The sequence below is a fragment of the Oncorhynchus gorbuscha genome, linkage group LG21 (assembly GCF_021184085.1).
Source record: "Oncorhynchus gorbuscha isolate QuinsamMale2020 ecotype Even-year linkage group LG21, OgorEven_v1.0, whole genome shotgun sequence".
In the NCBI taxonomy this organism is placed as follows: Eukaryota; Metazoa; Chordata; class Actinopteri; order Salmoniformes; family Salmonidae; genus Oncorhynchus; species Oncorhynchus gorbuscha.
The window spans coordinates 12464244-12608422 of record NC_060193.1 but is presented as its reverse complement, the minus strand read 5'-3'; the positions used below and the strand labels follow the sequence as shown (position 1 = coordinate 12608422).

The following is a 144179-nucleotide window of genomic DNA, read 5'->3' as shown; positions in this document are numbered from 1 at the left end:
TGCCTCACTTGATGTTGAGGTTCCAGCAGTGCTAGTTAGAGACTCACTTGTAACTTCAGAGGGCACTGTTGTGTGACCAGAAGTGATCGTGGGAGATGGGCTTGTCACAGTGTCTGGGCTAGCTGATGGTTCTTGTGTAACAATGGTCATTGTTTCAGCTGGAATTGTTGTTATTTCTAAAGTTGTTGTGCGATCTTCAAGGGTTGTTCCCGCTGCAGTTGTGGAGTCAGTTGGCTCTGCAGTTGTACTTTCAGTTCCCTGGGTAGATGAGAGTTCAACGGTAGTGGAAGATATTTGCCCGTCCGTGACTGCTGAAGTTAGTTCATTTTTAGTGGCAGGCTCACTGGTAATCGTAGAAGGTTGTGATGGACTTGTTTCTGTCGAGGTACTGGTTGAAGTTTCTGTTACACTTGAGGATATAGCTGTAGTTGTTTCCATTGTGTCTTTGGTTGATTCTGGTGTCATGGTCACTGCCGTTGTTGAAAACATAGCTTCCACAGTTGCACTTGTTAAACCAGTTGAGGTCGCTGTCGATTCTTCAGCAGATGTGTTTGCTTCAGAAGTTGTTGTTGATGCCTCACTTGATGTTGAGGTACCAGCAGTGCTAGTTAGAGACTCACTTGTAACTTCAGAGGGCACTGTTGTGTGACCAGAAGTGATCGTGGGAGATGGGCTTGTCACAGTGTCTGGGCTAGCTGATGGTTCTTGTGTAACAATGGTCATTGTTTCAGCTGGAATTGTTGACATTTCTAACGTTGTTGTGTGATCTTCAAGGGTCGTTCCCGCTGCAGTTGTGGAGTCAGTTGGCTCTGCAGTTGTACTTTCAGTTCCCTGGGTAGATGAGAGTTCAACGGTAGTGGAAGATATTTGCCCATCCGTGACTGCTGAAGTTAGTTCATTTGTAGTGGCAGGCTCACTGGTAATCGTAGAAGGTTGTGATGGACTTGTTTCTGTCGAGGTACTGGTTGAAGTTTCTGTTACACTTGAGGACATAGCTGTAGTTGTTTCCATTGGGTCTTTGGTTGATTCTGGTGTCATGGTCACTGCCGTTGTTGAAAACGTAGCTTCCACAGTTGCACTTGTTAAACCAGCTGAGGTCGCTGTCGATTCTTCAGCAGATGTGTTTGCTTCAGAAGTTGTTGTTGATGCCTCACTTGATGTTGAGGTACCAGCAGTGCTAGTTAGAGACTCACTTGTAACTTCAGAGGGCACTGTTGTGTGACCAGAAGTGATCGTGGGAGATGGGCTTGTCACAGTGTCTGGGCTAGCTGATGGTTCTTGTGTAACAATGGTCATTGTTTCAGCTGGAATTGTTGTTATTTCTAAAGTTGTTGTGCGATCTTCAAGGGTCGTTCCCGCTGCAGTTGTGGAGTCAGTTGGCTCTGCAGTTGTACTTTCAGTTCCCTGGGTAGAGGAGAGTCCAATAGTAGTGGAAGATATTTGCCCGTCCGTGACTGCTGAAGTTAGTTCATTTTTAGTGGCAGGCTCACTGGTAATCGTAGAAGGTTGTGATGGACTTGTTTCTGTCGAGGTACTGGTTGAAGTTTCTGTTACACTTGAGGATATAGCTGTAGTTGTTTCCATTGTGTCTTTGGTTGATTCTGGTGTCATGGTCACTGCCGTTGTTGAAAACATAGCTTCCACAGTTGCACTTGTTAAACCAGTTGAGGTCGCTGTCGATTCTTCAGCAGTTGTGTTTGCTTCAGAAGTTGTTGTTGATGCCTCACTTGATGTTGAGGTACCAGCAGTGCTAGTTAGTGACTCACTTGTAACTTCAGAGGGCACTGTTGTGTGACCAGAAGTGATCGTGGGAGATGGGCTTGTCACAGTGTCTGGGCTAGCTGATGGTTCTTGTGTAACAATGGTCGTTGTTTCAGCTGGAATTGTTGACATTTCTAACGTTGTTGTGTGATCTTCAAGGGTCGTTCCCGCTGCAGTTGTGGAGTCAGTTGGCTCTGCAGTTGTACTTTCAGTTCCCTGGGTAGATGAGAGTTCAACGGTAGTGGAAGATATTTGCCCATCCGTGACTGCTGAAGTTAGTTCATTTGTAGTGGCAGGCTCACTGGTAATCGTAGAAGGTTGTGATGGACTTGTTTCTGTCGAGGTACTGGTTGAAGTTTCTGTTACACTTGAGGACATAGCTGTAGTTGTTTCCATTGGGTCTTTGGTTGATTCTGGTGTCATGGTCACTGCCGTTGTTGAAAACGTAGCTTCCACAGTTGCACTTGTTAAACCAGCTGAGGTCGCTGTCGATTCTTCAGCAGATGTGTTTGCTTCAGAAGTTGTTGTTGATGCCTCACTTGATGTTGAGGTACCAGCAGTGCTAGTTAGAGACTCACTTGTAACTTCAGAGGGCACTGTTGTGTGACAAGAAGTGATCGTGGGAGATGGGCTTGTCACAGTGTCTGGGCTAGCTGATGGTTCTTGTGTAACAATGGTCATTGTTTCAGCTGGAATTGTTGACATTTCTAACGTTGTTGTGTGATCTTCAAGGGTCGTTCCCGCTGCAGTTGTGGAGTCAGTTGGCTCTGCAGTTGTACTTTCAGTTCCCTGGGTAGATGAGAGTTCAACGGTAGTGGAAGATATTTGCCCATCCGTGACTGCTGAAGTTAGTTCATTTGTAGTGGCAGGCTCACTGGTAATCGTAGAAGGTTGTGATGGACTTGTTTCTGTCGAGGTACTGGTTGAAGTTTCTGTTACACTTGAGGACATAGCTGTAGTTGTTTCCATTGGGTCTTTGGTTGATTCTGGTGTCATGGTCACTGCCGTTGTTGAAAACGTAGCTTCCACAGTTGCACTTGTTAAACCAGCTGAGGTCGCTGTCGATTCTTCAGCAGATGTGTTTGCTTCAGAAGTTGTTGTTGATGCCTCACTTGATGTTGAGGTACCAGCAGTGCTAGTTAGAGACTCACTTGTAACTTCAGAGGGCACTGTTGTGTGACCAGAAGTGATCGTGGGAGATGGGCTTGTCACAGTGTCTGGGCTAGCTGATGGTTCTTGTGTAACAATGGTCATTGTTTCAGCTGGAATTGTTGACATTTCTAACGTTGTTGTGTGATCTTCAAGGGTCGTTCCCACTGCAGTTGTGGAGTCAGTTGGCTCTGCAGTTGTACTTTCAGTTCCCTGGGTAGATGAGAGTTCAACGGTAGTGGAAGATATTTGCCCATCCGTGACTGCTGAAGTTAGTTCATTTGTAGTGGCAGGCTCACTGGTAATCGTAGAAGGTTGTGATGGACTTGTTTCTGTCGAGGTACTGGTTGAAGTTTCTGTTACAGTTGAGGATATAGCTGTAGTTGTTTCCATTGTGTCTTTGGTGTATTCTGGTGTCAGGGTCATTCCCGATGTTGAAAACGTAGCTTCCACAGTTGCACTTGTTAACCCAACGGAGGTCGCTGTCGATTCTTCAGCAGATGTGTTTGCTTCAGAAGTTGTTGTTGATGCCTCACTTGATGTTGAGGTACCAGCAGTGCTAGTTAGAGACTCACTTGTAACTTCAGAGGGCACTGTTGTGTGACCAGAAGTGATCGTGGGAGATGGGCTTGTCACAGTGTCTGGGCTAGCTGATGGTTCTTGTGTAACAATTGTCATTGTTTCAGCTGGAATTGTTGTTATTTCTAAAGTTGTTGTGCGATCTTCAAGGGTTGTTCCCGCTGCAGTTGTGGAGTCAGTTGGCTCTGCAGTTGTACTTTCAGTTCCCTGGGTAGATGAGAGTTCAACGGTAGTGGAAGATATTTGCCCGTCCGTGACTGCTGAAGTTAGTTCATTTTTAGTGGCAGGCTCACTGGTAATCGTAGAAGGTTGTGATGGACTTGTTTCTGTCGAGGTACTGGTTGAAGTTTCTGTTACACTTGAGGATATAGCTGTAGTTGTTTCCATTGTGTCTTTGGTTGATTCTGGTGTCATGGTCACTGCCGTTGTTGAAAACATAGCTTCCACAGTTGCACTTGTTAAACCAGTTGAGGTCGCTGTCGATTCTTCAGCAGATATGTTTGCTTCAGAAGTTGTTGTTGATGCCTCACTTGATGTTGAGGTACCAGCAGTGCTAGTTAGAGACTCACTTGTAACTTCAGAGGGCACTGTTGTGTGACCAGAAGTGATCGTGGGAGATGGGCTTGTCACAGTGTCTGGGCTAGCTGATGGTTCTTGTGTAACAATGGTCATTGTTTCAGCTGGAATTGTTGACATTTCTAACGTTGTTGTGTGATCTTCAAGGGTCGTTCCCGCTGCAGTTGTGGAGTCAGTTGGCTCTGCAGTTGTACTTTCAGTTCCCTGGGTAGATGAGAGTTCAACGGTAGTGGAAGATATTTGCCCATCCGTGACTGCTGAAGTTAGTTCATTTGTAGTGGCAGGCTCACTGGTAATCGTAGAAGGTTGTGATGGACTTGTTTCTGTCGAGGTACTGGTTGAAGTTTCTGTTACACTTGAGGACATAGCTGTAGTTGTTTCCATTGGGTCTTTGGTTGATTCTGGTGTCATGGTCACTGCCGTTGTTGAAAACGTAGCTTCCACAGTTGCACTTGTTAAACCAGCTGAGGTCGCTGTCGATTCTTCAGCAGATGTGTTTGCTTCAGAAGTTGTTGTTGATGCCTCACTTGATGTTGAGGTACCAGCAGTGCTAGTTAGAGACTCACTTGTAACTTCAGAGGGCACTGTTGTGTGACCAGAAGTGATCGTGGGAGATGGGCTTGTCACAGTGTCTGGGCTAGCTGATGGTTCTTGTGTAACAATGGTCATTGTTTCAGCTGGAATTGTTGACATTTCTAACGTTGTTGTGTGATCTTCAAGGGTCGTTCCCGCTGCAGTTGTGGAGTCAGTTGGCTCTGCAGTTGTACTTTCAGTTCCCTGGGTAGATGAGAGTTCAACGGTAGTGGAAGATATTTGCCCATCCGTGACTGCTGAAGTTAGTTCATTTGTAGTGGCAGGCTCACTGGTAATCGTAGAAGGTTGTGATGGACTTGTTTCTGTCGAGGTACTGGTTGAAGTTTCTGTTACACTTGAGGACATAGCTGTAGTTGTTTCCATTGGGTCTTTGGTTGATTCTGGTGTCATGGTCACTGCCGTTGTTGAAAACGTAGCTTCCACAGTTGCACTTGTTAAACCAGCTGAGGTCGCTGTCGATTCTTCAGCAGATGTGTTTGCTTCAGAAGTTGTTGTTGATGCCTCACTTGATGTTGAGGTACCAGCAGTGCTAGTTAGAGACTCACTTGTAACTTCAGAGGGCACTGTTGTGTGACCAGAAGTGATCGTGGGAGATGGGCTTGTCACAGTGTCTGGGCTAGCTGATGGTTCTTGTGTAACAATGGTCATTGTTTCAGCTGGAATTGTTGACATTTCTAACGTTGTTGTGTGATCTTCAAGGGTCGTTCCCACTGCAGTTGTGGAGTCAGTTGGCTCTGCAGTTGTACTTTCAGTTCCCTGGGTAGATGAGAGTTCAACGGTAGTGGAAGATATTTGCCCATCCGTGACTGCTGAAGTTAGTTCATTTGTAGTGGCAGGCTCACTGGTAATCGTAGAAGGTTGTGATGGACTTGTTTCTGTCGAGGTACTGGTTGAAGTTTCTGTTACAGTTGAGGATATAGCTGTAGTTGTTTCCATTGTGTCTTTGGTGTATTCTGGTGTCAGGGTCACTCCCGATGTTGAAAACGTAGCTTCCACAGTTGCACTTGTTAACCCAACGGAGGTCGCTGTCGATTCTTCAGCAGATGTATTTGCTTCAGAAGTTGTTGTTGATGCCTCACTTGATGTTGAGGTACCAGCAGTGCTAGTTAGAGACTCACTTGTAACTTCAGAGGGCACTGTTGTGTGACCAGAAGTGATCGTGGGAGATGGGCTTGTCACAGTGTCTGGGCTAGCTGATGATTCTTGTGTAACAATGGTCATTGTTTCAGCTGGAATTGTTGTTATTTCTAAAGTTGTTGTGCGATCTTCAAGGGTCGTTCCCGCTGCAGTTGTGGAGTCAGTTGGCTCTGCAGTTGTACTTTCAGATCCCTGGGTAGATGAGAGTCCAATAGTAGTGGAAGATATTTGCCCGTCCGTGACTGCTGAAGTTAGTTCATTTGTAGTGGCAGGCTCACTGGTAATCGTAGAAGGTTGTGATGGACTTGTTTCTGTCGAGGTACTGGTTGAAGTTTCTGTTACACTTGAGGATATAGCTGTAGTTGTTTCCATTGTGTCTTTGGTTGATTCTGGTGTCATGGTCACTGCCGTTGTTGAAAACATAGCTTCCACAGTTGCACTTGTTAAACCAGTTGAGGTCGCTGTCGATTCTTCAGCAGATGTGTTTGCTTCAGAAGTTGTTGTTGATGCCTCACTTGATGTTGAGGTACCAGCAGTGCTAGTTAGAGACTCACTTGTAACTTCAGAGGGCACTGTTGTGTGACCAGAAGTGATCGTGGGAGATGGGCTTGTCACAGTGTCTGGGCTAGCTGATGGTTCTTGTGTAACAATGGTCGTTGTTTCAGCTGGAATTGTTGACATTTCTAACGTTGTTGTGTGATCTTCAAGGGTCGTTCCCGCTGCAGTTGTGGAGTCAGTTGGCTCTGCAGTTGTACTTTCAGTTCCCTGGGTAGATGAGAGTCCAACGGTAGTGGAAGATATTTGCCCGTCCGTGACTGCTGAAGTTAGTTCATTTGTAGTGGCAGGCTCACTGGTAATCGTAGAAGGTTGTGATGGACTTGTTTCTGTCGAGGTACTAGTTGAAGTTTCTGTTACACTTGAGGACATAGCTGTAGTTGTTTCCATTGTGTCTTTGGTGTATTCTGGCGTCATGGTCACTGCCGTTGTTGAAAACATAGCTTCCACAGTTGCACTTGTTAACCCAACGGAGGTCGCTGTCGATTCTTCAGCAGATGTGTTTGCTTCAGAAGTTGTTGTTGATGCCTCACTTGATGTTGAGGTACCAGCAGTGCTAGTTAGGGACTCACTTGTAACTTCAGAGGGCACTGTTGTGTGACCAGAAGTGATTGTGGGAGATGGGCTTGTCACAGTGTCTGGGCTAGCTGATTGTTCTTGTGTAACAATGGTCATTGTTTCAGCTGGAATTGTTGTTATTTCTAAAGTTGTTTTGCGATCTTCAAGGGTTGTTCCCGCTGCAGTTGTGGAGTCAGTTGGCTCTGCAGTTGTACTTTCAGTTCCCTGGGTAGATGAGAGTCCAATAGTAGTGGAAGATATTTGCCCATCCTTGACTGCTGAAGATTGTCCATTATTAGTGGCAGACTCCTTTGTAACCGTAGAAGGTTGTGAGGGTTTTATTGTGAGGGTTTTATTTCCGGCACTTGTTGCTGCCACCATATTCCTCACAGATGCATTTATATTTGTTTTGAGTCTGTCTTGGTTTTTCACCCCCATTTTAAATGTTGTAATGCCATCTGTTGGTGGATTCATTTTCCCTTTAGATGTTACAGTGAAATCAGTTGATGAGGCTGTATTTGCTGTTTTGGGTGGTAGAGAATGAATCATTAGTACAGTTTTCTAACAGTTATTTCAACAAAAACAAATATATAATTATTACTGCTTTCCCACATCGTCTATATTTTCCTTGCTTGTTAAATACAATCTTTTATTGAATTAAATATTTCAATATAATGTTTTTGTAACTTCACATCCCAATATAATGTCGCCGGAAGAGATGGCTGCCGCTTTGTTGTTCGTTTTACGGTCTCCTAACCAATTGTGCTATTGTGTGTTTTTTCGCGTTATTTGTAATTTATTTTGTACATAATGTTTCTGCCACCGTCTCTTATGACCGAAAATAGCTTCTATACATCAGGACAGCGATTACTTACCTCGTGCTGGAAGAAGATTTTTTTCTTTAATGAGTCGGACATGAAGGATTTACTCCAGACACCCGATAAGGCCCTCATCCCCGTCATTCACAGGAGAATGAGACAGAGATATCGGGGACGTAGCTCTGGGTGCCTTGTAAGGATCCGACGGATAGTGGGTAATCTGCCTCTATATTCTACCAATGTGACATTAAAAATTGTAATATCTTGTGTTTCACTGAGTCGTAGCTGAACGACGACATGAATAACACACGGCTGGAAGGTTATACGATTTTTCGGCAGGGTAGAACGGACGCCTCTGGTAAGATAAGGGGTGACGGTCTATGTACAGTATATTAGTAAACAACAGCTGGTGCACAAAATAATAAGGAAGTCTCAAGGTTTTGCTCGCCTGAGGTAAAGATCTCATGATAAGCTGTAGACCACACTATTTACAGAGAGTTTTCATCTATATTCTTTGTAGCTGTCTATTTACCACCACAAACCAATGATGGCACTAAGACTGCACTCAATCACCTGTATACGGCCATAAGATGGCACAGACTGGAATATGTTCCGGGATTCTTCCAATGGCATTGAGGAGTACACAACATCTGTTATGCAGGTGAATGAGGACCCAAAAGCGACTTGGCGAAAACAGAGTCTTTATTCCAGTAAAGGATATAAGCAATACTCCTGGACAGTCAGAGCAGAAAATAAAACATAAAAAACTTAATTCCACTCGTAGTGACAAGGACAGACTGGAGACTCGACCATTAACTGTAGGTTGCCTCGGGAAGGCACCGACCGTAGCAGACTCAGACACCTGCTCACACGCAGCATCTGAGGGAAACCAGACACGACAGGGCGAGACAAAGACACAGCACGGCGAACATCATACAAGGATCCGACAGGACAGAAACGGAAAACAAGGGGAGAAATAGGGACTCTAATCAGAGGACAAGATAGGGAACAGGTGTGAAAAGACTAGATGATTGAGTAGGAGAATAGGAACAGCTGGGAGCAGGAACGGAACGATAGAGAGAGGAGAGAGGGAGGGAGAGAGAGAGAAAAAGGGAACGAACCTAATAAGACCAGCAGGGGGAAACGAACAGAAGGGAAAGCATAATGACAAGACAATATAAGACAAAACATGACAGTACCCCCACTCACCGAGCGCCTCCTGGCGCACTCGAGGAGGAATCCTGGCGGCAACGGAGGAAATCATCAATCAGCGAACGGTCCAGCACGTCCCGAGATGGAACCCAACTCCTCTCCTCAGGACCGTAACCCTCCCAATCCACTAGGTATTGGTGACCCCGTCCCCGAGAACGCATGTCCATGATCCTACGTACCTTGTAAATAGGTGCGCCCTCGACAAGGACGGGGGGAGGGAAGACGAACGGGGGTGCGAAGAAAGGGCTTGACACAGGAGACATGGAAGACAGGATGGACGCGACGAAGATGTCGCGGAAGAAGCAGTCGCACAGCGACAGGATTGACGACCTGGGAGACACGGAACGGACCAATGAACCGCGGAGTCAACTTACGAGAAGCTGTCGTAAGAGGAAGGTTACGAGTGGAAAGCCACACTCTCTGGCCGCAACAATACCTAGGACTCTTAATCCTACGTTTATTGGCGGCTCTCACAGTCTGTGCCCTGTAACGGCAAAGTGCAGACCTCACCCTCCTCCAGGTACGCTCACAACGTTGGACAAACGCCTGAGCGGAGGGAACGCTGGACTCGGCAAGCTGGGACGAGAACAGAGGAGGCTGGTAACCCAGACTACTCTGAAACGGAGATAACCCGGTAGCAGACGAAGGAAGCGAGTTGTGAGCGTATTCTGCCCAGGGGAGCTGTTCTGCCCAAGACGCAGGGTTCCTAAAAGAAAGGCTGCGTAGTATGCGACCAATCGTCTGATTGGCCCTTTCTGCTTGACCGTTAGACTGGGGATGAAACCCGGAAGAGAGACTGACGGACGCACCAATCAAACGACAGAACTCCCTCCAAAACTGTGACGTGAATTGCGGACCTCTGTCTGAAACGGCGTCTAAGGGGAGGCCATGAATTCTGAACACATTCTCGATGATGATTTGTGCCGTCTCCTTAGCGGAAGGAAGCTTAGCGAGGGGAATGAAATGTGCCGCCTTAGAGAACCTATCGACAACCGTAAGAATCACAGTCTTCCCCGCAGACAAAGGCAGACCGGTAATGAAGTCTAAGGCGATGTGAGACCATGGTCGAGAAGGAATGGGAAGCGGTCTGAGACGACCGGCAGGAGAGTTACCTGACTTAGTCTGCGCGCAGTCCGAACAAGCAGCCACGAAACGGCGCGTGTCACGCTCCTGAGTAGGCCACCAAAAGCGCTGGCGAATAGAAGCAAGAGTACCTCGAACGCCGGGATGACCAGCTAACTTGGCAGAGTGAGCCCACTGAAGAACAGCCAGACGAGTAGAAACAGGAACGAAAAGAAGGTTACTAGGACAAGCGCGGCGACGCAGTGTGAGTGAGTGCTTGCTTAACCTGTCTTTCAATTCCCCAGACTGTCAACCCGACAACACGCCCATGAGGAAGAATCCCCTCGGGATCAGTAGAAGCCACAGAAGAACTAAAGAGACGGGATAAGGCATCAGGCTTGGTGTTCTTATTACCCGGACGGTAAGAAATCACAAACTCGAAACGAGCGAAAAACAACGCCCAACGAGCTTGACGTGCATTAAGTCGTTTGGCAGAACGGATGTACTCAAGGTTCTTATGGTCAGTCCAAACGACAAAAGGAACGGTCGCCCCCTCCAACCACTGTCGCCATTCGCCTAGGGCTAAGCGGATGGCGAGCAGTTCGCGGTTACCCACATCATAGTTGCGTTCCGATGGCGACAGGCGATGAGAAAAATAAGCGCAAGGTTGAACCTTATCGTCAGACTGGAAGCGCTGGGATAGAATGGCTCCCACGCCCACCTCTGAAGCGTCAACCTCGACAATGAATTGTTTAGTGACGTCAGGAGTAACGAGGATAGGAGCGGACGTAAAACGTTTCTTGAGGAGATCAAAAGCTCCCTGGGCGGAACCGGACCACTTAAAGCACGTCTTGACAGAAGTAAGAGCTGTGAGAGGGGCAGCAACTTGACCGAAATTACGAATGAAACGCCGATAGAAATTAGCGAAACCTAGAAAGCGCTGCAACTCGACACGTGACCTTGGAACGGGCCAATCACTGACAGCCTGGACCTTAGCGGGATCCATCTGAATGCCTTCAGCGGAAATAACAGAACCGAGAAAAGTGACGGAGGAGACATGAAAGGAGCACTTCTCAGCCTTCACGTAGAGACAATTCTCTAAAAGGCGCTGGAGTACACGTCGAACGTGCTGAACATGAATCTCGAGTGACGGTGAAAAAATCAGGATATCGTCAAGGTAGACAAAAACAAAGATGTTCAGCATGTCTCTCAGAACATCATTAACTAATGCCTGAAAAACAGCTGGAGCATTAGCGAGACCAAACGGCAGAACCCGGTACTCAAAATGCCCTAACGGAGTGTTAAACGCCGTTTTCCACTCGTCCCCCTCTCTGATGCGCACGAGATGGTAAGCGTTACGAAGGTCCAACTTAGTAAATAACCTGGCTCCCTGCAGAATCTCGAAGGCTGATGACATAAGGGGAAGCGGATAACGATTCTTAACCGTTATGTCATTCAGCCCTCGATAATCCATGCAGGGGCGCAGAGTACCGTCTTTCTTCTTAACAAAAAAAAACCCCGCCCCGGCAGGGGAGGAAGAAGGCACTATGGTGCCGGCGTCAAGAGACACAGACAAATAATCCTCGAGAGCCTTACGTTCGGGAGCCGACAGAGAGTATAGTCTACCCCGAGGAGGAGTGGTCCCCGGAAGATCAATACTACAATCATACGACCGGTGAGGAGGAAGGGATAGTGGATAGTGGGTAATCTGCCTCTATATTCTACCAATGTGACATTAAAAATTGTAATATCTTGTGTTTCACTGAGTCGTAGCTGAACGACGACATGAATAACACACGGCTGGAAGGTTATACGATTTTTCGGCAGGGTAGAACGGACGCCTCTGGTAAGATAAGGGGTGACGGTCTATGTACAGTATATTAGTAAACAACAGCTGGTGCACAAAATAATAAGGAAGTCTCAAGGTTTTGCTCGCCTGAGGTAAAGATCTCATGATAAGCTGTAGACCACACTATTTACAGAGAGTTTTCATCTATATTCTTTGTAGCTGTCTATTTACCACCACAAACCAATGATGGCACTAAGACTGCACTCAATCACCTGTATACGGCCATAAGATGGCACAGACTGGAATATGTTCCGGGATTCTTCCAATGGCATTGAGGAGTACACAACATCTGTTATGCAGGTGAATGAGGACCCAAAAGCGACTTGGCGAAAACAGAGTCTTTATTCCAGTAAAGGATATAAGCAATACTCCTGGACAGTCAGAGCAGAAAATAAAACATAAAAAACTTAATTCCACTCGTAGTGACAAGGACAGACTGGAGACTCGACCATTAACTGTAGGTTGCCTCGGGAAGGCACCGACCGTAGCAGACTCAGACACCTGCTCACACGCAGCATCTGAGGGAAACCAGACACGACAGGGCGAGACAAAGACACAGCACGGCGAACATCATACAAGGATCCGACAGGACAGAAACGGAAAACAAGGGGAGAAATAGGGACTCTAATCAGAGGACAAGATAGGGAACAGGTGTGAAAAGACTAGATGATTGAGTAGGAGAATAGGAACAGCTGGGAGCAGGAACGGAACGATAGAGAGAGGAGAGAGGGAGGGAGAGAGAGAGAAAAAGGGAACGAACCTAATAAGACCAGCAGGGGGAAACGAACAGAAGGGAAAGCATAATGACAAGACAATATAAGACAAAACATGACAGTACCCCCCCACTCACCGAGCGCCTCCTGGCGCACTCGAGGAGGAATCCTGGCGGCAACGGAGGAAATCATCAATCAGCGAACGGTCCAGCACGTCCCGAGATGGAACCCAACTCCTCTCCTCAGGACCGTAACCCTCCCAATCCACTAGGTATTGGTGACCCCGTCCCCGAGAACGCATGTCCATGATCCTACGTACCTTGTAAATAGGTGCGCCCTCGACAAGGACGGGGGGGGAGGGAAGACGAACGGGGGTGCGAAGAAAGGGCTTGACACAGGAGACATGGAAGACAGGATGGACGCGACGAAGATGTCGCGGAAGAAGCAGTCGCACAGCGACAGGATTGACGACCTGGGAGACACGGAACGGACCAATGAACCGCGGAGTCAACTTACGAGAAGCTGTCGTAAGAGGAAGGTTACGAGTGGAAAGCCACACTCTCTGGCCGCAACAATACCTAGGACTCTTAATCCTACGTTTATTGGCGGCTCTCACAGTCTGTGCCCTGTAACGGCAAAGTGCAGACCTCACCCTCCTCCAGGTACGCTCACAACGTTGGACAAACGCCTGAGCGGAGGGAACGCTGGACTCGGCAAGCTGGGACGAGAACAGAGGAGGCTGGTAACCCAGACTACTCTGAAACGGAGATAACCCGGTAGCAGACGAAGGAAGCGAGTTGTGAGCGTATTCTGCCCAGGGGAGCTGTTCTGCCCAAGACGCAGGGTTCCTAAAAGAAAGGCTGCGTAGTATGCGACCAATCGTCTGATTGGCCCTTTCTGCTTGACCGTTAGACTGGGGATGAAACCCGGAAGAGAGACTGACGGACGCACCAATCAAACGACAGAACTCCCTCCAAAACTGTGACGTGAATTGCGGACCTCTGTCTGAAACGGCGTCTAACGGGAGGCCATGAATTCTGAACACATTCTCGATGATGATTTGTGCCGTCTCCTTAGCGGAAGGAAGCTTAGCGAGGGGAATGAAATGTGCCGCCTTAGAGAACCTATCGACAACCGTAAGAATCACAGTCTTCCCCGCAGACAAAGGCAGACCGGTAATGAAGTCTAAGGCGATGTGAGACCATGGTCGAGAAGGAATGGGAAGCGGTCTGAGACGACCGGCAGGAGAGTTACCTGACTTAGTCTGCGCGCAGTCCGAACAAGCAGCCACGAAACGGCGCGTGTCACGCTCCTGAGTAGGCCACCAAAAGCGCTGGCGAATAGAAGCAAGAGTACCTCGAACGCCGGGATGACCAGCTAACTTGGCAGAGTGAGCCCACTGAAGAACAGCCAGACGAGTAGAAACAGGAACGAAAAGAAGGTTACTAGGACAAGCGCGCGGCGACGCAGTGTGAGTGAGTGCTTGCTTAACCTGTCTTTCAATTCCCCAGACTGTCAACCCGACAACACGCCCATGAGGAAGAATCCCCTCGGGATCAGTAGAAGCCACAGAAGAACTAAAGAGACGGGATAAGGCATCAGGCTTGGTGTTCTTATTACCCGGACGGTAAGAAATCACAAACTCGAAACGAGCGAAAAACAACGCCCAACGAGCTTGACGTGCATTAAGTCGTTTGGCAGAACGGATGTACTCAAGGTTCTTATGGTCAGTCCAAACGACAAAAGGAACGGTCGCCCCCTCCAACCACTGTCGCCATTCGCCTAGGGCTAAGCGGATGGCGAGCAGTTCGCGGTTACCCACATCATAGTTGCGTTCCGATGGCGACAGGCGATGAGAAAAATAAGCGCAAGGATGAACCTTATCGTCAGACTGGAAGCGCTGGGATAGAATGGCTCCCACGCCCACCTCTGAAGCGTCAACCTCGACAATGAATTGTTTAGTGACGTCAGGAGTAACGAGGATAGGAGCGGACGTAAAACGTTTCTTGAGGAGATCAAAAGCTCCCTGGGCGGAACCGGACCACTTAAAGCACGTCTTGACAGAAGTAAGAGCTGTGAGAGGGGCAGCAACTTGACCGAAATTACGAATGAAACGCCGATAGAAATTAGCGAAACCTAGAAAGCGCTGCAACTCGACACGTGACCTTGGAACGGGCCAATCACTGACAGCCTGGACCTTAGCGGGATCCATCTGAATGCCTTCAGCGGAAATAACAGAACCGAGAAAAGTGACGGAGGAGACATGAAAGGAGCACTTCTCAGCCTTCACGTAGAGACAATTCTCTAAAAGGCGCTGGAGTACACGTCGAACGTGCTGAACATGAATCTCGAGTGACGGTGAAAAAATCAGGATATCGTCAAGGTAGACAAAAACAAAGATGTTCAGCATGTCTCTCAGAACATCATTAACTAATGCCTGAAAAACAGCTGGAGCATTAGCGAGACCAAACGGCAGAACCCGGTACTCAAAATGCCCTAACGGAGTGTTAAACGCCGTTTTCCACTCGTCCCCCTCTCTGATGCGCACGAGATGGTAAGCGTTACGAAGGTCCAACTTAGTAAATAACCTGGCTCCCTGCAGAATCTCGAAGGCTGATGACATAAGGGGAAGCGGATAACGATTCTTAACCGTTATGTCATTCAGCCCGATAATCCATGCAGGGGCGCAGAGTACCGTCTTTCTTCTTAACAAAAAAAAACCCCGCCCCGGCAGGGGAGGAAGAAGGCACTATGGTGCCGGCGTCAAGAGACACAGACAAATAATCCTCGAGAGCCTTACGTTCGGGAGCCGACAGAGAGTATAGTCTACCCCGAGGAGGAGTGGTCCCCGGAAGATCAATACTACAATCATACGACCGGTGAGGAGGAAGGGATAGTGGATAGTGGGTAATCTGCCTCTATATTCTACCAATGTGACATTAAAAATTGTAATATCTTGTGTTTCACTGAGTCGTAGCTGAACGACGACATGAATAACACACGGCTGGAAGGTTATACGATTTTTCGGCAGGGTAGAACGGACGCCTCTGGTAAGATAAGGGGTGACGGTCTATGTACAGTATATTAGTAAACAACAGCTGGTGCACAAAATAATAAGGAAGTCTCAAGGTTTTGCTCGCCTGAGGTAAAGATCTCATGATAAGCTGTAGACCACACTATTTACAGAGAGTTTTCATCTATATTCTTTGTAGCTGTCTATTTACCACCACAAACCAATGATGGCACTAAGACTGCACTCAATCACCTGTATACGGCCATAAGATGGCACAGACTGGAATATGTTCCGGGATTCTTCCAATGGCATTGAGGAGTACACAACATCTGTTATGCAGGTGAATGAGGACCCAAAAGCGACTTGGCGAAAACAGAGTCTTTATTCCAGTAAAGGATATAAGCAATACTCCTGGACAGTCAGAGCAGAAAATAAAACATAAAAAACTTAATTCCACTCGTAGTGACAAGGACAGACTGGAGACTCGACCATTAACTGTAGGTTGCCTCGGGAAGGCACCGACCGTAGCAGACTCAGACACCTGCTCACACGCAGCATCTGAGGGAAACCAGACACGACAGGGCGAGACAAAGACACAGCACGGCGAACATCATACAAGGATCCGACAGGACAGAAACGGAAAACAAGGGGAGAAATAGGGACTCTAATCAGAGGACAAGATAGGGAACAGGTGTGAAAAGACTAGATGATTGAGTAGGAGAATAGGAACAGCTGGGAGCAGGAACGGAACGATAGAGAGAGGAGAGAGGGAGGGAGAGAGAGAGAAAAAGGGAACGAACCTAATAAGACCAGCAGGGGGAAACGAACAGAAGGGAAAGCATAATGACAAGACAATATAAGACAAAACATGACAGTACCCCCCCCACTCACCGAGCGCCTCCTGGCGCACTCGAGGAGGAATCCTGGCGGCAACGGAGGAAATCATCAATCAGCGAACGGTCCAGCACGTCCCGAGATGGAACCCAACTCCTCTCCTCAGGACCGTAACCCTCCCAATCCACTAGGTATTGGTGACCCCGTCCCCGAGAACGCATGTCCATAATCCTACGTACCTTGTAAATAGGTGCGCCCTCGACAAGGTCGGGGGGGGGGAGGGAAGACGAACGGGGGTGCGAAGAAAGGGCTTGACACAGGAGACATGGAAGACAGGATGGACGCGACGAAGATGTCGCGGAAGAAGCAGTCGCACAGCGACAGGATTGACGACCTGGGAGACACGGAACGGACCAATGAACCGCGGAGTCAACTTACGAGAAGCTGTCGTAAGGGGAAGGTTACGAGTGGAAAGCCACACTCTCTGGCCGCAACAATACCTAGGACTCTTAATCCTACGTTTATTGGCGGCTCTCACAGTCTGTGCCCTGTAACGGCAAAGTGCAGACCTCACCCTCCTCCAGGTACGCTCACAACGTTGGACAAACGCCTGAGCGGAGGGAACGCTGGACTCGGCAAGCTGGGACGAGAACAGAGGAGGCTGGTAACCCAGACTACTCTGAAACGGAGATAACCCGGTAGCAGACGAAGGAAGCGAGTTGTGAGCGTATTCTGCCCAGGGGAGCTGTTCTGCCCAAGACGCAGGGTTCCTAAAAGAAAGGCTGCGTAGTATGCGACCAATCGTCTGATTGGCCCTTTCTGCTTGACCGTTAGACTGGGGATGAAACCCGGAAGAGAGACTGACGGACGCACCAATCAAACGACAGAACTCCCTCCAAAACTGTGACGTGAATTGCGGACCTCTGTCTGAAACGGCGTCTAACGGGAGGCCATGAATTCTGAACACATTCTCGATGATGATTTGTGCCGTCTCCTTAGCGGAAGGAAGCTTAGCGAGGGGAATGAAATGTGCCGCCTTAGAGAACCTATCGACAACCGTAAGAATCACAGTCTTCCCCGCAGACAAAGGCAGACCGGTAATGAAGTCTAAGGCGATGTGAGACCATGGTCGAGAAGGAATGGGAAGCGGTCTGAGACGACCGGCAGGAGAGTTACCTGACTTAGTCTGCGCGCAGTCCGAACAAGCAGCCACGAAACGGCGCGTGTCACGCTCCTGAGTAGGCCACCAAAAGCGCTGGCGAATAGAAGCAAGAGTACCTCGAACGCCGGGATGACCAGCTAACTTGGCAGAGTGAGCCCACTGAAGAACAGCCAGACGAGTAGAAACAGGAACGAAAAGAAGGTTACTAGGACAAGCGCGCGGCGACGCAGTGTGAGTGAGTGCTTGCTTAACCTGTCTTTCAATTCCCCAGACTGTCAACCCGACAACACGCCCATGAGGAAGAATCCCCTCGGGATCAGTAGAAGCCACAGAAGAACTAAAGAGACGGGATAAGGCATCAGGCTTGGTGTTCTTATTACCCGGACGGTAAGAAATCACAAACTCGAAACGAGCGAAAAACAACGCCCAACGAGCTTGACGTGCATTAAGTCGTTTGGCAGAACGGATGTACTCAAGGTTCTTATGGTCAGTCCAAACGACAAAAGGAACGGTCGCCCCCTCCAACCACTGTCGCCATTCGCCTAGGGCTAAGCGGATGGCGAGCAGTTCGCGGTTACCCACATCATAGTTGCGTTCCGATGGCGACAGGCGATGAGAAAAATAAGCGCAAGGATGAACCTTATCGTCAGACTGGAAGCGCTGGGATAGAATGGCTCCCACGCCCACCTCTGAAGCGTCAACCTCGACAATGAATTGTTTAGTGACGTCAGGAGTAACGAGGATAGGAGCGGACGTAAAACGTTTCTTGAGGAGATCAAAAGCTCCCTGGGCGGAACCGGACCACTTAAAGCACGTCTTGACAGAAGTAAGAGCTGTGAGAGGGGCAGCAACTTGACCGAAATTACGAATGAAACGCCGATAGAAATTAGCGAAACCTAGAAAGCGCTGCAACTCGACACGTGACCTTGGAACGGGCCAATCACTGACAGCCTGGACCTTAGCGGGATCCATCTGAATGCCTTCAGCGGAAATAACAGAACCGAGAAAAGTGACGGAGGAGACATGAAAGGAGCACTTCTCAGCCTTCACGTAGAGACAATTCTCTAAAAGGCGCTGGAGTACACGTCGAACGTGCTGAACATGAATCTCGAGTGACGGTGAAAAAATCAGGATATCGTCAAGGTAGACAAAAACAAAGATGTTCAGCATGTCTCTCAGAACATCATTAACTAATGCCTGAAAAACAGCTGGAGCATTAGCGAGACCAAACGGCAGAACCCGGTACTCAAAATGCCCTAACGGAGTGTTAAACGCCGTTTTCCACTCGTCCCCCTCTCTGATGCGCACGAGATGGTAAGCGTTACGAAGGTCCAACTTAGTAAATAACCTGGCTCCCTGCAGAATCTCGAAGGCTGATGACATAAGGGGAAGCGGATAACGATTCTTAACCGTTATGTCATTCAGCCCTCGATAATCCATGCAGGGGCGCAGAGTACCGTCTTTCTTCTTAACAAAAAAAAACCCCGCCCCGGCAGGGGAGGAAGAAGGCACTATGGTGCCGGCGTCAAGAGACACAGACAAATAATCCTCGAGAGCCTTACGTTCGGGAGCCGACAGAGAGTATAGTCTACCCCGAGGAGGAGTGGTCCCCGGAAGATCAATACTACAATCATACGACCGGTGAGGAGGAAGGGAGTTGGCTCTGGACCGACTGAAGACCGTGCGCAGATCATGATATTCCTCCGGCACTCCTGTCAAATCACCAGGTTCCTCCTGAGAAGAGGGGACAGAAGAAACAGGAGGGATAGCAGACATTAAACACTTCACATGACAAGAAACGTTCCAGGATAGGATAGAATTACTAGACCAATTAATAGAAGGATTATGACATACTAGCCAGGGATGACCCAAAACAACAGGTGTAAAAGGTGAACGAAAAATCAAAAAGGAAATAGTCTCACTGTGGTTACCAGATACTGTGAGGGTTAAAGGTAGTGTCTCATATCTGATACTGGGGAGATGACTACCATCTAAGGCGAACATGGGCGTAGGCTTCCCTAACTGTCTGAGAGGAATGTCATGTTTCCGAGCCCATGCTTCGTCCATAAAACAACCCTCAGCCCCAGAGTCTATCAAGGCACTGCATGTAGCACCCGAACCGGTCCAGCGTAGATGGACCGACATAGTAGTACAGGATCTTGATGGAGAGACCTGAGTAGTAGCGCTCACCAGTAGCCCTCCGCTTACTGATGAGCTCTGGCTTTTACTGGACATGAATTGACAAAATGTCCAGCAAGTCCGCAATAGAGGCACAGGCGGTTGGTGATCCTCCGTTCCCTCTCCTTAGTCGAGATGCGAATACCTCCCAGCTGCATGGGCTCAGTCTCTGAGCCGGAGGAGGGAGATGGTTGCGATGCGGAGAGGGGAAACACCGTTAACGCGAGCTCTCTTCCACGAGCTTGGTGACGAAGATCTACCCGTCGTTCTATGCGGATGGCGAGTGCAATCAAAGAGTCCACACTGGAAGGAACCTCCCGGGAGAGAATCTCATCTTTAACCTCTGCGTGGAGTCCCTCCAGAAAACGAGCGAGCAGCGCCGGCTCGTTCCAGTCACTAGAGACAGCAAGAGTGCGAAACTCTATAGAGTAATCCGTTATGGATCGATCACCTTGACATAGGGAAGCCAGGGCCCTAGAAGCCTCCCTACCAAAAACTGAACGATCAAAAACCCGAATCATCTCCTCTTTAAAGTTCAGGTAATTGTTAGAACAATCAGCCCTTGCCTCCCAGATAGCTGTGCCCCACTCTCGAGCCCGGCCAGTAAGGAGTGATATGACGTAAGCAACCCAAGCTCTCTCTCTAGAGTATGTGTTGGGTTGGAGAGAGAACACAATATCACACTGGGTGAGAAAGGAGCGGCACTCAGTGGGCTGCCCGGAGTAACAAGGTGGGTTATTAACCCTAGGTTCCGGAGACTCGGCAGACCAGGAAGTAGCAGGTGGCACGAGACGAAGACTCTGGAACTGTCCAGAGAGGTCGGAAACCTGAGCGGCCAGGTTCTCAACGGCATGACGAGCAGCAGACAATTCCTGCTCGTGTCTGCCGAGCATGGCTCCCTGGATCTCGACGGCAGTGTTACGAGAATCAGTAGTCGCTGGGTCCATTCTTGGTCGGATCCTTCTGTTATGCAGGTGAATGAGGACCCAAAAGCGACTTGGCGAAAACAGAGTCTTTATTCCAGTAAAGGATATAAGCAATACTCCTGGACAGTCAGAGCAGAAAATAAAACATAAAAAAACTTAATTCCACTCGTAGTGACGAGGACAGACTGGAGACTCGACCATTAACTGTAGGTTGCCTCGGGAAGGCACCGACCGTAGCAGACTCAGACACCTGCTCACACGCAGCATCTGAGGGAAACAAGACACGACAGGGCGAGACAAAGACACAGCACGGCGAACATCATACAAGGATCCGACAGGACAGAAACGGAAAACAAAGGGAGAAATAGGGATTCTAATCAGAGGACAAGATAGGGAACAGGTGTGAAAAGACTAGATGATTGAGTAGGAGAATAGGAACAGCTGGGAGCAGGAACGGAACGATAGAGAGAGGAGAGAGAGGGAGGGAGAGAGAAAAAGGGAACGAACCTAATAAGACCAGCAGGGGGAAACGAACAGAAGGGAAAGCATAATGACAAGACAATATAAGACAAAACATGACAACATCAGTCACTGGCTTCATAAATAAGTGCATCGATGACGTCGACCCCACAGTGGCTGTACATATAGTTGAAGTCGGAAGTTTACATACACTTAGGTTGGAGTCATTAAAACTAGTTTTTCAACCACTCCAAAAATTTCTTGTTAACAAACTATAGTTTTGGCAAGTCGGTTAGGGCATCTACTTTGTGTATGACACAGGTAATTTTTCCAACAATTGTTCACAGACAGACTGTTGTATTCTGTGCATGTGACTAATAACATTTGATTTGATAATATAATTACATACATTTTCCATCTCAGATAATGTCAAGAGATTCATGAGCACTGAGCAGTTAGGTGAACTCATTTGACATTTTTCCATTGGTTCATTTTATTGCAGGTTCAAAGTATGGTGCAACAGACAAGGTTATATGGCTATGAAAGCTGCTGAAACGAAACTCTAGAAGTAAAGAGTTCCCTATAAATGCACTCCCTTCCTCTTACTAGCGAAATCCTACCAAATTACTTTTATCGTCATTATAAAAATAGCTTTTTAACATTTCCTCATAGCATTAGATGACTTGTAGCACAACTGTCTTAAGATTTTCTACAACGCATCACCGGTGGCAAACTACCTGCCCTCCAGGACACCTACAACACCCGATGTCACAGGAAGGACAAAAAGATCATCAAGGACAAGGATAAACTTTTGTTATTGACCAAATACTTATTTTCCACCATAATTTGCAAATACATTTTGTCTGTCATAGTTGAAGTGTACCTATGATGAAAATTACAGGCCTCTCTCATCTTTTTAAGTGGGACAACACAATTGGTGGCTGACTAAATACTTTTTTGCCCCACTGTATATTTTTATGTACATATTCTTATTAATTCCTTTATATTAGTGTGTATAAGGTAGTTGTTGTGGAATTGTTAGAATCCTTGTTAGATATTACTGCATGGTTGGAACTAGAAGCACAAGCATTTCGCTACACTCATATTAACATCTGCTAACCATGTGTATGTGACAAATAAAATGTGATTTGATGTCCAATGTCCCTCTTCAGAAACAGAGGTTCTTGCCCTATAGGTTGTTCTGACGTGGACAAGGCTTACTTTAATGACTACTATATGTTTGCCTATAGTTTGACTATAAATTGGAATTTCTCTAATTTGACTATTCACATTGCAAGTTTTTCACAAATACTCAGGTCACATAAACATTCCCATAATTTGCCAGTTCACTCACTGATACTCTTCACATTTGCGACAAATACCATGCATATATTTGAGTGTGTTTTTCGTAAGTTCAATATGTTTGGTTTTCAGCATCATTGCAGTGTTGCAATATGTTGAAACGTATATTTTACCTTACAAATGCACTTAAAATGGATGTATTTACACATCTTGTAGTGTCCATGAGTTACATTAAATAAAATGCTGTATTAGAATGGTATTATTATTATTTCAATGTAAAAACATTCTGAAAACGCAATGCCATGTAAAACACACTCCAGGGCCTGTATTCACAGTGTCTCAGAGTATGGGTGCTGATTTAGGATCAGGCCCCCCATATCTTGTTCATTATGATCTGAAAGGCACCTGATCCTAGATCAGCACTAAACCAAACCTAAATTCCAGGTGAGATATTTCAAAGATTGTTCAAGATTTTCTTTTCAGTTTTAAGAGTCAAATGTGCTATCCATACCAGCAAATTAGCTTTTATATGTTCATATCATTCATCTATTATCATTCCATAAAATGTATAATAGAATTATTCTATAACAATTCCCTACTCATTTCACAGCTTTAATATTTCTCAAATGATCACCAAGTATAAAGGATAACTCCTTACCATTCCGTATACTCCCTGCCTACCATTTGTCAAAATGCACAAAGTTGGAAAACATTAAAAATGTGTTTTCACAAGATATTGATTTCAAGCATTAACTGATAAATACATTACTACATACATTACAATACATCAATGCATCAATACAAATGTAATTGTATCATAAATACCTATTAAAATAATCAGTAGTACAGTATATATCTTATCCTGTAAATATATATAATAAGTATGGGGTCTTGCAGCGATCAATAAGAGAGAACTTAGTTGTATATCTATTGTGTGTGCATTGCTGATGACTAATACTAACTTAAGTTACCAACTGTTAACTGCAGTTTAAAATCACATCTGCCATTGAAAAAATATAACACTAAACATTTGAATGGGGTCTTACCTATAAGAGCCATCAATATTAGAAAACTCTGTAGTATATCCATAGCATGGTCACCCAGGAAACCCTTGATTGCTAAGGAGCAAACACTGTTTAAATGAGGTTCAGAGCTGAGAAACATATGATACTTTAAATTCAATGATAAAGTGACTACAGGGAGGTTATCCGGGTCAAACAGGCTGTTACGTGTTTCAATGTTCAGCCACTTAACTATCAGCTCTCTATGAGCTCTAGAATATTTATTATAGCCGTTGTGCACTGGAATGTAGGCAAAGGCATCCAAGTCAGAGATAAGAGATCTGTAGCTGTGATGGAGCTCCCACTGTAAAAAGATGACAAAGGATTGTAAATATCAACGCAGATAATATTTGGACAATAATAATTTCATGTACACATTTGAAGATACATTCTGCGATTTAATAAAACAGCAAAATGGCCAACCCCCCCTTACAAAAACAAACACGATACCACATGTGGAAAATCATAATGTTTTTACATGTGAAATTCTCACATATTGCACATGTGAAACCATGTGGATTTAGAACACTTCACATGTGATGATATTTCACATGACGTTTCACATCTCACAAGGGGATTTTCATGTGATCACAGCCTTTCAAATGTGAAATTATGTGGTTTTGGAACAACTTCACAGGTGCGGATATTTCACATGTGGATTTTCACGTGATCACACAACCTCTCCCACACTGCCCCTACTCGGATGGTATCGCGCCGTCCCAACCTTCGCTCTCTCTCCCCCGCTACTCTCTCCTCTTCCATCCTATCATCTCTTCCCTCTGCTCAAACCTTCTCCAACCTATCTCCTGATTCTGCCTCCTCAACCCTCCTCTCCTCCCTTTCTGCATCCTTTGACTCTCTATGTCCCCTATCCTCCAGGCCGGCTCGGTCCTCCCCTCCCGCCCCGTGGCTCGACGACTCATTTCGAGCTCACAGAACAGGGCTCCGGGCAGCCGAGCGGAAATGGAGGAAAACTCGCCTCCCTGCGGACCTGGCATCCTTTCACTCCCTCCTCTCTACATTTTCTGTCATGTTTGTCATTTATTATCATGTCTTGTCCCTGTGCTCCCCATTCTATTCGTTTCCCTCTGCTGGTCTTATTTGGTTCTTTCCCTCCTTCTATCCCTCTCTCTCCCCCTCCCTCTCTCACTCTCTCGCTCTCTCTTCTCTCTATCGTTCCGTTCCTGCTCCCAGCTGTTCCTATTCCCCTAATCATCATTTAGTCTTCCCACACCTGTTCCCGATCCTTTCCCCTGATTAGAGTCCCTATTTATTCCTTTGTGTTCCGTTCCTGTCCCGTCGGTTCCTTGTTTAGTATTCACCATGCTGTGATTGCGTTTCGCCCTGTCCTGTCGTGTTTTTGCTGTGATTGTGTATCGCCCTGTCCTGTCGTGTTTTTTGCCTTCATCAGATGCTGCGTGTGAGCAGGTGTCTCTGTCTACTACGGCCTGCGCCTACCCGAAGCGACCTGCAGTCTGTGGCCGCTTCTCCAGTTATTCCCCTCTACAGACTAGAGGATTTCTGTTATTCCCTGTTTGGACTTAAATAAACTCTGTTTCTGTTAAGTCGCTTTTGGGTCCTCTTTCACCTGCATGACAGAAGGAACCGACCAAGGAATGGACCCAGCGACTTCAGACGCTCGTTACACTGCCGTCGAGATCCAAGGAGCCATGCTCGGCAGACACGAGCAGGAATTGTCTGCTGCTCGCCATGCCGTGGAGAACCTGGCCGCTCAGGTTTCCGACCTCTCTGGACAGTTCCAGAGTCTACGTCTCGTGCCACCTGTTACTTCCTGGCCTGCCGAGCCTCCAGAACCTAGGGTTAATAACCCACCTTGCTACTCCGGGCAGCCCACTGAGTGCCGCTCCTTTCTCACGCAGTGTGAGATTGTGTTCTCTCTCCAACCCAACACATACTCTAGAGAGAGAGCTCGGGTTGCTTACGTCATTTCACTCCTTACTGGCCGGGCTCGAGAATGGGGCACAGCTATCTGGGAGGCAAGGGCTGATTGCTCTAACAAGTTCCAGAACTTTAAAGAGGAGATGATTCGGGTTTTTGACCGTTCAGTTTTTGGTAGGGAGGCTTCTAGGGCCCTGGCTTCCTTATGCCAAGGTGAACGGTCCATAACGGATTATTCTATTGAGTTTCGCACTCTTGCTGCCTCTAGTGAGTGGAACGAGCCGGCGCTGCTCGCTCGTTTTCTGGAGGGACTCCACGCAGTGGTTAAGGATGAGATTCTCTCCCGGGAGGTTCCTTCAGATGTGGACTCATTGATTGCTCTCGCCATCCGCATAGAACGACGGGTAGATCTTCGTCACCGGGCTCGTGGAAGAGAGCTCGCATCAACGGTGTTTCCCTGCTCCGCATCGCAACCATCTCCCTCCTCTGGCTCAGAGTCTGAGCCCATGCAGCTGGGAGGGATTCGCATCTCGACTAAGGAGAGGGAACGGAGGATCACCAACCGCCTGTGCCTCTATTGCGGAGTTGCTGGACATTTTGTTAATTCATGTCCAGTAAAAGCCAGAGCTCATCTGTAAGCGGAGGGCTACAGGTGAGCGCAACTACTCAAGTCTCTCCATCAAGATCCTGTACTACTTTGTCGGTCCATCTACGCTGGACCGGTTCGGTGCTACATGTAGTGCCTTGATAGACTCTGGGGCTGAGGGTTGTTTCATGGACGAAGCATGGGTTCGGAAACATGACATTCCTTTCAGAGAGTTAGATAAGCCTACGCCCATGTTCGCCTTAGATGGTAGTCATCTTCCCAGTATCAGATTTGAGACACTACCTTTAACCCTCACAGTATCTGGTAACCACAGTGAGACTATTTCTTTTTTGATTTTTCGTTCACCGTTTACACCTGTTGTTTTGGGTCATCCCTGGCTAGTATGTCATAATCCTTCTATTAATTGGTCTAGTAATTCTATCCTATCCTGGAACGTTTCTTGTCATGTGAAGTGTTTAATGTCTGCCATCCCTCCCGTTTCTTCTGTCCCTACTTCTCAGGAGGAACCTGGCGATTTGACAGGAGTGCCGGAGGAATATCATGATCTGCGCACGGTCTTCAGTCGGTCCCGAGCCAACTCCCTTCCTCCTCACCGGTCGTATGATTGTAGTATTGATCTCCTTCCGGGGACCACTCCTCCTCGAGGTAGACTATACTCTCTGTCGGCTCCCGAACGTAAGGCTCTCGAGGATTATTTGTCTGTGTCTCTTGACGCCGGTACCATAGTGCCTTCTTCTTCTCCGGCCGGGGCGGGGTTCTTTTTTGTTAAGAAGAAGGACGGTACTCTGCGCCCCTGCGTGGATTATCGAGGGCTGAATGACATAACGGTTAAGAATCGTTATCCGCTTCCCCTTATGTCATCAGCCTTCGAGATTCTGCAGGGAGCCAGGTGCTTTACTAAGTTGGACCTTCGTAACGCTTACCATCTCGTGCGCATCAGAGAGGGGGACGAGTGGAAAACGGCGTTTAACACTCCGTTAGGGCATTTTGAGTACCGGGTTCTGCCGTTCGGTCTCGCCAATGCGCCAGCTGTTTTTCAGGCATTAGTTAATGATGTTCTGAGAGACATGCTGAACATTTTTGTTTTTGTCTATCTTGACGATATCCTGATTTTTTCTCCGTCACTCGAGATTCATGTTCAGCACGTTCGACGTGTTCTACAGCGCCTTTTAGAGAATTGTCTCTACGTAAAGGCTGAGAAGTGCTCTTTTCATGTCTCCTCCGTTACTTTTCTCGGTTCCGTTATTTCCGCTGAAGGCATTCAGATGGATTCCGCTAAGGTCCAAGCTGTCAGTGATTGGCCCGTTCCAAGGTCACGTGTCGAGTTGCAGCGCTTTTTAGGTTTCGCTAATTTCTATCGGCGTTTCATTCGTAATTTCGGTCAAGTTGCTGCCCCTCTCACAGCTCTTACTTCTGACAAGACGTGTTTTAAGTGGTCCGGTTCCGCCCAGGGAGCTTTTGATCTTCTAAAAGAACGTTTTACGTCCGCTCCTATCCTCGTTACTCCTGACGTCACTAGACAATTCATTGTCGAGGTTGACGCTTCAGAGGTAGGCGTGGGAGCCATTCTATCCCAGCGCTTCCAGTCTGACGATAAGGTTCATCCTTGCGCTTATTTTTCTCATCGCCTGTCGCCATCTGAGCGCAACTATGATGTGGGTAACCGTGAACTGCTCGCCATCCGCTTAGCCCTAGGCGAATGGCGACAGTGGTTGGAGGGGGCGACCGTTCCTTTTGTCGTTTGGACAGACCATAAGAACCTTGAGTACATCCGTTCTGCCAAACGACTTAATGCCCGTCAAGCTCGTTGGGCGTTGTTTTTCGCTCGTTTCGAGTTTGTGATTTCTTACCGTCCGGGTAGCAAGAACACCAAGCCTGATGCCTTATCCCGTCTGTTTAGTTCTTCTGTGGCTTCTACTGATCCCGAGGGATTCTTCCTTATGGGCGTGTTGTCGGGTTAACAGTCTGGGGAATTGAAAGACAGGTTAAGCAAGCACTCACGCACACTGCGTCGCCGCGCTTGTCCTAGTAACCTCCTTTTCGTTCCTGTTTCCACTCGTCTGGCTGTTCTTCAGTGGGCTCACTCTGCCAAGTTAGCTGGTCATCCCGGTGTTCGAGGCACTCTTGCGTCTATTCGCCAGCGCTTTTGGTGGCCGACTCAGGAGCGTGACACGCGCCGTTTCGTGGCTGCTTGTTCGGACTGCGCGCAGACTAAGTCGGGTAACTCTCCTCCTGCCGGTCGTCTCAGACCGCTCCCCATTCCTTCTCGACCATGGTCTCACATTGCCTTAGACTTCATTACCGGTCTGCCTTTGTCTGCGGGGAAGACTGTGATTCTGACGGTTGTCGATAGGTTCTCTAAGGCGGCACATTTCATTCCCCTCGCTAAACTTCCTTCCGCTAAGGAGACGGCACAAATCATTATTGAGAATGTATTCAGAATTCATGGCCTCCCGTTAGACGCCGTTTCAGACAGAGGCCCGCAATTCACGTCACAGTTTTGGAGGGAGTTCTGTCGTTTGATTGGTGCGTCCGTCAGTCTCTCTTCCGGGTTTCATCCCCAGTCTAACGGTCAAGCAGAGAGGGCCAATCAGACGATTGGTCGCATACTACGCAGCCTTTCTTTCAGAAACCCTGCGTCTTGGGCAGAACAGCTCCCTGGGCAGAATACGCTCACAATTCGCTTCCTTCGTCTGCTACCGGGTTATCTCCGTTTCAGAGTAGTCTGGGTTACCAGCCTCCTCTGTTCTCATCCCAGCTTGCCGAGTCCAGCGTTCCCTCCGCTCAGCGTTTGTCCAACGTTGTGAGCGCACCTGGAGGAGGGTGAGGTCTGCACTTTGCCGTTACAGGGCACAGACGGTGAGAGCCGCCAATAAACGCAGGATTAAGAGTCCAAGGTATTGTTGCGGCCAGAGAGTGTGGCTTTCCACTCGCAACCTTCCTCTTACGACAGCTTCTTGTAAGTTGACTCCGCGGTTCATTGGTCCGTTCCGTGTCTCCCAGGTCGTCAATCCTGTCGCTGTGCGACTGCTTCTTCCGCGACATCTTCGTCGCGTCCATCCTGTCTTCCATGTCTCCTGTGTTAAGCCCTTTCTTCGCACCCCCGTTCGTCTTCCCTCCCCCCTCCCGTCCTTGTCGAGAGCGCACCTATTTACAAGGTACATAAGATCATGGACATGCGTTCTCGGGACGGGGTCACCAATACTTAGTGGATTGGGAGGGTTACGGTCCTGAGGAGAGGAGTTGGGTTCCGTCTCGGGACGTGCTGGACCGTTCACTCATCGATGATTTCCTCCGTTGCCGCCAGGATTCCTCCTCGAGTGCGCCAGGAGGCGCTCGGTGAGTGGGGGGTACTGTCATGTTTGTCATTTATTATCATGTCTTGTCCCTGTGCTCCCCATTCTATTCGTTTCCCTCTGCTGGTCTTATTTGGTTCTTTCCCTCCTTCTATCCCTCTCTCTCCCCCTCCCTCTCTCACTCTCTCGCTCTCTCTTCTCTCTATCGTTCCGTTCCTGCTCCCAGCTGTTCCTATTCCCCTAATCATCATTTAGTCTTCCCACACCTGTTCCCGATCCTTTCCCCTGATTAGAGTCCCTATTTATTCCTTTGTGTTCCGTTCCTGTCCCGTCGGTTCCTTGTTTAGTATTCACCATGCTGTGATTGCGTTTCGCCCTGTCCTGTCGTGTTTTTGCTGTGATTGTGTATCGCCCTGTCCTGTCGTGTTTTTTGCCTTCATCAGATGCTGCGTGTGAGCAGGTGTCTCTGTCTACTACGGCCTGCGCCTACCCGAAGCGACCTGCAGTCTGTGGCCGCTTCTCCAGTTATTCCCCTCTACAGACTAGAGGATTTCTGTTATTCCCTGTTTGGACTTAAATAAACTCTGTTTCTGTTAAGTCGCTTTTGGGTCCTCTTTCACCTGCATGACATTTTCCTCCTCTGTCTCTGCTGCTAAAGCCATTTTCTACCACTCTAAATTCCAAGCATCTGCCTCTAACCCTAGGAAGCTCTTTGCCACCATCTCCTCCCTCCTGAAACCTCCTCCCCCCCCTCCTCCCTCTCTGCAGATGACTTCGTCAACCCTTTTGATAAGAAGGTCGACGATATCCGATCCTCGTTTGCTAAGTCAAACGGCACCGCCGGTTCTGCTCACACTGCCCTACCCTGTGCTCTGACCTCTTTCTCCCCTCTCTCTCCAGATGAAATCTCGCGTCTTGTGACGGCCGGCCGCCCAACAACCTGCCCGCTTGACCCTATCCCCTCCTCTCTTCTCCAGACCATTTCCGGAGACCTTCTCCCTTACCTCACCTCGCTCATCAACTCATCCCTGACCGCTGGCTACGTCCCTTCCGTCTTCAAGAGAGCGAGAGTTGCACCCCTTCTGAAAAAACCTACACTCGATCCCTCCGATGTCAACAACTACAGACCAGTATCCCTTCTTTCTTTTCTCTCCAAAACTCTTGAACGTGCCGTCCTTGGCCAGCTCTCCCGCTATCTCTCTCTGAATGACCTTCTTGATCCAAATCAGTCAGGTTTCAAGACTAGTCATTCAACTGAGACTGCTCTTCTCTGTATCACGGAGGCGCTCCGCACTGCTAAAGCTAACTCTCTCTCCTCTGCTCTCATCCTTCTAGACCTCTAACTCTCTCTCCTCTGCTCTCATCCTTCTAGACCTATCGGCTGCCTTCGATACTGTGAACCATCAGATCCTCCTCTCCACCCTCTCCGAGTTGGGCATCTCCGGCGCGGCCCACGCTTGGATTGCGTCCTACCTGACAGGTCGCTCCTACCAGGTGGCGTGGCGAGAATCTGTCTCCTCACCACGCGCTCTCACCACTGGTGTCCCCCAGGGCTCTGTTCTAGGCCCTCTCCTATTCTCGCTATACACCAAGTCACTTGGCTCTGTCATAACCTCACATGGTCTCTCCTATCATTGCTATGCAGACGACACACAATTAATCTTCTCCTTTCCCCCTTCTGATGACCAGGTGGCGAATCGCATCTCTGCATGTCTGGCAGACATATCAGTGTGGATGACGGATCACCACCTCAAGCTGAACCTCGGCAAGACGGAGCTGCTCTTCCTCCCGGGGAAGGACTGCCCGTTCCATGATCTCGCCATCACGGTTGACAACTCCATTGTGTCCTCCTCCCAGAACGCTAAGAACCTTGGCGTGATCCTGGACAACACCCTGTCGTTCTCAACTAACATCAAGGCGGTGGCCCGTTCCTGTAGGTTCATGCTCTACAACATCTGCAGAGTACGACCCTGCCTCACACAGGAAGCGGCGCAGGTCCTAATCCAGGCACTTGTCATCTCCCGTCTGGATTACTGCAACTCGCTGTTGGCTGGGCTCCCTGCCTGTGCCATTAAACCCCTACAACTCATCCAGAACGCCGCAGCCCGTCTGGTGTTCAACCTTCCCAAGTTCTCTCACGTCACCCCGCTCCTCCGCTCTCTCCACTGGCTTCCAGTTGAAGCTCGCATCCGCTACAAGACCATGGTGCTTGCCTACGGAGCTGTGAGGGGAACGGCACCTCAGTACCTCCAGGCTCTGATCAGGCCCTACACCCAAACAAGGGCACTGCGTTCATCCACCTCTGGCCTGCTCGCCTCCATACTTCTGAGGAAGTACAGTTCCCGCTCAGCCCAGTCAAAACTGTTCGCTGCTCTGGCCCCCCAATGGTGGAACAAACTCCCTCACGACGCCAGGACAGCGGAGTCAATCACCACCTTCCGGAGACACCTGAAACCCCACCTCTTTAAGGAATACCTAGGATAGAATAAGTAATCCTTCTCACCCCCCCCCCTTTAAGATTTAGATGCACTATTGTAAAGTGACTGTTCTACTGGATGTCATAAGGTGAATGCACCAATTTGTAAGTCGCTCTGGATAAGAGCGTCTGCTAAATGACTTAAATGTAATTTAAATGTAATGTATTCACATTTTCACATGATGCCCTGCAAACATTCTGGATCCGTTCTGAGCATTTCACGGCTACGTTGTGACAATGACTTATCAATGGCCCATGCACTGCTCAGATAATCCCTACCATTGTGTCACAGAGTTGTTGTAGTAGTGCTGCAAATGTACATTGTCCCAGGGGTGTTGGCAGTAAGTAACCTAATGTATGTCCCTCTAACTCCCCTGAATGCCTCTGTCAGTCATACAGCTATTATATTTTATTTTTTATTTATTTGACCTTTAATTAACTAGGCAAGTCCATTAAAACTTCTTAGAGCTGCAATCCTGTCAAGGGGATTGATATGACAACAGCCAGGGAAAGAGGAGTCACAAAAAGCACATATAGAGATAAAATTTATTACTAACCTTTGATGATCTTCATCAGATGACACTCATAGGATTTCATGTTACACAATACATATGTTTTGTTCGATAAAGTGCATATTTATATCAAAAAAATCTCATTATACATTGGCGCGTTATGTTAACTAGTTACAAAAACATCCGTTGATATTGCAGAGAGCCACATAATTTTACAGAAATACTCATTATAACTGTCGATGAAAATACAATTGTTAGACATGGAAATATAGATACACTTCTCCTTAATGTAACCGCTGTGTCAGATTTTTTTTTTAACTTTACGGAAAAAGCAAACCATGCAATAATCTGAGTACAGCTTTCAGACAACAAAGCAGCCAAAAAGATATCCGCCATATTGGGTAGTCAACGGAAGTCAGAAATAGCATTATAAATATTCAATTACCTTTGATGATATTCATCAGAATGCACTCCCAGGAATCCCAGTTCCACATTAAATGTTTAATTTAGTTTGATAATGTCCATCATTTATGTCCAAAGACCTACTTTTGTTAGCACAAACAAATCCAAAGTCATGAAGTGCGTTCCCTAGTTTCAGACGAAATGTCAAAAAGTTCCGTTACTGTCCGTAGAAACATGTCAAACGATGTATGGAATCAATCTTTAGGATGTATTTAACATAAAACGTCAATTATGTTCCAACCGGAGAATTCCCATGTCTTAGAACAGCAATGGAACGAGAGCTAACTCTCTCGTGACTGCGCCTCAGAGCCTGTGGCAATCTGCCAGACACCTGGCTCAAACAGCCCTTATGAGCCCCCATTTCACAGTAGAATCCTCAAAAGAGTTTCTAAAGACGGTTGACATCTAGTGGAAGCATTAGGAAGTGCAACATAACCAATATCCCACTGTGTATTCAATAGGGGCTGGGTTGAAAATCGAACAACCTCAGATTTCCCACTTCCTGTTTGGATTTCTTCTCAGGTTTTTGGCTGCCATATGAGTTCTGTTATACTCACAGACATCATCCAAACAGTTTTAGAAACTTTGGAGTGTCCAATACTAATAATAATATGCATATATTAGCAACTGGGACTGAGGAGCAGGCCGTTTACTCTGGGCACCTTTCATCCAAGCTACTCAATACTGCTCCTGCAGCCATAAGAAGTCTTTAAGAACAAATTATTATTTACAATGATGGACTACCAAAAGGCAAAAGGCATCCTGTGGGGACGGGCGAATAAGCAGTAATCATGCACCTATTAACCTGAGTTATACTTAGCACTGAGGCGGTTTGCCCTAGTCGAAAGTCCACTGTGTGCAGCTTACCCTGCTATCGGCTCAAACATATCATGTCATGTCTACCTCTGATAAGCCTCCCTGTAAAGCAATACAAACAATCAATAATCCTAGAAAAGTGCTAAAAAATAGCTCACATTAACATACACTATGTAGCCTAAGAAAGAAGGTTCATGAAATCGATAACTTGCTAGTAACAGACAACACTCATATACTGACTATCTCTGAAACTCACTTAGATAATACCTTTGATGATACAGTAGTAGCAATACATCTTTTCAATATCATCAGAAGATACAGGAATGCCAATGGTGGAGGTGTTGCCATTGTTGTTCAGTCATATTCCTGTAAAACCTAGCGAGGATCTCTTGTCAAATGCTGTTGAAGTAATATGGCTAGAGGTTCACGTCTCACCTAAAGCCTGCTATAAACCACCAAGTGCTGACAGAAAGTATCTAGATAATATGTTTTAATTGCTTGATAATCTACACTACTTGTATGTGTACACCTATTGGTCGAACATCTCATTCCAAAATCATGGGCTTTAATATGGAGTTGGTCCCCCCCTTTGCTGCTATAACAGACTCCACTCTTCTGGGAAGGCTTTCCACTAGATGTTGGAACATTGCTGCGGGGACTGGTTTCCATTCAGCCAAAAGAGCATTTGTGATGTCGGGGCACTGATGTTGGACCATTAGGCCTGGCTCGCAGTCTGTGTTCCAATTCATCCCAAATGTGTTTGATGAGGTTGAGGTCAGGGCTGTCTGCAGGCCAGTCGAGTTATTCCACACCGATCTCGACAAACCATTTCTGTATGGACCTCGCTTTGTGCACAGGGGCATTGTCACGCTGAATCAGGAAAGGGCCTTCTTCAAGCTCTTGCCACAAAGTTGGAAGCACAGTATCATCGAGAACAGGCCTTGGCAATTCCAGTCCTCGGGGCCTGATTGGAGTCACACTTTTCCCCCATTCCTAGCAAATGTTTATACGCTTTAGCCCTCAAAGGTCTCGTTCTGTGAGCTTGTGTGACCTACCACTTCGCGGCTGAGCCATTGTTGCTCCTAGATGTTTCAGTTGACCTGGGCAGCTCAAGAGGCTGCCTGGATCTTTAATTTAAAGACCCTTGCTCCCGTCGATCTCAACGTAGACTTTGATCTGAAGCCATTCTTGTGATTTTTCTATTCATTGTTAATATTTGTAGGCCTACGTAGCCAAATTGTATCTATTATCATATGCTATGCATTCATGTTTTTGGTATGTTATTTTTATATCTGAGAATTAACCAATGATACCAGGCCACACCCAGCCATGATTACAGACACCTGTGTCTGTCCTTTGACACTATATAAACTAGTCACCCCGCAGTGTTTGTCATTATGCCCTGATGAAGACAGCTTGTCTGTCGAAACGTTGGTTATTAGGTTATTAAATTATTGCATCTGAACTCCTAGAGTTTGCGGCTCTCCTTTCATTTTTCAAGTGTTCTACTCTAGCCAGCACCTCGCCTAAATAGGTGTGTTTCTTTCGCCTCTAAATGAGTCTGTTACCCAGTAAACAGCACCCTACCGACAAAAAGCTCTAAAACGATGCTGAATTATAATTATTTTCCTGACACTGGTCAAAGACCCAAACCAGATTTACTTTGAAAATAACCAAAGATAAAGTAATAAGATAATTGTCTCTGAGTCCCTTTTTGATATGCCAGAGCATAATTCTGACCTCTCGAAAGAACTGTTAAACTTATCAAAGCGCCAGACGAGAATGCGTCTACATATAGTCACTCTTAGGGATTATGTGCGTCAAGGCATTATTCCACTGGGACTCAGGTGGAAAAAATAATCATCATTGGGACAGCGCACAGATGATTTCTGTGAGCGCTGGTGTGCCATCCTGAACAAATGCTTGATTGATTTAATAACATTTAATTGTTGACCAGTTGAAAAAGGATTTGATTTTCAATTGATAACACGATTGAAGAGAAGCAAACAGCTCGGCAAGGAGCTGTTAATGAGGATAGTCAATGAAGTGATGAAACTAACCAAGCGCTCTAGGACAAGTTGTCTACAGAAATAAAGGAACTTCAAATCAAGAAATTCAAACAAGACAAAAAAGACAAGGCCGAGGTCAGTCTACGTCTGGAGAAGCCCTGATAAAAGAGGTCCTGCTACTCCTCTCCATGACAGACGCAGGAGGGAGGGCGCTTACTTCTATCCACCAACGTCTGACCAACGCTCTCCAATCAGCTTCCAGTGGCAGTTTATCCAACGAGAGACTGAGCCGAACCGACGAGGTGCCTTACCTGACGGGGTAAGAAGAAACGACTACTAGAGGCAGAGGGTCCCAGAACCCACTGGACTGTGTGTCTTCAATTTATCAAGCAAGATATTGAGCCCTGCCCATTTCTCCTTGCTTAATAAAGGATTATATGTTGTGCCTACAACTCAGTGCCATGATTTCGATGTTAAGGTAGACGTGTTTAAGTTTTTTTGAAACATCAGTTTAAGGAAATACTTTAGCTTCCCTAATCGTGATATTTCTACTGAACATGTAGGTTGCTTACCTGCACATACTCTAACTCCTTTTAGAAGTAAGAGTTATTTTGTACCTCCATCCAATCGCGATCACTCTATCGAGACGTATTGCAGACTCGTTGAAAAATGTTGTTCATCTCCTTAAGAACAAACAGGAGTACATGTTGTTATGTTTGTTCCTTGTATAATGACCAACCAGGCCGTAGGTTTAACTACTTTTAATGAACATATAATTCAGCTAGAAAACTCCTTGTTTAGCCATGCAAGGCATTCTTCAACCACCTGGACCCCCCCCCCCCCCACATAGCCTGCTGGGTAACGTAGTTTAAATGTTATTAACACATAACAACACACACATCTTTCCATAATTCACCTAAGGATGAAAAACAATCTTTGCTTGATTTACAATCTGATACGTCAGTCCTTACCCGCCCTACTGATGAGGGTGTGTCGATTGTACTCATGGACTGGACATCTTATGTAAATTACTGTCATATTACTGCTTGACAACACCTTTTACACGAAACGCCGAAGTGACCCCACTTTCCAATTTCAGAACACTATCTACCACTGTTCTGATCAAATCACCAAAATAAGAACAACCTTTTGGCCATTCAACACCCTAAATTGCTACTTTCTATACTTTGCCAAAATTACACAAGAATGTTACAAAACCTCCAGGGCACCCTATTGTAGTGGGCATTGATGCAGTAACGGCCCCTCTATCGACTTTTGTTGACTTTTTATTAGACCACTCGCAGAACAGCTCCCCTCCTTTGTAAAGGACACTAGTAGTATCATCTATATTATTGAAACTCTTGATCCTCTCTATGATAACACTTTGTTAGTTACTTTTTGATGTGGGGTCGTTATACACAATATTCCACACGGGGGCAGTATTGAAGCTATGGAACATTATCTTCTGCAACGTGACCCTAATGAACTGCCTTCCAGTGCATGCATTATAACATTGCCTGAAAGAGTACTCACACACAACTACTTCATGTTTCTAAATGATTTCTTTATTCAGAGGAAGGGTACTGCTATGAGATCCCCCATGGCCCCTAACTATGCTAATTTGTATGTGGGTTACATGGAGAAACAGTCCATTTTCCATCCTCTCAAATGTTTTCTTGCCTAACATCCATTATTTGGAAATGGTATATTGATGATATTTTTGTTCTACGGAGGGGAGATGCAAAAGAGATCCAGGCATTCCATGCTTTTCTTAACTCTTGTTCTGAGCATCTGAGATTTACTATGCAATCTGACACATGTCAAGGACAGTCTTGCAAAAATAAGCATTCTTGCATTCTAATTGTCAGGACCCGGTTACGAACCCGGGTCTCCGGAATGAGAAACAGTCACTAAACCAACTGAGCCACGAATAGTCAGCAGAACCCAGAAGATGAGGCAGACACAGCAGTACTTGAGACGGTGTATTTAATGAAGTAAAAAAGTGAAGTTCTTCAGGAAAACATGTAACTCCACAACCTCAAAAGGAATTCCACAAGAACAAAGGTAATCCTCCAAGACAAAAAGGTAAATCCACAAGGTGGAAGGTATAGCACAAAAAGCCTCAAAAGATACTCAAAAACAAACAAACAAACGGATTAACAAGAGTTCACAGAGTACTAGGGCTGAGTGCTAACATACAAACACAGAGCAAAGAACTGAGTAAAACAAAGGGTTTAAATACAATCAGGGGAAACGAGGCACAGGTGCAAATAATAATTATCGCGGGGTAGAAATCTCAGAGATCAGTTGGTAAACTCTAATTTACCACCCCAAGATATCCCTGCACAACGTCTATTTGCGCCCCTACTGGATGGAAACTGTCATGGCTTTGCTCAATGTAATGGCACTTATAAATGTAGATCCTTCAAATACCCCAAACAGGGATATCGATCCCAATCAAAGGTGTTATTATGTGCTCCACTAAGGAAGTTATTTATCTTATAACTTGTCCTTTTGGTAAAAATGATGTGGGTAAAACAAAGCTCAAATTAACAGTACGAATCTCAGAGCATCGTAGCACCATTAGGTGCAAAAACTTGACTTACCCAATTGTGGCTCACTTCCCTTACAAACAAAACATGTTAAATGTTCAGTTTCACATGTGAAAACCACAATTTTCACTTGAAAAAAAAAATCACAATTTCACATTGAGCTGAAATGTGAAAACCATAGACACATGTGAGGTCAGTTGTTCATGGACTGACAGTCCATGACAACCACATGATAGTTTTAACCATGTTTTGATGCTTTACCTTGTTTGTATACAATCGAATGAATGGATGAATGGACGAACAAATTAAATAATGCATGATTGAATTAATGAACAAATGAGTGAAGAGTTGAATGTTTCTTGTTTTGGATCTGAGGTTTCCAGTTTCTACATAGTACAGGTTATTTGAGGTGATTGCTTCGTGAAAACTCATTACTACATCTATAAATTGTATCCTTAAACTTACAATCTATCAATGTTTGCCCATCCTTGAAGTGTGACATGTGGCTGGCGTCACTAATCTCTTCCCCGGGCTCAATTGATAGAGAGAGCCAGCTGGTGGATGAGATTGCATGAGAACTGAGTCCACTTTCATTTGCTCTTTCCCTGACACTTTTTTGTTACACAGCAGATAAAGCAATTCCAGAATGATGTTTTAAATGCTAGCAAAACAATAGAAGTAAATGGACTTCGGATCCAACTCACTAGTCTTCTTACAGAAGTGTGCATTTTACCTGTTTGTGAAAAATTATGACTGCTACAGTCGGAAGTTTACATACACCTTAGCCAAATACATTTAACTCAGTTTTTCACAATTCCTGACTTTTAATCCTAGTAAACATTCCCTATTTTAGGTCAGTTAGGATCACCACTTTATTTTAAAAACGTGAAATGTCAGAATAATTGTAGAGAGAATGATTTACTTCAACTTTAATTTATTTCATCACATTCTCAGTGGGTCAGAAGTTTACATGCACTCAATTAGTATTTGGTAGCATTCCCTTTAAATTGTTTAACTTGGGTCAAACATTTCAGGTAGCCTTCCACAAGCTTCCCACAATAAGTTGGGTGAATTTTGGCCCATTCCTCCTGACAGAGCTGGTGTAACTGAGTCAGGTTTGTAGGCCTCCTTGCTCATACATGCTTTTTCAGTTCTGCCCACAAATGTTCTATATGATTGAGGTCAGAGCTTTGTGATGGCCACTCTAAATACCTTGACTTTGTTGTCTTTAAGCCATTTTTCCACAACTTTGGAAGTATGCTTGGGGTCCATTTGGCAGAACCATTTGCAACCAAGCTTTAACTTCCTGATTGATGTCTTGAGATGTTGTTTCAATATATTGACATTATTTCCCTTCCTCATGAAGCCATCTATTTTGGGAAGTGCACCAGTCCCTCCTGCAGGAGAGCACCCCCACAACATGATGCTGCCACCCCCGTGCTTCACGGTTGGGGTGGTGTTCTTCCGCATGCAAGCCTTCCCCTTTTTCCTCCAAACATAACGATGGTCATTATGGCCAAACAGTTATATTTTTGTTTCATCAGACCAGAGGACATTTCTCAAAAAAGTATGATATTTGTCCCCATGTGCGTTGCAAACCGTAGTCTGGCTTTTTTATGGTGGTTCTGGAGCAGTGGCTTCTTCCTTGCTGAGCGACCTTTCAGGTTATGTCACGATAGGACTCGTTTTATTGTGGATGTAAATACTTTTGCACCTGTTTCCTCTAGCACAAGGTCCTTTGCTGTTGTTCTGGGATTGATTTGCACTTTTCGCACCAAAGTACATTCATCTCTAGGAGATAGAATGCTTCTCCTTCCTGAGTGGTATGACGGCTACGTGGTCCCATGGTGTTTATACTTGCGTACTATTGTTTGTACAGATGAACGTGGTACCTTCAGGCATTAGGAAATTGTTCCCAAGGATAAACCAGACTTGTGGAGGTCTACAATTATTTTTCTGAGGTCTTGGCTGATTTCGTTTGATTTTCCCATGATGTCAAGCAAAGACACACTGAGTTTAAAGGTAGACCTTGAAATACATCCACAGGTAAAACTCCAACTGACTCAAATTATGTCAATTAGCATATCAGAAGCTTCGCATGCCATGACATAATTTTCTGGAATGTTCCAAGCTGTTTAAAGGCACAGTCAACTTAGTGTATGTAAACTTCTGACCCCTTGGAATTGTGTGGGATACAGTGAATTATAAGGGAAATAATCTGTCTGTTAACAGTTGTTGGAAAGATGACTTGTGTCATGTACAAATTGGATGTCCTAACCGTCTTGCCAAAACTATAGTTTGTTAACAAGACATTTGTGGAGTGGTTGAAAAACAAGTTTTAATGTTTCCAACCTAGGTGTATGTAAACGTCTGACTTCAACTGTACCTATAATCCAGATTTTCTATTAAAAATATATTTGAAATTGTATTTCAGGTTGTAACACATAAACTGGGGTCCAAAATGATTGAAACCCTTTATAAAAAGGTGCAATAATGACTGGATAGAATAAACATTTCAAATACTGAGCTACATTGTATGCTCGAAAAAATTGGATTTTTTTCAAATCAAAAGGTAGGGGTCAAAATGATTGACACCCTTAAAATCTCTTGTAAATAAAGTAGCTAAAAGTTTAGCATTTGGTCCCATAGTCCTACCACGCAATGACGACATCAAGCTTGTGACTCTACAAACCTGTTGGTTGCAATTGCAATTCATTTAGATGTGTTTCAGATAATTTTGTGCCCAATAAAAATCTATGGTAAATAATGTATTGTTTGGAGTAACTTTCATTATAAATAAGAATATAATATGTTTCTAAACACGTTCATGTGGATGCTACCATGATTGCGGATAATCCTGAATTAATCTTAAAATTAGAATATCACAGAGGGTCAAAGATTATACCCCAAAGACATGCTAACTTCTCACAGTTACCAATAACAGGGGAGGTTAGCATGTCTTGGGTGTATGATCTTTGACACTCTGTAACTTTCATTCTCATCATTATTCATTATTCATTCAGGATTATCTGTTAGAAACATACTACATTCTTATTTTGAATAAAAGGGACTACAAAATGACACAATACATTAAATACCATTCTTTCTATTGGGGATAAAATCATCTGAAACGCAACCAAAATTAACTGCAAATGCATCCAACAACTGCATAGACTCACAAGCTTGATTTAGTATTTGCATGCTAGGAATATGGGACCAAATACTAAACTTTTGGCCACATTGTTTATACGAATCCTTAGGGGTGTCAACCATTTTGACCTCTACCTCTTTTGAGGAATAAATGTATTACTTGTTAAACAAAATAGTGGATTAGACTATAGACTTCAACATGGTGAAGCCCCAAAATTTCCCTTACTAGAAGCATGTGTTTCAGACATAAGGAAGTGGATGGCTGCAAATGTTCTACTTTTAAACTCGGACAAAACAGAGATGCTTGTTCTAGGTCCCAAGAAACCAAGAGATCTTCTGTTGAATCTGACAATTAATCTTAATGGTTGTACAGTCGTCTCAAATAAAACCGTGAAGGACCTCGGCGTTACTCTGGACCCTGATCTCTCTTTTGAAGAACATATCAAGACCATTTCAAGGACAGCTTTTTTCCATCTACGTAACATTGCAAAAATCAGAAACTTTCTGTCCAAAAATGATGCAGAAAAATGTATCCATGCTTTTGTCACTTCTAGGTTAGTGCCATGGCGGAGATCTTTGTGGGCTATACTCTGCCTTGTCTCAGGATGGTAAGTTGGTGGTTGAAGATATCCCTCTAGTGGTGTGGGGGCTGTGCTTTGGAAAAGTGGGTGGGGTTATATCCTTCCTGTTTGGCCCTGTCCGGGGGTGTCCTCGGATGTGGCCACAGTGTCTCCTGACCCCTCCTGTCTCAGCCTCCAGTATTTATGCTGCAGTAGTTTATGTGTCAGGGGGCTAGGGTCAGTTTGTTATATCTGGAGTACCTCTCCTGTCCTATTCGGTGTCCTGTGTGAATCTAAGTGTGCGTTCTCTAATTCTCTCTTTCTCTCTTTCTCTCTCTCTCTCTCTCTCTCGGAGGACCTGAGCCCTAGGACCATGCCCCAGGACTACCTGACATGATGACTCCTTGCTGTCCCCAGTCCACCTGGCCGTGCTATTGCTCCAGTTTCAACTGTTCTGCCTTATTATTATTCGACCATGCTGGTCATTTCTGAACATTTTAACATCTTGGCCATGTTCTGTTATAATCTCCACCCAGCACAGCCAGAAGAGGACTGGCCACCCCACATATGCTCTCTCTAATTCTCTCTTTGTTTCTCTCTCTCGGAGGACCTGAGCCCTAGCACCATGCCCCAGGACTACCTGACATGATGACTCCTTGCTGTCCCCAGTCCACCTGACCGTGCTGCTGCTCCAGTTTCAACTGTTCTGCCTTATTATTATACGACCATGCTGGTCATTTATGAACATTTGAACATCTTGGCCATGTTCTGTTATAATCTCCACCCGGCACAGCCAGAAGAGGACTGGCAACCCCACATAGCCTGGTTCCTCTCTAGGTTTCTTCCTAGGTTTTGGCCTTTCTAGGGAGTTTTTCCTAGCCACCGTGCTTCTACACCTGCATTGCTTGCTGTTTGGGTTTTTAGGCTGGGTTTCTGTACAGCACTTTGAGATATCAGCTGATGTACGAAGGGCTATATAAATACATTTGATTTGATTTTATATTTCAGCCTTACCTGTTGCTGTGTATAAAATCCAGCACACAGCCATGCAATCTCCATAGACAAACATTGGCAGTAAATTGTCCTAATTGAAGAGCTCAGTGACTTTCAACGTGGCACCGCCCTAGGATGCCACCTTTCCAACAAGTCAGTTATTTCTGCCTTGCTAGAACTTCCCCATCAACTGTAAGTGCTGTTATTGTGAAGTGGAAACGTCTAGGAGCAACAATGGCTCAGACGTGAAGTGGTAGAGTGTAAAACCGTATGTCCTTGGTTGCAACACTCACTACTGAGTCCCAAACTGCCTCTGGAAGCAACGCAAGCACAATAACTGTTTGTCGGTAGCTTCATGAAATGGGTTTCCATGGCCGAACAGCCACACACAAGCCTAAGATCATCATGTGCAATGCCAAGCGTCGACCTGAGAGGTGTAAAGCTTGCGGCCATTGGAAACACGTTATCGGGAATGAGAAATCACACTTCACCATCTGGCAGTCCGACGGACAAATCTTGGTTTGGTGGATGCCAGGAGAACGCTACCTACCCGAATGCATCGTGCCAACTGTAACGTTTGGTGGAGGAGGAATAATGGTCTGAGGCTGTTTTCATAGTTCGGGCTAGGCCCCTTACTTCCAGTGTAGGGCAATCTTAATACTTCAGCATGCACTGACATTTTAGACGATTCTGTGCTTCCAACTTTGTAGCAACAGTTTGGGGAAGGCCCTTACCTGTTTCAGCATTAATGCCCTTGTGCACACAGCGAGGTCCATTCAGAAATGGTTTGTCGAGATCGGTGTGGAAAAATTTGACTGGCCTGCACAGAGCTCTGACCTCAACCCCATCGAACACCTTGGTGATGAATTGGAATGCCTACTGTGAGCCAGGACTAATCGCCTGACCTCACTAATGCTATTTTAGCATAATGGAAGCAAGTCCCCGCAATGTTCCCACATCTAGTGGAAATGCCTTCCCAGAAGAGTGGAAGCTGTTATAGCAGCAAAGGATGGACAAACTCTATATTAATGCCTATGATTTAGGAATGAGATGTTTGACGAGCAGGGGTCCAATTACTTTTGTTCATGCAGTGTAGTTCAGTACTTTAATTATTTATTTTATACAGTCATTATTGCTCATCTTTATCAAGGGTGTCAATCATTTCGGACCCCACTGTGTACCGTACTGTATCAGGTTTCAAAAAGAACTTTGAACTTTTACAACTGACATTGGAACATTTTCAGAAACTATTTTATTTCTTGATAACAAAAATCATAGTTATCAATTTCTGATTACAATTTACATAACAGTATTAACAGTGATACAAATTGTTTGGCAGACCGCATACAGTGTTATACAGAGCTAATATACAATAACAAGTAAACAAAGACAAATAAATAAATAAAAGCTATACTACTTATAACCCTCCATAACTATTGCTAGACATAGAACGATCAAGTGCACATTGATGAATTCAATCTTAAAGTGCAATAAAATTATATTTGATCCACTGTCAAAATGAATAAATATTCTATTATGAGTATAAATACAATAGCTGTTTTAATCCTATATGTTTCAGGCATCCTGAGCTGGACACCAGTGGTCTCATACTGTGGGTATCTTCTCATGGGCAAAGCCCTCCTGGGAGAACATATGCTATACATACTTGGACAACATAGGCAGAGACACCGCAGCTCATCCGGCCTCCATAAACAAGCAATCCTATGTGTATTTAACACATTTACATTCAATTTGTTCAGACAGATGTAGGGTCTTAATTTGATCACCCTGTCATTTCAGAACAAAATAATTAGCAGCATTAAACCTCTAGAGTCCCCAAATGATTTGATGAAACATTGAATTTGGCATTACTGCTATTAGGTCAAAGAAATGCATTGAATCATAGATTCACACATGGAAAAACAGAGAGCACCCCCCAATCTTTTTTTTAAAGGAAGTTTGTTTTGAGTTGTACTGATTTTCAGGAGGTCTTTTCAGGGGGAGATTTTTTTCAAAATGTAAGGAGAGCCAAGGGCATGCTCCAACACTCAGAGATTATTTACAAAAGATGCATTTGTGCTTACTGAGTCCACCAGGCCAGAGGCAGTAGGGATGGCCACGTGTTCTCCTGAAAAGTGCTTGAATTGGACTATTTTCCTGTCCTGCTAAGCATTCAAAACGTAATGAGTACTTTTGATTGTCAGGGAAAATGTATGGAGTAAAAAGTGCAATATTTTCTTTAGGAATGTACTGACTCAAATTAGCATCTGTAGGCACATTTTCTTGTGAGTAAGAGGATGCTACAAGTCATAAGATGTTCTGATCTGCGGTCTGTTGATCCTTACCTGCGGTAAAAAGAGATAGAAATTGAGATTGTGCGTGTGCGTCAATATTGAGAGATATCGTGAGGCTACCGTCGCGTATCTGAAATGATCAATTGATGTTTACTGATCATGAAAAGCATGCCGTTACTTGCGGTATGACTCTGATGACAGAGCTAAATGTGGAATAATCAGAAATGTGTAGTTCTGACTGTGCTCTTCAACAGGTGATGACATTATAACCAAATAGTTAACATTTATTTAACAATCCCTTTGAAAACGGCAGGCAGTTGTCAATGGTTTTAGCAGAGCTGGGAGTCTCCTTGTCCCCAACAGCTAAATAGAACAATCTGCACCTTAATGTGACGCTTTATTGATGACAACCTATACTCACAGGCTGGTTGCCGGTATACAATAGTACTATAGTGTACTCACAGGCTGGTTGCCGATATACAACAGTACTATAGCGTACTCACAGGCTGGTTGCTTGGGAAGTTGTGCATTTGGTTGTGGGGCTCTGAGGGGTAGTATGGTGGAGGGTATCTTTCGCTCGACTGTGGGTTGGGGTTGTAGGTTGGAAGAGGACCGCTTGAGTGTTGGTAGATATTTGACACCCCGTTGGTGTATGCTGGGTTATCGTACGTTCCTAGAAAAAGAAATACAGACCAAATGTAAAAATAAAATGTAGATATCCTTACATATAATATAAAGATCTTATTATGAGATTAATTTATTGTCAGTTGTCAATACTACCATTAGTACAGTCACCACAGCCACTAATACTGCAGTAACAAGTACCTCTACTACTTCCACTAAATACCATAGAAATACTTTAGACAGCAGGAGCAAGCACACACATTTTCTTCAGGAACCACCCCCACACACACAAAAAATGTATGTAAAAAATAACAGAAAAACTAAGATGAGGTACCTGGGTGAGGTGTTGTGGTGGACCTGGTGTTGGGTGTGGGCCATTCAAAGTCATCCTCAAGCCACTGGTTTACCATCTCCTGCTTAGTGTCTTTATTCCTGTTAGAGGAGAGGAGGGTAGAGGAGAGGAGGGTAGAGGATAGGAGGGTAGAGGAGGGTAGAGGAGGGTAGAGGAGAGGAGAGGAGGGTAGAGGAGAGGAGAGGAGAGGAGGGTAGAGGAGAGGAGAGGGGAGGAGAGGAGAGGAGAGGAGAGGAGAGGAGAGGAGAGGAGAGGAGAGGAGAGGAGAGGAGAGGAGAGGAGAGGAGAGGAGAGGAGAGGAGAGGAGAGGAGGGAGAGGAGAGGAGAGGAGGAGGAGAGGAGAGGAGAGGAGAGGAGAGGAGAGGAGGGTAGAGGAGAGGAGGGTAGAGGAGAGGAGGGTAGAGGAGAGGAGGGTAGAGGAGAGGAGAGGAGGGTAGAGGAGACAGAGGGCAGGGTGGAGGAGAGGAGGGTAGAGGAGACAGAGGGCATGGTAGAGGAGAGGAGAGGAGGGTAGAGGAGAGGAGAGGAGGGTAGAGGAGAGGAGGGTAGAGGAGAGGAGAGGAGGGTAGAGGAGAGGAGGGTAGAGGAGAGGAGGGTAGAGTAGAGGAGAGTAGAGGGCAGGGTAGAGGACACAGAGGGCAGGGTAGAGGAGTGGAGAGGAGGGTAGAGGAGAGGAGAGGAGGGTAGAGGAGACAGAGGGCAGGGTGGAGGAGACGGAGGGCAGGGTGGAGGAGACGGAGGGCAGGGTGGAGGAGACGGAGGGCAGGGTGGAGGAGACAGAGGGCAGGGTAGAGGAGACAGAGGGCAGGGTAGAGGAGATGGAGAGTAGAGGACAGGAAATGCAAAATATAGAGTGTTTTTACTACACAGCAAAATGTCCTAATTGAAAATAAAATAATCAGTCTTTCTCTAGTCTCTATCATTCTACTCCTCCTTCAACTCATCCCCACTTACCTCTTTTCCTTTTTCTTGTTCACCACCAGGAACACTATCAGGACACCAAATATCACCAGGACAACCCCGGCAGTTATACTGATTCCGGCATATAACCCAGCCTTGTGGATCGGGTGGTTACAGTCAGCCAGGTACCAGATTGAGTTTGTGTTTTTACAGCTGAAATAGACAGAACATATAGCATTATTCTACTGTGAGGAAGTGGTGACCCAATCAAACTGTAGCGAAGAATGGAACTCTCCCCAACAGTAAAGAATATATACAGTATTACATATAAATAATATTATAGGAGAGAATATGTACAGTTGAAGTCGGAAGTTTACATACACTTAGGTTAGAGTCATGAAACTTGTTTTTCAACCACTCCACAAATTTCTTGTTATACTATAGTTTTGGAAAGTCGGTTAGGACATCTACTTTGTGCATGACACAAGTCATTTTTCAAATAATTGTTTACAGATAGATTATTTCCCTTATAATTCACTGTATCACAATTCGAGTGGGTCAGAAGTTAACATACACCAAGTTGACTGTGCCTTTAAACAGCTTGGAACATTCCAGAAAATGATGTCATGGCATTAGAAGCTTCTGATAGGCTAATTGACATAATTTGAGTCAATTGGAGTTTTACCTGTAGATATATTTCAAGGCCTACCTTCAAACTCTGTGCCTCTTTGCTTGACATCATGGGAAAATCAAAAGAAATTAGCCAAGACCTCAGAAAAAAATGGTAGACCTCCACAAGTCTGGTTCATCCTTGGAAGCAATTTCCAAATGCCTGAAGGTACCACGTTCATCTGTACAAACAATAGTACGCAAGTATAAACACCGTGGGACCACGTAGCCGTCATACCGCTAAGGAAGGAGACGCATTCTGTCTCCTAGAGATGAACGTACTTTGGTGTGAAAAGTGCAAATCAATCCCAGAACAACAGCAAATTACCTTGTGAAGATGCTAGAGGAAACAGGTACAAAAGTATCTATATCCACAGTAAAACGAGTCATATATCGACATAACCTGAAAGTCCGTTTAGCAAGGAAAAAGCCACTGCTCCAAAACCGCCACAAGAAAAGCCAGGCTACGGTTTGCAACTGCACATGGGGACAAAGATTGTACTTTTTTGAGAAATGTCCTCTGGTCTGATGAATTAAAATTAGAACTGTTTGGCCATAATGACCATCGTTAAATTTGGAGGAAAAAGGGGGAGGCTTGCAAGCCGAAGAACACCACCCCAACCATGAAGCACGGGGGTGGCAGCATCATGGTATGGGGTGCTTTGCTGCAGGAGGGACTGGTGCACTTCACAAAATAGATGGTATCATGAGGCAGGAAAATTATATGGACATATTGAAGCAACATCTCAAGACATCAGTCAGGAAGTTAGAGCTTGGTTGCAAATGGGTCTTCCAAATGGACTTCCAAAGTTGTGGCAAAATGGCTTAAGGACAACAAAGTCAAGGTATTGGAGTGGCCATCACAAAGCCCTGACCTCAATCCTATAGAAGATTTGTTGGCAGAACTGAAAAGGTTTGTGCGAGCAAGGAGGCCTACAAACTGGACTGTGTTACACCAGCTCTGTCAGGAGGAATGGGCCAAAATTCACTCAACTTATTGTGGGACGCTTGTGGAAGGCTACCCGAAACGTTCAACCCAAGTTAAACAATTTAAAGGCAATGCTACCAAATAGTAATTGAGTGTATGTAAACTTCTGACCCAGAAATCAAAGCTGAAATAAAAACTGAGTTTAAATGAAGTTGGCTAAGGTGGATGTAAACTTACAACTTCAACTGTATCTCCTCTCCTTTAATATTACATTATGTTTAACATACATACACTACCAGTCAAAAGTTTTAGAACACCTACACATGCCAAGACTGTTCAAAGCTGTCATCAAGGCAAAGGGGGGTGGCATTTGAAGATATATTTTGATTTAATACCTCTTTAGTTACTACATTATTCCATATGTGTTGTTTCATAGTTTTGATGTCTTCACTATTATTCTACAATGTAGAAAATAGTCAAAAAAAATCAAGAAAAACCCTTGAAAGAGTAGGTGTTCTAAAACTGGTAGTGTACTGTATATAATTATCTAGTATACTGAATATAACGTTTAGAACTTACTTGCATGACAGTCCGGCTCTGGTTACTTCACAGATACCGCTGTTGCAGTTTTTAGTGTTATTATGTCTGGGGTCACATGCCGTCAAACAGAGCAACTTCCCGTCTTTAATGTAAGGCTCAAAGTATTTAACAAAATCAAGGTTGATTGTTTTCTGACATACAGCTGAGAGAGAGAGAAAGAGAGAGAAAATGTTTTTTTACATATTTCATTTCCTTCTTGATCTGGTCTAAACTCTTATTTTGTTAATGAGGGAATATTTTCCCTATCTGCTGCACCACTTATTCCTGCTTCCTCTATTCTTCCGTCTGAATGTTCTCACCTTTCTCATCAAGTGGCATTTCTTGTAGTTCATCCACTGACTCAACAGTAAACGTAGGACATCCTGAGCGAAGAGCTGAACAAATATGATAATGATATTACCAAATATTTTTGTCCATGTCTTAACAATGCTAGTTTGATTTGAATTGTTGTGTGTATTTTGAAGGTGTGTTTTTAGATGTGACTTCATGTATTGCTGTTACCTGAACACGATGTAATATTCCCCAAAGCTAAATTAACGTCGTCTACGAAGTTCTTGTACTGTTGCTCAGCTCCTGGTTCATTCAGAACCGTCAGAATGATATTGTGTTCGACCTTCACACTTAAGAAAGGAGGTTGAGTAAACGTCTGAGGTTATTTTGCCCTGAATTTCTTCCCACAGTGAGGCCTAACATTTGTTTTTGTAAACTGAGGGTGTGGTCTTGGCAAACCCAACTACCACTAACATATTTGAATTCTGTGGTAACCAGGGTTGGGGCCAATTCCATTTCAGTTACAGTCAAGTCAGAAAGTAAACACAATTCCACATTTTACTCATTGAAAAGAATTGAAGAATTTCAGTGTACATATATCTGAATAGACTGAAAATGAAATGGAATTAACCCCAACCCTGGTGTTAACCAACCATCACCAAAACCAAAAGGTTTATGTATCATAGTTAATGAATCACTTATTTAAATTACCGATATGATACTGCCTTGGAGTTGTACAAGGAGTTTTCCATCTGAAAGCATCACAGAGCAAAATATCATCACTACACCATCTGCATCTTTCAGCTTCTCTGTGAAACATGATTATAAAGTATGAATAAGAATGTAAGAGGTTCTCTTTGTCCTTTGCATTTACCCTTTTCTCCTCTATACCACGTCCCAAGCGTATGGTTATAGCTGACCCCTTACTGAGAGAACAAAAATAATGAAGACCAATGAGAATAATCTCTGCATAATCTTTGTTTACATTTTCATATAACCTCATGACAATTTGGACAGGTTTTTGTACTGTCAATAGATCACCTTTATATAAGATAAGGGGTAGGACAGGATACAGGGTGAAATTGTTGTTTTGTAAATATGTACCATGGTGTTTTTGGTATGCTAGTCTAGTACCTCAGAGTTACGTTTTCCACTGTGAAATTCTGTATCCCTTTACTCCTGTAGTATTCCTCCATCTGAAATGTAAACAGTGGTCACTGCATATTCACAAAGACTTGAGATTAAATGAATTAACCCCATGGCCTCTGTGGCAATTAAATAGAAAATCACCTGCTGTCTTGAACAGCAGTTGTTATTTTATTTATTTATCCACATTACTTTACACAATTTTTATTTTACTTAAATGTATTTAACACTTAACTTGACATTAGTGTTTTGTCTTACCTCTGTTGTGAAATTCTTGACCTTGTCTGTGTATTCAGTTGAAGTTTTGTCGTTATATTTTTCTATGTACGGGGAATTAGTTTCCATATTATTAACCACCGCTGTCCTATTGAGCGTACCTACAAGAAGACCAAGTGACAACATTTGTGAATGTATCATAACCTATTGACAAATAAAATAGGTGAAGTACTATTTCTAATATATTATGCTTTCTAATTTATCAAAGTGAAAAGAATCTAAGTCTTGTATTCATCACTTATCTATTTCATTTGCTGTGATTATTGAGGGAAAGTATGAGTGTCACTCAGGGCTGTTTCAGTTTCGCAAATTGTATTTGTTTTACAAAATGTCTCACATACCTGGCACTATGTCAGTTTTAAAATCTCTGCAGGTCTCCCCGTGGAAGTCAGGAGGACAGTTGCAAGACTGTCCTTCAGGTGTACCTCCGTTCTCACACTCAATTGGTGGCGTAGCGGTGGTTGCAATAGTAGAAGAAGTTGTACTTGGCAAAGATGGTTCAGCTGTAGTTCCAGCATCAGTAGTACCTGGTTTGGCTGTAGTTCCAGCATCAGTAGTACCTGGTTTGGCTGTAGTTCCAGCATCGGTAGTTCCTGGTTTGGCTGTAGTTCCAGCATCGGTAATTCCTGGTTTGGCTGTAGTTCCAGCATCAGTAGTATCTGGTTTCGCTGTAGTTCCAGCATCGGTAGTATCTGGTTTGGCTGTAGTTCCAGCACCCGTAGTATCTGGTTTGGCTGTAGTTCCAGCATCGGTAGTATCTGGTTTGGCTGTAGTTCCGGCATCAGTGGTACCTGTTTCGGCTGTAGGTCTGGCATCAGTGGTACCTGTTTCGGTTGTAGGTCCGGAATCAGTCGTACCTGTTTCGGCTGTAGCTCCAGCATCAGTGGTACCTGGTTCGGCAGTATTGCCAGCATCAGTAGTACCTGTTTCGGCTGTAGGTCCGGCATCAGTGGTACCTATTTCGGCTGTAGGTCCGGCATCAGTGGTACCTGTTTCGGCTGTAGGTCCGGAATCAGTGGTACCTGGATTGGCTGTAGCTCCAGCATCAGTTGTACCTGGTTCGGCTGTATTACCAGCATCAGTAGTACCTGTTTCGGCTGTAGGTCCGGCGTCAGTGGTACCTGGATTGGCTGTAGCTCCAGCATCAGTGGTACCTGGTTCGGCTGTATTACCAGCATCAGTTGTACCTGGTTCGGCAGTATTACCAGCATCAGTTGTACCTGGATTGGCTGTAGGTCCAGCATCAGTGGTACCTGGTTCGGCTGTATTACCAGCATCAGTTGTACCTGGTTCGGCAGTATTACCAGCATCAGTTGTACCTGGATTGGCTGTAGCTCCAGCATCAGTGGTACCTGGTTCGGCTGTATTACCAGCATCAGTTGTACCTGGTTCTGCAGTATTACCAGCATCAGTTGTACCTGGATTGGCTGTAGCTCCAGCATCAGTGGTACCTGGTTCGGCTGTATTACCAGCATCAGTTGTACCTGGTTCGGCTGTATTAACAGCATCAGTTGTACCTGGTTCGGCTGTATTACCAGCATCAGTTGTACCTGGTTCGGCAGTATTACCAGCATCAGTTGTACCTGGATTGGCTGTAGCTCCAGCATCAGTGGTACCTGGTTCGGCTGTATTACCAGCATCAGTTGTATCTGGTTCGGCTGTATTACCAGCATCAGTTGTACCTGGTTCGGCAGTATTACCAGCATCAGTAGTACCTGTTTTGGCTGTAGGTCCGGAATCAGTGGTACCTGGTTCGGCTGTATTACCAGCATCAGTTGTATCTGGATTGGCTGTAGGTCCGGAATCAGTGGTACCTGTTTCGGCTGTAGGTCCGGAATCAGTGGTACCTGGATTGGCTGTAGGTCCGGAATCAGTGGTACCTGTTTCGGTGATGGGTCCGGCTTCAGTGGTACCTGTTTCGGTGAAGGGTCCGGCTTCAGTGGTACCTGTTTCGGTGATGGGTCCGGCTTCAGTGGTACCTGTTTCGGTGATGGGTCTGGCTTCAGTGGTACCTGTTTCGGTGATGGGTCCGGCTTCAGTGGTACCTGTTTCGGTGATGGGTCCGGCGTCAGTGGTACCTGTTTCGGTGATGGGCCCAGTGTCAGTGGTGCCTGTTTCGGTGATGGGTCCGGCGTCAGTGGTACCTGTTCCGGTGATGGGTCCGGCGTCAGTGGTACCTGTTCCGGTGATGGGTCCGGCTTCAGTGGTACCTGTTTCGGTGATGGGTCCGGCTTCAGTGGTACCTGTTTCGGTGATGGGTCCGACTTCAGTGGTACCTGTTTCGGTGATGGGTCCGACTTCAGTGGTACCTGTTTCGGTGATGGGTCCGGCTTCAGTGGTACCTGTTTCGGTGATGGGTTCGGCAGTATTACCAGCATCAGTTGTACCTGGATTGGCTGTAGCTCCAGCATCAGTGGTACCTGGTTCGGCTGTATTACCAGCATCAGTTGTACCTGGTTCGGCTGTATTACCAGCATCAGTTGTACCTGGTTCGGCAGTATTACCAGCATCAGTAGTACCTGTTTTGGCTGTAGGTCCGGAATCAGTGGTACCTGGTTCGGCTGTATTACCAGCATCAGTTGTATCTGGATTGGCTGTAGGTCCGGAATCAGTGGTACCTGTTTCGGCTGTAGGTCCGGAATCAGTGGTACCTGGATTGGCTGTAGGTCCGGAATCAGTGGTACCTGTTTCGGTGATGGGTCCGGCTTCAGTGGTACCTGTTTCGGTGAAGGGTCCGGCTTCAGTGGTACCTGGTTCGGCTGTATTACCAGCATCAGTTGTATCTGGATTGGCTGTAGGTCCGGAATCAGTGGTACCTGTTTCGGCTGTAGGTCCGGAATCAGTGGTACCTGGATTGGCTGTAGGTCCGGAATCAGTGGTACCTGTTTCGGTGATGGGTCCGGCTTCAGTGGTACCTGTTTCGGTGAAGGGTCCGGCTTCAGTGGTACCTGGTTCGGCTGTATTACCAGCATCAGTTGTATCTGGATTGGCTGTAGGTCCGGAATCAGTGGTACCTGTTTCGGCTGTAGGTCCGGAATCAGTGGTACCTGGATTGGCTGTAGGTCCGGAATCAGTGGTACCTGTTTCGGTGATGGGTCCGGCTTCAGTGGTACCTGTTTCGGCTGTAGGTCCAGCATCAGTCGAACTTGTTTCGGCTGTACTTCCAGCATCAGTCGTACCTGTTTCGCCTGTAAGTCCAGCATCAGTGGTACCTGTTTCGGGTGTAAGTCCAGCATCAGTGGTACCTGTTTTGGCTGTAAGTCCAGCATCAGTAGTACTTGGATTTTCTGTAGCAGTTGCAGGGATTTCTGTAGTTGAAAGTTGTTCTGTAATTTCAGAGGTTTCTGTTGATGCCATTGGGGTACTGCTAGCAGAAACTGCAGTAACAACAGAAGCCACAGTTAGCTGTATTTACAATGAAGGCTATTGCTACGTAGTGTTATATTCTGTATTTATTTAGTGTCATCAAGTTACATATACTTTTTAAGTAATAATATCTTAATCATGTTCTCTCTCTCTCTAAGCATGGACAAAAACTTTTTCAGTTTTACTTGATTGGCTCTAATGCTTTAAGAAGGAAAGACATTCTACAAATGAACTTTTAACAATGCACACCTGTTCATTGAAATGCATTCCAGGTGACTACCTCATGAGTTTGGTTGAGAGAATGCCAAGAGTGTGCAAGCTGTCATCATGACCGAATACAAACTGTGTAGCTAATCCCTCCGCAAGGCAATCAAACAAGCTAAGCGTCAGTACAGAGGCAAAGTAGAGTTGCAATTCAACGGCTCAGACACAAGAGGAATGTGGCAGGGTCTACAGTCAATCACGGATTACAAAAAGGAAACCAACCCCGTCGCGGACCAGGATGTCTTGCTCCCAGACAGACTAAATAACTTCTTTGCTCGCTTTGAGGACAATACAGTGCCACTGACACTGCCCGCTACCAAAACCTGCAGACTCTCCTTCACTGCAGCTGACATGAGTAAAACATTTAAATGTGTTAACCCTCGCAAGGCTACAGGCCCAGACGGCATCCCCAGCCGCGTCCTCAGAGCATGCGCAGACCAGCTGGCTGGTGTGTTTACGGACATATTCAATCTATCCTTAACCCAGTCTGCTGTCCCCACTTGCTTCAAGAGGCCCACCATGGTTCCTGTTCCCAAGAAAGCTAAGGTAACTGAGCTAAACGACTATTAACTACTAACGGCCCCGTAGCACTCAGGTAATAAACTTTCAGAAACTAATATTGAACAGGTAATAAACTTTCAGAAACTAATATTGAACAGGTAATAAACTAATATTGAACAGGTAATAAACTAATATTGAACAGGTAATAAACTAATATTGAACAGGTAATAAACTAATATTGAACAGGTAATAAACTAATATTGAACAGGTTATAAACTAATATTGAACAGGTAATAAACTAATATTGAACAGGTTATAAACTAGTATTGAACAGGTAATAAACTAATATTGAACAGGTTATAAACTTTCAGAAACTAATATTGAACAGGTTATAAACTTTCAGAAACTAATACTGAACAGGTTATAAACTTTCAGAAACTAAGATTGTTCAGGTTAAATGCATAATATAAACTGTAATACTGAACAGGTTATAAACTTTCAGAAACTAATATTGAACAGGTAATAAACTAATATTGAACAGGTTATAAAATTTCAGAAACTAATATTGAACAGGTAATAAACTAATATTGAACAGGTAATAAACTAATATTGAACAGGTAATAAACTAATATTGAACAGGTAATAAAGTAATATTGAACAGGTTATAAACTTTCAGAAACTAATATTGAACAGGTTATAAACTTTCAGAAACTAATATTGAACAGGTTATAAACTAATATTGAACAGGTTATACACTTTCAGAAACGAATATTGAACAGGTTATAAACTTTCAGAAACTAATATTGAACAGGTAATAAACTAATATTGAACAGGTAATAAACTAATATTGAACAGGTTATAAACTTTCAGAAACTAATATTGAACAGGTTATAAACTAATATTGAACAGGTTATAAACTAATATTGAACAGGTTATAAACTAATATTGAACAGGTTATAAACTTTCAGAAACTAAGATTGTTCAGGTTAAATGCATAATATAAACTGTAATACTGAACAGGTTATAAACTAATATTGAACAGGTTATAAACTGTAATACTGAACAGGTTATACACTAATATCTAACTCTTATACAAAAAGTATAATATATAAATGTGAATATTGAACATGCGATAAAATCCCATAAACCCCTGTGTTATTGATCAGCAGAGTGAATCCACAGGCAGGTAGCTGGCAGAGAGATCCAGAAGGATTGTTATCAGTTTTCAATTTTCAGTTTTCAACATTTTGAAAGTGTTTCCTGTTATTGTTGATCAGGTTATAGACTTGTATAAACTGTCATATTGATCAGGTTATAGACTTGTATAAACTGTCATATTGATCAGGTTATAGACTTGTATAAACTGTCATATGGATCAGGTTATAGACTTGTATAAACTGTCATATTGATCAGGTTATAGACTTGTATAAACTGTCATATTGATCAGGTTATAGACTTGTATAAACTGTCATATTGATCAGGTTATAAACTGTATTTTAGAAACAGCATTAGACCTTCTTAAATTGTATTATCAAACCGGTTAAAGAGTGTAATATTTAACACATTATAAATGTTAATATTGAACATGTTATAAACTGTGATAAATTGTTATATCAAACAGATGATATATGTTGAAACCGTTATAAACACTTCTAAACTGCAATAATTGGTTTCCTATTGTAAAGTGCCGATCAGCAGAGTAAGCATTCTCACCAGCAGTGATAAACAGGCAGATGATTAGCCCAGAGATGCAGGAGCGGCTAATGCTGGTTATGGTCATGATGATGATCGTCTAGGTCCAGGTATCTTTCTCTCTCTCTACGATCCTTAGTCCTGATCCACTCACGGGTGGATGTACCTCTCTGTCAGAATGGTGTACTGAACGCTACACACACCTGTCCTCTAAACACACCTGTCCTCTACACACACCTCTGGCTCCCCCAGGTCTGAAAGGCAGGGTTTAGCCTTGGAGTGTCATGTTCAGTATGTCTAACCCTTGGACCCATTAATGTGTGTGTGTGTGTGTGTGTGTGTGTGTGTGTGTGTGTGTGTGTGTGTGTGTGTGTGTGTGTGTGTGTGTGTGTGTGTGTGTGTGTGTGTGTGTGTGTGTGTGTGTGTGTGTGTGTGTGTGTGTGTGTGTGTGTGTGTGTGTGTGTGTGTGTGTGTGTGTGTGTGTGTGTGTGTGTGTGTGTGTGTGTGTGTCCAAATGTGTTTGGACCTACCTGGGTCCACGTAGCTATTGTTGGAAGGGGTGTCAGTGTCATAATGTTGCCTAATACTTACTGGATTGGATCCAAAATAGTTGGGACAAGATACTCAGCGTTATCTTGAACCATAAATGCACTAACACTCCTGCCCCTGTCAGGGGACCAGCAGGTGCTCTTTTGACTAGGTTATGATAGTCAGACAGGTTAGTTAAGGATTTTTTACATTTTCCTCATTTAGCAGACACTCTTATCCAGAACAACTAGGGTTAAGTGCCTTGCTCAAGGTCACATCGACAGATTTTTCACCTAGTCAGCTCAGGGATTCGAACCAGCGCCCTTTTGGTCACTGGTCCAACGCTCTTTTAACCACTAGGCTGTCCTTTATAAAAATGTTTTTTTTAATGTGATTATTCGTATGTTCTGACAATGGAGGAGTCAGTGACAGTCAGGCAATGTAACTTGGTTGTGTCATGTCAATGAAAGCATTGATGCAGGTTATCTGGGCTATTGTATCTTCTAATATGGTACTTATGAATACACAAATATGAATGATTGAATCAGGAAGGGTGGGAAAGTGGTCTATTTTGGTGACACCTTTGGATTCTGTGGCAACCGCCACGCACGCACACACACACACACCTATTGTGTCTCTTTGTAGACCCTGGTAGGTTTGTGTTTCCAGTCATCATTAAACTAGTCCAGTAATAATTTACAGTTAAACTGGGTGTAGAGTTACTGTATTACCTAACACAGACAACAGGAAATAAAGGCAAGTCATGTCTCTACCAGTGAATTGTGAAATAATGCTTATCATATGAGACAAAGGTGTGGCCAAAAGGACCTCATTGGTAGCCTATAACAGTAATTTCATAGCATCATAAGTTTCTTTGTTAATGGTGTAATAGGACTGAGTGTAGTTTTTCGCTACAGTTTTCACATGTCCCACTATGTTCCAAACAGATTCCTTTGAGTTAGGTTTCCTTTACAGTGTACCTGTGTAAAGGTATTGTGCAACTGTCACACAGATAACAGGAGAGAGGCAGTAAGTTCCCCACATGCCCTAAAAAGGTCATAACCCTTGCCTTTCAGAGTTCTGATAAGATTGATAAGGGGTATCAGAAACACTCAAGATTAGCGGCGTGGAAGGCATTTACAATATGTGATCAAACCCTTATAATTCAGCTGTATCGATGTAATATGGTATTGCACCCTATTCCCTATATAGCCCTATGGGTAGTGCAGTGGGAAAAGGGTGCTATTTGGGACGTAGTCTTCATGAGAATGTATGACCCAACAAACATCTAACTGTGTTATTTTTTGGACCGTTGAACTTTGACGTTTATCCATTGTGAGACTGGGCTCATTTGGGTTCAGCGATTCGGCCATCTTGATACACAACAGCATTATAAACATCATAAAGGTAAGCGGGTAGGCTAGGGTGACCCTAGAAAGGGAATTAGGAATAGACTAAATATGTTAGCCCTGTTTTTTCTGTCTATTGATTACCCTGGGAAGCTTAGCAGAAGTAGACATCCTCATGTTATTTATGTTAGTGCAGGGTGAGCTACACATGTGGACTTCCTACTAGGGCACATCGCCTCAGTGCTAACAGTATAGTTAATAGGGACATGACTACTGCATACAATAGCTGTAAGATCAGCAGCGGCATTAAGGGCAGTTAGAGGGAAATACATTAGGTTACGTACATTGTACTAAACATTGCTCAAGTGTTTAATTTTTGCAATGTATTTTACTTTTCACTAAAGCAATGAAAACAATCAAGCATACCAGAAAAGCGCTAAAAACAGCCCACGTTAACATACATAGCTTAAGAAACAAGGTTCATGAAGTCAATAACTTGCTAGTAACAGATGACATTCATATTCTCTGAAACTCACTTAGATAATATACTGTATGACAATACAGTGGTAGCAATACATGGCTAATACATCTACCGAAAATACAGAAATGCCAATGGTGGAGGTGTTGCCGTGTATATTCAGAAATACATTCCGGTAAAGCTTAGAGAGGATCTCGTGTTAAATACTGTTGAAGTAATATGGTTCTACAGGTTCATTTACCTCACCGAAAGCCCATTCTTGTGGGAAGCTGCTGTAGATCACAAAGTGCTAACAGTAAGTATCTGGATAATATGTGTGAAATGCTTGATAATGTATGTGATATCAATAGAGACGTATATTTTCTGGGTGATTTTAAATATTAACTGGCTTTCATTAAGTTGCCCACTCAAGGAAAGGCTTCAAACTGTAACCAGTGCCTGCAACCCGGTTCAGGTTATCAGTCAACCTACCAGGGTAATTACAAACAGTACAGGAATTAAATCATCAACATTTATTGATCACATATTGTCATGCCCTGACCTTAGTTAACTTTGTTTTCTTTATTATTTTGGTTAGGTCAGGGTGTGACACGGGTGGTTTGTTTAGTTTTTGAATTGTCTAGGGTTTTTTTGTATGTTTAGGGGGGTTTTGTATGTCTTGGAGTTTTGGTATGTCTTGGGGTTTATATGTCTATGGTTGCCTAGATTGGTTCTCAATCAGAGGCAGCTGTTTATCGTTGTCTCTGATTGGGGACCATATTTAGGTAGCCATATTCCTTGGGTATTTTGTGGGTTGTTATTCTATGTTTAGTTGCCTGTTCTGCACTAGCCATATAGCTTCACGGTTCGTTTTGTTGTTTTGTATAGTTTTGTTCTATCTTTCATTAAAGAGTTATGTACGCTTACGACGCTGCACCTTGGTCTCCTCATTTTGACGACCGTGACACAAATTTACTAATGCTTTAGAAATTTGCTTTAAAACAGTATCCAAATCCATCGGATGTAGTGATCACAATATAGTAGCCACATCTAGGAAAACCAACATTCCAAAGGCTGGGCCTAACAACATTGACAAATACGCTGATTCGGTGAGCGAGTTCATTAGAAAGTGCATCGGCGATGTTATACCCACAGCAATGATTAAAACATTCCCAAACCAGAAAGAGTGGATTGATGGCAGCATTTGCGCAAAACTGAAAGCGTGAACCACTGCTTTTAACCAGGGCAAGGTGACCGGAAACATGACCGAATACATACAGTGTAGCTATACCCTCCGCAAGGCAATCAAACAAGCTAAGCATCAGTACAGAGACAGAGTAGAGTCGCAATTCAACGGCTCAGACACAAGAGGTATGTGGCAACAGTCAATCACGGTGGTCAACAGTCAATCACGGATTACAAAAAGAAAACAGACGAAATAACTTTTTTGCTCGTGTTGAGGACAATACTGTGCCACTGACACAGCCCGCTACCAAAACCTGCGGACTCTCCTTCATTGCAGCTGACGTGAGTAAAACATTTAAACGTGTTAGCCCTCGCAAGGCTGCAGGCCCAGACGGCATCCCCAGCTGCGTCCTCAGAGCATGCGCAGACCAGCTGGCTGGTGTGTTTACGGACATATTCAATCAATCTTTATCCCAGTCTGCTGTTCCCACATCCTTCAAGAGGGCCACCAATGTTCCTGTTCCCAAGAAAGCGAAGGTAACTGAGCTAAACGACTACTAACGACTAACGGCCCCGTAGCACTCACTTCCGTCATCATGAGGTGCTTTGAGAGACTAGTCAAGGACCATATCACCTCCACCCTACCTGACACCCGAGACCCACTCCAATTTGCTTACCACCCCAATAGGTCCACAGACGACGCAATCGCAACCACACTGCACACTGCCCTAACCCATCTGGACAAGAGGAAGACCTATGTGAGAATGCTGTTCATCGACTACAGCTCAGCATTTAACACCATAGTACCCTCCAAACTCGTCATCAAGCTCGAGACCCTGGGTCTCGACCCCGCCCTGTGCAACTGGGTACTGGACCAGGTGGTGAGGGTAGGTAACAACTTCTCCACCCCGCTGATCCTCAACACTGAGGCCCCACAAGGGTGCGTTCTGAGCTCTCTCCTGTACTCCCTGTTCACCCACGAATGCATGGCCATGCATGCCTCCAACTCAATCATCAAGTTTGCGGACGACACTACAGTGGTAAGCTTGATTACCAACAACGACAAGACGGCCTACGGGGAGGAGGTGAGGGCCCTCGGAGTGTGGTGTCAGGAAAATAATCTCACACTCAACGTCAACAAAAGAAAGGAGATGATTGTGGACTTCAGGCAACAGCAGAGGGAGCAGCCACAATCCACATCGACGGGACAGTAGTGGAGAGAAGAAATTCAGCTTGTCACCAAAAGCACTCACAAACTTCTACAGATGCACAATCAAGAGCATCCTGTCGAGGCCATCAGGCCATCAGACTGTTAAACAGCCACCACTAACATTGAGTGTCATGTTTTGTCATATATTGTCATGTCTTGTCCCTGTGCTTTCTCTTCTATTCGTTTCCCCCTGCTGGTCTTATTAGGTTCTTTCCCTCTTTCTATCCCTCTCTCTCTCTATCGTTCCGTTCCTGCTCCCAGCTGTTCCTCATTCTCCTAACTACCTCGTTTACTCTTTCACACCTGTCCCCTATTTTGCCCTCTGATTAAGTCCCTATTTCTCTCTCTGTTTCCGCTTCTGTCCTTGTCGGATCCTTGTTTGATGTTTGCTGTGCTGTGTTCTTGTTCTGTCGTGTTTTTGCCTTCATCAGATGCTGCGAGTGAGCAGGTGTCTCTGTCAGCTACGGCCTGCGCCTACCTGAAGCGACCTGCAGTCTGTGGCCGCTTCTCCTGTTATTCCCCTCTACAGACTAGAGGATTTCTGTTATTCCCCGTTTGGACATTTCCTGTTAAGGATTCAGGATTTGTCGTTTTCTGTTTGGACTTGAATAAACTCTGTTTCTGTTAAGTCGCTTTTGGGTCCTCACTCACCTGCATAACATTGAGTGGCTGCTGCCAACATATTGACTCAACTCCAGCCACTTTAATAGAATGGAAGAATATAATTTAATGGAAATTGATGGAAATTGATGTAAAAGATGTATCACTAGCCACTTTAAACAATGCCACTTAATATAATGTTTACATACCCTACATTACTCAGCTCATATGTATATGTATATACTGTACTCTATATCATCTACTGCATCTTTATGTAATACATGTATCACTAGCCACTTTAAACTATGCCACTTTGTTTACATACCCTACATTACTCATCTCATATGTATATACTGTACTCGATACCATCTACTGCATCTTGCCTATGTCGTTCTGTACCATCACTCATTCATATATCTTTATGTACATATTATTTATCCCTTTACACTTGTGTGTATAAGGTAGTAGTTGTGGAATTGTTAGGTTAGATTACTCGTTGGTTATTACTGCATTGTCGGAACTAGAAGCACAAGCATTTCGCTACACTCGCATTAACAGCTGCAAACCATGTGTATGTGAAAAATAACATTTGAATAGATTTGATTTGAATAGGCCATACAATACGTTTTGTAGTGATTCCTATGTTGTTGATGTAAATGATTTGTAATGAGGAGCAACCATACACTGCACTTGACACATTTCTGAAATGCATTATTCTAGTTGCTAATAAGCATGCACTCATTAAGAACATTACTGTAAAAACTGTTCAATCCTCTTGGATTGACGAGGAAGAAAACATTTGGGGATGAGGCGAAAGGTTTGCCAAATAAGTCTGTCAGCACCACCGATTGGCAAACGTACTGCAAATTTAGAAATCATCTGACTTAACTGAAAGAAATTCGAAAATATACTATGAAACAAAGATAAATTATATACAAAATGAAACTAAAAAGCATCTTAAATGACATTTTAGGCAAAAAGGCAAAGTCAGCTCAATCATTCATTGAATCAGATTACTCATTCCTCACAAAACCCAGTGATATTGCCAGATGCTTTAATGATATTTTCTTTGGCAAGATTAGCAAATTCAGCAACAAATGCTGACCAAATTATGAAAGACAAGCTTTGTAAATTTGAATTCCATAAAGTGTGTGGAAGAGGTGAACAAAATATTGTTGTCTATCAACAATGACAAGCCACCGGGGTTTGACAACTTGGATGGAAAATTACTGAGGATAATAGCGGACTCCTATTTGCTGTATCTTCAATTTAAGTGTGTGGCCTCAGGCCTGGAGGGAAGCAAAAGTCTTTCTGTAAACTTTTGGAAAAAATGGTGTTTGACCAGGTACAATGCTATTTTACAGTAAACAAATTGACAACAGACTTTTGACAGCACACTTATAAGGAAGGACATTCAATAAGCACGGCACATACACAAATGACTGATGATTGGATGAGAGAAATAGATTTAAAAAATATTGTGGGGGCTGTTTTGTCAGACTTTAGTGCTGCTGGAAAAGCATGTGTTATGTCTTTATAGTCACTATATTGTGGATAAAGAGTTTCCTGGCTAACAGAACACAGAGAGTGTTCTTTAATGGAAGCCTCTCCAACATAATCCAGGTAGAATCAGGAATCCCCCAGGGCAGCTGCCTTTGCCCTTTCCTCTTTTCAATCTTTGCTAACAACATGCCACTGGCATTGAGGCCAGTGTGTCTATGTATGCTCATGACTCAACACTATACACGTCAGCTACTACAGCGACTGAAATGACTGCAACACTTAACAAAGAGCTGCAGTTCATTTCAGCATTGTTGGCAAGGAATAAGTTAGTCCTAAATATTTCAAAAACTTAAAGCATCGTATTTGGGACAAATCATATATATGTAGTGGTGTATTAATGTTATATGATGCACTGTTATATCATTTGTTGTACATGTGATGTAAGCGCCTTAATGTGTTTGGACCTGAGGAATAGTAGCTGCTGCCTTGACCTAAGCCTAACCTTAATACTTAGCAGCTAATGGGGATCCCTAATAAATACAAATATTTCTTTAGATATTAGATATAATAATGGATGGGATATGCAGTACAGTGTGTATTCCACCAAGTTACTCAAGGTGATTTAAGAGGTGCGCCTGATAGATCCAACTCCTCCACTATCAAAGCAACGGGGTGCGATTGATTAAATGGACATGAATGGCATCTCCATAATCCTAACTCCCTAAACCCCAAACCCTTAACACTCTAAATCCTACATGGGTTTGCTGACCAGTTGTGTCTCTAGATTTTCCCTTCACTTTGGTGATGTAATGAGCGGCAGCCATTTTGAACCAGAAAGCACATCACGCTTCACTTCACTTTATTGCCGTTATCTAACATTTATCACACCGGTATGTCAAGGCTTCATTCAGATCGTTCAAGGCAGTTTAATAGGTTTATACTTTTACTATCTGTCTCTCTGACACTTAAACTGGTTTAGACCTGGGAACATTTATCAAATGTTTTTCGTTTTTATACTACATTTCAAACACAATATGAGAACATGTGGTTTATATATTGTCTACACTCATTAATAAAGTTGAGTTGGACACAAATAAACATACCGTGGTTCTACTCTCATTTTCGCAGACATTTTTGGTGTGGCCCTGGTGAGCAGTGTTCTTGAAGAGTGTAGTATGGTGTACCATCTCAACCAGGGCTCCACGTAGGCTTTTAACACTTCTCCATCATAGCCAAGTACATTGATCTTAATCACGTAAGTTCTATTGGGGCAGTGTGTGTGTTTCTCAGGTGTCTATGTTCATGTAAAAATGTACAATTTAAAAGTTTGTCTGACCCTTGGACCCATTGAGGTATGTTTGTGTGTGTGTGCGTTTCTCAAGTGTCTATGCGCCCATGTAAAAATGTACATTTAAAAGTTTCCACTGTGTTTCTATTTTTACCTCTGTGACGTACAGGAAGGAATGAGTCGACGAGTTAACGAATGGGAAAGGCAGGGTGAGTCAGAGAGGGTGAATCTCAGTTGTAGCTGAGAGGGACGGAGGCAGGGAGGGTCTCTGTGCTATCTGTCTTTACTAGAAAGGGCGATGTTGTTGGGCCTTATACTTATCTAATGTTTGGCCAATCTGTCATCCCAACAAATAGTTACAAAGGACATGACCACATTTAAACATGTATCTTGCCAAATCCCAACCTATGACTTTATGACTGCAGTAAAAGCAATCATCCATAACCATGGAATTATATGAGTGCTGAAGAAAGACATATTCCAAAGGACATAGATATATCTCTCTATAAGTGGCCAAATCAAATCAAATTATATTTGTCACATACACATGGTTAGCAGATGTTAATGCGAGTGTAGCGAAATGCTTGTGCTTCTAGTTCCGACAATGCAGTAATAACCAACAAGTAATCTAACTAACAATTCCAAAACTACTGTCTTATACACAGTGTAAGGGGATAAAGAATATGTACATAAAGATATATGAATGAGTGATGGTACAGAGCAGCATAGGCAAGATACAGTAGATGGTATTGAGTACAGTATATACATATGAGATGAGTATGTAAACAAAGTGGCATAGTTAAAGTGGCTAGTGATACATGTATTACATAAGGATGCAGTAGATTATATAGAGTACAGTATATACGTATGCATATGAGAAGAATAATGTAGGGTAAGTAACAATATATAAGGTAGCATTGTTTAATGTGGCTAGTAATATATTTACATCATTTCCCATCAATTCCCATTATTAAAGTGGCTGGAGTTGAGTCAGTGTCGGTGTCAGTGTGTTGGCAGCAGCCACTCAAAGTTAGTGGTGGCTGTTTAACAGTCTGATGGCCTTGAGATAGAAGCTGTTTTTCAGTCTCTCGGTCCCAGCTTTGATGCAGCTGTACTGACCTCGCCTTCTGGATGATAGCAGGGTGAACAGGCAGTGGCTCGGGTGGTTGTTGTCCTTGATGATCTTTATGGCCTTCCTGTAACATCGGGTGGTGTAGGTGTCCTGGAGGGCAGGTAGTTTGCCCCCGGTGATGCGTTGTGCAGACCTCACTACCCTCTGGAGAGCCTTACGGTTGTGGGCGGAGCAGTTGCCGTACCAGGCGGTGATACAGCCCACCAGGATGCTCTCGATTGTGCATCTGTGGAAGTTTGTGAGTGCTTTTGGTGACAAGCCGAATTTCTTCAGCCTCCTGAGGTTGAAGAGGCGCTGCTGCGCCTTCTTCACGATGCTGTCTGTGTGAGTGGACCATAACATTGTTTATGACAGTGTACAGTGCCCATCCCCAATGGCACCCTATTCCCTATAGAGTGTCCTACTTTTGACCCTGGGGCCCATAGTCAAAAGTAGGGCACTATGTAGGGAATAGGGTGCCATTTGGGACACACAGATGGGCTATGTGACCACATAGCATTGTTTATGATTGTCACCACACCACTAGTGATATTTTTTGTACCTATATAATGCTGTTCAGAGAATATTAAAGTTAAACTACAAAATGTAAATGATAGTGATTGAAAGTCTCAGTCGGCTTAACATTCAGGTTTATGTGTTCATATTTTATCTTGTCATATCTGTTGATTTGTAATCCTATATTCTCACTGATGAAGACTGAATCTGATTTTCCTGGCTCAGCAAAACGACAGTTCAGAAGAAGGAGGAGAGAGGGGGCAGAGAGAGAGGAGAGAGAGATTGTTTTAAAGATTGCTTTGAAAAACAGACTCTAAACCCAAAATAACTAAATTTTCTTTGAAAGCTGTTAGTCCATGCTCCGACTGATTCCTTCCACATTTGTGCAAAAGTGGGTCACATTGTGTGTTAGGATAGACATCAGACAAACTGTTCAGAATTTCATTTTGCTGTGTTTTATTACAGCTATTCTCTTCTGTAATTCTCTTCTGTCACTTGTTGGACACCCACCCTCCCTCCCTCCCTCCCTCCCTCTCGCTCTATCTCTCTCTCTACCCCCTCTCTACCTCTCACCCGCTTTTCACATACCCACCCTCCCTCCCTCCCTCCCTCCCTCTCGCTCTATCTCTCTCTCTACCCCCTCTCTACCTCTCACCCGCTTTTCATATACCCACCCGTCCATCTCTCTATTCAATTGGAAGTGGCTTTATTGGCATGGGAAACAGATGTTTACATTGCCAAAGCAAGTAAAATAAACAAGAAACAAAAGTGAGAAGTAACAAAACAACATCAACAAAAACTATTGGAAATGAACAGTTAACATTGTACTCACAAAGGTTTCAAACAAAAAATATAACACTTCAAATATCTTTATCAGCTATGTGCAATGTTTTTAACAATGTGCAAACAGCTGTAGTACACTATCGAGAAGCTTAAAGCTTTATTGAGCTGTCCCCATAGGAGAACCCTTTGAAGAACCCTTTTTTGTTCCAGGTAAGAACCCTTTTGGGTTCCACATAGAACCTTTTCCACAGACGGTTCTACCTGGAACCAAAAAGGTTCTACCTGGAACCAAAAAGGGTTCTCCTATGGGGACAGCCAAAGTCACCTTTGGAACCCGTTTTTTCTAAGAGTGTATGAGTAATGGGGAAAGATAAATAAACAGATAAATATTGGTGGTATTTACAATGTTGTTTGTGTTCCTCTGGTTGCCCCTTTCTCATGGCAACGGGACACATATTTTGCTGCTGTGATGCACATTTTGTGGTATTTTGAATGACAGATATGGGTGTTTCTCACTGTTTGAATTGTTATTGAATTCTTTGTGGGTCTTTGGGAAATATGTGTCTCTAATATGGTCATACATAACTGCATTGTTGGTTAAGGGCTTGTAAGTAATACAACACTGTTGTATTTCACGCATGTGACAAATACCATTTGATTTGATTTGACATTTGGCAGGAAGTTAGGAAGTGCAGCTCAGTTTCCACCGCATTTTGTGGGCAGTGTGCATATAGCCTGTCTTCTCTCAAGAGCCAGGTAGGCCTGCGGCGGCCTCTCTCAATAGCAAGGCAATGCTAACTTAGTCTGTATATACTCAAGGAATTTCTTAATTTTGGGTCAGTCACCGTGGTCAGGTATTCTGTCACTGTGAACTCTCTGTTTAGGGCCAAATAGCATTCCAAAACTCTTACCTTTCTTGTTGATTCTTTCCAGTGTGTCAAATAGTTCTCTTTTTGCTTTCTCATAATTTGATTGTGTCTAACTGTGCTGCTGTCCTGGGGCTCTGTGGGTTCTGTTTGTGTTTGTGAACAGAGCCCCAGAACCAGCTGGCCGAGGCTCTCTAATTATGGGATGGAAGCAAATAAACAAGGTAGCAATGCTGCCCCCTATGGAGTAGTTTGTTATTGGATGTGTGAGTGCGTGTGTACTTCTCTTATCAACATAATCTCTGTTTTATGGTTTCTCTCTCTCTCCCAATCTTTGATAAGTCACATTGTGACACTCGACTTGTGTATTTGTGATTCCTCCATAGCGACCTCAATGACTAATGTTTCCGAAACAAGTTTTATTAACATGGTCACTCCAATCTGATAATCTCTGACGCCACCTACCTCTCGTTAATATTTTAGCTTTCCACCATGCAGCTTCTGTATCACCTGTCACTCCATGCCCTATATTCAGCCACAGATGTTCCCTGCACACATGGCTAGAGCTTGGAGTGATAGACAACAGGGGGAAACAGGCACTTAATAGATGCTAAAAAATATCTGCTAGAGTCAATTGAAAGACAGTAATGTGATTGAAATCTATGTATGTACAGTATCTATTTATGTGATCCTATCATATAAAGTACCAGTCAAAGGTTTGGACACATCTACTCATTTAAGGGTTTTTCTTTATTTTTACTATTTTACACATTGTAGAATAACAGCGAAGACATCATTATGAAATAACACATATGGAATGATGTAGTAACCAAAAAAGTGTGAAACAAATTAAATGTAAAATACAATTTACAATTGAGATTCTTAAAAGAAGCCACCCATTGCCTTGATGACAGCTTTGCACACTCTACACATTCACTCGACCAGCTTCATGAGGAATGCTTTTCCAATAGTCTTGAAGGACTTCCCACATATGCTGAGCTGGTTTTCCTTCGCTCTGCGGTCCAACTCATCCTAAACCATCTCAATTGGATTGAGGTTGGGTGATTGTGGACGCCAGGTCATCTGATGCAGCACTCTATCACTGTCTTTCTTGGTCAAATAGCCCTTAAATAGCCTGGAGGTGTGTTGGTCATTGTCCTGTGGAAAAAATCAATCATAGTCCCACTAAGCGCAAACCAGATGGGATGGCGTATCATTGCAGAATGCTGTGGTAGCCATGCTGGTTAAGTGTGCCATGAATTCTAAATAAATCACTGATAGTGTCATCAGCAAAGCGCCCCTACACCATTACACCTCCTCCTCCATGCTTGACAGTGGCAACCACACGTGTGGAGATCATCCATTCACCTACTCTGCATCTCACAAAGACACAGCGGTCAGAACCAAAAATCTCAAATTTGGACTCATCAGACCAAAGGACAGATTTCCACCTGTCTAATGTCCATTTCTCGTATTTCTTGGCCCAAGCAAGTCTCTTCCTCTTATTGGTGTCCTTTAGTAGTGGTTTCTTTGCAGCAATTCCACCATGAAGGCCTGATTCACGCAGTCTTCTCTGAGCAGTTGATGTTGAGATGTGTCTGTTACTTTAACTCTGTGAAGCATTTATTTGGACTGCAATCTGGGTACAGTTAACTCTAATGAACTTATCATCTGCAGCAGAGGTAACTCTGGGTCTTCCTTTCCTGTGGCGGTCCTCATGGGAGCTGGTTTCATTATAACGCTTGATGGTTTTTGCGACTGCACTTGAAGAAACTTTCAAAGTTCTTGAAATGTTCTGCATTGACTGATCGTCATGTCTTAAAGTAATGAATGACTGTCGTTTCTCTTTGCTTATTTAAGCTGTTCTTGCCATAATATGGACTTGGTATTTTACCAAATAGGGCTATTTTCTGTAAAACATCTCTTCCTTGTCACAACACAACTGATTAGCTGAAACGCATTAAAAAGGGAAGAAATTCCACAAATTAACTTTTAACAAGGCACACCTGTTAATTGAAAGCATTCCAGATGACTACCTCATGAAGCTGATTGAGAGAATACCAAGAGTGTGCAAGGCTGTCATCAAGGCAAAGGGTGGCTACTTTGAAGAATCTCAAATATAAAATATATTTGGATTTGTTTAACACTTTTTTGGTTACTACATTATTCCGTATGTGTTATTTCATAGTTTTGATGTCTTTACTGTTATTCTACAATGTAGAAAATAGTAAAAATATAGTCAAACACTTGAGTAGGTGTGTCCAAACTTTTCACTGATACTACAGTATATATCTACCTACAATGCATTCGTAAAGTATTCAGACCCCTTGACTTTTTCCACGTCATAGCCATTCTAAAATTGATTAAATTGTTGTTTTTTACACACAATACCCCATAGTGACAAACCCAAAAGAGAATTTTACATAAGTATTCAGACCTTTTACTCAGTACTTTGTTGAAGCACCTTTGGCAGCGATTACAGTCTTCTTGGGTTTGACGCTACAAGATTGGCACACCTGTATTTGGAAAGTTTCTCCCATTCTTCTTTGCAGATCCTCTCAAGCTCTGTCAGGTTGGATGGGGAGCGTCGCTGCACAGCCTTTTTCAGATCTCCAGAGACGTTCGATCGAGTTCAAGTCCTGGCTCTGGCTGGGCCACTCAAGGACATCCAGAGACTTGTCCCGAAGCCACTTCTGCGTTGTCTTATCTGTGTCCTTCCTGATGGAAGGTGAACCTTCACCCCAGTCTGAGGTCCTGAGCGTTCAGAGCAGGTTCGTCAAGGATCTCACTGTACTTTACTCCATTCATCTTTCCTTCAATCCTGACTAGTCTCCAAGTCCCTGCTGCTGAAAAAACATCACTTGACGTTTGGCATTCAGACTAAAGAGTTCAATCGTGATTTCATCATACCAGAGAATCTTGGTCCATTTTGGCAAACTCCAAGTGGGCTGTCATGTGCCTTTTGCTGAGGAGTGACTTCCCTCTGGCCACTACCATAAAAGGCTGATTGGTGGAGTGCTGCAGGGATGGTTGTCCTTCTTGAAGTTTCTCCCACCACAGAGGAACTCTGGAGCTCGGGTTGGGTTGGGTTCTCAGTCACCTCCCTGACCAAGGCCCTTCTCCCCCGATTTCTCAGTTTGTCCGGTCGGCCAGCTGTAGGAAGAGCGTTGGTGGTTACAAACTTCTGCCATTTAAGAATGATGGAGGTCAATGTGTTCTTGGGGACTTTCAATGCTGCAGAAATGTTTTGGTACCCTTTCCCAGATCTGTGCCTTGACACAATCCTGTCTCGGATCTCTTCGGACAATTTTTTCGACCTCATGGCTTGGTTTTTGCTCTGACAATCACTGTCAACTGTGGGACCTTATATAGACAGGCATGTGCCTTTCCAAATCATGTCCAATCAATTGAATTTACCACAGGTGGACTCCATTGAAGTTGTAGAAATATCTCAAGGATGATCAATGGAAACAAGATGCACCTGAGCTCAATTTCTAATCTCATACAAAAAAAAAACAAATATATCTTATCCATTATAGAACAAGGCTGTACCAAATTATCTGTCTATTTCTCATATTTGTCTCTCTCTGTCTGTCTGTCTGTCTGTCTGTCTGTCTGTCTGTCTGTCTGTCTGTCTGTCTGTCTGTCTGTCTGTCTGTCTGTCTGTCTGTCTGTCTGTCTGTCTGTCTGTCTGTCTGTCTGTCTGTCTGTCTGTCTGTCTGTCTGTCTGTCTGTCTGTTTCTCATGTTTGTCTGTCTGTTTCTCATGTCTGTCTGTCTGTCTGTCTCTCATGTCTGTCTGTCTGTCTGTCTGTCTGTCTGTCTGTCTGTCTGTCTGTCTGTCTGTCTGTCTGTCTGTCTGTCTGTCTGTCTGTCTGTCTGTCTGTCTGTCTGTCTGTCTGTCTGTCTGTCTGTCTGTCTGTCTGTCTGTCTGTCTGTCTGTCTGTCTGTCTGTCTGTCTGTCTGTCTGTCTGTCTGTCTGTCTGTCTGTCTGTCTGTCTGTCTGTCTGTCTGTCTGTCTGTCTGTCTGTCTGTCTGTCTGTCTGTCTGTCTGTCTATTCAGCCATCACTCATTCATATATCTTTATGTATTTATATGTTATAAACTAGTTGTTGTGAAATTGTTAGGTTAGATTGTTAGGTTAGATTACTGCAATCGGTCTATTCAGCCAATCAGTATAGAAACAGCAATTAGATAATAGCTCTGGATCAGCACACATGCCTTTAACCATCCCTGCCTCCCTCTTACCCTGAGAAAGTTATTTCTCTCTCTCCCTCTGCATGCCTCCCCACCCCCCTCTTACCCTGAAAAAGTTATTTCTCTCTCTCCCTCTGCATCCCTCCCCACCCCCCTCTTACCCTGAGAAAGTTATTTCTCTCTCTCCCTCTGCATCCCTCCCCACCCCCCTTACCATGAAAAAGTTATTTCTCTCTCTCCTTCTGCTTCCCTCCCCACCTCCCTCTTACCCTGAGAAAGTTATTTCTCTCTCTACCTCTGCATCCCTCCCCACCTCCCTCTTTCCCTGAGAAAGTTATTTCTCTCTCTCCCTCTGCTTCCCTCCCCACCCCCTCTTACCCTGAGAAAGTTATTTCTCTCTCTACCTCTGCATCCCTCCCCACCTCCCTCTTACCCTGAGAAAGTTATTTCTCTCTCTCCCTCTGCATCCCTCCCCACCCCCCTCTTACCCTGAGAAAGTTATTTCTCTCTCTACCTCTGCATCCCTCCCCACCTCCCTCTTTCCCTGAGAAAGTTATTTCTCTCTCTCCCTCTGCTTCCCTCCCCACCTCCCTCTTACCCTGAGAAAGTTATTTCTCTCTCTACCTCTGCTTCCCTCACTACCTCCCTCTTACCCTGAGAAAGTTATTTCTCTCTCTACCTCTGCATCCCTCCTTCTCTCCCTACCTCCCTCTTACCCTAAGGAAGCTATTTTTCTCCTTCCGTCCCTCCTCTCCCTCCCTCTCTTTCTCACTGTCTCTGACAGGGCTCTTTCTCTCCCTCCCCGCCTCCCTTTTTCTACCCCATCCCTCTCTCCCTCTCCCCAGACCACCACTCTTAGAGCAAGGGCTGTAGATATATGGATCCCATGGTGCTGATGGGGCCGCTGCTGATTAAAACAGAACCCCTAAAGGCACAGCCAGGGTAGAAATATGGCCTCCATACCCTCCCTACCTCCCTCCCTCTCTCTAGCTTTCCCTCACTTTCCCACCTGGACAAAAGGAACACATATATGAGAATGCTGTTCATCGACTACAGCTCAGCGTTCAACACCATAGTGCTCACAAATCTCATCACTAAGCTAAGGACCCTGGGACTAAACACCTCCCTCTGCAACTGGATCATGGACTTCCTGACGGGCCTCCCCCAGGTGGTTAGGATAGACAACAACACGTCTGCCACGCTGATCCTCAACACTGGAGCCCCTCAGGGGTGCGTGCTTAGTCCCCTCCTGTACTCCCGGTTCACCCTCCATGCGTAGTCCCTTCCTGTACTCCCTGTTCACGACTGCGTGGCCAAGCACGACTCCAACACCATCATTAAGTTTGCTGAAGACACAACAGGTAGGCCTGATCACCGACAACGATGAGACAGCCTATATGGAGGAGGTCAGAGACCTGGCAGTGTGGTGCCGGGATAACAACCTCTCCCTCAATGTAAACAAGACAAAGGAGCTGATCGTGGACTATAGGTAAAGGAGGGCCGAACAGGACCCCATTAACATCGACGGGGCTATAGTGGAGCGGGTCGAGAGTTTAAAATTCCTTGGTGTCCACATCAGCAACAAACTATCACGGTCCAAACACACCAAGACAGTCACGAAGAGGACACGACAACACCTGACTGTCTACAAATCCAGACAGTCAGTAATGTTTTATTGTGGAATTGATCAGACTCTGAATAAATCATCTAAGATATGTACAGTGCATTTGGAAAGTATTTAGACCCCTTCACTTTTTCCAAACATTTTAATGTACAGCCTTATTCTAAAATTGATTAAATAAACGTTTTTCTCATCAATCTACACACAATACCCCATAATGACAAAGCAAAAACATGGTTTTAGACATTGAGCAAATTCATAAAAAAAATAAAAAAAACAGAAATACCTTATTTACATAAGTATTCAGACCCTTTTCGATGAGACTTGAAATTGAGCTCAGGTGCATCCTGTTTCCATTCATCACCCTGAATATGTTTCTACAACTTGATTGGAGTCCACCTGTGGTAAATTCAATTGATTGGACATAACTTGGAAAGGCACATGCCTATTTAAGGTCCTACAGTTGACAGTGCATGTCAGAGCAAAAACCAAGCCAAGATCGAAGGAATTGTCCGTAGAGCTCCAAGACAGGATTGTGTCAAGGCACAGATCTGGGGAAGGGTACCAAAACAGTTTTGTAGCATTGGAGCTCCCCAAGAACACAGTGGCCTCCATAATTCTTAAATGGAAGAAGTTTGGATCCACCAAGACTCTTCCTAGAGCTGGCCGTCCAGCCAAACTAAGCAATCGGAGGAGAAGTGCCTTGGTCAGGGAAGTGACCAAAAACCCGATGGTCACTCTGACAGAGCTCCAGAGTTCTTCTGTGGAGATGGGAGAACTTTCCAGAAGGACAACAATCTCTGCAGCACTCCACCAACCAGGGCATTATGGTAGAGTGGCCAGACAGAAGCCACTCCTCAGTAAAAGACTCTCGCACTATGAGAAAAGAGATTATATGGTCTGATGAAACCAAAATTGAACTCTTTGGCCTGAATGCCAAGAGCCATGTCCGGAGAAAACGTGGCACCATCCCTTCGGTGAAGCATGGTGGTGGCAGCATCATGCTGTGGGGATGTTTTTCAGCTGCAGGGACTGGGAGACTGGTCAGGATCGAGGGAAAGATGAATGGAGCAAAGTACAGAGAGTTTCTTGATGAAAACCTGCTCCAGAGCGCTCAGGACCTCCGACTGGGACGAAGGTTCACCTTCCAACAGGACAATGACCCTAAGCATACAGCCAAGACAACAGAGGAATGGCTTCAGGACAAGTCTCTAAATGTCCTTGAGTGGCCCAGCCAGAGCCGGTCTTGATCCCGATCTAACATCTCTGGAGAGACCTGAAAATAGCTGTGCGGCGACGCTCCCCATCAAACCTGACAGAACTTGAAAGGATCTGTAGAGAAGAATGGGAGAAACTCCCCAAATACAAAAACTGTTTTTGCTTTGTAATTATGGGGTACTGCGTGTAGATTGATGAGGGGAAAAAAACTATTTAATGTATTTTAGTATATGGCTGTAACATAAAAAATGTGGAAAAAGTGAAGGGGTCTGAATACTTTCCGAATGCACTGTAAGTCAAGTACTAAGGCAAGAAAATGGTCAGAAGTTCTGTAAATACATCTGAGCATTTGATTATTGCTGTTCTGCTATAGATACGTTTCAACACAGATCCCAAAATTGCTAGTACGGGTTTGAGAAGTAATTGTAGCGTGATTGTAGCTAAAAGGAAATGCAAATGAAATAAGAGAGGAAAGGTTGTGTGTGTGTGTATGTGAGCATGGATGTGTGTTTCTGAAGGACAAGAATGTTAGTGTTTTAGCGATGTGTTTCGCAGCGTGCCGTCAGCAGAAAGGAGAGGGCAGGCGTGCTGGCAGGGTAAGTCTAGGCACTCTCCTTAATTAGAAAATATATCTCCCTCCCTCTAACTCAGCAGTATCTCAGCAGTATCTCAGCAGTATCTCAGCAGTATCAACTTTGCACAGGAACAGGCACACACACCACGCACACTTACTCACTCTACCGCAGGCACAGACACACACACGCTTACTCACTACCACTACCACAGGCACAGACACACACACATTTCTCATCAATTTATTAGAGAGAGAGAGAGAGAGATAGAGATGCAAAAGTTCCAGCATCAGCAGTACCTGGTCCGGCTGTAGTTCCAGCATCAGAAGTACCTGGTCCGGCTGTAGTTCCAAGATCAGCAGTACCTGGTCCGGCTGTAGTTCCAAGATCAGAAGTACCTGGTCCGGCTGTAGTTCCAGCATCAGAAGTACCTGTTCCGGCTGTAGTTCCAGCATCAGAAGTACCTGGTCCGGCTGTAGTTCCAGCATCAGAAGTACCTGTTCCGGCTGTAGTTCCAGCATCAGAAGTACCTGTTCCGGCTGTAGTTCCAGCATCAGCACTACCTGGTCTGGCTGTAGTTCCAGCATCAGCACTACCTGGTCTGGCTGTAGTTCCAGCATCAGCACTACCTGTTCCGGCTGTAGTTCCAAGATCAGCAGTACCTGGTCCGGGTGTAGTTCCAGCATCAGCAGTACCTGTTCCGGCTGTAGTTCCAAGATCAGCAGAACCTGGTCCGGCTGTAGTTCCAGCATCAGAAGTACCTGGTCCGGCTGTAGTTCCAGCATCAGCAGTACCTGCTCCGGCTGTAGTTCCAGCATCAGCAGTACCTGGTCCGGCTGTAGTTCCAGGATCAGCAGTACTTGGTCCGGCTGTAGTTCCAGCATCAGAAGTACCTGTTCCGGCTGTAGTTCCAGCATCAGCAGTTCCTGCCCTGGCTGTAGTTCCAGCATCAGAAGTACCTGGTCCGGCTGTAGTTCCAGCATCAGCAGTACCTGCTCCGGCTGTAGTTCCAGCATCAGCAGTACCTGGTCCGGCTGTAGTTCCAGGATCAGCAGTACTTGGTCCGGCTGTAGTTCCAGCATCAGAAGTACCTGTTCCGGCTGTAGTTCCAGCATCAGCAGTACCTGGTCCGGCTGTAGTTCCAGGATCAGCAGTACTTGGTCCGGCTGTAGTTCCAGCATCAGAAGTACCTGGTCTGGCTGTAGTTCCAGCATCAGCAGTACCTGGTCCGGCTGTAGTTCCAGGATCAGCACTACCTGGTCTGGCTGTAGTTCCAAGATCTGCAGTACCTGGTCCGGCTGTAGTTCCAGCATCAGAAGTACCTGGTCCGGCTGTAGTTCCAGCATCAGCAGTACCTGCCCCGGCTGTAGTTCCAGCATCAGAAGTACCTGGATCGGCTGTAGTTCCATCATCAGTAGTTACTAGATCGGCTGTAGTTCCAGCATCAGCAGTTCCTGCCCTGGCTGTAGTTCCAGCATCAGAAGTACCTGGTCCGGCTGTAGTTCCAGCATCAGCAGTACCTGCTCCGGCTGTAGTTCCAGCATCAGCAGTACCTGGTCCGGCTGTAGTTCCAGGATCAGCAGTACTTGGTCCGGCTGTAGTTCCAGCATCAGAAGTACCTGTTCCGGCTGTAGTTCCAGCATCAGCAGTACCTGGTCCGGCTGTAGTTCCAGCATCAGCACTACCTGGTCTGGCTGTAGTTCCAGCATCAGCACTACCTGGTCCTTCGGTAGTTCCAGCATCAGCACTACCTGGTCTGGCTGTAGTTCCAGCATCAGCAGTACCTGGTCCGGCTGTAGTTCCAGCATCAGAAGTACCTGGTCCGGCTGTAGTTCCAAGATCAGCAGTACCTGGTCTGGCTGTAGTTCCAGCATCAGCAGTACCTGGTCCGGCTGTAGTTCCAGCATCAGAAGTACCTGGTCTGGCTGTAGTTCCAGCATCAGCAGTACCTGGTCCGGCTGTAGTTCCAGGATCAGCACTACCTGGTCTGGCTGTAGTTCCAAGATCTGCAGTACCTGGTCCGGCTGTAGTTCCAGCATCAGAAGTACCTGGTCCGGCTGTAGTTCCAGCATCAGCAGTACCTGCCCCGGCTGTAGTTCCAGCATCAGAAGTACCTGGATCGGCTGTAGTTCCATCATCAGTAGTTACTAGATCGGCTGTAGTTCCAGCATCAGCAGTTCCTGCCCTGGCTGTAGTTCCAGCATCAGAAGTACCTGGTCCGGCTGTAGTTCCATCATCAGTAGTTACTAGATCGGCTGTAGTTCCAGCATGAGTAGGTCCTGGATCGGCTGTAGTTACAACATCGAGTGTGCCTGAATCGACTGTAGTTACAACATGACGAGTGCCTGGATCGGCTGTAGATACAATATCGGGTGTGCCTAGATAGGCTGTAGTTACAAAATCACAAGTGCCTTGATTGGCTGTAGTTACAACATCAGGTGTTTCTGAATTGGCTGTAGTAACAAAATCACAAGTGCCTTGATTGGCTGTACTTACAACATCGAGTGTTTCTGAGTTGACTGTAGTTACAACATCAGGAGTGCCTGGATTTGCCGTAATTACAACATCAGTTGTGCCTGAATTGACTGAAGATACAACATCAGGTGTAACTGGATTTGATGTAGTTACAGCATCAGGTGTTTGTGGACAAGCTGTAGTTTCAATTGAGAAAATGTGGTAGTACAGTTCTCCTCTTGTTATGTCATTGACTGACAGATCTTAGAGAACTATTTATAATTTCCAGCTGATCAACTAGCCCATGCTAGATACCAGCTGTCTAGGTCTTGTAGTTATTACGATGCCCATTGGGGCCTCAACTCCCAGGGGGCCCATATTGATTTTGTTGACTCACTTAGGTATCATAAGACATGGCAAAATGTGTTGAATTGCAGGAAATGATCTGCAAAACGTTCTTTCTGACAATAAGAGGGGTCTTTTACTACTCTTGTGTCAGTTACTATTTGTCTTTATGTTAATCGTTTTTTCCTCTGCATAGTTGAAGGGTTCATAAGCATTTCACGGTAAAGTCTACACCCGTTGTATTCGGCACATGTGATAAATTACATTTGATTTGAACAGTTTGAGGTCACATGGGTTGCAAGTTTGGGGTTTTTGACTACGCCGATAATGACAATATCCTTCCGGACCTTTGCTACCTGGTAAAGTTGTGTGATAGGTAGTTTAGTACCTCTGTTATAGACTTTCATAAACTAATATTGAACAGGTTATAAACTAATATTGAACAGGTTATAAACTAATATTGAACAGGTTATAAACTTGTATAAACTGTCATATTGATCAGGTTATAGACTTGTATAAACTGTCATATTGATCAGGTTATAGACTTGTATAAACTGTCATATTGATCAGGTTATAGACTTGTATAAACTGTCATATTGATCAGGTTATAGACTTGTATAAACTGTCATATTGATCAGGTTATAGACTTGTATAAACTGTCATATTGATCAGGTTATAGACTTGTATAAACTGTCATATTGATCAGGTTATAGACTTGTATAAACTGTCATATTGATCAGGTTATAGACTTGTATAAACTGTCATATTGATCAGGTTATAGACTTGTATAAACTGTCATATTGATCAGGTTATAGACTTGTATAAACTGTCATATTGATCAGGTTATAGACTTGTATAAACTGTCATATTGATCAGGTTATAGACTTGTATAAACTGTCATATTGATCAGGTTATAGACTTGTATAAACTGTCATATTGATCAGGTTATAGACTTGTATAAACTGTCATATTGATCAGGTTATAGACTTGTATAAACTGTCGTATTGATCAGGTTATAGACTTGTATAAACTGTCGTATTGATCAGGTTATAAACTGTCATATTGATCAGGTTATAGACTTGTATAAACTGTCATATTGATTAGGTTATAGACTTGTATAAACTGTCATATTGATCAGGTTATAGATTTGTATAAACTGTCATATTGATCAGGTTATAGACTTGTATAAACTGTCATATTGATTAGGTTATAGACTTGTATAAACTGTCATATTGATCAGGTTATAGACTGGTATAAACTGTCATATTGATCAGGTTATAGACTTGTATAAACTGTCATATTGATCAGGTTATAGACTTGTATAAACTGTCATATTGATCAGGTTATAGACTTGTATAAACTGTCATATTGATCAGGTTATAGACTGGTATAAACTGTCATATTGATCAGGTTATAGACTTGTATAAACTGTCATATTGATCAGGTTATAGACTTGTATAAACTGTCATATTGATCAGGTTATAGACTTGTATAAACTGTCATATTGATCAGGTTATAGACTTGTATAAACTGTCATATTGATCAGGTTATAGACTTGTATAAACTGGCGTATTGATCAGGTTATAAACTGTCATATTGATCAGGTTATAGACTGGTATAAACTGTCATATTGATCAGGTTATAGACTTGTATAAACTGTCATATTGATCAGGTTATAGACTTGTATAAACTGTCATATTGATCAGGTTATAGACTGGTATAAACTGTCATATTGATCAGGTTATAGACTTGTATAAACTGTCATATTGATCAGGTTATAGACTTGTATAAACTGTCATATTGATCAGGTTATAGACTTGTATAAACTGTCATATTGATCAGGTTATAGACTTGTATAAACTGGCGTATTGATCAGGTTATAAACTGTCATATTGATCAGGTTATAGACTTGTATAAACTGTCATATTGATCAGGTTATAGACTTGTATAAACTGTCATATTGATCAGGTTATAGACTTGTATAAACTGTCGTATTGATCAGGTTATAGACTTGTATAAACTGTCGTATTGATCAGGTTATAAACTGTCATATTGATCAGGTTATAGACTTGTATAAACTGTCATATTGATTAGGTTATAGACTTGTATAAACTGTCATATTGATCAGGTTATAGACTTGTATAAACTGTCATATTGATCAGGTTATAGACTTGTATAAACTGTCATATTGATTAGGTTATAGACTTGTATAAACTGTCATATTGATCAGGTTATAGACTGGTATAAACTGTCATATTGATCAGGTTATAGACTTGTATAAACTGTCATATTGATCAGGTTATAGACTTGTATAAACTGTCATATTGATCAGGTTATAGACTTGTATAAACTGGCGTATTGATCAGGTTATAAACTGTCATATTGATCAGGTTATAGACTTGTATAAACTGTCATATTGATCAGGTTATAGACTTGTATAAACTGTCATATTGATCAGGTTATAGACTTGTATAAACTGTCGTATTGATCAGGTTATAGACTTGTATAAACTGTCGTATTGATCAGGTTATAAACTGTCATATTGATCAGGTTATAGACTTGTATAAACTGTCATATTGATTAGGTTATAGACTTGTATAAACTGTCATATTGATCAGGTTATAGACTTGTATAAACTGTCATATTGATCAGGTTATAGACTTGTATAAACTGTCATATTGATTAGGTTATAGACTTGTATAAACTGTCATATTGATCAGGTTATAGACTGGTATAAACTGTCATATTGATCAGGTTATAGACTTGTATAAACTGTCATATTGATCAGGTTATAGACTTGTATAAACTGTCATATTGATCAGGTTATAGACTTGTATAAACTGTCATATTGATCAGGTTATAGACTTGTATAAACTGTCATATTGATCAGGTTATAGACTTGTATAAACTGTCATATTGATCAGGTTATAGACTTGTATAAACTGTCATATTGATTAGGTTATAGACTTGTATAAACTGTCATATTGATCAGGTTATAGACTTGTATAAACTGTCATATTGATCAGGTTATAGACTTGTAGAAAATGTCATATTGATCAGGTTATAAACTGTATTTTAGAAACAGCATTAGACCTTCTTAAATTGTATTATCAAACCGGTTAAAGAGTGTAATATTTAACACATTATAAACGTTAATATTGAACATGTTATAAACTGTGATAAATTGTTATATCGAACAGATGATATATGTTGAAACCGTTTTAAACACTTCTAAACTGCAATAATTGGTTTCCTATTGTAAAGTGCCAATCAGCAGAGTAAGCATTCTCACCAGCAGTGATAAACAGGCAGATGATTAGCCCAGAGATGCAGGAGCGGCTAATGCTGGTTATGGTCATGATGATGATCGTCTAGGTCCAGGTATCTCTCTCTCTCTCTACGATCCTTAGTCCTGATCCACTCACGGGTGGATGTACCTCTCTGTCAGAATGGTGTACTGAACGCTACACACACCTGTCCTCTACACACACCTCTGGCTCCCCCAGGTCTGAAAGGCAGGGTTTAGCCTTGGGGTGTCATGTTCAGTATGTCTAACCCTTGGACCCATTAATGTGTGTGTGTGTGTGTGTGTGTGTGTGTGTGTGTGTGTGTGTGTGTGTGTGTGTGTGTGTGTGTGTGTGTGTGTGTGTGTGTGTGTGTGTGTGTGTGTGTGTGTGTGTGTGTGTGTGTGTGTGTGTGTGTGTGTGTGTGTGTGTGTGTGTGTGTGTGTGTGTGTGTGTGTGTGTGTGTGTGTGTGTGTTCTGACCTACCTGGGTTCATGTAGCCATTGTCATAAGGCATGTAAGTGTCATAATTTTGCATAATACTTAAAGGATTGGAACCAAAAGACTAGGGACAAGATGGGAAGATACTCAGCGCAATCTTGAACCATAAAATAACAAACACTGTTACCAATGCACTCATCATCATCACCTCATGTATGTGATTATTGGGTTTTATGCTCTGACAATGGAGGAGTCAGTGACAGTCAGGCAATGTAACTTGGTTGTGTCATGTCAATGATAGCATTGACGCAGGTTATCTGGGCTATTGTATCTTCTAATATGGTACTTATGAATACACAAATATGAATTATTAAATCGGGAAGGGTGGGGAAAGTGGTCTATCATCTTCGGATTTTGTGGAAACTGCCCCGCAAACACACACACCTATTGTGTCTCTTTGTAGACCCTGGTAGGTTGTTGTTTCCAGTCATCATTATACTAGTCCAGTAATAATTTAATGCAAAACCTTTGTGTAGAGTTACTGTATCACCTAACACAGACAACAGGAAATAAAGGCAAGTCATGTCTCTAAATTGTGAAATAATGCTTCCCTATATAGTTGACCAGTTTTGACCAGAGCATTATGGGCACTGGTTGAAAGCAGTGCACTGGAAAAGGGTGCCATTTTGGACATAGTGTCTTTAGTGAGATTGTATGACTCAACGAAAATCTATTAAAATTGGTTTGAACGTTGAACTTAATAATTTTTTGAGATGCTGTTGTGTATCAAGCTAGCCTGCTCTCTGAATCCAAAAGAGCCAAAGTCTCACAATGTAGCATACATTGAAGCATAGCACTACAATAACATCTGCTAAATATGTGTAAGTGACTAATAAAATATGATTTGATTTTAATAATGGATGGGATATGCAGTACAGTGTGTATTCCACCAAGTTACTCAAGGTGATTTAAGAGGTGCGCCTGATAGTGTAACGGTGTTCATCTGTTGAAGAAAGAAAGTCGGACCGAAATGCAGCGTGTAGGTTACTCATGACTTTAATGAAAATAAATCGCGGTACATGAAACAACTGAATACTAAATACAAAAACAACAGAACGGAACGTGAAACTAATTACAGCCTATCTGGTGACTACAACACAGAGATAGGAACAAACACCCACAAAATACAAAGCGAAACTCAGGCTGCCTAAATACGGTTCCCAATCAGAGACAACGATAAGCACCTGACTCCAATTGAGAATCGCCTCAGGCAGCCAAGCCTAACAACACCCCTAATCAGCCGCGATCCCAAATATTACAAACCCCAATACGAAACACAACATATAAACCCATGTCACACCCTGGCCTACCCAAACATATAACAAAAACACAAAATACAATGACCAAGGCGTGACAGATAGATCCAACTCCTCCACTATCAAAGCACCGGGGTGCGATTGATTAAATGGACATGAATGGCATCTCCATAATCCTAACTCCCTAAACCCCAAACCATTAACACTCTAAATCCTACATGGGTTTGCTGACCAGTTGTGTCTCTAGATTTTCCCTTCACTTTGGTGATGTAATGAGCGGCAGCCATTTTGAACCAGAAAGCACATCACGCTTCACTTCACTTTATTGCCGTTATCTAACATTTATCACACCGGTATGTCAAGGCTGTCATGTTTTGTCTTAGATTGTCTTGTCATTTTGCTTTTCCTTCTGTTCGTTTCCCCCTGCTGGTCTTATTAGGTTCGTTCCCTTTTTCTATCCCTCTCTCTCCCCCTCCCTCTCTCTCCTCTCTCTATCGTTCCGTTCCTGCTCCCAGCTGTTCCTATTCCCCTAATCATCATTTAGTCTTCCCACACCTGTTCCTTATCTTTTCCCCTGATTAGAGTCCCTATTTCTTCCCTTGTTTTCCGTTCCTGTCCTGTCGGATCCTTGTCTATAATTCACCGTGCTGTGTCTATGTATTGCCCTGTCGTGTCGTGTTTCCCTCAGATGCTGCGTGGTGAGCAGGTGTCTGAGTCTGCTAGGTTCAAGTGCCTTCCCGAGGCAACCTGCAGTTCTTGATCAAGTCTCCAGTCTGTTCTCGTCTTTACGAGTAGTATTATGCCTTTTGTTTTGTAAAGTATCTTTACTGGATTAAAAACTCTGTTTTCGCCAAGTCGCTTTTGGGTCCTCATTCACCTGCATAACAGAAGGATCCGACCTAGAATGGACCCAGCGACTATGGATTCTCTCTACTCTACTCTCGAGTTCCAGGGAGCGATGCTCGGCAGACACGAGCAGGAATTGTCTGCTGCTCGGCATGCCGTTGAAACCCTGGCCGCTCAGGTCTCCCACCTCTCAGGACAGTATCAGAGTCTTCGTCTCGTGTCACCAGCTACTTCCGGTTCTTCCGAGCCTCCGGAACCTAGGGTTAATAACCCACCATGTTATTCTGGGCAGCCCACTAAGTGCCGCTCCTTTCTCACCCAGTGTGATATCGTGTTCTCTCTCCAACCCAACACATACTCAAGAGAGAGAGCTCGGATTGCCTACGTCATATCACTCCTTACTGGTCGGGCTCGGCAGTGGGGCACAGCTATCTGGGAGGCAAGCGCTGAGTGTACTAACAATTATCTGAACTTTAAAGAGGAGATGATAAGGGTTTTTGATCGCTCAGTTTTTGGGAAAGAAGCTTCCTGGTCCCTGTCTTCCCTATGTCAAGGTAATCGATCCATAACGGATTACTCTATAGAGTTTCGCACTCTTGCTGCCTCCAGTAACTGGAACGAGCAGGCGTTGCTCGCTCGTTTTCTGGAGGGACTCCACGCTAAGGTTAAGGATGAGATTCTCTCTCGGGAGGTTCCATCCAGCGTGGATTCTTTGATTGAACTCGCTATTCGCATTGAACGACGGGTAGATCTTCGTCACCGAGCTCATAGAAGAGAGCTCGCGTTTACTGTGTCTCCCCTCTCTCCGACACTACCGTCTTTCCCCACTGACTCAGGTGTTGAGCCCATGCAGCTGGGGGGTATTCGCATCTCGACTAAGGAGAGGGAACGGAGAATCACCAACCGCCTCTGTCTCTATTGCGGTTCCGCTGGTCATTTTGTCATTTCATGTCCAGTTAAAGGCCAGAGCTCATCAGTAAGCGGAGGGCGACTGATAAGCGCTACTAGACGGTCCTCTCCGTCAAGTACATGTACTACTTTACCGGTCCATCTACGCTGGACCGGATCGGCAGCTTCCTGCAGTGCATTAATAGACTCTGGGGCAGAGGGCTGTTTTATGGACGAAGCCTGGGCGCGGGAACATGACATTCCTCTCAGACAGTTAGGGGAGCCCACGGTCATGTTTGCCTTGGATGGTAGTCCTCTCCCCAGTATATTATGTGAAACACTACCTTTAACCCTCACTGTATCTGGTAACCATAGTGAGACTATTTCTTTTTGATTTTTTGTTCACCTTTTACACCTGTTGTTTTGGGTCATCCCTGGCTAGTGTGTCATAATCCTTCTTTTGATTGGTCTAGTAATTCTATCCTTTCCTGGAACGTTTCTTGTCATGTGAAGTGTTTAATGTCTGCTATTTCTCCTGTTTGTTCTGTCCCCTCTTCTCAGGAGGAACCTGGTGATTTGACAGGAGTGCCGGAGGAATATCATGGTCTGCGCACGGTCTTCAGTCGGTCCAGAACCAACTCCCTTCCTCCTCACCGGTCGTATGATTGTTGTTCTGATCTCTTTAAGAAGCGTTTTGCATCCGCTCCTATCCTTGTTGCACCTGACGTCACTAAACAGTTTATTGTTGAGGTTGACGCGTCAGGGGTGGGCGTGGGAGCCATTCTGTCCCAGCGCTCCGATACTGACGATGGGGTCCACCCTTGTGCGTATTTTTCTCATCGCCTGTCACCGTCGGAACGTAACTATGATGTGGCTAACCGCGAACTGCTCGCCATCCGTTTAGCCCTAGGCAGATGGCGACAGTGGTTGGAGGGGGCGACCGTTCCTTTTGTCGTTTGGACTGACCAAAGGAACCTTGAGTACATCCGTTATGCCAAACGACTGAATGCGCGTCATGCTCGTTGGGCGTTGTTTTTCGCTCGTTTCGAGTTCGTTATTTCTTATTGCCCGGGTACTAAGAACACCAAGCCTCATGCTTTATCCCGTCTCTTTAGTTCTTCTGTGGCTTCTACCGATCCCGAGGGATCCTTCCTGTTGGGCGTGTTGTCGGGTTGACTGTCTGGGGAATTGAGAGACAGGTTAAGCAAGCACTCACGCACACTGCGTCGCCGCGCGCTTGTCCTAGTAACCTTCTTTTCGTTCCTGTTTCTACTCGTCTGGCTGTTCTTCAGTGGGCTCACTCTGCCAAGTTAGCTGGCCATCCCGGCGTTCGGGGTACGCTTGCTTCTATTCGCCAGCGGTTTTGGTGGCCTACTCAGGAGCGTGACACGCGCCGTTTCGTGGCTGCGTGTTCAGACTGCGCGCAGAAGTCTGGTAATTTTTTTTCTGCTTCTGCTCCTGGTCTTGCTGGGTCTCAGTCTGTTCCCTGCCATTGCATCTCTCCTGTTCTTGTTCCTGCCCTTGCTGTGTCTCAGTCTGTCCCTAGTTCTCTTTTTTTTTTTAGAGTAGTACCCTAGTTTCCCTTTTTATCGTTTTTCGTTACGGTCCTGAGGAGAGGAGTTGGGTTCTTTCTCGGGACGTGCTGGACCGTGTGATCTATGATTTCCTCCGTTGCCGCCAGTGTTCCTCCTCGAGAGCGCCAGGAGGCGCTCGGTGAGTGGGGGGTACTGTCATGTTTTGTCTTAGATTGTCTTGTCATTTTGCTTTTCCTTCTGTTCGTTTCCCCCTGCTGGTCTTATTAGGTTCGTTCCCTTTTTCTATCCCTCTCTCTCCCCCTCCCTCTCTCTCCTCTCTCTATCGTTCCGTTCCTGCTCCCAGCTGTTCCTATTCCCCTAATCATCATTTAGTCTTCCCACACCTGTTCCTTATCTTTTCCCCTGATTAGAGTCCCTATTTCTTCCCTTGTTTTCCGTTCCTGTCCTGTCGGATCCTTGTCTATAATTCACCGTGCTGTGTCTATGTATTGCCCTGTCGTGTCGTGTTTCCCTCAGATGCTGCGTGGTGAGCAGGTGTCTGAGTCTGCTAGGTTCAAGTGCCTTCCCGAGGCAACCTGCAGTTCTTGATCAAGTCTCCAGTCTGTTCTCGTCTTTACGAGTAGTATTATGCCTTTTGTTTTGTAAAGTATCTTTACTGGATTAAAAACTCTGTTTTCGCCAAGTCGCTTTTGGGTCCTCATTCACCTGCATAACAAAGGCTTCATTCAGATCGTTCAAGACAGTATAATAGGTTTATACTTACTTTTATAATTACTATCTGTCTCTCTGACATTTAAACTGAAGAAGACATGTTTGGTTTAGACCTGGGAACTCATTTATAAAAATGTTCTTAGTTTTTATACTACATTTAAAAGGCTTTTAACACTTCTCCATGTATAGCCAAGTACATTGATCTTCATCATGTAAGTTCTATTGGGGTAGTGTACGTGTGTGTGTGCGCGTGCGTGCGTGTGTGTTTGCGCGCGTGCTTGTGTGTGTGTGTGTGTGTGTGTGTGTGTGTGTGTGTGTGTGTGTGTGTGTGTGTGTGTGTGTGTGTGTGTGTGTGTGTGTGTGTGTGTGTGTGTGTGTGTGTGTGTGTGTGTGTGTGTGTGTGTGTGTGTGTGTGTGTGTGTGTGTGTGTGTGCGTGCGCTGATTCCTGGTGCACCACAGGAAAAGGGCAAACAGTGAAGAACAAACACCATTGTAAATAGAACCCATATTTATGTTTATTTATTTTCCCTTTTGTACTTTCATTATTTGCACATCGTTACAACTCTGTTTATAGCCATAATATGACATTTGAAATGTCTCTATTCGTTTGGAACGAATGTTTATTGTAAAAAAATAAAGTTTTATTTCACTTTTGTTTATGATCTATTTCCCTTGCTTTGGCAATGTAAACACGTTTTCCCATGCCAATAACGCCCCTTGAATTGAGAGGGGCAGTGGGACTTCTCGCGAGAAGTAGCCTACTACTTTTCTTTTTTTTTCATTTGTGGAGTGCTTTATCAGCGGCAGTCTCCCCCGCCGTCCTAACAGCACAGTAAGGGGTCACTACCCACACTCAATACACAGAGAGAGAGAGACGGGCACATTAAACAAACACCTAGGGCTGACAGCAAAGCAGCGAAGACCGTAATTAAACAGCGCGTCTTTGCTCCCCGACCAGAAACCGTCACTCACCCCCTAACTGTGCCGAGGACACTGGGTTTAACTTCGTCTAAATAGGATGACAGGGCGAGGGTCGCTTGTCTCCCAGGGGATTCTGCGAAGCAGCGTCTTTAGCCGGGTTGGACCCACTAGGCTACTAACTAGCCAGGTAAGGTCAAACGCACAGCCTGAGCCCAGTGGTGCGCTCGGTTCGGCTCGAGCTCCGTGCGTGCAGCAGCAGCTGCTGTCTGTCCTTTTATAGACATTCTGTTGGAAATGACACGATCTAGCCTCGCTCCTCTGTCATTCTCGTCGGTGAGTGGAATAGAATTGGAACATTCGAATGTGGGATATTCATTCACCCCGGCAACATGATCATGCAATTGGATATTGTGGGAAAGAGAGTGAGATGGGGGGGGGGGGGGGGGTGACTGTGCGTGAGTGTGGCGGGGTATAGCTACTGTGCTGTCGATGTTGCGTGTGTGACGCGCCATCCATGGTGAGACCACTGAGCGAGACACGTGTGTTTGTTGGCGTTCCTCTCCTCGCGCACATCTGTTTGGTTCATACATTGCCGATGTCTCGTCTGTTGTGCTTGTAATATATTTTATAGACAGTGGGCGTCGTGTTTGTTACATGAACACTTGATGTGAAACGTAACATACAGGATTAATAGCTAGGCGTATTATTATGTTGCAAATGCAATTGTGTCAAATCTGTGCGTTGAGCAACACGGAATATGTAGGCCAAATCAGTGTTTATTGTAGGCCTGTTATTACTATTAATATTATTACTATTATTATTATTAGGCCTATTATCTTCCATTGCCCAATAGCTCATGACTGTCTCCTTCCATGTCTTTCCGTTTAATAACGCTTACCATTGCAACCAATTTCCTCTCTAGTGATCCTGGAAAGATCAGGACAGACAGACATTTCAAAAATCAAATCAAAATCAAATCACATTTTATTTGTAACATACACATGGTTAGCAGATGTTATTGGTCACATGGTTAGCAGATGTTATTGGTCACATGGTTAGCAGATGTTATTGGTCACATGGTTAGCAGATGTTAATGCGAGTGTAGCGAAATGCTTGTGCCGTAATAACCAACAAGTAATCTAACTAACAATTCCAAAACTACTGCCTTATACACAGTGTAAGGGGATAAAGAATATGTACATAAAGATATATGAATGAGTGATGGTACAGAGCAGCATAGGCAAGATACAGTAGATGGTATCGAGTACAGTATATACATATGAGATGAGTATGTAAACAAAGTGGCATAGTTAAAGTGGCTAGTGATACATGTATTACATAAGGATGCAGTAGATGATATAGAGTACAGTATATACGTATACATATGAGATGAATAATGTAGGGTATGTAACATTATATTAAGTAGCATTGTTTAAAGTGGCTAGTGATATATTTTACATCATTTCCCATCAATTCCCATTATTAAAGTGGCTGGAGTTGAGTCAGTGTCAGTGTGTTGGCAGCAGCCACTCAATGTTAATGGTGGCTGTTTAACAGTCTGATGGCCTTGAGATAGAAGCTGTTTTTCAGTCTCTCGGTCCCAGCTTTGATGCACCTGTACTGATCTCGCCTTCTGGATGATAGCGGGGTGAACAGGCAGTGGCTCGGGTGTTTGTTGTCCTTGATGATCTTTATGGCCTTCCTGTAACATCGGGTGGTGTAGGTGTCCTGGAGGGCAGGTAGTTTGCCCCCGGTGATGCATTGTGCAGTCCTCACTACCCTCTGGAGAGCCTTACGGTTGTGGGCGGAGCAGTTGCCGTACCAGGCGGTGATACAGCCCGCCAGGATGCCGAGGAACTTAAAACTTACTACTCTCTCCACTACTGTTCCATCGATGTGGATAGGGGGGTGTTCCCTCTGCTGTTTCCTGAAGTCCACAATCATCTCCTTAGTTTTGTTGACGTTGAGTGTGAGGTTATTTTCCTGACACCACACTCCTCACCTCCTCCCTGTAGGCCGTCTCGTCGTTGTTGGTAATCAAGCCTACTACTGTTGTGCCGTCCGCAAACTTGATGATTGAGTTGGAGGCGTGCGTGGCCACGCAGTCGTGGGTGAACAGGGAGTACAGGAGAGGGCTCAGAACGCACCCTTGTGGGGCCCCAGTGTTGAGGATCAGCGGGGTGGAGATGTTGTTGCCTACCCTCACCACATGGGGGCGGCCCATCAGGAAGTCCAGTACCCAGTTGCACAGGGCGGGGTCAAGACCCAGGGTCTCGAGCTTGATGACGAGCTTGGAGGGTACTATGGTGTTGAATGCCGAGCTGTAGTCGATGAACAGCATTCTCACATAGGTATTCCTCTTGTCCAGATGGGTTAGGGCAGTGTGCAGTGTGGTTGAGATTGCATCGTCTGTGGACCTATTTGGGCGGTAAGCAAATTGGAGTGGGTCTAGGGTGTCAGGTAGGGTGGAGGTGATATGGTCCTTGACTAGTCTCTCAAAGCACTTCATGATGACGGAAGTGAGTGCATTCCTGGCCATGTCAGGAATGTCTGTATGTTTACATCAGCTGGCAGTGACATACACACACACACACACACACACAGCAGCAGCAGGGTAATGTAGCTGGGTAACCAGGACTCTACCTGGAGAGAGCGCGTGTGTGTGTGTGTGTGTGTGTGTGTGTGTGTGTGTGTGTGTGTGTGTGTGTGTGTGTGTGTGTGTGTGTGTGTGTGTGTGTGTGTGTGTGTGTGTGTGTGTGTGTGTGTGTGTGTGTGTGTGTGTGTGTGTGTGTGTGTGTGTGTGTGTGTGTGTGTGTGTGTGTGTGATGCTCCTTGATGTTGCATAATGTCTGCCTATGGTGCTACTGTCAAAACAAGATGGCTTGGTTTGCTGCTATAACGCCATATCATCTACAGACTGTAGGCAATATTTCTAATCTACACGTTACAAGATATAGGCTACTCCATATAGATAGATAGATTGATGGATAGGCCTAGATTGATAGATATGTGCTCTATAATTTGATTAAAATCAGGAGGGTGGCGTCTTGTGAGTGGCGCGTGGGCACACAGAGAGCGAGAGAGAGAGAGGCACACGTAAAGTATTTTAACTAAAACAAGGTCTTGTTTACCTCGACTACCACCTGGACGCCACGCCTTTCCTACGCACTTCTCAGTAGTTGGTATTATTATCTTATGCAGGTGCATAACAGGCTTTGCAGGCGTGGTTCTCTTGCACATGCCGCATACATTTTATTAGTCCGGTGAAAAACCTTTGCTGTCCAACAGAGTTTTCAATCAATACATTCAACACATTTATCTAAAGCCATCCCTTTAAATTTGGTGTACATTTTTTATTCAAATGTTCTCGACAGACACAAGAACATATGGAGAGAACGATCAAGACTATTAGGGACAATGGGAAAAAAGCCATGTTAATACACGCATATTTGTCTCCTTTTAAGTGATAATTGGTAGATTTAAAAATACTCTGATTTTGTATATTATTTAGGGTTAGGAAAGTATCTATGAATAATAAAAGCAACAGGGTTGGAGAGCCTTTATGCACACAATATATTGGCGAATCAAAAATAGTGGTTTGATTCATCCTGAAAGGTGCTATTGTTCTATTGTGCGATTGTTCAATCCATGAAGAATTGGAAGAGTAGTAAATCTACCCTAAGCATCTTCATGTAACTGTGATGACAACAGTCCAGTCGTGCTCCAGATTTCAACTGCTACCTATGGCCTGCGTTCCATAATGATTCAAATATGCTACATGTCCCCAATTATTGCACAACTTGTAACACATTAGCCTAATATAATCCACTATTGATCCACCTCAGGAACAACCACAGGAACATGAGAGAAATTAAAGTCAAATTAATAATCTAGTAATGGAATGATGCAAAATGTATGGAAACTAACACTAAAGTGACAGTTATAAATGTATGGAAACTAACACTAAAGTGACAGTTATAAATGTATGGAAACTAACACTAAAGTGACAGTTATAAATGTATGGAAACTAACACTAAAGTGACAGTTATAAATGTATGGAAACTAACACTAAAGTGACAGTTATAAATGTATGGAAACTAACACTAAAGTGACAGTTATAAATGTATGGAAACTAACACTAAAGTGACAGTTATAAATGTATGGAAACTAACACTAAAGTGACAGTTATAAATGTATGGAAACTAACACTAAAGTGACAGTTATAAATGTATGTAACACTGTGAAATAAATGTATAACACTTATAAATGTGAAACAACACTAAAGTTATAAATGTATGGAAACTAACACTAAAGTGACAGTTATAAATGTATGGAAACTAACACTAAAGTGACAGTTATAAATGTATGGAAAATGGAACTAACACTAAAGTGAAAGTTATAAATGTATGGAAACACTAAAGTGACAGTTATAAATGTATGGAAACTAACACTAAACTAAAGTGACAGTTATAAATGTATGGAAACTAACACTAAAGTGACAGTTATAAATGTATGGAAACTAACACTAAAGTGACAGTTATAAATGTATGGAAACTAACACTAAAGTGACAGTTATAAATGTATGGAAACTAACACTAAAGTGACAGTTATAAATGTATGGAAACTAACACTAAAGTTATAAATGACAGTTATAAATGTATGGAAACTAACACTAAAGTGACAGTTATAAATGTATGGAAACTAACACTAAAGTGACAGTTATAAATGTATGGAAACTAACACTAAAGTGACAGTTATAAATGTATGGAAACTAACACTAAAGTGACAGTTATAAATGTATGGAAACTAACACTAAAGTGACAGTTATAAATGTATGGAAACTAACACTAAAGTGACAGTTATAAATGTATGGAAACTAACACTAAAGTGACAGTTATAAATGTATGGAAACTAACACTAAAGTGACAGTTATAAATGTATGGAAACTAACACTAAAGTGACAGTTATAAATGTATGGAAACTAACACTAAAGTGACAGTTATAAATGTATGTAACACTAAAGTGACAGTTATAAATGTATGGAAACTAACACTAAAGTGACAGTTATAAATGTATGGAAACTAACACTAAAGTGACAGTTATAAATGTATTATAAATGGAAACTAACACTAAAGTGACAGTTATAAATGTATGGAAACTAACACTAAAGTGACAGTTATAAATGTGAAACAGTTATAAATGTATGGAAACTAACACTAAAGTGACAGTTATAAATGTATGGAAACTAACACTAAAGTGACAGTTATAAATGTATGGAAACTAACACTAAAGTGACAGTTATAAATGTAAACTGGAAACTGGAAACACTAAAGTGACAGTTATAAATGTATGGAAACTAACACTAAAGTGACAGTTATAAATGTATGGAAACTAACACTAAAGTGAAAGTTATAAATGTATGGAAACTAACACTAAAGTGAAAGTTATAAATGTATGGTGACAATAAATGTATGGAAACTAACACTAAAGTGACAGTTATAAATGTATGGAAACTAACACTAAAGTGAAAGTTATAAATGTATGGAAACTAACACTAAAGTGACAGTTATAAATGTATGGAAACTAACACTAAAGTGAAAGTTATAAATGTATGGAAACTAACACTAAAGTGAAAGTTATAAATGTATGGAAACTAACACTAAAGTGACAGTTATAAATGTATGGAAACTAACACTAAAGTGAAAGTTATAAATGTATGGAAACTAACACTAAAGTGAAAGTTATAAATGTATGGAAACTAACACTAAAGTGACAGTTATAAATGTATGGAAACTAACACTAAAGTGACAGTTATAAATGTATGGAAACTAACACTAAAGTGACAGTTATAAATGTATGGAAACTAACACTAAAGTGACAGTTATAAATGTATGGAAACTAACACTAAAGTGACAGTTATAAATGTATGGAAATAAATGTATGGAAACTAACACTAAAGTGACAGTTATAAATGTATGGAAACTAACACTAAAGTGACAGTTATAAATGTATGGAAACTAACACTAAAGTGACAGTTATAAATGTAAACTGGAAACTAACACTAAAGTGACAGTTATAAATGTATGGAAACTAACACTAAAGTGAAAGTTATAAATGTATGGAAACTAACACTAAAGTGACAGTTATAAATGTATGGAAACTAACACTAAAGTGACAGTTATAAATGTATGGAAACTAACACTAAAGTGACAGTTATAAATGTATGGAAACTAACACTAAAGTGACAGTTATAAATGTATGGAAACTAACACTAAAGTGACAGTTATAAATGTATGGAAACTAACACTAAAGTGACAGTTATAAATGTATGGAAACTAACACTAAAGTGACAGTTATAAATGTATGGAAACTAACACTAAAGTGAAAGTTATAAATGTATGGAAACTAACACTAAAGTGACAGTTATAAATGTATGGAAACTAACACTAAAGTGACAGTTATAAATGTAAGTAAACTAACACTAAAGTGACAGTTATAAATGTATGGAAACTAACACTAAAGTGACAGTTATAAATGTAAGTAAACTAACACTAAATGTAAGTAAACTAACACTAAAGTGACAGTTATAAATGTAAGGAAACTAACACTAAATGTATGGAAACTAACACTAAAGTGAGTTATAAATGTATGGAAACTAACACTAAAGTGACAGTTATAAATGTAAATGCATCCCAAACTAATCCTGTCACGATGGCAACCACACATCGCAAAACCTAAACAACAACTTACAACTTCATGTGTGTGTCTTTTAGAGATCCTTGCCTCCATATCAGCTGAGTTAGTCTGATTAATTTGACTCATATAGTGTCATGTTTTCCTTCAATATGGAATATTGCTTCAAGTTATTTCCTTTCCCTTGTCTTTTTAAAGCCAACCTGACGCAGTCGCTTAGTAAATCCCTATCATGCCCCTCTTTTTCCAAGCCTCACTCTCTCCCTTTTTCCATATATCTATATCTATCTTTCATTCTTTCTTCCTCTTTTTCTATTTCTCTTTATCTAGATCTGAGGGACTCCAGACAGAACAGAGACCACCAACTTCTGACTACCTGAAATCAGAACCAGGAAGTAAACAACACAGAAAACAACAACATCATGAAGACCTCCACCGTCTTCCTCTCGCTCCTCGCCTCACTCTCTTGTTCCCAGAGCGACTCTCCGGAACTCATCGTGACAACGCGGGCAGGAAGCTTACGCGGCATCCGCCTACCGACGCCCGACAGGAGTCACGTGACTGCTTTCCTCGGCATCCCATTCGCCGAGCCCCCGCTGGGCAAGAAGCGCTTCCGTAAGGCGGAGCCAAAGAAGCCGTGGTCGGGAGTGTTCGATGCTAGCTCCTACCCCAACGCCTGCTATCAGTTCATTGACACCTCTTTCCCCGGGTTCCAAGGATCTGAGATGTGGAACCCGAACAGGTTTACATTTACTTTGAAATTTTCCAGGGTTCTGAGATGTGGAACCCTAACTGGTTGATTGTTTTAAGACATCCTCTTGTTGCGTGCATCCCTAAATGCACTATATTCCCTATTTAGTGCACTACTTTTGACTAGGGCTCTTAGGACTCTGTTCAAAATCAAATCAAAATCAAATGTATTTATATAGCCCTTCGTACATCAGCTGATATCTCAAAGTGCTGTACAGGAACCCAGCCTAAAACCCCAAACAGCTAGCAATGCAGGTGTTGAAGCACGTTGGCAAGGAAAAACTCCCTAGAAAGGCTAAAACCTAGGAAGAAACCTAGAGAGGAACCAGGCTATGAGGGGTGGCCAGTCCTCTTCTGGCTGTGCCGGGTGGAGATTATAACAGAACATGGCCAAGATGTTCAAATGTTCATAAATGACCAGCATGGTCAAATAACAGGTCTGGGACAGGTAGCACGTCCGGTGAACAGGTCAGGATTCCATAGCCGCAGGCAGAACAGTTGAAACTGGAGCAGCAGCACGGCCAGGTGGACTGGGGACAGCAAGAAGTCATCATGCCAGGTAGTCCTGAGGCATACTTAAATTCACACAGGACACCGGATAAGACAGGAGAAGTACTCCAGATATAACAAACTGACCCTAGCCCCCCGACACATAAACTACTGCAGCATAAATACTGGAGGCTGAGACCGGAGGGGTCAGAAGACACTGTGGCCCCATCCAATGATACCCCCGGACAGGGCCAAACAGGAATTATATAACCCCACCCACTTTGCCAAAGCACAGCCCCCACACCACTAGAGGGATATCTTCAACCACCAACTTACCATCCTGAGACAAGGCCGAGTATAGCCCACAAAGATCTCCGCCACGGCACAACCCAAGGGGGGCGCCAACCCAGACAGGAAGATCACATCAGTGACTCAAGTGACGTACCCCTCCTAGGGACGGCATGAAAGAGCACCAGTAAGCCAGTGACTCAGCCCCTGTAATAGGGTTGGAGGCAGAGAATCCCAGTGGAAAGAGGGGAACCGGCCAGGCAGAGACAGCAAGGGCGGTTCGTTTCTCCAGGGCCTTTCCGTTCACCTTCACACTCCTGGCCCAGACTACACTCAATCATATGACCCACTGAAGAGATGAGTCTTCAGTAAAGACATAAGGGTTAAGACCGAGTTTGCGTCTCTCACATGGGTAGGCAGACCATTCCATAAAAATTGAGCTCTATAGGAGAAAGCCCTGCCTTTAGCTGTTTGCTTAGAAATTATAGGGACAATTAGGAGGCCTGCGTCTTGTAACTGTAGCGTACGTGTAGGTATGTACGGCAGGACCAAATCAGAGGGATAGGTAGGAGCAAGCCCATGTAATGCTTTGTAGGTTAGCAGTAAAACTTTGAAATCAGCCCTTGCCTTGACAGGAAGCCAGTGTAGGGAGGCTAGCACTGGAGTAATATGATCAAATTCTTTGGTTTTAGTCAGGATTCTAGCAGCTGTATTTAGTACTAACTGAAGTTTATTTTGTGCTTTATCCGGGTAGACGGAAAGTAGAGCATTGCAGTAGTCTAACCTAGAAGTAACAAAAGCATGGATTAATTTTTCTGCATAATTTTCGGACAGAAAGATGTTCGTCAAAAGAGAGATCAGGGTCCAGAGTAACGCCGAGGTCCTTCACGGTTTTATTTGAGACGACTGTACAACCATTAAGATTAATTGTCAGATTCAACAGAAGATCTCTTTGTTTCTTGAGACCTACAACAAGCATCCACTTCCTTATGTCTGAAACAGGCTTCTAGCGAGGGCAATTTTGGGGTTTCACCATGTTTCATTGAAATGTACAGCTGTGTGTCATCCGCATAGCAGTGAAAGTTAACATTATGTTTTCGAATGACATCCCCAAGAGGTAAAATATATAGTGAAAACAATAGTGGTCCTAAAACGGAACCTTGAGGAACACCGAAATGTACAGTTGATTTGTCAGAGGACAAGCCATTCACAGAGACAAACTGATATCTTTCCGACAGATAAGATCTAAACCAGGCCAGAACTTGTCCCTGTAGACCAATTTGGGTTTACAATCTCTCCAAAAGAATGTGGTGATCGATGGTATCAAAAGCAGCACTAAGGTCTAGGAGCACGAGGACAGATGCAGAGCCTCGGTCTGATGCCATTAAAAGGTCATTTACCACCTTCACAAGTGCAGTCTCAGTGCTATGATGGGGTCTAAAACCAGACTGAAGCATTTCGTATACATTGTTTGTCTTCAGGGAGGCAGTGAGTTGCTGCGCAACAGCCTTTCTAAAACATTTGAGAGGAATGGAAGATTCGATATAGGCCGATAGTTTTTAAAATATTTTCCGGGTCAAGGTTTGGCTTTTTCAAGAGAGGCTTTATTACTGCCACTTGTAGTGTTTTGTACACATCCGGTGGATAGAGAGCCGTTTATTATGTTCAACATAGGAGGGCCAAGCACAGGAAGCAGCTCTTTCAGTAGTTTAGTTGGAATAGGGTCCAGTATGCAGCTTGAAGGTTTAGAGGCCATGATTATTTTCATCATTGTGTCAAGAGATATAGTACTAAAATACTTGTGTCTCTCTTGATCCTAGGTCCTGGCAGAGTTGTGCAGACTCAGGACAACTGAGCTTTGAAGGAATGGACATGTTTAAAGAGGAGTCCATAATTTGCTTTCTAATAATCATGATTTTTTTATTAATTTATTACTGCTGAAGTGAAAGCCATCCTCACTTGGGGAATGCTGTTTTTTAGTTAGCTTTGCCACAGTATCAAAAAGACATTTCGGGTTGTTCTGATTTTCCTCAATTAAGTTGGAAAAATAGGATGATCGAAATGTACAGTTGATTTGTCAGAGGACAAGCCATTCACAGAGACAAACTGATATCTTTCCGACAGATAAGATCTAAACCAGGCCAGAACTTGTCCGTGTAGTGCACTATGTAGGAAACGGGGCCATTTGGGACGTTTGGTTTTCATGTTATTTATTATCTTTTACTTCCTTTCATTATTTTACGGTGAAGTGTGTTTTGTGATTTTAAATGGATTTTAAATTATACCAGTTGTGATGGTAGCTAGCAAAGCCACAATGTTCACTAAATCCAGTTTGATCTGATTCCAACAGGGAGATGAGTGAGGACTGCCTATACCTCAACATCTGGGTACCAACCTCCCCCAGACCTCACAACCTCACCGTGATGGTGTGGATCTACGGTGGAGGCTTCTACAGGTAGGTAGCCCAGTGTGCTAAGCAGATGGCCCTGTAACTGGAGGGTTTGATCTTGCAACTAGAGGGCTTCTGGGTTCACATCCTAACAACAATCCCTTAACTACAATTGTGCCCTTGTGCAAGGCACAACATGCTCTCCATCCAGGGGTGCTTGGTGTGTGTGATATCTGATTGATAAATGAACAAAAGACAACGTGCTCTCTATCCAGAGACAAAGTTCCATTGTTCCATGTAACATATGGACAATAATTTTGTATTGTTCTACAGTGGCTCCTCGTCCCTGGATGTGTATGATGGACGTTACCTGGCACACTCTGAGAAGGTGGTGGTGGTGTCCATGAACTACCGTGTCGGGGCCTTTGGTTTCCTGGCTCTTCCTGGCTCTTCCGAGGCCCCTGGGAATGTGGGGCTCCTAGACCAACGTATGGCCCTCCAGTGGATCCAGAATAACATACATATCTTCGGGGGCAACCCCAAGCAGGTAATGATAACAAAGAGTTTGTGTGTGTGTGCGTTTATGCCTGCTTGCTTGGGAGATGCTCTCTACAAATTCAATATTAATATTATGAACTACTACTACTCGTAGGTGACCATCTTTGGGGAGAGTGCAGGAGCAGTCTCTGTGGGAATACACCTCCTGTCTCCAAACAGCCGCCCCACCTTTACCCGAGCCATCCTCCAGAGTGGAGTCCCCAACTGTCCCTGGGCCACTGTTACGCCCGCTGAAGCCCAGCGGAGAGCTTCCATGTTGGGGAAACTGGTGGGCTGTCCCTCTGGGGGTAACGACACAGAGCTGGTGGACTGTCTCCGTAACAAGCCCCCCCAGGACCTCATCGACCAGGAGTGGCAGGTCATTTACATTGATGTGTTACGTACATTTTTACATCTTACGGAAAGTTTGAAATTCATGTTTTACCTTTTAATATTTCCGTTTTACACAAAGCTTAACATTTTGTATAAAGCTTTGCATTTATGTTTACCTTTGTGTGTATATATGTTTATTTTACTTTAAAATGTTTGTTTATGTGTGCATTTACACTTAATTTGACATTTATATATTGGAGGAATGTGTTCTAAATTAGGCTAAATAGAGAAATAAAGAGTCAAGGTTTTGTGTTGACATTTATATTTGATCATGAATAAGTAGTACAGTTCTAGTGAATAGGGTCACTATGGTTTATTTGATATTATTTACCTTTTTTTCCCAGGTCATGCCATGGTCGGCCATCTTCCGTTTCTCCTTCGTGCCGGTCATCGATGGCGTGGTCCTTCCTGACAACCCAGAGGCCATGCTGTCATCAGGCAACATCAAAGACACCCAAATCCTGCTGGGAGTCAACCAGGACGAGGGCTCCTTCTTCCTCCTCTACGGAGCCCCCGGCTTCAGCAAGGTGTGTGTGTGTGTTTGGGCCATGACGATACCAGTATCTCGATATTCATTAGCATCGTTTCAAGGAACAAAACACAAAGCGGATTTCACTTCTTTAGGAAACCGCCTTAATGTTGGAAACAACCATCACTGTGTTGTCATCCAGAGTCGCATGTATTTATTTTCCAAGCTATATGTTACATAGGGAACAATATACATACAATATGTTACATACAGAACAATACACATACATACAATATGTTACATAGGGAACAATATACATACAGAACAATATACATACAGTTACATACAGAACAATATACATACATACAATATGTTACATACAGAACAATATACATACATACAATATGTTACATAGGGAACAATATACATACAATATGTTACATACAGAACAATATGTTACATACAGAACAATATACATACAATATGTTACATACAGAACAATATGTTACATACAGAACAATATACATACAATATGTTACATACGGAACAATATACATACAATATGTTACATACAGAACAATATGTTACATACAGAACAATATACATACAATATGTTACATACAGAACAATATGTTACATACAGAACAATATACATACAATATGTTACATAGGGAACAATATACATACAATATGTTACATACAGAACAATATACATACAATATGTTACATACAGAACAATATACATACAATATGTTACATAGGGAACAATATACATACATACAATATGTTACATACAGAACAATATACATACAATATGTTACATAGGGAACAATATACATACATACAATATGTTACATACAGAACAATATGTTACATACAGAACAATATACATACAATATGTTACATACAGAACAATATGTTACATACAGAACAATATACATACAATATGTTACATACAGAACAATATACATACATACAATATGTTACATACAGAACAATATACATACAATATGTTACATACAGAACAATATACATACATACAATATGTTACATACAGAACAATATACATACAATATGTTACATAGGGAACAATATACATACATACAATATGTTACATACAGAACAATATACATTATGTTACATACAGAACAATATACATACAATATGTTACATACAGAACAATATACATACAATATGTTACATACAGAACAATATACATACAATATGTTACATACAGAACAATATACATACAATATGTTACATACAGAACAATATACATACAATATGAACAATATACATACAATATGTTACATACAGAACAATATACATACAATATGTTACATACAGAACAATATACATACATACAATATGTTACATACAGAACAATATACATACATACAATATGTTACATACAGAACAATATACATACAATATGTTACATACAGAACAATATACATACAATATGTTACATACAGAACAATATACATACAATATGTTACATACAGAACAATATACATACAATATGTTACATACAGAACAATATACATACAATATGTTACATACAGAACAATATACATACAATATGTTACATACAGAACAATATGTTACATACAGAACAATATGTTACATACAGAACAATATACATACAATATGTTACATACAGAACAATATACATACATACAATATGTTACATACAGAACAATATACATACAATATGTTACATACAGAACAATATACATACATACAATATGTTACATACAGAACAATATACATACAATATGTTACATACAGAACAATATACATACAATATGTTACATACAGAACAATATACATACAATATGTTACATACAGAACAATATACATACATACAATATGTTACATACAGAACAATATACATACAATATGTTACATACAGAACAATATACATACATACAATATGTTACATACAGAACAATATACATACAATATGTTACATACAGAACAATATACATACATACAATATGTTACATACAGAACAATATACATACAATATGTTACATACAGAACAATATACATACAATATGTTACATACAGAACAATATGTTACATACAGAACAATATGTTACATACAGAACAATATACATACAATATGTTACATACAGAACAATATACATACATACAATATGTTACATACAGAACAATATACATACAATATGTTACATACAGAACAATATACATACAGAACAATATACATACAATATGTTACATACAGAACAATATGTTACATACAGAACAATATGTTACATACAGAACAATATACATACAATATGTTACATACAGAACAATATACATACAATATGTTACATACAGAACAATATACATACAATATGTTACATACAGAACAATATACATACAAAACAATATGTTACATACAGAACAATATACATACAATATGTTACATACAGAACAATATGTTACATACAGAACAATATACATACAATATGTTACATACAGAACAATATACATACATACAATATGTTACATACAGAACAATATACATACAATATGTTACATACAGAACAATATACATACATACAATATGTTACATACAGAACAATATACATACAATATGTTACATACAGAACAATATGTTACATACAGAACAATATACATACAATATGTTACATACAGAACAATATACATACATACAATATGTTACATACAGAACAATATACATACAATATGTTACATACAGAACAATATACATACATACAATATGTTACATACAGAACAATATACATACAATATGTTACATACAGAACAATATACATACAATATGTTACATACAGAACAATATACATACAATATGTTACATACAGAACAATATACATACATATATGTTACATACAGAACAATATACATACAATATGTTACATACAGAACAATATACATACAATATGTTACATACAGAACAATATACATACAATATGTTACATACAGAACAATATGTTACATACAGAACAATATACATACAATATGTTACATACAGAACAATATACATACATACAATATGTTACATACAGAACAATATACATACAATATGTTACATACAGAACAATATACATACAATATGTTACATACAGAACAATATACATACATACAATATGTTACATACAGAACAATATACATACAATATGTTACATACAGAACAATATACATACAATATGTTACATACAGAACAATATACATACAATATGTTACATACAGAACAATATACATACATACAATATGTTACATACAGAACAATATACATACAATATGTTACATACAGAACAATATGTTACATACAGAACAATATACATACAATATATGTTACATACAGAACAATATATACATACAATATGTTACATACAGAACAATATACATACAATATGTTACATACAGAACAATATACATACAATATGTTACATACAGAACAATATACATACATACAATATGTTACATACAGAACAATATACATACAATATGTTACATACAGAACAATATACATACAGAACAATATGTTACATACAGAACAATATACATACAATATGTTACATACAGAACAATATACATACAATATGTTACATACAGAACAATATACATACAAAAACAATATGTTACATACAGAACAATTACATACATACAATATGTTACATACAGAACAATATACATACAATATGTTACATACAGAACAATATGTTACATACAGAACAATATACATACAATATGTTACATACAGAACAATATACATACATACAATATGTTACATACAGAACAATATACATACAATATGTTACATACAGAACAATATGTTACATACAGAACAATATACATACAATATGTTACATACAGAACAATATACATACATACAATATGTTACATACAGAACAATATACATACAATATGTTACATACAGAACAATATACATACAATATGTTACATACAGAACAATATACATACAATATGTTACATACAAAACAATATACATACATACAATATGTTACATACAAACAATATACATACAATATGTTACATACAAAACAATATACATACATACAATATGTTACATACAAAACAATATACATACAATATGTTACATACAAAACAATATACATACAATATGTTACATACAAAACAATATACATACAATATGTTACATACAAAACAATATACATACAATATGTTACATACAAAACAATATACATACAATATGTTACATACAAAACAACATACATACAATATACATACATACAATATACAAAAACAATATACATACAATATGTTACATACAAAACAATATACATACATACAATATGTTACATACAAACAATATACATACAATATGTTACATACAGAACAATATACATACAATATGTTACATACAGAACAATATACATACAATATGTTACATACAAAACAATATACATACATACAATATGTTACATACAAACAATATACATACAATATGTTACATACAAAACAATATACATACAATATGTTACATACAAAATAATATACATACAATATGTTACATACAAAACAATATACATACAATATGTTACATACAAAACAATATATACATACAATATGTTACATACAAAACAATATACATACAATATGTTACATACAAAACAATATACATACATACAATATGTTACATACAGAACAATATACATACAATATGTTACATACAAAACAATATACATAACAATATGTTACATACAGAACAATATACATACAATATGTTACATACAGAACAATATGTTACATACAAACAATATACATACAATATGTTACATACAAAACAATATACATACATATATGTTACATACAAAACAATATACATACAATATGTTACATACAGAACAATATACATACAATATGTTACATACAAAACAATATACATACAATATGTTACATACAGAACAATATACATACATACAATATGTTACATACAAAACAATATACATACAATATGTTACATACAGACAAAACAATATACATACAGAACAATATGTTACATACAAACAATATACATACAATATGTTACATACAGAACAATATACATACAATATGTTACATACAAAACAATATACATACAATATGTTACATACAAAACAATATACATACAATATGTTACATACAGAACAATATGTTACATACAGAACAATATACATACAATATGTTACATACAAAACAATATACATACAATATGTTACATACAAAACAATATACATACATACAATATGTTACATACAAAACAATATACATACAATATGTTACATACAAAACAATATACATACAATATGTTACATACAAAACAATATACATACAATATGTTACATACAAAACAATATACATACATACAATATGTTACATACAAAACAATATACATACATACAATATGTTACATACAAAACAATATACATACATACAATATGTTACATACAAAACAATATACATACAATATGTTACATACAAAACAATATACATACAATATGTTACATACAGAACAATATACATACAATATGTTACATACAAAACAATATACATACAAACAATATGTTACATACAAAACAATATACATACAATATGTTACATACAAAACAATATACATACAATATGTTACATACAAAACAATATACATACAATATGTTACATACAAAACAATATACATACAATATGTTACATACAAAACAATATACATACAATATGTTACATACAAAACAATATACATACAATATGTTACATACAAAACAATATACATACATACAATATGTTACATACAAAACAATATACATACAATATGTTACATACAAAACAATATACATACATACAATATGTTACATACAAAACAATATACATACATACAATATGTTACATACAAAACAATATACATACAATATGTTACATACAAAACTATACATACAATATGTTACATACAAAACAATATACATACAATATGTTACATACAAAACAATATACATACAATATGTTACATACAAAACAATATACATACATACAATATGTTACATACAAAACAATATACATACAATATGTTACATACAAAACAATATACATACAATATGTTACATACAAAACAATATACATACAATATGTTACATACAAAACAATATACATACAATATGTTACATACAGAACAATATGTTACATACAGAACAATATACATACAATATGTTACATACAAAACAATATACATACAATAATATTTACATACAAAACAATATACATACAATATGTTACATACAAAACAATATACATACAATATGTTACATACAGAACAATATACATACAATATGTTACATACAGAACAATATACATACAATATGTTACATACAAAACAATATACATACAATATGTTACATACAAAACAATATACATACAATATGTTACATACAAAACAATATACATACAATATGTTACATACAAACAATATACATACAATATGTTATACAAAACAATATACAGAACAATATGTTACATACAAAACAATATACATACAATATGTTACATACAAAACAATATACATACAATATGTTACATACAAAACAATATACATACAATATGTTACATACAAAACAATATACATACAATATGTTACATACAAAACAATATACATACAATATGTTACATACAAAACAATATACATACATACAATATGTTACATACAAAACAATATACATACATACAATATGTTACATACAAAACAATATACATACAATATGTTACATACAAAACAATATACATACAATATGTTACATACAAAACAATATACATACAATATGTTACATACAAAACAATATACATACAATATGTTACATACAAAACAATATACATACAATATGTTACATACAAAACAATATACATACATACAATATGTTACATACAGAACAATATGTTACATACAGAACAATATGTTACATACAGAACAATATACATACAATATGTTACATACAGAACAATATACATACAATATGTTACATAGGGAACAATATACATACAATATGTTACATACAGAACAATATACATACAATATGTTACATAGGGAACAATATACATACAATATGTTACATACAGAACAATATACATACAATATGTTACATACAGAACAATATACATACAATATGTTACATACAAAACAATATACATACAATATACAATATGTTACATACAGAACAATATACATACAATATGTTACATACAGAACAATATACATACAATATGTTACATACAGAACAATATACATACAATATGTTACATACAGAACAATATACATACAATATGTTACATACAAAACAATATACATACAATATACAATATGTTACATACAAAACAATATACATACATACAATATGTTACATACAGAACAATATACATACAATATGTTACATACAGAACAATATACATACATACAATATGTTACATACAGAACAATATACATACAATATATTATATACAGAAGGTTTAAAGGACCAATCATGTATGCCAGTACACCTACTGTTTGTTTTAGTGCATATTATTATATTTTGTCTGTGTGTGTGCGTTCCAATGACACTAATACAATTGCACCCTAATCTTTCATTGGCCCTCCATAGGACAACGAGTCATTGATCTCCCGTGAGGACTTCCTGGAGAGCGTGAAGCTGAGTGTCCCGCATGCCAACGAAATCGGCCAAGAGGCTGTGGTGCTGCAGGTAGGCGGACCAGCAGGATTAGGAGGTGGACCTGTACCCAAAAGGTTGCTGGTTAGAAACCCGGGTTAAGCCGGGCTCTGTAAAAAAGTGGAAATTGATCTGGTACCTTGAGGGTTGCTGGATGTATGTGATTAGGGAATCAAGTAGTCTAATAAAGTTGTGTTGTATCGAGGTCTCCAGTTTGAATACCAGTCTAATAAAGTTGTGTTGTATCGAGGTCTCCAGTTTGAATACCAGTCTAATAAAGTTGTGTTGTATCGAGGTCTCCAGTTTGAATACCAGTCTAATAAAGTTGTGTTGTATCGAGGTCTCCAGTTTGAATACCAGTCTAATAAAGTTGTGTTGTATCGAGGTCTCCAGTTTGAATACCAGTCTAATAAAGTTGTGTTGTATCGAGGTCTCCGGTTTGAATACCAGTCTAATAAAGTTGTGTTGTATCAAGGTCCCTGGTTTGAATACCAGTCTAATAAAGTTGTGTTGTATCGAGGTCTCCGGTTTGAATACCAGTCTAATAAAGTTGCTTTGTATCAAGGTCCCCGGTTTGAATACCAGTCTAATAAAGTTTTGTGTTACAGTACACTGACTGGTTCGATGAGAACAATGGAGTGAAGAACCGAGACTCCCTGGATGATGTGGTCGGAGACCATAATGTCATCTGCCCCCTGCAGCAGTTTGCCAGGACCTACTCCCAGCTCCACTCTAACCTGGGTGCCAACAATGGACAACAGGCAGGCAACGCTGGGGCCATGACCAAGGACGGGAACTCACAAAGTAAGAATTGTTCACAAATGTTTTTTCAAATATGTTGTTTAATGTCTGGTTGATTTTTAAAGTAACTGTTCAGTGTAAATCTTACTTTTAAAGTTCAAATTATGTTAACACATACCCAAATCATGTTGTTGGCTCATCATATACTCTTATTTGTGGCAAAGAAAAAATGTGAGAATTTTTGAATTTTTTTAACCCTCAACAACTCACATTAATATTTTTGATACCGGCTTGACTTAAGGTGACCACGCCCCCGAGTAGAGTAATCCCATGTAATTAGACTAGATTTGGCATCATCCTAAGCAAACTATTGACACTTATATCATTTCAATAAATGTTTTCAGCAGCATCACACATTGTTATTCACATACTTGGCTGTCACAACAACAAATTATTTGCATGATACGTATGCTAACACTGCCAGTAAAGCTGTCACATTATACTGACCTGCTAACACTGCCAGTAAAACTGTCACATTATACTGACCTGCTAACACTGCCAGTAAAACTGTCACATTATACTGACCTGCTAACACTGACAGTAAAACTGTCACATTATACTGACCTGCTAACACTGCCAGTAAAACTGTCACATTATACTGACCTGCTAACACTGCCAGTAAAGCTGTCACATTATACTGACCTGCTAACACTGCCAGTAAAACTGTCACATTATACTGACCTGCTAACACTGCCAGTAAAACTGTCACATTATACTGACCTGCTAACACTGCCAGTAAAACTGTCACATTACACCTGTAAACTGCTGTAACTTCACATTATACTGACCTGCTAACACTGCCAGTAAAACTGTCACATTATACTGACCTGCTAACACTGACAGTAAAACTGTCACATTATACTGACCTGCTAACACTGCCAGTAAAACTGTCACATTATACTGACCTGCTAACACTGCCAGTAAAACTGTCACATTATACTGACCTGCTAACACTGACAGTAAAACTGTCACATTATACTGACCTGCTAACACTGCCAGTAAAACTGTCACATTATACTGACCTGCTAACACTGACAGTAAAACTGTCACATTATACTGACCTGCTAACACTGACAGTAAAACTGTCACATTATACTGACCTGCTAACACTGCCAGTAAAACTGTCACATTATACTGACCTGCTAACACTGACAGTAAAACTGTCACATTATACTGACCTGCTAACACTGTCACAGTAAACTGCTGTCACATTATACTGACCTGCTAACACTGCCAGTAAAACTGTCACATTATACTGACCTGCTAACACTGTCACATTATACTGACAGTAAACAGTGACAGTAAAACTCACATTATACGGAAGTAAAACTGTCACATTATACTGACAGTCTGTCACATTATACTGACCTGCTAACACTGCCAGTAAAACTGTCACATTATACTGACCTGCTAACACTGCCAGTAAAACTGTCACATTATACTGACCTGCTAACACTGCCAGTAAAACTGTCACATTATACTGACCTGCTAACACTGCCAGTAAAGCTGTCACATTATACTGACCTGCTAACACTGCCAGTAAAACTGTCACATTATACTGACCTGCTAACACTGACAGTAAAACTGTCACATTATACTGACCTGCTAACACTGCCAGTAAAGCTGTCACATTATACTGACCTGCTAACACTGCCAGTAAAACTGTCACATTATACTGACCTGCTAACACTGTCACATTAAAAACTGTCACATTATACTGACATTATACGGACTAAAACTGTCACATTATATGACAGTAAAACTGTCACATTATACTGACCTGCTAACACTGACAGTAAAACTGTCACATTATACTGACCTGCTAACACTGACAGTAAAACTGTCACATTATACTGACCTGCTAACACTGCCAGTAAAACTGTCACATTATACTGACCTCTAACACTGCCAGTAAAACTGTCACATTATACTGACCTGCTAACACTGACAGTAAAACTGTCACATTATACTGACCTGCTAACACTGCCAGTAAAACTGTCACATTATACTGACCTGCTAACACTGCCAGTAAAACTGTCACATTATACTACCTGAACACTGACAGTAAAACTGTCACATTATACTGACCTGCTAACACTGACAGTAAAACTGTCACATTATACTGACCTGCTAACACTGCCAGTAAAACTGTCACATTATACTGACCTGCTAACACTGCCAGTAAAGCTGTCACATTATACTGACCTGCTAACACTGACAGTAAAACTGTCACATTATACTGACCTGCTAACACTGACAGTAAAGCTGTCACATTATACTGACCTGCTAACACTGCCAGTAAAGCTGTCACATTATACTGACCTGCTAACACTGACAGTAAAACTGTCACATTATACTGACCTGCTAACACTGACAGTAAAGCTGTCACATTATACTGACCTGCTAACACTGACAGTAAAGCTGTCACATTATACTGACCTGCTAACACTGACAGTAAAGCTGTCACATTATACTGACCTGCTAACACTGACAGTAAAACTGTCACATTATACTGACCTGCTAACACTGACAGTAAAACTGTCACATTATACTGACAGTAAAACTGTCACATTATACTGACCTGCTAACACTGACAGTAAAACTGTCACATTATACTGACCTGCTAACACTGACAGTAAAGCTGTCACATTATACTGACCTGCTAACACTGACAGTAAAGCTGTCACATTATACTGACCTGCTAACACTGACAGTAAAGCTGTCACATTATACTGACCTGCTAACACTGACAGTAAAACTGTCACATTATACTGACCTGCTAACACTGACAGTAAAACTGTCACATTATACTGACAGTAAAACTGTCACATTATACTGACCTGGTAACACTGACAGTAAAACTGTCACATTATACTGACCTGCTAACACTGACAGTAAAACTGTCACATTATACTGACCTGCTAACACTGTCACATTATACTGACAGTAAAACGGTCATATTATAGTGACAGTAAAACTCACATTATACGGACAGTAAAACTGTCACATTATACTGACAGTAAAACTGTCACATTATACTGACCTGCTAACACTGACAGTAAAACTGTCACATTATACTGACCTGCTAACACTGACAGTAAAACTGTCACATTATACTGACAGTAAAACTGTCACATTATACTGTCCGTAAAACTGTCACATTATACTGACCTGCTAACACTGACAGTAAAACTGACACATTATAATTGACAGTAAAACTGTCACATTATACTGACCTGCTAACTCTGACAGTAAAGCTGTCACATTATACTGACCTGCTAACACTGACAGTAAAACTGTCACATTATACTGACAGTAAAACTGTCACATTATACGGACAGTAAAACTGTCACATTATACGGACAGTAAAACTGTCACATTATACTTACGTCCCTGTTTGTTTACCGCTATCTTTTTCGCCGGTTCACTGACATTAGCTGGCAGTCTAGTGAGAAATTAATCTGGATCTAATTTGCTAGTCTTAGACATGCCGCGTAACTGCTTCCTATCTTTGCCTGCAGTCTAGGTATCTAGAAAAGTTGATTCTTGTTGGCTTGACTATATGTCCTTTCAACTTGCTGGAGACCAGCTGGGGAGACAACCTTAGTAGGCTATGGTGATATCTACACCTACATGGTGGAATCTCCAGGGTTACACAGGCAATACACATAGCTATTTAGATACAAACAAGTATTAGCTAGCGACTTACCGTGAATGAAGTGCTTCGAAACACACAAATGTATTGAGTAACCGGAGCCCACAGCTTTCCATCATCATTGCGTCGTATAGCCTGAAACCATGAGGTTCGTCTAACCTGGTCCTCGGGCAGTTGATGAAACTTAATTTTAGCTGTCATTTCTCCTACTATTGTTCAAACAAAACGGTACGCAGCAGCTTGTCGGCATCTATGAAAGCAGGGTTTTATTTTTATTTATTTTTTAAATTTTCACCTTTATTTAACCAGGTAGGCTAGTTGAGAACAAGTTCTCATTTGCAACTGCGACCTGGCCAAGATAAAGCATAGCAGTGTGAACAGACAACACAGAGTTACACATGGAGTAAACAATTAACAAGTCAATAACACAGTAGAAAAAGGGGGAGTCTATATACAATGTGTGCAAAAGGCATGAGGAGGTAGGCGAATAATTACAATATTGCAGATTAACACTGGAGTGATAAATGATCAGATGATCATGTACAGGTAGAGATATTGGTGTGCAAAAGAGCAGAAAAGTAAATAAATAAAAACTGTGGGGATGAGGTAGGTGAAAATGGGTGGGCTATTTACCAATAGATTATGTACAGCTGCAGCGACCGGTTAGCTGCTCAGATAGCTGATGTTTGAAGTTGGTGAGGGAGATAAAAGTCTCCAACTTCAGCGATTTTTGCAGTTCATTCCAGTCACAGACAGCAGAGTACTGGAACGAAAGGCGGTCGAATGAGGTGTTGGCTTTAGGGATGATCAGTGAGATACACCTGCTGGAGCGCGTGCTACGGATGGGTGTTGCCATCGTGACCAGTGAACTGAGATAAGGCGGAGCTGTACCTAGCATGGCCTTGTAGATGACCTGGAGCCAGTGGGTCTGGCGACGAATATGTAGCGAGGGCCAGCCGACAAGAGCATACAGGTTGCAGTGGTGGGTAGTATAAGGTGCTTTAGTGACAAAACGGATGGCACTGTGATAAACTGCATCCAGTTTGCTGAGTAGAGTGTTGGAAGCGATTTTGTAGATGACATCGCCAAAGTCGAGGATCGGTAGGATAGTCAGTTTTACTAGGGTAAGCTTGGCAGCGTGAGTGAAGGAGGCTTTGTTGCGGAATAGAAAGCCGACTCTTGATTTGATTTTCGATTGGAGATGTTTGATATGGGTCTAGAAGGAGAGTTTGCAGTCTAGCCAGACACCTAGGTACTTATAGGTGTCCACATATTCAAGGTCGGAACCATCCAGTGTGGTGATGCTAGTCGGGCATGCGGGTGCAGGCAGCGATCGGTTGAAAAGCATGCATTTGGTTTTACTAGCGTTTAAGAGCAGTTGGAGGCCACGGAAGGGGTGCTGTATGGCATTGAAGCTCGTTTGGAGGTTAGATAGCACAGTGTCCAATGGCGGGCTGAAAGTATATAGAATGGTGTCGTCTGCGTAGAGGTGGGTCAGGGAATCGCCCGCAGCAAGACCAACATCATTGATATATACAGAGAAATTGAACCCTGTGGCACCCCCATAGAGACTGCCAGAGGACCGGACAGCATGCCCTCCGATTTGACACACTGAACTCTGTCTGCAACGTAATTGGTGAACCAGGCAAGGCAGTCATCCGAAAAACCGAGGCTACTGAGTCTGCCGATAAGAATCTGGTGATTGACAGAGTCGAAAGCCTTGGCAAGGTCGATGAAGACGGCTGCACAGTACTGTCTTTTATCGATGGCGGTTATGATGTCGTTTAGTACCTTGAGTGTGGCTAAGGTGCACCCGTGACCGGCTCGGAAACCAGATTGCATAGCGGATAAGGTACGGTGGGATTCGAGATGGTCAGTGACCTGTTTGTTGACTTGGCTTTCGAATACCTTAGATAGGCAGGGCAGAATGGATATAGGTCTGTAACAGTTTGGGTCCAGGGTTTGAAGAGGGGGATGACTGCAGCAGCTTTCCAATCCTTGGGGATCTCAGACGATATGAAAGAGAGGTTGAACAGGCTGGTAATAGGGGTTGCGACAATGGTGGCGGATAGTTTCAGAAATAGAGGGTCCAGATTGTCAAGCCCAACTGATTTATACGGGTCCAGGTTTTGCAGCTCTTTCAGAACATCTGTTATCTGGATTTGGGTAAAGGAGAACCTGGAGAGGCTTGGGCGAGGAGCTGTGGGGGGGGCGGAGCTGTTGGCCGAGGTAGGAGTGGCCAGGCGGAAGGCATGGCCAGCCGTTGAGAAATGTTTGTTGAAGTTTTCGATAATCATGGATTTGTCAGTGGTGACCGTGTTCCCTAGCCTCAGTGCAGTGGGCAGCTGGGAGGAGGTGCTCTTGTTCTCCATGGACTTCACAGTGTCCCAGAACTTTTTGGAGTTGGAGCTACAGGATGCAAACTTCTGCCTGAAGAAGCTGGCCTTAGCTTTCCTGACTGACTGCGTGTATTGGTTCCTGACTTCCCTGAACAGTTGCATATCGCGGGGACTGTTCGATGCTATTGCAGTCCGCCACAGGATGTTTTTGTGCTGGTCGAGGGCAGTCAGGTCTGGAGTGAACCAAGGGCTGTATCTGTTCTTAGTTCTGCATTTTTTGAACGGAGCATGCTTATCTAAAATGGTGAGGAAGTTACTCTTAAAGAATGACCAGGCATCCTCAACTGACGGGATGAGGTCAATGTCCTTCCAGGATACCCGGGCCAGGTCAATTAGAAAGGCCTGCTCACAGAAGTGTTTTAGGGAGCGTTTGACAGTGATGAGGGGTGGTCGTTTGACTGCGGCACCGTAGCGGATACAGGCAATGAGGTAGTGGTCGCTGAGATCCTGGTTGAAGACAGCGGAGGTGTATTTGGAGGGCCAGTTGGTCAGGATGATGTCTATGAGGGTGCCCTTGCTTACAGAGTTAGGGTTGTACCTGATGGGTTCCTTGATGATTTGTGTGAGATTGAGGGCATCTAGCTTAGATTGTAGGACTGCCGGGGTGTTAAGCATATCCCAGTTTAGGTCACCTAACAGAACAAACTCTGAAGCTAGATGAGGGGCAATCAATTCACAAATGGTGTCCAGGGCACAGCTGGGAGCTGAGGGGGGTCGGTAGCAGGCGGCAACAGTGAGAGACTTATTTCTGGAGAGAGTAATTTTCAGAATTAGTAGTTCGAACTGTTTGGGTATGGACCTGGAAAGTATGACATTACTTTGCAGGCTATCTCTGCAGTAGACTGCAACTCCTCCCCCTTTGGCAGTTCTATCTTGACAGAAGATGTTATAGTTGGGTATGGAAATCTCTGAATTTTTGGTGGCCTTCCTGAGCCAGGATTCAGACACGGCAAGGACATCAGGGTTAGCAGAGTGTGCTAAAGCAGTGAGTAAAACAAACTTAGGGAGGAGGCTTCTGATGTTGACATGCATGAAACCAAGGCTTTTTCGATCACAGAAGTCAACAAATGAGGGTGCCTGGGGACATGCAGGGCCTGGGTTTACCTCCACATCACCGGCGGAACAGAGAAGGAGTAGTATGAGGGTGCGGCTAAAGGCTATCAAAACTGGTCGCCTAGAGCGTTGGGGACAGAGAATAAGAGGAGCAGGTTTCTGGGCATGGTAGAATATATTCAGGGAATAATGCGCAGACAGGGGTATGGTGGGGTGCGGGTACGGCGGAGGTAAGCCCAGGCACTGGGTGATGATGAGAGAGGTTTTATCTCTGGACATGCTGGTTGTAATGGGTGAGGTCACCGCATATGTGGGAGGTGGGACAAAGGAGGTATCAGGGGTATGAGGAGTGGGACTAGGGGCTCCATTGTGAACTAAAACAATGATAACTAACCTGAGCAACGGTATACAGGGCATATTGACATTTGAGAGAGACATACAGCGAGGCATACAGTAATCACAGGTGTTGATTTGGGAAAGCTAGCTAAAACAGTGGGTGAGACAACAGCTAATCAGCTAGCATAACAACAGCAGGTAAAATGGCATTGACTAGGCAACGGGGCCGACAGATAAATCAAACAAGCAGAATGGAGTACCGTGATTAATGGACAGTCCAGCGTGCATCAGCTATGTAGCCAAGTGATCAGAGTCCAGGGGCAGCGGTGGATGGGGCAGGGAAGCTGGACTGGCGAGTGTTATCCAGGTTTTAAAAAACTAACTAACAATGACTAAATAGCTTGTAGCTAGTTAGCTGGTTCGCTTCTGGAGGTTCTTGAGTGTGTTCTAAAAATAAAAAATAATAGCGATTCCGTATCACATTGGGTGAGGCAGGTTTCCGGAAGGTATAAACAAATTTTAAAAATCGGAAAGAGATAGAAAGTACATATGGGCCACTGCGATGCAGACGGTTAGCAGGCCTGTGCTAACAAGCTAACAGATTAGCAGGCCGGTGTAAACAAGGTAGTAGTTAGCGGACCTGGGCTAAACAAGCTAGCAGTTAGCATGCCGAATTAGCAAGCAAGGAGATAGCGAGGGCTAGAGAGTTAGCCTTTGGAGGACGTCGCGATGGGGTGAGTCTGTTTATTCCTCTTCATGCAGTGACATCGATAGACCGGGCGTGGATCCGGGTATAGAAGCCCAGGAGTATGCTAGGAACACAGGAGCTCTGGCCGGGCTAGCTTCAAGCTACGTGGGTGGAAACGCTAGCCAGGAGTAATCAACCAGGGATGCGGTTTAGCTCGATAGCTAGTTGTGAAGATCCAGCTGAAAAAAATGTTCCGTTTGCGAAGGGAATCCGGGGATAAAAAATAAATGGGTCCGTTATGCTCTGGTTAGCGTCGCGTTGTTCGAACTGGCGAGAGCTTTCCGAACTAAAGGTTAGCTGATGACCGGTTAGCTGAAGACCTCTAGCATAGCTGGTGGTTAGCTGGCTATCTTCAGTTGAGGGGTTCCGGTTCCGAAGTAAATATAAATACTTTAGGAAAAGTAGCTACATTGGTGAGGCGGATTGCAGGAGAGTATTTGGAAGCTTAGGTTTAGCTAAATGTTTTTAAAGATATGCGAAGAAAAATATCTAAAACGAAAAAGAGACGATATTTACAGAGAGACGATACGACAGGACGACTTACTGCTACGCCATCTTGGAACCTCTAGCTAAGCTATCCTTAGCTAGCTGAAGAAAGTCCATTGGAATTGGCTCTTTGGCTGATAATCGTGACAGACTGTCGCATGGAATATATATCTGTTCACGCTAACATTTTTACGGTTAGAATCAGTGTTTTTTAGGTTTGATGTAGATGGTTGATTTAAAAGACGACATGAAAGTATCTTAAAAATGAACAACCAATCATGTACAAAATGTTCATAGAATGATCAAAAAATAATAATTCAGACATTGTTGGGTTATGAGTAAAGTAGGAAATTTAACATGGGAGTGAAGGAAGTAACCTAAGAAATGTAACATGGAAGTAACCTAAGAAATGTAACATGGGAGTAACCTAAGAAATGTAACATGGGAGTAACCTAAGAAATGTAACATGGGAGTAACCTAAGAAATGTAACATGGGAGTAACCTAAGAAATGTAACATGGGAGTAGCCTAAGAAATGTAACATGGGAGTAACCTAAGAAATGTAACATGGGAGTAACCTAAGAAATGTAACATGGGAGTAGCCTAAGAAATGTAACATGGGAGTAACCTAAGAAATGTAACATGGGAGTAACCTAAGAAATGTACCATGGGAGTAACCTAAGAAATGTAACATGGGAGTAACCTAAGAAATGTAACATGGGAGTAACCTAAGAAATGTAACATGGGAGTAACCTAAGAAATGTAACATGGGAGTAACCTAAGAAATGTAACCTGTGTCTGTACCCTCCTCGGGGGCATGGTCACGGTAAGCCACGCCTCGCCGTGTGTATCTATACGCCCACTACATTCCAACACAGAGAGATGTTTTTTTTAACATGCTTAATTGCCATTTTTTGGAAGGAAAACTATTTCACTCATAATGTAATTGATGTTGTTCAACCAAAAAGTCTAACTCAAAGTCCTGTGTTATAATATAATATATGCCATTTAGCAGGCGTTTTTATCCAAAGCGACTTACAGCCATGTGTGCATACATTTGACGTATGAGTGGTACCAGGAATCAAACGCACTACTCTGGTGTTACAAGCACCATGCTCTACCATTGCCTCTCCTATCCCTCCATTGATCCCAGGTGAAGTGTACCTGTTTGCCTGTTACAGATAATACACCAGAGTGGTTGATGTCATAGTCCTGCACAGCTCTAGGCAGCCATCTTGGTCATGGATTCATTCTGGTGTCCTATTTTATTGTATGCTCTACCCCAAACTCTATAGGTGGAGTGTACCTGTACCTGTTTGACCACCGTGCGTCTAACCTGGCGTGGCCTGGGTGGATGGGCGTTATCCATGGTTACGAGATAGAGTTTGTGTTCGGCATGCCACTGGAGAAGAGACTCAACTACACAGCCGAGGAGGAGAAACTGAGCCGACGCATGATGAGATACTGGGCTAACTTCGCACGCACCGGGTAATGGATAGAGAGAGAGAGAGAAAAAAGGGAGAGAGAGAGAGAGAGAGAGAGAGAGAGAGAGAGAGAGGGGGGGGGGAGCGGGGCATATCTCTCTTCCTCTCTCTGACTCCTTCCTTCCACCTCTATCTCCAGTAACCCCAACATCAATTTTGACGGCAGTGTGGATAGCAGGCAGAGGTGGCCGCAGTTCACCAACAGTGAGCAAAAACACGTGGGGCTGAACACAGAATCTCTGAAGATCCACAAGGGCATGCGGAACCAGCTGTGTGCATTCTGGAACCGCTTTCTGCCACGCCTCCTCAATATCACCGGTAAGGGGGTTACACACGCATATTCATTATTGAATTAATTATTGGGCTGCAAGTACATATTCAACTTATTTATACAGAGGGTTCATGAATATTCGGAGGGAGCTCTGTGCAGCTTACTGTCTTTTGCAGAGAAAACTACTCAACTGACTTATAGAACTATAAAAAGAACTGAGACAGGAGAGAGGGGGGGGGCGGGAGGAGACAGAGTGAGAGAGCAGGGGCGAGTGAGGTAGGAGGGGGTGAGATGGTGTAGATTGTTTAGTTTTGCAGTGGAACTTTGTTCATGGTCAGTATTGCGAACTATAGCTAATCGCCTCCCTGCTAAACTGACCCAGAGTCAGATTGGATGAAGAAGTATAGGACAATGATGTCATAGATTTTAGGTTAGCTCTGGCATCTAAATGCCATGCACACATTCTTGGGAACCAGATGTTACATCCAGTGGTTAATTTGTAAATCGGGAGGTGGGGCACAAAAAGTGAGTGCGCGGGGGGGACCTGAGGAGTTCTGAGGTACCAGAATGCATGAGAAAGATAAATCACCTTTATAATAAAGCATTGCATGCATATCATTGCATTTGCGTAGTGGCATAGAGCAGCAGAGTAGAGGCGTTTACAGAAGTTGAACAAAATTTGTGAAAAATTTGGTCTTTTTTAAACGCATTAGGCCCGGGCTGAAAATCTACTTTTTCACGTAACGTTTTTTGAGGGGGCAGGAGAATTAACGAAGAGGCAACTCAAATTAACTTTACTCGCTTTTATTATAATTTTTACATTGAAAAAAAGTGAATGATTTTTTTTATGCCACGGGAGGTACAGGATCCGGCCAAATAGGTTCAGGAACATAACATTTCAAAACGTAGTACAGGATCCGGCCAAATAGGTTCAGGAACAAAACAGTTCAAAACGTAGTACAGGATCCGGCCAAATAGGTTCAGGAACATAACAGTTCAAAACGTAGTACAGGATCCGGCCAAATAGGTTCAGGAACATAACAGTTCAAAACGTAGTACAGGATCCGGCCAAATAGGTTCAGGAACATAACAGTTCAAAACGTAGTACAGGATCCGGCCAAATAGGTTCAGGAACATAACAGTTCAAAACGTAGTACAGGATCCGGCCAAATAGGTTCAGGAACATAACAGTTCAAAACGTAGTACAGGATCCGGCCAAATAGGTTCAGGAACATAACAGTTCAAAACGTAGTACAGGATCCGGCCAAATAGGTTCAGGAACATAACAGTTCAAAACGTAGTACAGGATCCGGCCAAATAGGTTCAGGAACATAACAGTTCAAAACGTAGTACAGGATCCGGCCAAATAGGTTCAGGAACATAACAGTTCAAAACGTAGTACAGGATCCGGCCAAATAGGTTCAGGAACATAACAGTTCAAAACGTAGTACAGGATCCGGCCAAATAGGTTCAGGAACATAACAGTTCAAAACGTAGTACAGGATCCGGCCAAATAGGTTCAGGAACATAACAGTTCAAAACGTAGTACAGGATCCGGCCAAATAGGTTCAGGAACATAACAGTTCAAAACGTAGTACAGGATCCGGCCAAATAGGTTCAGGAACATAACAGTTCAAAACGTAGAACAGGATCCGGCTCAAATTAAACACTGACCGCATTCCAAATCGCACCCTAATCTCTATAAAGTGCACTACTTTTACCAGGGCCCATAGGACAGGCCTGTTCACTATAAACTCAATAGGGTGCCAGTTGAGACAGGTTAGCAGGAGGAAGAGAATAGAGATGAGCCGGCTCTTGTAGGTGAACGTTGGGAGCCGGCTCGCATATCAGAAGAGCCAAATCTATTTATAAAAAAATAAAGATATGAATATTCAAAACGCACACATTCGTTCTGACTGTCTGCTCAGACTAACAGCCTCACCTGTTGTTCCTGTCAATCAGACAAGCAGTGTCAACCAATGAACCAAAGATGCGTGAGGGAGGGCAGAGCCAACTCACTCACAGTCACACACTTAGCAGCCGAGGAGAGAGAGGAAGGACAGCTGTGAAAACAACAGCTGGAAAATTAGTTGGAAGCACAGTAGCATTTGGATGCATTTTAATAATGTAGACAATGTTAGAACACAGTATAGAATTTGCTAAACAAAATCTTATATAAAGCCGGTTCTACGCACAACCTACACCGACATATTGGAACTGTTCACCCAACTGTGAAGCTAGCTGTAGCGGAGCTTCGAGAAACTAGCAGGCCTGCTAGTGATAGTGGTGGAGTCAGCACCTCCACACGTGGAGATGTATCCACTCAGTCAAGTAGGCCTTATCTGCCACCCATAGCAACAGTCTTCTATGGACCAGTTAATGCCAAAGTCTTATGTCTGTAGCAAAACAAAGCTAAATTGATATTGCATTGGCTAAAATGATTGCCACCAATTTCCAGTCATTTTTGATTGTGGAGGACAGAGGTTTTAGAAATTATAGCAATAGTCTAAATCCAATGAACACAATTCCAAGCAGAAAAACCCTTTCAAAATGACTTATTCCACCACTGTACCAGAGCACACAGGCTTCAGTGTGGAAAGAGTCCAAAAAGCTACTGCAGTTTGCCATTTTATATGTTGAAGCCGTTTCTTGAGTTAAAGGATGCCATCATCTCTACCCTGGCTATTTTCAATGTACCTGTTGATGCTCTGACCCAAGAGGAATGGGAGGTGGTGGAGGAGGTGTGCAGAGTCCTGTTGATGCTCTGACCCAAGAGGAATGGGAGGTGGTGGAGGAGGTGTGCAGAGTCCTGTTGATGCTCTGACCCAAGAGGAATGGGAGGTGGTGGAGGAGGTGTGCAGAGTCCTGTTGATGCTCTGACCCAAGAGGAATGGGAAGTGGTGGAGGAGGTGTGCAGAGTCCTGTTGATGCTCTGACCCAAGAGGAATGGGAGGTGGTGGAGGAGGTGTGCAGAGTCCTGTTGATGCTCTGACCCAAGAGGAATGGGAGGTGGTGGAGGAGGTGTGCAGAGTCCTGTTGATGCTCTGACCCAAGAGGAATGGGAGGTGGTGGAGGAGGTGTGCAGAGTCCTGTTGATGCTCTGACCCAAGAGGAATGGGAGGTGGTGGTGGAGGTGTGCAGAGTCCTGTTGATGCTCTGACCCAAGAGGAATGGGAGGTGTTGGAGGAGGTGTGCAGAGTCCTGGAACCCTTTGAGCAGGTCACTGTGGAGATCAGTGGAGAGAGGTACAGTAAGCAGTTATTACTACATCATTATTTAATCCAGTATTATATTTGTATATGAGCAGTAGATGAGAATGTAGTATCAGTAGACAAAACATGAGCCTGAACTAATAAGTTACTGTTCTCTCCTTTCAGCGATGTGACAGCCTCACAAATGATACTCCTGTGTCAGGATGTGCAGTGAATCACAGCCAGCCGCCAGAGAGAAGCAAATGTAACCACAGGACATGTGACAGAGTTGATGGACACCCTGTGTTCATCAATGGACAGGAAGTTCCACAGAATGGAATATAATCAAGTGCTATCAGAAACCGCTGCACTTGACCCCGGTGTAAGAAGTTAGCCTTCAGTGATGCCAGAGGGATTGATGAGGCTCTTCAAAGAATAACCTCAGCTGCAGGGAGGAACAGCCCCAACAGTCAGCTGGCTCAGGCACCAGGGCAACAGGAAGAAGAGGGAGGGACAGCCCCAGCAGTCAGCTGGCTCAGGCACCAGGGCAACAGGAAGAAGAGGGAGGGACAGCCCCAGCAGTCAGCTGGCTCAGGCACCAGGGCAACAGGAAGAAGAGGGAGGGACAGCCCCAGCAGTCAGCTGGCTCAGGCACCAGGGCAACAGGAAGAAGAGGGAGGGACAGCCCCAGCAGTCAGCTGGCTCAGGCACCAGGGCAACAGGAAGAAGAGGGAGGGACAGCCCCAGCAGTCAGCTGGCTCAGGCACCAGGGCAACAGGAAGAAGAGGGAGGGACAGCCCCAGCAGTCAGCTGGCTCAGGCACCAGGGCAACAGGAAGAAGAGGGAGGGACAGCCCCAGCAGTCAGCTGGCTCAGGCACCAGAGCAACAGGAAGAAGAGGGAGGGACAGCCCCAGCAGTCAGCTGGCTCAGGCACCAGGGAAACAGGAGGAAGAGGGATCAGATGGAGCAGAAGCACCAGCAGTAGTGCCACAAACATCTGCTGTTTGGATGCTGTTTGACGAGAGAGAAACTGGGGATGCAACACGAAGGAATCCCTCAGCAGATGCCATAATGGAGATCCGATCCTATTTGGAGGAGCCCCTCCAAAGATCTGCAGATCCTCTGAGCTGGTGGAAGAACAAGGCCTCTGTCTACCCACGGCTTACTAAAGTCATGACAGGGAGACTCTGCATAGTGGCCACATCTGTTCCCTCTGAGAGGGTCTTCTCGAAAACGGGGACAAATAATTACTGAGAGAAGAAAGCTCATCAGCCCCTCGAAAGTGAGGCAGCTTGTATTTCTGAATGCAAATCTCTCATAAAAGCAAAATATGGTCAGCATTGCTGTGTGCTGCTAGTTTATTACATGGCAACAAAGAAGAGAAAGAAAAGAGGGACCAGTTTAATGTTTTCAGTGGGATGCTGCAGTTTTGCACATTGTTATTTATTTTTCTTTGATGTGGTGCAATATTCTATTATTATGTTCAGATTGTATTTGTTTTGAATTGTTACATTTATATGCACTTTGTTTATATACATTAAAAAGTTGTACTTTAAATGCGAATGTTTAATAGCATTATTTTTCATAACAAACCAATGCATTTTTAAATACATTGTGGTTAAAGTAGAGTATGATTTCATTTAATAAATTAATTAGAATTGTTTTAACACCAACCCTAGTCAAACTATCATCTTTCATTTATAACTCTTATACAGTGGGGAGAACAAGTATTTGATACACTGCCGATTTTGCAGATTTCCCTACTTACTGTCATGCAGGTGAAAGAGGACCCAAAAGCGACTTGGCGAAAACAGAGTCTTTAATCCAGTAAAGTAAATACAATCAAAAAAACACAACTTTCACTCGAAATGACGAGGACAAACTGGAGACTCGATCTTGAACAGCAGGTGAACAGCAGGTTGCCTCGGGAAGGCACTTGAACCAGACAGACTCAGACACCTGCTCACCACGCAGCATCTGAGGAAAACACGACACGACAGGGCGATACACAAACACAGCACGGTGAATTCTAGACAAGGAACCGACAGGGCAGAAACGAATAACAAGGAGAGAAATAGGGACTCTAATCAGGGAAAAGGATCGGGAACAGGTGTGGGAAGGCTAAATGATGATTAGGGGAATAGGAACAGCTGGGAGCAGGAACGGAACGATAGAGAGAAGAGAGAGCGAGAGAGTGAGAGAGGGAGGGGGAGAGAGAGGGATAGAAAGAGGGAAAGAACCTAATAAGACCAGCAGAGGGAAACGAATAGAATGGGGAGCACAGGGACAAGACATGATAATAAATGACAAAACATGACAGTACCCCCCCACTCACCGAGCGCCTCCTGGCGCACTCGAGGAGGAATCCTGGCGGCAACGGAGGAAATCATCAATGAGTGAACGGTCCAGCACGTCCCGAGACGGAACCCAACTCCTCTCCTCAGGACCGTAACCCTCCCAATCCACTAAGTATTGGTGACCCCGTCCCCGAGAACGCATGTCCATGATCTTATGTACCTTGTAAATAGGTGCGCTCTCGACAAGGACGGGAGGGGGCGGGAAGACGAACGGGGTGCGAAGAAAGGGCTTAACACAGGAGACATGGAAGACAGGATGGACGCGACGAAGATGTCGCGGAAGAAGCAGTCGCACAGCGACAGGATTGACGACCTGGGAGACACGGAACGGACCAATGAACCGCGAGTCAACTTACGAGAAGCTGTCGTAAGAGGAAGGTTGCGAGTGGAAAGCCACACTCTCTGGCCGCAACAATACCTTGGACTCTTAATCCTGCGTTTATTGGCGGCTCTCACAGTCTGTGCCCTGTAACGGCAAAGTGCAGACCTCACCCTCCTCCAGGTGCGCTCACAACGTTGGACAAACGCTTGAGCGGAGGGAACGCTGGACTCGGCAAGCTGGGATGAGAACAGAGGAGGCTGGTAACCCAGACTACTCTGAAACGGAGATAACCCGGTAGCAGACGAAGGAAGCGAATTGTGAGCGTATTCTGCCCAGGGGAGCTGTTCTGCCCAAGACGCAGGGTTTCTGAAAGAAAGGCTGCGTAGTATGCGACCAATCGTCTGATTGGCCCTCTCTGCTTGACCGTTAGACTGGGGATGAAACCCGGAAGAGAGACTGACGGACGCACCAATCAAACGACAGAACTCCCTCCAAAACTGTGACGTGAATTGCGGGCCTCTGTCTGAAACGGCGTCTAACGGGAGGCCATGAATTCTGAATACATTCTTGATAATGATTTGTGCCGTCTCCTTAGCGGAAGGAAGTTTAGCGAGGGGAATGAAATGTGCCGCCTTAGAGAACCTATCGACAACCGTAAGAATCACAGTCTTCCCCGCAGACAAAGGCAGACCGGTAATGAAGTCTAGGGCGATGTGAGACCATGGTCGAGAAGGAATGGGGAGCGGTCTGAGACGACCGGCAGGAGGAGAGTTACCCGACTTAGTCTGCGCGCAGTCCGAACAAGCAGCCACGAAACGGCGCGTGTCACGCTCCTGAGTCGGCCACCAAAAGCGCTGGCGAATAGACGCAAGAGTGCCTCGAACACCGGGATGACCAGCTAACTTGGCAGAGTGAGCCCACTGAAGAACAGCCAGACGAGTGGAAACAGGAACGAAAAGGAGGTTACTAGGACAAGCGCGCGGCGACGCAGTGTGCGTGAGTGCTTGCTTAACCTGTCTTTCAATTCCCCAGACTGTTAACCCGACAACACGCCCATAAGGAAGAATCCCTCGGGATCAGTAGAAGCCACAGAAGAACTAAACAGACGGGATAAGGCATCAGGCTTGGTGTTCTTGCTACCCGGACGGTAAGAAATCACAAACTCGAAACGAGCGAAAAACAACGCCCAACGAGCTTGACGGGCATTAAGTCGTTTGGCAGAACGGATGTACTCAAGGTTCTTATGGTCTGTCCAAACGACAAAAGGAACGGTCGCCCCCTCCAACCACTGTCGCCATTCGCCTAGGGCTAAGCGGATGGCGAGCAGTTCACGGTTACCCACATCATAGTTGCGCTCAGATGGCGACAGGCGATGAGAAAAATAAGGGCAAGGATGAACCTTATCGTCAGACTGGAAGCGCTGGGATAGAATGGCTCCCACGCCTACCTCTGAAGCGTCAACCTCGACAATGAATTGTCTAGTGACGTCAGGAGTAACGAGGATAGGAGCGGACGTAAAACGTTCTTTTAGAAGATCAAAAGCTCCCTGGGCGGAACCGGACCACTTAAAACACGTCTTGACAGAAGTAAGAGCTGTGAGAGGGGCAGCAACTTGACCGAAATTACGAATGAAACGCCGATAGAAATTAGCGAAACCTAAAAAGCGCTGCAACTCGACACGTGACCTTGGAACGGGCCAATCACTGACAGCTTGGACCTTAGCGGAATCCATCTGAATGCCTTCAGCGGAAATAACGGAACCGAGAAAAGTAACGGAGGAGACATGAAAAGAGCACTTCTCAGCCTTTACGTAGAGACAATTCTCTAAAAGGCGCTGTAGAACACGTCGAACGTGCTGAACATGAATCTCGAGTGACGGAGAAAAAATCAGGATATCGTCAAGATAGACAAAAACAAAGATGTTCAGCATGTCTCTCAGAACATCATTAACTAATGCCTGAAAAACAGCTGGCGCATTGGCGAGACCAAACGGCAGAACCCGGTACTCAAAATGCCCTAACGGAGTGTTAAACGCCGTTTTCCACTCGTCCCCCTCTCTGATGCGCACGAGATGGTAAGCGTTACGAAGGTCCAACTTAGTAAAGCACCTGGCTCCCTGCAGAATCTCGAAGGCTGATGACATAAGGGGAAGCGGATAACGATTCTTAACCGTTATGTCATTCAGCCCTCGATAATCCACGCAGGGGCGCAGAGTACCGTCCTTCTTCTTAACAAAAAGAACCCCGCCCCGGCCGGAGAGGAAGAAGGCACTATGGTACCGGCGTCAAGAGACACAGACAAATAATCCTCGAGAGCCTTACGTTCGGGAGCCGACAGAGAGTATAGTCTACCCCGAGGAGGAGTGGTCCCCGGAAGGAGATCAATACTACAATCATACGACCGGTGAGGAGGAAGGGAGTTGGCTCGGGACCGACTGAAGACCGTGCGCAGATCATGATATTCCTCCGGCACTCCTGTCAAATCGCCAGGTTCCTCCTGAGAAGTAGGGACAGAAGAAACGGGAGGGATGGCAGACATTAAACACTTCACATGACAAGAAACGTTCCAGGATAGGATAGAATTACTAGACCAATTAATAGAAGGATTATGACATACTAGCCAGGGATGACCCAAAACAACAGGTGTAAACGGTGAATGAAAAATCAAAAAAGAAATAGTCTCACTGTGGTTACCAGATACTGTGAGGGTTAAAGGTAGTGTCTCAAATCTGATACTGGGAAGATGACTACCATCTAAGGCGAACATGGGCGTAGGCTTCTCTAACTCTCTGAAAGGAATGTCATGTTTCCGAACCCATGCTTCGTCCATGAAACAACCCTCAGCCCCAGAGTCTATCAAGGCACTACATGTAGCACCCGAACCGGTCCAGCGTAGATGGACCGACAAAGTAGTACAGGATTTTGATGGAGAGACTTGAGTAGTTGCGCTCACCTGTAGCCCTCCGCTTACAGATGAGCTCTGGCTTTTACTGGACATGAATTAACAAAATGTCCAGCAACTCCGCAATAGAGGCACAGGCGGTTGGTGATCCTCCGTTCCCTCTCCTTAGTCGAGATGCGAATCCCTCCCAGCTGCATGGGCTCAGTCTCTGAGCCAGAGGAGGGAGATGGTTGCGATGCGGAGCAGGGAAACACCGTTGATGCGAGCTCTCTTCCACGAGCCCGGTGACGAAGATCTACCCGTCGTTCTATGCGGATGGCGAGAGCAATCAAAGAGTCCACATCTGAAGGAACCTCCCGGGAGAGAATCTCATCCTTAACCACTGCGTGGAGTCCCTCCAGAAAACGAGCGAGCAGCGCCGGCTCGTTCCACTCACTAGAGGCAGCAAGAGTGCGAAACTCAATAGAATAATCCGTTATGGACCGTTCACCTTGGCATAGGGAAGCCAGGGCCCTAGAAGCCTCCCTACCAAAAACTGAACGGTCAAAAACCCGAATCATCTCCTCTTTAAAGTTCTGGTACTTGTTAGAGCAATCAGCCCTTGCCTCCCAGATAGCTGTGCCCCATTCTCGAGCCCGGCCAGTAAGGAGTGAAATGACGTAAGCAACCCGAGCTCTCTCTCTAGAGTATGTGTTGGGTTGGAGAGAGAACACAATCTCACACTGCGTGAGAAAGGAGCGGCACTCAGTGGGCTGCCCGGAGTAGCAAGGTGGGTTATTAACCCTAGGTTCTGGAGGCTCGGCAGGCCAGGAAGTAACAGGTGGCACGAGACGAAGACTCTGGAACTGTCCAGAGAGGTCGGAAACCTGAGCGGCCAGGTTCTCCACGGCATGGCGAGCAGCAGACAATTCCTGCTCGTGTCTGCCGAGCATGGCTCCTTGGATCTCGACGGCAGTGTAACGAGCGTCTGAAGTCGCTGGGTCCATTCCTTGGTCGGTTCCTTCTGTCATGCAGGTGAAAGAGGACCCAAAAGCGACTTGGCGAAAACAGAGTCTTTAATCCAGTAAAGTAAATACAATCAAAAAACACAACTTTCACTCGAAATGACGAGGACAAACTGGAGACTCGATCTTGAACAGCAGGTGAACAGCAGGTTGCCTCGGGAAGGCACTTGAACCAGACAGACTCAGACACCTGCTCACCACGCAGCATCTGAGGAAAACACGACACGACAGGGCGATACACAAACACAGCACGGTGAATTCTAGACAAGGAACCGACAGGGCAGAAACGAATAACAAGGAGAGAAATAGGGACTCTAATCAGGGAAAAGGATCGGGAACAGGTGTGGGAAGGCTAAATGATGATTAGGGGAATAGGAACAGCTGGGAGCAGGAACGGAACGATAGAGAGAAGAGAGAGCGAGAGAGTGAGAGAGGGAGGGGGAGAGAGAGGGATAGAAAGAGGGAAAGAACCTAATAAGACCAGCAGAGGGAAACGAATAGAATGGGGAGCACAGGGACAAGACATGATAATAAATGACAAAACATGACACTTACAAAGCATGTAGAGGTCTGTCATTTTTATCATAGGTACACTTCAACTGTGAGAGACGGAATCTAAAACAAAAATCCAGAAAATCACATTGTATGATTTTTAAGTAATTAATTTGCATTTTATTGCATGACATCAGTCAGTATTCCCTCCGCCTTCATCAGTATTCCCTCCTCTGTCAGTATTCCCTCCTCCTTCCTCAGTATTGCCTCCTCTGTCAGTATTCCCTCCGCCTTTGTCAGTATTCCCTCCGCCTTTGTCAGTATTCTCTCCGCCTTCGTCAGTATTCCCTCCGCCTTCGTCAGTATTCCTTCCGCCTTTGTCAGTATTCCCTCCTCCTTAGTCAGTATTCCCTCTCCCTTAGTCAGTATTCCCTCCTCCTTAGTCAGTATTCCCCCCTCCTTAGTCAGTATTCCCCCCTCCTTAGTCAGTATTCCCTCCTCCTTAGTCAGTATTCCCTCCTCCTTAGTCAGTATTCCCTCCTCCTTGGTCAGTATTCCCTCCTCCTTAGTCAGTATTCCCTCCTCCTTAGTCAGTATTCCCTCCTCCTTTGTCAGTATTCCCTCCTCCTTTGTCAGTATTCCCTCCTCCTTAGTCAGTATTCCCTCCTCCTTCATCAGTATTCCCTCCTCCTTCGTCAGTATTTCCTCCTCCTTCGTCAGTATTCCCTCCTCCTTCGTCAGTATTCCCTCCGCCTTCGTCTGTATTCCCTCCGCCTTCGTCTGTATTCCCTCCGCCTTCGTCAGTATTCCCTCCGTCACTATTCCCTCCACCTTCGTCAGTATTCCCTCCTCCTTTGTCAGTATTCCCTCTTCCTTTGTCAGTATTCCCTCCTCCTTTGTCAGTATTCCCTCCTCCTTTGTCAGTATTCCCTCCTCCTTCGTCAGTATTCCCTCCTCCTTTGTCAGTATTCCCTCCTCCTTTGTCAGTATTCCCTCCTCCTTCGTCAGTATTCCCTCCTCCTTTGTCAGTATTCCCTCCTCCTTCGTCAGTATTCCCTCCTCCTTCGTCAGTATTCCCTCCTCCTTTGTCAGTATTCCCTCCGCCTTTGTCAGTATTCCCTCCTCCTTCGTCAATATTCCCTCCGCCTTCGTCAGTATGTGTTAATGTTAGAGATCTGTGTGAAACATGTCTGTAATCCTCTGACCCTAACCTATGACCTCTGGTTAGAAAAACAGGCTCTCCCACCCTGGGTTCCTCTCTGACTGATAGTGTGTGATTCCATCTGTGGGTGAGAGTGGTAACTCTGTCTTTCACTTGTAGTAATATCTCTCTCGCTCCCTTTCTCCTCGCTCCCCAGATAACATAGACGAGGCGGAGCGTCAGTGGAAGGTGGAGTTCCATCGCTGGTCCTCCTACATGATGCATTGGAAGAGCCAGTTCGACCATTACAGCAAGCAGGAGCGCTGCACTGACCTCTGAGGAGAGGGGAGAGAGAGAGAGAGATGCCGACCATGTCCTTCCATATTATCCTACATGTCTTCATGTGATATGTTGAGGCTTGGTATGTTGAGGCTTGATATGTTGAGGCTATTATATTTTACTCAATGTGTTTTTTCTGGTTTCCATTGCAGAGGTTATAGCAGGTCTATAAGACTTTTCATCAGACAGGAGTTATAGAAGGAGATGGTCATTGATGATGTGTGTGTGTGTGTGTGTGTGTGTGTGTGTGTGTGTGTGTGTGTGTGTGTGTGTGTGTGTGTGTGTGTGTGTGTGTGTGTGTGTGTGTGTGTGTGTGTGTGTGTGTGTGTGTGTGTGTGTGTGTGTGTGTGTGTCTGAACCTCTGGGTCCCACCCACCTCACTCTTTAAAAAAAAAACTTTATTATTTTCCAGTTGATACAAATTTCACGATCTGCTCATTTGAAATGATCTTTATTTAAAACAGCTAGTGTTGTCTGTCTATGTATCTGTTCACTTGTCTTGATCTCATATATTCTTCCCTCTGGTTATATAGTGCTGTTCATTGTATCTCTGTGTAGTGTCTTCTGCTGTCTCAGTGGGCCCAAATGTAAAAACCTAAAACCACTGATCAACTGTTATGTTAGACTAGGAATCTGGAGCCATGTAAATCCCTGTGTTCTGGGTTAGAAAAGAACTGCACTGAAACTGTGTGTGTGTGTGTGTGTGTGTGTGTGTGTGTGTGTGTGTGTGTGTGTGTGTGTGTGTGTGTGTGTGTGTGTGTGTGTGTGTGTGTGTGTGTGTGTGTGTGTGTGTGTGTGTGTGTGTGTGTGTGTGTGTGTGTGTGTGTGTGTGTGTGTGTGTGTGTGTGTGTGTGTGTGTGTGTGTGTGTGTGTGTGTGTGTTACATGTCCATCTTGTTGATCACTGCTTTGGTTTTGGTTTTCAATCCATAGTGTGTGTATGAACTGTGTATGCACTTGTCTGCATATATTCACATATCTCTGTCAATCACCTATATGTAGCTAAACTAACCCCTCATGTATGCCAGTACACCTACTGTTTGTTTTAGTGCGTATTATGATATTTTGTGTGTGTGTTTAGTGCTGATGTTGTCTCTGTACCAACGGTTGATGTGTTTCTCTCCTCCATCCCCCTCTCCATCTATCCCTCCTCCTCTCTCTTCAAATCAAATCAAATCAAATCAAATCAAATTTTATTTGTCACATACACATGGTTAGCAGATGTTAATGCGAGTGTAGCGAAATGCTTGTGCTTCTAGTTCCGACAATGCAGTGATAACCAACAAGTAATCTAACTAACAATTCCAAAACTACTGTCTTATACACAGTGTAAGGGGATAAGGAACATGTACATAAGGATATATGAATGAGTGATGGTACAGAGCAGCATACAGTAGATGGTATCGAGTACAGTATATACATATGAGATGAGTATGTAGACAAAGTAAACAAAGTGGCATAGTTAAAGTGGCTAGTGATACATGTGTTACATAAGGATGCAGTCGATGTTGTAGAGTACAGTATATACATATGTATATGAGATGAATAATGTAGGGTAAGTAACATTATATAAGGTAGCATTGTTTAAAGTGGCTAGTGATATATTTACATCATTTCCCATCAATTCCCATTATTAAAATGGCTGGAGTTGGGTCAGTGTCAATGACAGTGTGTTGGCAGCAGCCACTCAATGTTAGTGGTGGCTATTTAACAGTCTGATGGCCTTGAGATAGAAGCTGTTTTTCAGTCTCTCGGTCCCAGCTTTGATGCACCTGTACTGACCTCGCCTTCTGGATGATAGCGGGGTGAACAGGCAGTGGTTCGGGTGGTTGATGTCCTTGATGATCTTTATGGCCTTCCTGTAACAACGGGTGCTGTAGGTGTCCTGGAGGGCAGGTAGTTTGCCCCTGGTGATGCGTTGTGCAGTCCTCACTACCCTCTGGAGAGCCTTACGGTTGAGGGCGGAGCAGTTGCCGTACCAGGCGGTGATACAGCCCGCCAGGATGCTCTCGATTGTGCATCTGTAGAAGTTTGTGAGTGCTTTTGGTGACAAGCCGAATTTCTTCAGCCTCCTGAGGTTGAATAGGCGCTGCTGCGCCTTCTTCACGACGCTGTCAGTGTGAGTGGACCAATTCAGTTTGTCTGTGATGTGTATGCCGAGGAACTTAAAACTAGCTACCCTCTCCACTACTGTTCCATCGATGTGGATAGGGGGTGTTCCCTCTGCTGTTTCCTGAAGTCCACAATCATCTCCTTAGTTTTGTTGACGTTGAGTGTGAGGTTATTTTCCTGACACCACACTCCAAGGGCCCTCACCTCCTCCCTGTAGGCCGTCTCGTCGTTGTTGGTAATCAAGCCTACCACTGTTGTGTCATCCGCAAACTTGATGATTGAGTTGGAGGCGTGCGTGGCCACGCAGTCGTGGGTGAACAGGGAGTACAGGAGAGGGCTCAGAACGCACCCTTGTGGGGCCCCCGTGTTGAGGATCAGCGGGGAGGAGATGTTGTTGCCTACCCTCACCACCTGGGGGCGGCCCGTCAGGAAGTCCAGTACCCAGTTGCACAGGGCGGGGTCGAGACCCAGGGTCTCGAGCTTGATGACGAGCTTGGAGGGTACTATGGTGTTGAATGCCGAGCTGTAGTCGATGAACAGCATTCTCACATAGGTATTCCTCTTGTCCAGGTGGGTTAGGGCAGTGTGCAGTGTGGTTGAGATTGCATCGTCTGTGGACCTATTTGGGCGGTAAGCAAATTGGAGTGGGTCTAGGGTGTCAGGTAGGGTGGAGGTGATATGGTCCTTGACTAGTCTCTCAAAGCACTATCTCGCTCCCTCCCATCATCTTTCTCTCTATTCCTATACATCTCTCTCCCCTTTCTCACTCCCCACTCTTTCCACCTCACTGTCTCTTATCTCTCCATCTCTCTCTCTCTTCCATCCATCTCTCCGTGTCCCCAAAGGATGAACGTTCTCGTTAGTCTAATGGAGGCTGAAGTAATTCACTCAGTGTGTGTGTGTGTGTGTGTGTGTGTGTGTGTGTGTGTGTGTGTGTGTGTGTGTGTGTGTGTGTGTGTGTGTGTGTGTGTGTGTGTGTGTGTGTGTGTGTGTGTGTGTGTGTGTGTGTGTGTGTGTGTGTGTGTGTGTGTGTGTGTGTGTGTGTGTGTGTGTGTGTGTAATTCACTTAGAGCGTGTGTGAAACAGCAGGATGCTGCGTCTGCCTTTCACTGGCTATGAGACTGACAGGCCTGGCTGTGCTTGTATACTGCGGTGGCTGGGTTTGAAGGAGAGAGAGGGTGGAGAGGGGGGTGGAGTAGAGAGTGGAAAAGGGGTGAGATGAGAGAGAGATCAGGTAGAGGGGAAGGAGAGAGAGGGTGGAGAGGGGGGTGGAGTAGAGAGTGGAAAAGGGGTGAGATGAGAGAGAGATCGGGTAGAGGGGAAGGAGAGAGCGAGAGATGGAGGAACAAAGAGATAGAAAGGGAAGAGAGGGATAGAAAAAGAATAAAACAGGGTTCTGTGCTCTTCCTGTCTGTACCACAGTTATTGATCTTTAATGAGACATGCATAATACCTCTGTGTGGGTTTTGATTCCTCTCTTTCAGTATGTTATTTTACTGTTACACTTGCATGCTTCAGGTTTACACCAAGTACTGTGTCAGTATAATGGACTGTTGTGAGTTTGGCTGCTCTCTTGAGGGCTTTGTGATAAGTCTGTCAGCCTGACTGACTGTGTATGTTTACTGTCAGTCTGAACCTCTGGCCACCTCTGTCTGTAGAACTCTACAGCTGTCTGTCTATTCATATGTCTGTCTGTGTCCATCTGTGTGATGGTGTGTGAGACGTCGTCTATTTGTGATGTCATATGTGCGTGATGTCATATTGATTTGAACTCGCGTCCGTTGACACTGTGGAAGAAATCAGGATCAGCCTTGTGATTGGTCAGTGGGTCTTCCTGTGAAGCATTGTGATTGGTTTATTTACCTGGCATGTAGAACTCCTATTTAATGACTGGAGTAGAGTAGTCTAGCTTTAAAAATAAAATAAAATATATAATGTATATTGAAAAGAATTGTAAAAAGTGAAAGACTGTCTGTAATTATTTAGATACTGGGTGAGTCCCAAATGGCCTCTATTCCGATAGGGCCCTGGTCAAAGGTAGTGGGCCCTGGTCAAAAGTAGTGCACTATGTAGGGATTAGGATGCTATTTGGGACATGACCACTTTGTTTGACTGAAAATAATGCATGTGTGTATCACAGGAGGTTGGTGTTAACCTTAATTGGGGAGGACGGGCTCGTGGTCATGACTGGAGCGGAATAGGTGGAATGGTATCAAACACATGGTTTCCATGGTTTCCAGGTATTTGATGCCATTCCATTTGCTTGGTTCCCGACATTATTATGAGCCGTTCTGCCCTCTGCAGCCCCCTGTGGTGTGTATAAATGGCTGTGTGCATGAGTGTTCCGATGATGAGTGAGTGACAGCTGCTCAAGCACCTCTTGTCCATTTAAAGAGGACCTGCTTAACCTTTCTCCTCCAATAATATCCCCTGATGCATGTCCCGAGCACCCACCCCATTTCTCTGTATTCTACTCCAAATGTATGACTGTTATTTTCTGTAGCGATATATTCCCTGATGTACTGATTTGTATTTTGATTATTATTACGATTATTACGACTACTATAGCTTTGAGATTATAGTTGACGTGAGCAATAATATAAAACATATGATGAAAATATATTTGATATTTAAATGCATTGACATTTATTGTGTGATGATGATGATGATGGATGGATATTATTAGCATTAACAATGAAAGGGAGGCTATACCTGGATAAGTGTGTGTGTGTGTGTGTGTGTGTGTGTGTGTGTGTGTGTGTGTGTGTGTGTGTGTGTGTGTGTGTGTGTGTGTGTGTGTGTGTGTGTGTGTGTGTGTGTGTGTGTGTGTGTGTGTGTGTGTGTGTGTGTGTGTGTGACATCCTTTGATTTGAATTGTTCTATTTATTTCTCTTTTGTTATATACTTTTTTTAAATCCAACAGTATTACTACAGTGTACTAGTACATAGAGTATACTATAATGGTATGCACAGTATAGACAGTATACTAGTACTAGAGTATTACTACAGTGTACTAGTACATAGAGTATACTATAATGGTATGCACAGTATAGACAGTATACTAGTACTAGAGTATTACTACAGTGTACTAGTACATAGAGTATACTATAACTGTATACACAGTATAGACAGTATACTAGTACTAGAGTATTACTACAGTGTACTAGTACATAGAGTATACTATAATGGTATACGCAGTATAGACAGTATACTAGTACTAGAATATTACTACAGTGTACTAGTACATAGAGTGTACTATAATGGTATACGCAGTATAGACAGTATACTAGTACTAGAATATTACTACAGTGTACTAGTATATAGATTATGACCCTGGCCATGACCCCACTCTCCGAGGGTGTCTCAGGGGTAGTTGGGAATGCAAAAAACACATTTCCAATTAGGACAACTATAAGCACCGACCAAATTATTGTTATGTTTATACAGTATAGTATTTACTGTATACTAGTACTACTACTACTCCTGCATCCTCATTTGTTATGGTCACTAGTACTTTAAATAATACATTAGAATGGCTTTTGATTAATTTTCATGAATGCCAGCTTGTTGTTTGTGAAACTGCAACAAAATAAAGACACCTTGCTGCTGACTAGTCATACTGAGTATCTCTCTTTCTCCGCTCTCTCTCTCCTCTCTCTTTCTCCGCTCTCGCCTCTCTCTTTCTCCGCTCTCTCTCTCTCTCTCCTCTCTCTTTCTCCGCTCTCTCCTCTCTCTCCGCTCTCGCCTCTCTCTTTCTCCGCTCTCGCCTCTCTCTTTCTCCGCTCTCGCCTCTCTCTTTCTCCGCTCTCGCCTCTCTCTTTCTCCGCTCTCGCCTCTCTCTTTCTCCGCTCTCGCCTCTCTCTTTCTCCGCTCTCGCCTCTCTCTTTCTCCGCTCTCGCCTCTCTCTTTCTCCGCTCTCGCCTCTCTCTTTCTCCGCTCTCTCTCTCGGTCTCTCTCTCCTCTCTTACCTGTCATACAGAATCATATCATTATGTTATAGTATATTACATCTCTCTTTCTCCGCTCTCGCCTCTCTCTTTCCTTACTCTCTCTCCTCTCTCTCTCGGTCTCTCTCTCCTCTCTTTCTCCTCTCTTTCTCCGCTCTCGCCTCTCTCTTTCTCCGCTCTCGCCTCTCTCTTTCTCCGCTCTCGCCTCTCTCTTTCTCCGCTCTCGCCTCTCTCTTTCTCCGCTCTCGCCTCTCTCTCCGCTCTTCTCCGCTCTCGCCTCTCTCTCTCCGCTCTCGCCTTTCTCCGCTCTCGCCTCTCTCTTTCTCCGCTCTCGCCTCTCTCTCCGCTTCTCTCTTTCTCCGCTCTCGCCTCTCTCTTTCTCCGCTCTCGCCTCCTCTTTCTTGCCTCTCTCTTTCTCCGCTTACTCTCTCTCCTCTCTTGTCTCTCCTTACTCCTCTTACCTGTCATACAGAATCATATCATTATGTTATAGTATATTACATCTCTCTTTCTCCGCTCTCGCCTCTCTCTTTCCTTACTCGCCTCTCTCTTTCTCCGCTCTCGCCTCTCTCTTTCTCCGCTCTCGCCTCTCTCTTTCTCCGCTCTCGCCTCTCTCTTTCTCCGCTCTCGCCTCTCTCTTTCTCCGCTCTCGCCTCTCTCTTTCCTTACTCTCTCTCTCGGTCTCTCTCTCCTCTCTTACCTGTCATACAGAATCATATCATTATGTTATAGTATATTACATCTCTTTTTCTCCATCTCTCTCTCTCAGGTTTGTACTGCTGAAGCAGATTGCGCGATAGAAAGGTCAAGTTAAGAGGCCTCCAGTGGCACAGTGGTCTAAGGCATCGCAGTGCTTGAGGCAGGGATGTCCTTGTCCCATCACGCTCTAGCGACTCCTTGTGGCAGGCAGGCTTCGGTCGCACGCTGACTTGGGTCACCAGTTGTGTGAATATATACAGTATATACAGTGGGGCAAAAAAGTATTTAGTCAGCCACCAATTGTGCAAGTTAAAAAGGTGAGAGAGGTCTGTAATTTTCATCATAGGTACACTTCAACTATGACAGACAAAATGAGAAAAATAATCAAGAAAATCACATTGTACGATTTTTAATGAATTTATTTGCAAATTATGGTGGAAAATAAGTATTTGGTCACCTGCAAACAAGCAAGATTTCTGAGAGAACAGTCTATGACTGGGGTGGCTGGGTTTTTTGACACCGCCTGGTGTAGAGGTCCTGGATGACAGGAAGCTTGGCCCTGGTGATATACTGGGCCGTAGGCACTACCCTCTGTGGCACCTTGCGTCGGAGGCCCAAGCAGTTGCCATACCAGGCAGTGATGCAACCCGTCAGGATGCTCTCGATGGTGCAGCTGTAAAACCTTTTGAGGATCTGAGGACCCATGCCAAATCTTTTCAGACTCCTGGGGGGGAATAGATTTTGTCGTGCCCTCACACCAAGGAACTTGAAGAGCTCAAGCCGCTCCAGTACAGCCCCGTTGATGAGAATGGGGGCCTGCAAGGTCCTCCTTTGCCTGTAGTCCACAATCATCTCCTTTGTCTTGATCATGTTGAGGGAGAGGTTGTTGTCCTTGCACCACACGGTCAGGTCTCTGACCTAATAGGCTGTCTCATTGTTGTCGGTGATCAGGACTACCACTGTTGTCTTCAGCAAACTTACTGATGGTGTCTGGCAGTCATGAGTGAACAGGGAGTACAGGAGGGGACTGAGCACGCACGCACCCTTGAGGGACCCCCGTGTTGAGGATCAGCATGGTGGATGTGTTGTTACCTATCCTTACCACCTGGGGGCGGCCGGTCAGGAAGTCCAGGATCCAGTTGCAGAGGGAGGTGTTTAGTCCCAGGATCCTTAGCTTAGTGATGCGCTTTGTGGGCACTATGGTGTTGAACATTGAGCTGTAGCCAATGAATAGCATTCTCACATAGGTGTTCCTTTTGTCCAGGTGGAAAAGGGCAGTGTGGAGTGCAATAGAGATTGCATCATCTGTGGATCTGTTGGGGCTGTATGCGAATTGGAGTGGGTCTAGGGTTTCTTGGATAATGGTGTTGATGTGAGCCATGCCTTTCAAAGCATTTCATGGCTACAGATGTGAGTGCTACGGGTCGGTAGTCATTTAGGTAGGTTACCTTAGCGATCTTGGACACAGGGACTGTGGTGGTGTGCTTGAAACATGTTGGTATTACAGACTCAGACAGGGGGAGGTTGAAAATGTCAGTGAAGACTTGCCAGTTGGTTATTGCATGCTCGGAGTACACGTCCTGGTAATCCGTCTGGCCCTGCGGCCTTGTGAATGTTGACCTGTTTAAAGGTCTTACACACATCAGCTGCGGAGAGCGTGATCACACAGTCGTCCGGAACAGCTCTCATTTATGTTTCAGTGTTACTTGCCTCGAAACGAGCATAGAAGTGATTTAGCTCGTCTGGTAGGCTCTTGTCACTGGGCAGCTCTCGGCTGTGCTTCCCTTTTGTAGTCTATAATAGTTTGTAAATACTGCCACATCTGACCAGCATCAGAGCCGGTGTAGTACGATTCGATCTTATTCCTGTATTGACGCTTTGCCTGTTTGATGACTCGTCGGAGGGCGTAGCGGGATTTCTTATCAGCTTCCGGGTTAGAGTCCCGCTCCTTGAAAGTGTCAGCTCTACCCTTTAGCTCAGTGCGAATGTTGCCTGTAATCCATGGCTTCTGGTTGGGGTATTTACGTACAGTTACTGTGGGGACGATGTCCTTGATGCACTTATTGATCAAGCCAGTACAGTGGTGTACTCCTCAATGCCATCGGAGGAATCCCGGAACATATTCCAGTCTGTGCCAGCTTAACAGTCCTGTAGTTTAACATCTGCTTCATCTGACCACCTTTTTTTTATGGACCGAGTCACTGGTGCTTCTTGCTTTAATTTTTGCTTGTAAGCAGGAATCAGGAGGATAGAGTTGTGTTCAGATTTACCAAATAGAGGGAGAGGGAGAGTTTTGTACGCATCTCTGTGTGTGGAGTACAGGTGGTCTAGAATGTTTATTCCCTCTGGTAGCACATTTAACATGTTGATAGAAATTTGTTAGAACTGATTTAAGTTTCCCTGCATTAAAGATTCCGGCCACTAGGAGCGCCGCCTCTGGGTGAGTGGTTTCCTGTTTGCTTATTTCCTTATACAGCTGACTGAGTGCTGTCTTAGTGCCAGCATCTGTCTGTGGTGGTAAATAAATAGCCACGAAAAGTATAGCTGAGTACTCTTTAGGCAAGTAGTGTGGCCTGCAATTTATCACAATATACTCTACTTCAGGCGAGCAAAATCTAGAGACTTCCTTATATTTTGTGCACCAGCTGTTGTTACCAAATATGCAGAATACAGCTCATTGATTGTGGTTTAAGTGCCAGCATTGGCCTGCGGTGGTATGTAGACAGCTATGAAAAATACAAATGAAAACTCTAGGTAGATAGTCTGGTCTACAGCTTATCATGAGATACTCTTAGATATCATGCACCAGCTGTTGTTTACATAAACGCATAGGCCCCCGCCCCATGTCTTACCAGAGGCTGCTGTTCTGTCTTGCCGATAGTGTATAACCCGCCAGCTGTATGTTCTTAATGTCATCGTTCAGCCACAACTCGGTGAAACACAAGATATTACAGTTTTTAATCTCCCGTTGGTAGGATATACGTGCTTTCAATTTGTCCCATTTATTTTCCAGCGATTGAACGTTAGCTAGCAGAACGAAAGGAAAGGGCAGAGTGGCCACTCGTTGCCTGATCCTCACAAGGCATCCGATCTCTTTCTGCGAAACCTACATTTCCTTTTCCAGCAAATCACGGGGATCTGGAGCTGGTCGGGCGTCAGTCGTATATCCCTCGCATCCGACTCATTGAAAAATAACTCCTCGTCCAACTTGAGGTGAGTTCTGCTGTCCAGAAGCTCTTTTCGGTCATTAGAGATGGTAGCAGCAACATTATACGCAAAACAAGTAACGTACACCGCGAAAAGACAAACAAAATCGCATGGTTGGTTAAGAGCCCATAAGAATCGCATGGTTGGTTAAGAGCCAATAGTTCCATCAGCAAAGCACCTCCACACCATCATACCTCCTCCTCCATGCTTCACGGTGAGAACCACACCTATGGAGATTATACCTTCACCTACTCTGCGTCTCACAAAGACACAGCGGTTGAAACCAAAATCTCAAATTTGGACTCATCAGACCAAAGGACAGATATCCACCGGTCTAATGTCCATTGCTCGTGTTTCTTGGCCCAAGCAAGTCTCTTCTTATTATTGGTGACCTTCATTAGTGGTTTCTTTGCAGCAATTCGACCATGAAGGCCTGATTCACGCAATCTCCTCTGAACAGTTGATGTTGATGTCTGTTACTTGAACTCTGTAAAACATTTAATTGGGCAGCAATTTCTGAGGTGCAGGCAATTTCTGAGGTGCAGTTAACTCTAAAGAACTTGTCCTCTGCAGCAGAGGTAACGCTGGGTCTTCCTTTCCTGTGGCGGTCCTCATGAGAACCAGTTTCATCATAGCGTTTGATGGTTTTTGCGACTGCACTTGAAGAAACTATTTTCCGGATTGACTGAAATTCATGTCTCAAAGTAATGATGGACTATTGTTTCTCTTTGCTTAAATGATCTGGTCTTGACATTTTATGGACTTGGTCTTTTACCAAATAGGGCCATCTTCTGTATACCACCCCTACCTTGTCACAACACTACTGTTTGGCTCAAACGCATTAAGTGGGAAATTAATTCCACAAATGAACTTTTAACAATGCACACCTGTTAATTGAAATGCATGCCAGGTGACTACCTCATGAAGCTAGTTGAGAGAATGCCAAGAATGTGCAAAGCTGTCATCAAGGGTGGCTATAAAATATATTCTGATTTGTTTAACACTTTTTTGGTTACTACATGATTCTTTGTGTTATTTCATAGTTTTGATGTCTTCACTATTATTCTACAATGTAGAAATAGTAAAAAAAATAAAGGAAAACCCTGGAATGAGTAGTTGTGTCCAAACTTTGGACTGGTACTGTATATATTCACTCTGACTCCGACATTGCTCGTCCTAATATTTCTATGTATCTTAATTGCATTCTTTTACTTTTAGATTGTTAGACATTACTGCACTGTTGGAGGTAGGCACACAAACATTTCGCTACACCTGCAATAACATCTGCTAAATAAACTCAGCACAGAAAGAAACGTCTTTTTTTCAGGACCCTGTCTTTCAAAGATAATTCGTAGAAATCTAAATAACTTCACAGATCTTCAATGTAAAGGGTTTTTACACGGTTTCCCATGCCTATTCAATGAACCATAAACAATTAATGAACATACACCTGTGGAACGGTCGTTAAGACACTAACAGCTGACAGACGGTAGGCAATTAAGGTCACAGTTATGAAAATGTAAGACACTAAAGAGGCCTTTCAACTGACTCTGAAAAACACCAAAAGAAATATGCCCATTTTCTGCTCATCTGCGTGAACGTGCCTTAGGCATGCTGCAAGGAGGCATGAAGATTACAGATGTGGCAAGGGCAATAAATAGCTATGTCCGTACTGTGAGACACCTAAAACAGCGCTACAGGGAGACAGGATGGACAGCTGATCATCCTCGCAGTGGAAGACCACGTGTAACAACACATGCACAGGATCGGTACATCCGAACATCACACCTGCGGGACAGGTACAGGATGGCAACAACAACTGCCCGAGTTACACCAGGAATGCACAATCCCTCCATCAGTGCTCAGACTGTCCGCAATAGGCTGAGAGAGGCTGGACTGAGGGCTTGTAGTCCTGTTGTAAGGCAGGTCCTCACCAGACATCACCGGCAACAACGTCGCCTATGAGCACAAATCCACCATTGCTGGACCAGACAGGACTGGCAAAAAGTGCTCTTCACTGACGAGTCTCGGTTTTGTCTCACCAGGGGTGATGGTCAGATTCGCGTTTATCGTCGAAGGAATGAGCGTTACACCGAGGCCTGTACTCTGGAGCGGGATCAATTTGGAGGTGGAGGATCCGTCATGGTCTGGGGCGGTGTGTCACAGCATCATCGGACTGAGCTTGTTGTCATTGCAGACAATCTCACCACTGTGCGTTACAGGGAAGACATCCTACTATTCCTGCAGGCTCATCCTGACATGACCCTCCAGCATGACAATGCCACCAGCCATAGTGCTTGTTCTGTGCGTGATTTCCTGCAAGACAGGAATGTCAGTGTTCTGCTATGGCCAGCAAAGAGCCCAGATCTCAATCCCATTGAGCACGTCTGGGACCTGTTGGATCGAAGGGTGAGGGCTAGGGCCAATCCCACCAGAAATGTCCGGAAACTTGCAGGTGCCTTGGTTGAAGAGTGGGGTAACATCTCACAGCAAGAACTGGCAAATCTGGTGCAGTCCATGAGGAGGAGATGCACTGCAGAACTTAATGCAGCTGGTGGCCACACCAGATACTGGCTGTTACTTTTGATTTTGACCCCCCTTTGTTCAGGGACACATTATTCCATTTCTGTTAGTCACATGTCTGTGGAACTTGTTCAGTTTATGTCTCAGTTCTTGAATCTTGTTATGTTCATACAAATATTTACACATGTTAAGTTTGCTGAAAATAAACGCAGTTGACAGTGAGAGGACATTTCTTCTTTTGCTGAGTTTGAGTATGTGACTAATAAAATTGTATTTGATTTTAGTCTCTCTCTCTGACCTGTGATACAGAGTCATTTTAGATTTATGTTAACTCTCATATTGAATTACATCGGATCATTTGTGAGGAAAATGTCACAACAAACAGACTGATAACCCAAATCATATTGCCTACAGTCTATACAACCCAGTATACTGTATATCTTTACTGTGGAAGGTCAATTTGTGATAAAAGCAAATCGTGGCTCCCGAGTGGTGCAGCGGTCTAAGGCACTACATCTCAGTGCAAGAGGTATCACTAGAGAC

General features: G+C 43.3%; 2 protein-coding genes across 12 annotated transcripts; one reads left to right on the top strand and one right to left on the bottom strand.

Moving 5' to 3' along the window:
* Positions 1 to 44064: 44064 nt before the first annotated feature.
* On the bottom strand, positions 44065 to 56981 carry muc3a (mucin 3A, cell surface associated). Of its 10 annotated transcripts, XM_046319912.1 has the most exons (15): positions 56734 to 56979; positions 53970 to 54266; positions 52407 to 52505; positions 51231 to 52142; positions 50872 to 50990; positions 50602 to 50663; positions 50342 to 50393; positions 50179 to 50219; positions 49699 to 49817; positions 49497 to 49571; positions 49177 to 49339; positions 47055 to 47213; positions 46083 to 46180; positions 45628 to 45797; positions 44065 to 45175 (listed from the first exon to the last, which is right to left on the bottom strand). In XM_046319912.1, exons 1-15 carry the CDS (start codon positions 56798 to 56800, stop codon positions 45131 to 45133), a joined length of 2478 nt encoding a protein of 825 aa, XP_046175868.1. In that variant the 5' UTR covers positions 56801 to 56979; the 3' UTR covers positions 44065 to 45130. The 10 variants fall into 10 exon arrangements, with proteins under 10 accessions (XP_046175868.1, XP_046175860.1, XP_046175861.1 ...); XM_046319904.1 differs by having other exon boundaries at positions 51231 to 53573; positions 53640 to 54266; positions 56734 to 56981; XM_046319905.1 differs by having other exon boundaries at positions 51231 to 53837; positions 56734 to 56981.
* Positions 56982 to 58373: 1392 nt separating this feature from the next.
* LOC124008635 (acetylcholinesterase-like) lies at positions 58374 to 132335 on the top strand. Of its 2 annotated transcripts, none has more exons than XM_046320105.1 (11): positions 58374 to 58647; positions 95482 to 95893; positions 99029 to 99133; positions 99401 to 99614; positions 99720 to 99983; positions 100342 to 100524; positions 108104 to 108202; positions 108778 to 108973; positions 118942 to 119134; positions 119270 to 119448; positions 131028 to 132335. In XM_046320105.1, exons 2-11 carry the CDS (start codon positions 95574 to 95576, stop codon positions 131147 to 131149), a joined length of 1875 nt encoding a protein of 624 aa, XP_046176061.1. In that variant the 5' UTR covers positions 58374 to 58647; positions 95482 to 95573; the 3' UTR covers positions 131150 to 132335. The 2 variants fall into 2 exon arrangements, with proteins under 2 accessions (XP_046176061.1, XP_046176060.1); XM_046320104.1 differs by lacking the exon at positions 58374 to 58647 and adding an exon at positions 88344 to 88645.
* Positions 132336 to 144179: the final 11844 nt, after the last annotated feature.

Coding starts and splice junctions, on each gene's coding strand:
- muc3a (XM_046319903.1), bottom strand. CDS start 56,800: ATGACCATAACCAGCATTAGCCGCTCCTGCATCTCTGGGCTAATCATC. Junction 50,664..50,871: donor TCAAGAATTTCACAACAGAG/GTAAGACAAAAC, acceptor TTTACATTTCAG/ATGGAGGAATACTACAGGAG. Junction 49,572..49,698: donor GAATATTACATCGTGTTCAG/GTAACAGCAATA, acceptor ATATTTGTTCAG/CTCTTCGCTCAGGATGTCCT.
- LOC124008635 (XM_046320105.1), top strand. CDS start 95,574: ATGAAGACCTCCACCGTCTTCCTCTCGCTCCTCGCCTCACTCTCTTGT. Junction 99,615..99,719: donor TCGGGGGCAACCCCAAGCAG/GTAATGATAACA, acceptor TACTACTCGTAG/GTGACCATCTTTGGGGAGAG. Junction 100,525..108,103: donor GAGCCCCCGGCTTCAGCAAG/GTGTGTGTGTGT, acceptor GGCCCTCCATAG/GACAACGAGTCATTGATCTC.